Raw genomic sequence first — 144179 nt, 5'->3', positions numbered from 1 at the left:
GAGAAGAAAGAGTAATACCAGCTTTTGTTAAATAAAAACAGTAATAATGAAAGTGGGCCACTTTACTGTACTTGCAGTTTCGGGGGCTTATCAGCTTGTGGGAAGGTCATGGAAAGATCATGGTCCATGGTGATTTATGTCTTTAACATACCGGTAATACAGTTAGGTAAAAAGCACATTTTATATGATATCTCTCCTGATTTAGTTATGGTAGAATTAAGGCATTTTCAATTGGGAGTAACTTTGAATTTTGCATTTCATTTTGCATAAAAGACATATATTTTTAAACATTTATCTTTTCTAATGGAACCGTAGGGATGATAAAAATAACATGCAATAAGGAATGGATATTTTAGGAAATAAGTGAGAGGGCCTGCTCTCTACTCTTTTTTTATAGTCAAAAATGCATTTATGAAAAGGTCAAATGACATAAAGTAACGTATATAGTAGAGCTGCTTTAAATAGTGCAGTCGTGTTAAGCCCTCTTAACGTCCAGTTTATGATTATTTTTTTATGATGTTGAGGAACTTTAAAGGGAACAAGATTTGGACATTTCTTGCAGAGCATTTATGATTCAGAGCTTTGCAGATACAAGGCAGTTGTGTTTTACAAGCTCAGCAGCTGAAAATAATATAATCTGGTAGTGAATCTGTTTCCTTACTGCGTTTTCTCCTAATTCCTAAACTGAAGAAACCCAATGTAAGTGTTTTGACTGACTGTGTTTTACATTCCCTGTTAACTGTCTCAGACATTCAGCTCTTCCTATTCAGGAGGGCTTGTGTGGGCACATGTGGTCTAAATTATAATGTTACATGATGCAAAAACACTGTGGCACACAGAATCAATGATGTATGAAACTTTGCCATGTCTACTTTGCGATCCCATCATTCACTCCAGGAAACTGGGCAGAATGCAACTTTTTCGTGCCTTTCTCAGCACACACCACTTCCTGTGTTTGACTGTAAATGCTTAATGAGTTGTTAGATGCATAGAATAACTGCAAATGATTATCAAGGGTGACTGCTGTCCTTTAAAGAGGTTACATCAGTGTCTGGCAAACAGATTACACATTTGCATTAGTCGCAAAGGCACTTAAAGAGTATTTTTACCTCATCATATCCAAATGTCATGCAAAAGTATTTACTAACTGATCCTACCACACAGCAGAGGCAATGAACTTGCAATGCCATGCCTCACCTTTGTCTATGAGCTTTGGTAAATGACGCCCAGCATGATAGTGGTGCTCCATGCAGACCTGCCACCCTCAGCCTGCCTTTCAGCACCTTCTGGCCCACAGAAAGGGCCTCTTTGTTCAGCCTTGTGCTTGTGACGTTCACTCAAGACCATGCTTCCATTAGCAACAGCCTGCCAAATAACCAGGGATTGTGATGGAGCCTAATACCCACTGCATATGTAGTATTTACTTAAGGAGGAATAGAAAATTGTGCCTCCCATAGCGTCCAGACAGAAGACCACTATTTTAACCAACCCTGGTCACACTTGCTGGCTTGCTAGATGACTTGCTGGCTACGTGGATGACTGACTGATTGATTGTACTGCCCTTTTTACAGCAAAGTTGAGTACGTTTAGTTAATCATCATCATCCTCACTGGGATATTAATTGTTCCAATGTGAGAGTGTTCGAAAACAAAGTAGTTGCCGTTGTCTTTTTTAATTGAATGAAGCTAGAGATCAATATCCCATGGATGAACAGCAGTAGCTATTTCATTTATAATTTGTAAAATCTCCAATGTAGGCAGAATTTTACAGAAGTTGTGTCAGCAGACTTTGCAATGCACATTCAAGAATTTCATATTTTATTGGAGTAACCTGAAAGGTGTTTTATTGCACATGAAACACAATCCTGTACAAACATAATGAAAAGTCAACTTAAAGTTTCCCAAAACGTCTTGGAAGACTTCAGAAGTGACAACCTGGATTTGATTTGACCTGCGGTGTTTTTCCAGTGGGGCAGGCCTGATATTCGATGATCAGGTTTAAAAATAAAGTATGCCAGTCTTTTGCTTATTTTACTTGGATACAGTGACACAGATTCTCTTATCACTGCTTTCCTTTTACTCACATTGTCCTGGTATAGACTCCTACAGTACGTGAATTGAATCCAGGCTCTCAATTCAAACATGTCTCCGAGACAGACTCACCTGCTGAGCCAAGTCTACAAGTATATGGAAATAAAACAATATTCAAACATCTCTTTTAAAATAAACATTTGCACTTGGTCGACATAGCTGGCAAATGCTGTCTCTATTTAAAGAAATCTAATACATATGTCCTTTCATATTTTCATATATTATAATGATGGCCATGCAACATCAAGTCATCTTATCATAAGAGCGATGAACTCACTGGTTTCTATTTAGAATAAAAAACTATATTTTTTCAACCATATTCTTTCTGCCTCACTAAATATGTAAGTGCGCAGCTCTGCAAGGGCTAAACACATGAAGACAACAGTTGGGTGTTTTTTCTTATGTTTTAGAAGATATTGACACAGTATTGAACAAACAAATTACATTGATTAGCAGTTTGAGTAAGCATTTTATTAATTAACTGAATTCACAATACAAAAGATTAAATGGGGCGAAGCCTGCGAGCTAGTTCAGGCAGTCAACTCGAGCACTTATGCTGCATTCATACATAACGCCCCTTGCCACTCTACAACCAACCAAACAGAGTCTCCTTAATATGCCGCTCTAACCTGCCAGATCTCTCTCCATGCATTGCTTGCTGCTGCTATTGCTGCAGCTACCTCTACGTCGCTGCTGCTTGTACCACCCCACCACCACCCCAGCTTCCACCTGTAGGCTCGGGGGGTTAGTTATTTAATCATCACTCATCGTGCTATGTATATCTATGGAGTGATAATGCCCGAGCCTAGTCGCCAAACTCAACTATATGCTGCTTCTAATAAACATGTTAAAGAAACACGTGAGTTGTCTGACTGAACTAGATTTTTATGAAATTGGTGTAAATATCCCTAATCGCAGAAATAAAAAAAAGATCAAAGATCAACATAAAGTCCCCAAAGGAAGAACAACACAAGCAAAATGTATTAAGCACAACAATTGGCTAAAAAAGCTAACATAATGAGCATAGCAATGCTGTATTAGCAACACATTAGCTTCATACAGCTAGTCAACTATGACGAGCTTGGTTAGTAGCAAACTGATCAAAACAAAGAACTTCCTGTACATTACACATCCATAATCCCAAAACAGATATCCTTTAAAAAATACCTACAGCTTATGGTCAAGCAATATTTATCTCAGTGACAAATTGTGACAAAATGGCTGAAATGTAAACATTGTACGATCACTTCCTTGTTGCCGAATTAATAATAGAGTTAAAAATCTGTTCTGATTTATTTTTACACTGAATACTGTTTTGTTGTCTCACATATAGGAAAGGTTGACTGGATGAGCAGCGACTAAACATAAACTCCACCAAAATAAGTAAGAACAGTGAGGCCTTTACACAAGGCTTTGCTTATGAGTTTCCATTAGAAGATGACTCCTAACAACCTGGCAAAAATGAGACAAACAGGGATCCTAGCTGTATAGACATAATGACTCAGGGTGGCATCTTCGTTGCACTTAAGCCTGATTTTTTATAGTTCTACAGTTTTTGTTTGTTTGCCAAACGTGAACTTTATTGAATTTAGAGGGAAAGCAAACAGGCTGAAAGAGCCTCATAAAGGGGCGTTTCTTAACATTTCTTTCAATAGAAAAATCAAGGGTCATTTTATAGTTTTTTCTGTTTGAGACGGGGAAACCCTGCCCATCTCTGTTTTTACTGGAACTTTTTCCAAGTTTTTTGTTTTGTTTTGATGATGCCAACTCTTGAAGGGTTTCTGACACTTGTGCTGGTCATGTAATATATACCTACAAAGAGTTATCTTTTGATCATGTACATCTTAATGTGACGAAGATAAGAATGTACGGCCTTTTCCTGATTTACGTAAGCTGCCCTGGCAAACATACAAAAAAAAAAAGAGTGTACATATTGAGAACTACTAAATTGTATCGGCTTTATCTAAACCCATAACAACCAGTGTAATAAAGCACTCACTCTTTTAGACTTACTATTTTCTGTTCAAAAGTGCAGTACAAATATTGTGGTCAACAGTTTATGGTGGTTGAACAATAACTGCCTTATTTAAACTTAGACAGGCCAGTTACCACAGAGAATATATATATATATTTATTTTCAAGACCGTTCAAAAAGTTAAAAAAAGGTAGTATGTGTCTGTATATTAGTGGTAAATGCTTGGTAACAAACTGTAAGATGCTGAAATTAAGACTTGTTTTACATGTTTCTTTTAAGTTTGAATCCAAAAAACTGGGTTATAAATCTCGCAGGTACAAGAGGGAGATGCCATGCATGCATTTCTTCTGGCCCACCACACACACCATTCCACAGGCCTAAGTGTAATGTGTGGTCAGTTTTTCCAGTCCGGCCTAATTAAAGGGGAGGAATATGTGTCCTGTGCTCACAAAAGGCTGTGGCAACCAAATGCATCAGCAAGATCAACACTTATTTCAACAACCAACAGCCATGTCATTATTTACAGAGAACGATATATTACAATGAAGAAACGCTATACTATCAAAACAAAATAGAAATTCAGGATGGATTAAACAAGAGGCATACAAATTGATGATCTTCTTTTAATTGTGTATAATACTATTGATACTGTTGTATTTTTCAATAATCCTTCATGGGTGAGTTAAAGATCTTGAATCATTGCATTAAAAACACTCACATGATATGTCATTTTATGTGAATATAACAAATGTCTGAACCAACACTTAAACATATCCCTACACACAGCTACAACATCTAAATGTTAACCAGGGGTAAAAATGTGCAAAAAGCATCCTGTATGTGTATACACGGTATACACCCAGCAGTATAATATGTTTTATTGCAGTCAAGAGGTCCATTTCTGAGGCAACAGGGGATGCTGTATGTGGTGTCACTTGTGGTAATTATTTGATGTGCTCTTCTGGAGCAGTGGTCGAGCTACTTGTATAATAAGTCTATTCACACAATAATTGCTGCATGCACCTTAGGTAAACTAGTCAAGAAGTATCAAAAACAATCGGGTGGTCGCAGTTAATCCCTGCCTCACCATGAGCAATTTGGAACAAAGGTGCTCAGTGAGAGTTTCAGTCCTATCTGCCAGAGAGCCCATCAGACCTGGAAACCGCACTGCTTTCTCTAGCCGAAAGAGCAATGAAAAGTGTGATGGCGCCTGGGAGGTTGTGGCCTGACCCGGTTTACCTATGCTTATCTCAGGTTACCCTTTCAACAAGTTTCATAAAAAGAGTTTTTTTGTAATCCAGCTGACCGACAAACAGACAAAACAAGCTGACAAATTCCTTGGTGAGGTAAATAGGGTTTTGGAGAAAAATGTGTGTTTCGGGATTATTGTTTTAGAATAATAATTATGACTATGACACCTGAGGAGAATAGGAAGCCTAAGTCTGTCTTTTTTTAAAAGACTAAAAGACACTGAATATGGATTATGTGAAAAACATGAATGCTCTTTTGAAAGCCGAGTCATATTGGGAGTGCCATTCCTGTGTTTCCCCGTAACACTCTTGGAAAGAGTGGTCAAATCATATCTGAGCCCCGCTGTGAAGTGAGCAGTATCCCATACTCATGATGAATGAGGCTCCTAGCAGGACGGTGGCAAGGAGGACAGCTCCAATGTTATCGCACAGCGCCTTGAAGCACTACTCTTTTGAGGGCCCGCTCACCTTGGAGGGCCCAACACATTAAGGCCTTCATCAATCACACCAGGCCAGTTTCCACAGGCACTACCATGGACAGCTTGACACAGCATTAGATAAGTGGTCCCAAAATATAAATGGCAACTTTATCTTCTGACCAGGATCCTCTTGAAACTTGGAAAACATATTTAAAGGCATAATTGCTGCAAGGGAACATTTACCATTATTTGTATTATCTAGAAAAGTTGGTGTTAATTCAAAATAAACACCTTTTTGTTATGATAATATGGAGGTTAATAGGAATCGTTACTCAAACAAGAATTCTCATAATTTCTCAAATTGGAGAAATTTGGATTTTATACAAGAAACACCTTTAAACCTTTACAAACCTACTTGTCTGTGCCATAATTAGTCCTTGGGGACTCCCTATGCCATTTCATAGAGTCATATTATCCCTGCCATTGCCGGACGTTTTCAAAGCATGAGCAATCAATGCAGAGTTAATGAACCCAGTCCTGGGGCTCCTGTAGCCCACTCGAGGCACACGTTGAGAGGCCCCTATACCTGAGAGATCTATTTAAGGGTGAGATATGCCCAGCGGAAAAGCCTATTGGTAGCCAGGCCACAGTTTATAGGGGTCAGAACAATTGGGAGAAAAGCACACCCAATCTTTCAGGGGTCCACATGCGCAGTAACACTGTCAACACACAAGGGAGAGCAGGACCCCTGAGGGCCGGTCATGGGGTAGAGCCCATGCCAGAACCTCTCACCTTCTCTCATAAATCCTTACAATCTGAACTCCTGCTGAATGTTGTGGGAAGGTCAGGTGTTTGGTGCTCTCTCTGGAGAGGCCAGAGTTGTCCTGTGCAAGCCTATTACTGCAGCAAGACTCTTCAAACTATTGACCTTTTCAACTGCATGCTACTGGTTTCATTTGATACTTTAAACAATAAAGATTGCTCCTAAAGGGCAGTTTCAGTATATGCTTAAGTTGAAAACTGAACCTGACTGCAAATAGGCCCATTTAAGAAAAGAAACACTGATAGAAGCTGCTGACAAACTTTGTTAAAAAATGTTTTACGGTTACCATGGGTTAAATTCTTATGTGGACTGCCCATGTGTGCAACCATCCACCAAATGGCCAACGTTGTCCAATGAGGCTTCCAGCACAGTGTGGTTGATTGTGGTAGACTGTTATGTACTGTGAGCAAGGTGTGCTGTGGTATCTGGCCTCTGTTTTGTCTAAGAGGTGGAGCGTGCCTGTCTGCTGGTCCGGCTCTCAGGCTGTGGGAGAAAAGGAGGGTAAGCAGCTATTTGGATTGGCATAGACGGGACATGTGTACTGCACTACAGTTTGCTGGATAGGTGGATGTGGGCTCTGGAAGTTGGCATTGTGCATACATGCTCATTACACACACAGGCTACACCACACACAGACAGACACACACTCACACACTCAACGCCTCTGGTGGATCCATTCCCAGAATATTTTGGAACTAAACCAGCTGCATGTACTGTATAGTGTGCATGCAGGCTGGTCGTTTGGTTTGGCATTGCCAATTGACTGGAAACATGTCATGTGACTTCTGGAAAAAGTGGTTCCCACCAGACTTATGTCTACATGCCAAACTGAGGCATGGGCGATAGAATGTAACACAGTCTGAGACTATTACAAGTTCCCAAACAAGGTAAGTAATTTAAGAAACCTGACACAAGGTGGGTATTTTAATCTGTACTTTTAGCAGAACTATCAGAGTATTCATCTCTTTGCTCATTAGATTTATAGTTGCCCTTTTATTCGAGTTTTACCTTTAGACAAAATATTTACAATATTCATATTGTACACGCTTTTAGACTTGCAGCTTGCGTGAGTTACAATAGAGAATGCTTTCTGAGAAACATGGTGCAGCAGGCCAATAGCTCTTAGGTGACCCTGCAAGGTGGCAGTTCACCTGAGCTGATAAACAGGTCCACAGGAACACAAGTATATTGCCTTTAGAGGGATTTTAACCAGCAGACATGCAGGGGCCTACACTGACACTGACAGCTTTATAGAAGCATGACACTGGCAGGACTGAAGCAGTAAAAACACTAAGACAACATACACCTTAGGAAATAATGATTCCACCAGCAAGTACGGTAAGTTTGCTTGTGTGTGTCAGTGTATGCACAGTGCAGTGTGTGAGAGACACAATTTGGCATACAAATACACAAATGTCCATGTCTACATGCTTGTGTTAATGCAAATTTCCAACCACCTGGCGTCGAGAAAGCAACTTCTCTGTTCACCCAGGGTCAAGTGAGCGAATAATTATAGGAGGTGGCCTTCTCCGGGCTCTGTTTATAGCTCTAGTAAGGTAGAGTGTCAGTGGCAAAAAAATGTCATGCTAACTTCATAAATACAATACCACTTTGCTGTTCTGAAGTGAGCTAAGAGCAGGGCAAACCTATAAGTGACTCCCATGCTTCCACAGAAGCACACACACTTATAAAGCCAAAGCCCTACCATCGACATCTAAACTAATGATCATAAACAGAGGGAGGCAAGTACATGCAAGCACACATAAAAATACAAACAAGGTGATGAAAAAAGAGGCTGATGTCAGAGTCACCGGCACGTTTGCACTGACACCTCCTGGGTGACACACTGTTCGGTAGCCAGCGCTGCACTGTTAGCAAGCTACGGTACTGAGGACAAAGACAGCCTTCATGTGGTGTTCACTCAGCCCTGGAGACTACTTCTGGTTGTGTGTGTCTGGAAATGAGAATGTGAGGTGGCAGTAAGACCACATCGACCCAAAATCAGGCACAGGAGTTATTTACACACTTGACATTTACTGGAGTTACGCTGTCTTTCTTTCCCACTGCTGCTCCAGTATAGGCATACTTTACATTTCTATCATTTCAATTTAGGATAGGATAATTGGAAAGGAGCAAAGGTACATTGTGATTTCTCCAACAAGCAAACACTGATTTCCCTCAGTGGGACATGGTTTTAGTTTTCAATAATTTCTATAATGACAAAGACAAGGCCATCACCGAGGTAACTCCCAATTTCAACAAGTAACAGGGTTCAATTTCTGATACACAAGACCGCTTTCCATCTTCAACACCACTGAGGAGGAAATATTAGTTCCTTAATAAAACATAATTTTGTCTGGAGGCTGAGCCTTGAGGCCCTACGAAAACAGATGTTGTCTTGTCATGTTAGCAATACCATGCGTGAGGACAGGATCTATTTCTCTCTCTCCGTCCGCCGTCTCTCCCTTCAGTTTGTCTTGAAAATGGAGCCGCATTCCACACACACTGTCACCTAAATTTGCCAGCCTGATTTGAGGCCTGCTCTTGAGATGACAATATTAATTAAGGGCTAATTAAAGTTATGCAAACAAAAGCTCATATTCATATTTTCTCTACAAAGGTAACCATATTAAATCAGATGAAGGGAAGGGCTGGCCTCATGGGCAGACAGGAGTTGTAAGCTGTGCGTAATTAAATAACGTGACACCTCTTGGCCTGCTAGCTCACCGTAGGAAACCCTCCACAACATGAGACGCATTCCACCACATACGTTTGTGTGTCTTGGAGTCAGCCCTCATTGTTAAAGCGTGACCAGGCCACCAGAGTAGGGGAGGAATAATACAAACGTCTAAACATATGACGTGACTGACAAGAGATATTCTCCTGCTCAGGGTGTTTGGCTCATATGGGCAAACATGTCATTTTCAATTGAATGGGATCGTCTGTGTATTGTATTGACAGATACTGGCTTTAAACTTCCACATGAATTTATCGTAAAGAAAAAATGTTCGACTCATTGTCTGACTGAGTATTTTCTGGACCTGTCTGACAACAGAGCACCAATGAGAAGACTGCTATTGATGTAATGCTGTTTTTCATTGCTCGACTGCATTTAGTAATGCAAGATCCCAGGGCTGGGCACCTCAGACTAAACAGACAGTCATCTTTTGTTTCTACAGTGGGCAATGACTCAATACCAAAGGCTAAAACCAAATCTAATAAAGTCTGTTCATGTTTGTGAAGAAAGACAATGCAATGCGTTGGTCTAAAACAAGAAATGTAAAATAGCTTAAGATGCTTTGACAGATCTTTTTGTCTTTGAGACACTGAGAGGTACATAAATACATTGACTTGACCAAAGGGGTTTCCTTTTGCAGCTATCTTTGCAGGTCTCTCTTTGAAGTGATTCCCCACGAGTAGGTTGAGACCCGTCAAAGCTCTTCCTCTTCTCTTTTCCTATTTCTTTGATGTGAGTCCAGCTGAGACATCTCTCTTTCTTCCTCCGGAAGTGATAGGGGAGGGAGGGGGTGGAAGCTGCTCTCCTGACTGCAGCAGAGACAGGCTCCATGGTGTTGAAATGCTGTCTGAGCTAGTGCAGGGTTCAACTCTGGAAACACAAAATGTACTAAATAAAGAGAAGTTGCAGGCTCTGCTGTCCACCCACACACATCAGTACAGGCTGCACCAATGACAGGCATAGGAACAATTTAGAGTGATAAGGCACCCAATGTCCCCACTGGCTTCCTGAAGAAGGCATGTATCGTGTCAGTATTAACAACCCCAGAGTACTGTTCAGCTTGCTTATACATTTCATTAAAATCAAGGTGTTCAGATGTTCTTTGTAAAAAGGTCCCTGTCCAAAGTCAAAACATGGATTTTATAAGTAAATACAGTGTTTATGCACTCTCTAGTGCCCATTGGCAGGATATTGCAGGGTGTAGAAGTTTAACCCAAGTCTGTTGCTGCCAGGTAAGGCATAACTGAACACACTAAATAAATGGACCTTTTTCTGTCCATCGTCCTCAGTGTTTCATCAGGTCCACAGTTCATGTTATGCTTAATTAGTATATGACAACAAAATCACAACATAAGCAGTGTCAGGTTCCTGCTGCCCAAAATGTTTGTTTCTAAAACAAACTGCTGCTGGGAAAGTAAGGTTTTTGAAACGGTGGTGAATGTAACGGGTGTGACGGTGGCAGTATTATGGTGGGCGGTGTTTGGCAGTCATGCAGCCCTGTGGGTTCTGAGGTCCCTTATGTTTATGCTTTTTGTCAGACACTGTGTTGGCCCCTGGGCCAGGCCCCTTGGGGACCCCTCCTGCTCTCGCTCCTGTCTGCTTGCCGTGACTGCTCCATAATAAATAAGCAGCTGTAGGCCTAGACCTGTGCTCTGCATATTCTCACACAACCTACTGTAAATGAGAGGGGAAGTTGCTCCAGCCCGGCACTTCACACACTCGCAGCCTGCCACACTCACTGTGTTACACAATGTTGCATTAAGCCAGCATTAGTGAATATGTGAATCATATACTGGACATACAGTAGGGCCCCCTCCTCAAATGGATTGCAATTCCATGTTGCCTATCGTCATCTTCGTGTTTTCACTCATTTTAATAGATGGCAAGACCAATTTAAAATTCTAATTAACATCCGTGTCATGATTTCTGCCTGTACATTGATATTACCAATGGAGACCTGCAAACAAATAAGCTCTAATGGAATATGTTGGGTAGGATTACATAAATGTTGACTTTAACAGACAGCAAATGTGGGGTCAGAAACCAGGAACCAAAAGTATCTGCAGTGGAATTTCATTTAGAAGCTTCTAAAATAGTTATTACTTATAACGGAAATACATTATATTTTATTCAGGGAATGTTCCTGTGAATGTGAAGAGCACTGAATAAAGCAAAATATAGACGGACATAAAACCTCTAACCGAGGAATAACAGCATGAAAGAGTACTGCCTTCTGGACCCATTCACACATCACTGCAACATATATTGTGGTTTCAACACTTTTCTCAAGATCATTAAGCTGCAGAAATCTCCATAGTCGAAAAGCTTATTTTGGATGCCATGGGTATACTTGCACAATCTTCAGAGGGAGGCTCCCCTGGACCCTATCAGAGCAAGCTAGCCGTAGGGTACTTCCATGCTCCAGAGGAGTATCCAAACCTTTACATCAGCATAGGAGCCTCAATCACAGCACTGAGTCTGGCCTTTTCTGACAGATATAAACACAGATATAAGTCGGCTCCTCACAGTCAGGGGTTCATTTTCAGGGAAGGCCCACAGTTAGCTGAAACCACAAAGCGGTCATATAATGCATATAGAGCGTAAAAGCCAGTCAAATGGGCCCTGCAAGCACCTTGGGTACGATTCCCTTTCAGCTGAAGCCTAGATAACTCTGGAAATTAGGATAGCTGTGGGGCTAACCTGGGCTTATAAGAGGCCCTGACGACAGACCTTACATTTTTCTCTGATATATTACATATATCAAAGCTATGCAATTATCACTATATTCTAATTTATTTAATCACGGTCAAGGTTGATTTTAATACTGAGTTTAAGTTGCCTGATAAATGAAAGGAACAATTGTGAAATCTTCCAAGAATATTTCCGTCCCTGTGTGAACTGGAATAAACATCATTCTTGCATTCCAACTCTTCACAGAACACCCCCCTAAGAGGAAGTTGGCAGAAATGTTTTTCTAGTACGGAGGTAAAAATGGCTCAAGTCCTTAGTCTCAAGAAAGACAGATTTAAAAGACCTTCCAAAATGTGCCCACTCACAGCCACATACGCACTTTCTCTGGCATGCAGTGTGAATTTGAAATGCAAAGCAAACTTTGGACTTGTTGAGCATCATTAAAACTTTGCCACTTGTTATTGCACGAACCAAATGCCTCCAGCTGCCTCGGTTATTATTACATAACTTCTGATTCTCTCTGCTCCTCCATGGGACCCTGGTATTTTAGATGTTTTCATGGTAAATGAGAACAGAATTTCACTGCAAACATTCATTCTGACAATAAGCCTGTATCTACAAGTGTTTGTGTCTGCAAACCTGACCTGACAGTGCAGACATATTATCATGCCAGATGTCTTAGAGTTAGCCCACGCAGCCTGCACTGGGGCTCAGGGGACAGACCAGACATGGCTGTGTGATGATGGCCAGGAGGAAGAACCCTATGGGGCTCTGAATCCCTTCTTCCTTCCAAGAACATCTTTAAAGATAGCTTTTTAAAGACAGCTAAGGAGTGGTGCTTTTTCAGGAAAATATTAAATCAAAATTTAAAAAACATCCTCCTGACAAGCTGATATCTGTCAGAATAGCTGGTTGGCTTGCAATAGGAAATAACTTCAAAGTGTTCATCATATCCTGCATTAATCCTTTGTGAATCCCAAATGATGATTCTTTCCACTTAAACTCAGTATGTGGACTTTGCAACTCAACATCTGGTGCTTAATCAGCTGGGAGATGCATGCTTGCATATGGTGTATGTGTGTTTCCATGCGTGTGTGTGTGTGTGTGTGTGTGTGTGTGTGTGTGTGTGTGTGTGTGTGTGTGTGTGTGTGTGTGTGTGTGTGTGTGTTCTTGTGTGCATATTCTTGCAGCCTGTGAGTATTTACATGTGTACACTGGAGGAAGCAGGGCCTCCAGGAATTTGATACACCATCCCTCTCAGGAAGAGAGTCCAGGTCGCACAGCAGATAACACTTCACTGGATGTTTGGTTAAAGCCACATGCATTATGCATGCCCTCTCACTGTAAAAGTACACATGTGTCAAAAGGCTCCCATCATCATCACTTCACTCGACAGATCCGCTTCCATGGTAAAGGAGTCCCTCAAGGAGACCCGGGCTCAATATTGGAGGGGAAATCAGTCATGACACTAATGAGGCCCAAAAAGAGTGCTCTGAGATCCAGTCAAATTCTCCTTATCCCTAATATTCTGCTGGGAGGTTATTTCAGATTGATTCAATCTGTCAAACAAACTAGTCAGGTTTTTTCAGAGACTGTGTTGTACTGGAAACACACAGTATATTGTCAAGACAACAATCATGTGCTGAATCGCTTCTATTGCATGCTGTAACTTCTTATAAGGCCAATGACAGAGACAGAGCTTGGTATCTTCTCTTCCATCTGCTCAGTTCCTCCTGGGGTCAGCGGATGGTTATACATTCCCTGCTTATGTCTTATCTTGTTTTTAGTAAACACAAGCTCCTTCGCATCAACTCAACTCAATTTACAAGATTGTATCTGATGCACAATCCTTGCCACTGCACTTCCTTCATGTAGCTTTCCAGAGTGAATCCAGCAGTCGAGCTGGGAATCACCTCGCCATGCAGGCCGTCGCCTTTGACCTGTAAATAGCAGGAAGACGAGGAAGAAGCCGATGTTTGACCCTCAGGGGGCCATTCCCAGACACAGAATCTAGAGCACTGAAGGAACATGTGTGGTTTTGATATCCGCTCTGCTGCAGAACAGGAAACAGAGGTGAATGGCATGGGAAATCATCTGTTGATCATCTGGGATATTAGGCCAGAAATGACTCCACCTGTACCCTATAGAAAACCGTCCCATAACAGTTTTACAAAATCAAAAAATATATTAAAAAAGCTTGTTGAAATATGTTTTTTTGCAACAGAAGACTTCAACAAAGAGTTACAACAACCTTAACCTACCGTGACTTTGTGACTGTGGCATGTGTATGATCTCTCACCATCAGAATTAAACCATTAAAAAGGATGAAGAAAGAGGCTATTAACATTTGGGAACATTAAAACATGTTTAATTAAATTTGCCCGACATTCTGTATTTGTGCTACTGGAAAAAAATCAGGTTTGTTGCAGTATGAAAAAATGATGGATGTACTGCAAATCCTTTGAATATTCAGATTGTTATATGCTAGCTGTGAAGCCATGCCTTGGTGTGAGGTTGCTTCTATTTTAGTTGCAGGCGGGAAAGCTGGTGGGCTGCAGCAGACACTGTGGCGCTGCAAGTCCCAAGCAATGTTAGCCTGGCTGTGCTGCTCCAGGGGTTTTACACCTGAATGTGAGAGGGCCTGAGGATGTCAGAACCTTGTAAGCCAGAAGACCCCCTACAGCGCCTGTCCCAGCTTCAACTGTGTCTGCCTGCAGAACGCCTGTCAAAACAAGGATTTCTTTAGGTGAAGGGGCTTTAAGCGAGTCATGGCTCTGACAGTGATAAATGGCCTTGTACATCGAATACGAATTTGTGGCCACAAAAATTACAAACCAAGATAACTTTATTTGTACAACGACTAAGGGTCGAGCTGACGAAAAATTCAAATTCAGCACCTGAATTGACACATAAATGTTCTGTATGAAAAATCTCCTGTGGGGAATGAAACAGTAACAGTGTGGCTTTCTGGTATAGAATAACCTGTTTCAGTTTCTTCAAGAGTGATTCTCTATCATAACATAAGCTTATCTGTCGCTCGCAAAACAATGTAACACAATCTGTTGGCCCTATGGGTTGCAAACAGCAGCTTTATTGATTTTTTGGGGGGTGGTTAATATTGTCACATTAAAGCAGCACGTTGTATCTGCTTCCAACGAGTCCAGTCATGTGCGCTAAAGTAAACAGATTGAATGAGGGGGGTATGGTATGGTTTGCAGGGGGTGGGGTCATGTTGTAGGTTGTGACACATGCAGATCTTGTCAGCATCAGGAGAAGCATGTTGGGTTGATGACAAGGCAGAGGTGGTCAGGAAAATCTGATCTCTTTCCTCAGGGAGGGCCGGTGTACTGTAGCTTCCTGTTTAGGGGGACAAAGCCACGGTGTACCTCTAGACGCTGTATCACCTCTACCATCCCACGTCAAGCCACATCACCTCCCACTCTACCCCATCCATCCCCACCTCCACGCAAGCTTTGATTTCCAGCCAAAGCAAACAGCAAACTGCTGGCAGCCGCAGTCCCCGTTCCCATGGCGACAGCGCACAAGGGCACAGCGTTGGCCTTGATGATTTGGATCTGTAGGGATGGACAAAGAGGCCAATTCAGAGCCAGCCGAGAGATTTGGATGCAGGCAGAGCGTTCTGGTGGACACTTGGCCTGAATACACAAGAAAAAAAACTCGGCAGCGTGCAAGACTTATCGCATCCAATCAACCAAGTGATATTAACACATCCTGTCACCTGAAGACCTGCTGAACAAAGATGGTGCTTGTCAGGGTTGGATGGGACCAGTAATAAGGGTGTAATGGGGAAGGATATAACTTCAGCAAGTGTAATTAACTCTGTGTACTGTTGCAAGAGTCATGCTGTGTCCCAATATTTAAAAAATAGAGAGGGGCTGACATAGTAAAGGGGGTCAGGAATCGTACAAACTTTTATTGACTTTCAATTTATAGAGATCTGTACGATAAAACAAATATATTATGAAGTTGCACATTCTAGCATTTTTGGAAGGTTATGTATTGATTGACATTGACATAAATGTGCACATAAGAGGTCTCTAAAATCTACAATTTCTTCAGGTTGATACAAGATTTGAGAAGAAATATTAGTTTACAGATTTGGACGAAATGATTTACCTGTAAGAATTACTGGCATGAAGGTGCTTCTGACATGACTATACATCCTATTTGCTTGGTCTAATCTGACATGATCAACACACCAGCAATTACAGAAGGACTGATATAATGATTATTTGAGTTATATTTAATGGTGATCAGGAAAATGATAATAGCTGAAATATAATATAAATCTTCCTGAGACAACTCAAGTTTCCATGAAACATCACTCAGATCTTATTCAAATTCCTTAATACCTGTTAGTTTAAGTCTGAAGTTAGTCTGTGGAAAATAATGTATTACTTGAATGTCAGTTTTAGAATCCAAGCTGCCACTTTAGAAACTAGCATACTGCATGGGTGAAATTCTTTTTTTGCAATTAAGCACAACTCAGAGCTCTTTCTATTAATGCCTGGGGGAAAGGGGCTGAGATATGTGATCTGTACCTTAGACAATTTGTGCCAAATAAAACCTGAATAAATCAAAGCCATATTTCAGCGTTGCCTCATTTACAGATGTAAATCTGGGGCTCAGAAAGGCTCTGTGGCCTCGCCCTGGGACTGAAGGTAGAGTGTTATTGTTGATTAAAATGGATTATGGGTGAGATTACAGTCTGTCTCCTCCCAAAGTCCGCTCTAAACTAGCCCAGCGCCAGAAGGCCAGGTCACTCTGAAGAAATAGACTTGGTGAGAGAGGTTCTTTCAAAGAGACCCTACAGTGTGTCTGACTGAGTGTGGTTTCAGTGTCACAGTGGCTTTCTCTTTTTTATTTAACCACTGAGGGAGAGGGGTTGATTGAGAGAGAAGGAGAGAAGAGAGAGGGTGTGTGTGAGGATGAAAGGTGGAGTGATATATGACACCCAGACAGAGGGAGTGACCATCATCAACATGTGCCTGTGACCTCTACAGAGCGACTAGTCCTGTCTGCTGGTGGGCAGCCAGTTTGTGGACTGAGGCTGTGGTGACAAGACAGCTTTGACACTGATGGAGGCGCTCGATCAGTGTATACAAATGCTTAAAAACTCCCATGATATTCATTTATGAATGAAATATACGTGTTACAAGAGTGGTACTTTCGGCATATTGGTTTAGTGAGTTGCAAGCTAATATTAGCTAATTAGCAATAAACACAAAGTAGGCCTGCAGCTGTGGCTAATGGGAATGTCATTAGCTTTAGCTCAGGTAAAAACAAGCAACAAAGTTACTACAGTTCATTCTGTTGGCCCAGAATCTTTTATCACAAAGCATCTTTATTCAACGCTGCACACTGAAAATACAGTTTTTGCGATGGGTAAATGTAAAGTTGCAAGTATTAATTCCAATCCTAAACTTATTTACAGCTTTTAGTATTCAGATACTGTCCTGACAGTCTAACAGTAGCCTTTGGTTCACTGCTAACAGCTCCACCCTGAGAGGGAGATTAAAGGTTTTGTAGTACAAACAAACTGAACTGAATAGTTGAGTAAACAGGACTGTTTTTAACACACAACTTTCTCTTAGTGTTAAGATAATTCTCCGTAATGGTGCAACTCTGACTTCAACAAAATTTAAGATTACATACCCCCTTTCTTTTATTCATTATCAAAGCTAAAACCTTCTTACCTAAACTACATGAAGGATTTAATGTTCATTTTGTACACTCTGTTACATTTATGTATGTACTTACAATTTTCATACTGTTTATAATGCCTGGTTATATATTTAACACTATTTCACCGTATCTTACTGTATGTAATGACAATAAAGTTTAGTCTAATATTTCGCACAGTTCACACAGATGAGACTTAATAAAAATGCTGCTAGATGTTACAGTTAAGATAAATATTCAACTAAATGATAATACCTGCGGGTATCACACACACTAACAACGTTTGCACTGATTCTTTATTGCTTGACTGTAAAAGCTATAGTAATATTGCAGTGTTTAGTTCTAATGTCACACTTATTCAAATGTGTTTCCCCCTCCCAACTTTCTGAGTCTTCTGTGACTGTTGCATATCTCTGTATATTTTAAAAGGTAGCGACATTTATGCTCCAATCAAGATAACAAGCAAGTTCATAAAAAGACACACTGTGCAATTGCCATGATTACTCTGGTTTAGCTAGAACAATCTTGAGGAGAAGGCTTAAGTGTGTGTAACAACCAGGGTGGATTTGTTGTCATAGGGCAATATTTATTTCTACATTTAATTAAGGAAAATGATTCCCATCTGTTAAAAGGTTATTGTTGTGCCCGTTATAAACGGTTTCAGCAGAACAGTTGATTAATTGAGCATGTCTCCAGTGCTGCACTCGAGCTGTAGCTGACCCACCAATTATCATAATCTAGGCTGTTTATTTTTTCTCCGCTGCCAGTCATGACGCGCCGACTCAGACGGTGGTTTTACTCTGCGAGGCCTGGTGACAGGAGATGCTCAGAGGCCAGTGAGACAGAGGGAGAGGCAGGACAGCGTCTGTTCAGTCTGTCAGTCATTTAAAATGTGTACCGACTGAAAGTTGATCTGTCTAGGTTGGCTGAGAAAGCTATAGACTACTGACAGAGATGAAGAAAACACTGCCACATTCAGATCACATTGAATCAACTTTATGTTTCTTATTTTTAGGTTAATTTTGTGGCATTTAAAATCCAGAGGCCACACAGTGAGTGCCACAGATTAGTACTGTAGTAGTAGTATTCATATTTAAGCACAAAGTATTAATTAATTAGCGATAGAGAGGAAAATCTGAGCATTTGCATTTGTTGGAAAATTGTTGTAATTGTTCAATTGGCTAAAAGAGTAATATATTCACTTTTATTGCCCAGGAATCAAAGAGTAAGGCTTTGACAAGGCTTTTATGTCATTTTGAAACCACTATGTATAGATGACACATTTTCTGTGTCCTCGTCCAACTAAGTGAGCTTAGTCACATTTGGTGACCAACGTTGATGCGGCGTGTCAACAAATGTCTAGTGCATTAATCAAGCTTTGCACCGAATTGTTATGTTTTCCAACAAAATGAAGTATTAACTATGTCTATTTTAGTTTTTGGCAAGAGAGAATAAATGTCAGAGTTAATAAGAGGTTATCGGGAAGGAAAAAGTAATTAAACTCCCTCCCCTCAGAATGAGTCCTTTTACAGTACATGCTGGCAGATAATTCTGCCTTTTCCTCTGTCTAGACATGCAGGGCAGGACGGCAGCATACTGCACAAAAGAGCCATACAGGTCCCTAGAGAACTGTGAAGGCCAATTCAACATTTTAGACTATTCTGACCTGGGTTATAAACGTGAAAGAAACTGGGGAAACTACCTTGTTTACTACTTGCTTGTAAGTATAGGGGACAGAGTGGTAACAAATGCCATAACTTCATTGTAACGGGGTAACAGAAGCCACAAGTTACTGACTTCAAGAGTGATATTACAGTGGTGGAGCTCCATCAACACAAATTTGACCTGGTAGTCAGGTAAATGTAGGCTACTGTGAAGGTAGCCAACAGTAGTTTAACAGTGGCCAGTAAGGAAATTCAATTTCCTTTCCCACTCTACATGTTGATAACGGCCTCTTCCAGAAACCTGCTGCCTCCTGACCTTTGCTTCCACCTGTTATAGTCATGGTCTGCCTCATGTCACTCACCTCATAACGTTGACAACACCACTGCGCCGGGCGTTAATTGCTACATTCACTACTTCTGGATAGTAATCCTTGACGCATGGCAGCATGCATGCCCTCACATTCAACCAGTGGCACAACTAGTATCTCTGTGTTGAAGTTAACGACAGCAGATGTGATCATTTTACCAGCACCTATTTTTTATTGAAAAAAAAAACAGATTTCCAGGTCAACAGAATCAGTAACGGACGCTAGTAAAGTTTTTCTCATGAGGAAACACAATATATTGTTTGTTTCCTTTTAGCTTGGAACGAAGTTGTGGGAACTTAGTGCATTCAAGTGTGAATGCAACCATTGTACCAAATTATTAGAAGGGCCTGTTTAGCTTGCAAATACAAAATAAATGATATCAAATGAGGGATGACATTTTGAAATCGTCAACCCGTTTTTATAAAAAAGGGAAACTTTGCAAACCTGAAATTGCTTGTCTGATATAAAATGGAAACAAAATCATATTGTATTAGTTCAAGGCAAATACATATCCGACTTGTCTTTCTGTAGTCTGAAAGGTTGGCCTGTTGTGTAAATCGAAGGTTCAGTCATCCGAGGCTGTGACCCCTCATTTTCTCCTTTCACAGAGGAATGTAGGCTCCTGAAAGCATCATTAATTGTCAAGTCACCCAGAGACCCTAAACATAAGCGACCTTAAAGAGTTCCCATGAAATTCCCATAAGCAATGATGAAAAATGTAGTGCATGTTTAAGTCAAACATTTTATATTTCAAACATTATAACTTTTCCTAGCGTTTTCCTAGTAAAATAATATCTGTAAAGTTGTTTTAGGCATATCAGCAGTTTGGTTTTTACAGTATAAGATAAACACAAGCACTTTTCTAAGATATAATGTTACGATTTAAAATATCTGTTGAAGTGCCACATTCAGCAGCTCGTTAAATAACTACACTGTACCCTCTCGGCCAAGAGACTCTATTTTCTTATCATGTACAGTATCAGACTGTGAAAGTGGAGCAATAACATCCTTGAGTTTGCCTCGCCAGGGCAGCAGCAGCCGTCTGCGGAGGAAATTAAAGTGAAATACATCTCCCTGCCTGGCTCTGGCACTTCACACACCTATAAAGCACTCCTCGGCGATTGTCATCTTTACAGCCTACACATCATTTAAGGAGATTTTCCAAGTGGCCGAATAAATCAATGTTTAAGTATTTGAGATCTGCCTAGCAACAACAATCAAACAGAGAAAGCATTGCTGGCAGTAAACATGGCATGGTGTGTGTTCTTCAATCAGCAAGTCACATTAATGCCAGAAAAAGTGAGGACAATAAGTTTACTATTTAAAACATGGTTAAAATAAAGTGTCATACGCTTCTTAAAGTATCGGATAAGATTAAGTAATGTTTTAAAAGTAAAACGTTTTCAGTGTTTCTGTCTGAAGCTCAGGTTGGTCATGACTCGCATGCACTCACACTGAAAGGACCTTTTCATCCATGACGGAATGAATCAGATGCATAATTTGAAGAAAGCTGCTGACAGAAAATCAGTTAGGAAAATATTTGGACGTTCATGCGCTCCCCCAAACACATCATATGTTAAAAATACAGAAGTTCTTGCACATGCGTGCGAGATGCAGGAGCCGGGGCGCCTCGCCGCCCTCTGGTCTCACTCCATCCGCCCCACACGCTCTGTAAATATCCCATCATCCCCAGGTGGTGGAGACACTAGTCAAGGCCAGGAAACTGCCAGCATGACAGACACATGTCTTACACTGCTACCCCAAATTACACCCCCCCCCCTTAACCTTCATCTCCCCTCCCATAAGCAAACTGCGGACCTCATCTTTAGTCATCACACCCCTAAGATGAAATAGACGCATAGGAGGAAATCCTGGTTCATTTCACCCTCACGTATTTTGTATGAAAGAGGGCGATTGTGGGTCATGCTAACACTGAACAACATTTATCTCTGAGTCAGGTCTAAAGTAAAAACCGAAAACAGCCCTTTGAATATCTAGTCCGACATTAAGTTGGGTTGCATCATTTGCTATCTTATATCTTAATAATTTTATCTGGGTTATTATCAAAAGGTCTCAACTAAATGCCTCCAACACACGGTTGCCATGCAAACAAAATGAAATCAAAATTCCTGAAAGTTGTTTAAAGCTTAAATGGGTAATTTCCTGGCAGACAGATTAAAGTAACTCAAAGCATTCATTTCACCGGCCCTGTGTGATAAATAATAGAAATCACTATTCTTTCAACCATAACCACAAGGAAAACATCTACAATGTACTAAACAAAACTAAAACACTCTGTCCGCGCAGCTATTTTCAATATATCTGACATCTTTGAAAGTATTTAATCTAAAAACAAATGAAAACTAAACTAAAATTATTTTTGAAACATTTAAAATAACATTTAACCTGGAAAGTTATAAAGAGGACATAACATAACATTTTAATTATATGAAATGAATCAACGATTAATAACAAATTAAGGAAATTACTCAAGTTTAACAAACAATAACTATGCTTGGGCGTTTTTCTGTTTACTGCAAGTTATTACTAATACAAAAAAACATTTTCAGAGTGTATAGCTATTTCTGTAAAAACAAGGAAAACATATTGTAATTTTATAATCTTGAGTTTTAAAAAGGATATCTTTGTTTTTTACAATAAGATCCTCTGTTTCATTTGTGCTGACAGGGATACAATACAAGGATTGAAGCTGGAGATAAAAACATTTGCACATTCAGAGGAGAAGTCTGTTTTTTTACTGATGCAGTGGGACTGTAAATAAATGTAAATCAGCATGGCTTTTCTGAGAGAGAAATATATGGTCTGGTTTCAGCAGAGGCCTCTGAGGATTGGCTTCACTCTAGAAGCATCTCTCAAGATGATGCAACAGGTCGGCAGTCAGGCACTGTTGGCGGTCTGAGCTCCGCTAAGAAATACAATTATGAAAGAAATATGATTTTAAATCATTGGAAGTGGATCTTTTCTGCTGTTTGCTACTGACTGCAAAGAGCATTTGCAGTAAAGAGCTTTCCTACAGAAGCTTATTGGCTCTCATGAGAAAACCCTGAAGCAATGCATCTCACTCATTTTAACGCTTAAAAGACTCAGAGGAAAATAAGTGTTCACTGTGGACCTGGGACTGAAAGCAATGACCCAGAAACCTGTGTGTGTGTGTGTGTGTGTGTGTGTGTGTGTGTGTGTGTGTGTGTGTGTGTGTGTGTGTGTGGGTGTGTGTGTGTGTGTGTGTGTGTGTGTGTGTGTGTGTGTGTGCGTGTGTGTGTGTGTGTGTGTGTGGGCCCTTGTCCTCTTCTTATGCAAGCTATATATAATGTATGCTACTGTTTATACAAACCACAAAACAATACATTACAAATCCTGAGATAATTCCATAGGTCATTTAAAGAGCTAGTGGCCTGAGTTGAAATCACTGAAGTATTTGGAATCCAAGATCAGATAGTTATAGTTTGTGACATGGTTGCTAGCAAGGTTTTTAGCTCATGAATGACAGAAAACAGTGTTTAAACACACACATCTGAATCTCTAACCACCTTGTGCAAATGGACTGCAAACATGCAAGATAAACATCACGGAGATACTGAACAAATTCTTTGAACTGTGGATGAAATAACCAGTCCAGCTATTAACAAAACAGGCTACATTTATGTGCTATTAGGACCATTTATTTTCAAAGAGATGGAAACAACAAGCTGATTAGTTTGACATTGCACCACCCTCATTTCAATCTACAGTGGAGGGCCTGTGTGTGTGAGGCCAAACTGAGAGAAAAATATTCTTGTTTTAGATTGGATAATAACATTGCACATCTGATAAATTCAATCTAACTCATAGCCTATTGGATCCGGTCAATTTAACACTGAAAAATGGTCATTTAGTTTCGACCAACTGGGGGCACTGAAAGGTTTTTCAAAGTAATTTACAGGATGAGTCCAAACATGTTTTCCTTTACGCAGACTATTTTTTGTAGACCTGTTGCTTTATTAAATAAGAAATTACAAGAACGTAATTAAAGTCACTTAAATTACACTTTCATTGCACTTGAATTTAATTGTAAAAGTTATTTATAATATTTTATATTATACTTCCTGTTACATGTTACACAATTTGTACAATATGACCAAAACTGTGTGTGCGTCTGTTTCCTTGTGCATATGTGTGTATCTCTGTGTGTTGCTGTACTCATAGGAATTCCTGAAGGATAATCCCATAATTGGAGCAGATAGCACAGGAAGTTTATTCAGGTGGGCTTTTTAACCAGGCCTGTCTACCTTCTCTACTGTATGAGAGACAGCCAAGCACAAAAGCCTCGAAATGAGAGATGTTTAGGTGCTTTCCACTGCTACACAACCATCAAATCTGTGGCTCCACACACATTAAGATTCAGGTTTTATCTCCGCTTTCTAAATATATAGATTAATCACGGTATGTCCTTTTCTTTGAACTAACTATTGCTGTCATCAGTTATATTTTTGAATACACAAAAATGACTCTTCAAAGAAATCAAAATCAACATTTGGCTTGTGCTAAATATACAACAAACTCAGGGAAGCACTTTTGGACACTCAAATCCAACTCTCTCTGAGTCAGGGCCAGGAAGCAGATGGCCTTTCTTCACTCTCCATGTGGGATCATATACCCTCCATAAGCCCATTAACACCTACCATACAGTAGCAGTACTGCTGTACTGTGCATTAAACCGTGGTTGCACATATTTCATTCGGTGGTCACTGTTGTCTTTCTTGTCAAACACAAACAAAGTTACATCGAGGCTGCGTAGAAGCGTTTGTTGTAAATTGCCAAGAACAGTGTGAAAACCCAGTTGAAACCATGTGGTTTTAAACTGCCTCCTCCTCGCCATGTTTCTGGAATCACTTCCAGCTGCTTCACAGCCACTAATGGCACCTTGGGCCCACATTGACGTTTTAACGCTGGCCAAGTCCAGCCCCCTCCTGCCCGCTACAATCCAAGGAGGTTTTCAACTACTGTTGAACAAATAATTTTTAACCATATTACGAGCAATAAAATGACGTCCTGCTGAGTGTCCTGAACATTGCGTTAATGCACATTAGCAGATCCTAGTATTTAACAGTAGTTTAAATAGTTTCTTTTCAAATTATCACTTCAATGAGGTTAAGGAAATACTTATAATCATATAAAAGCCTTTGGTAATGCTGTACTTTTAGTTTAAATGTGCATGCTTTGTTTAAAACGTAACTACCGACAGCTATAGAAGCTGGTTTGTGTAAAAGCAGTAAAAGCATGTTCAGCTCTGTTTACCAAATGCATTGTCAGTTTAAAATGTTACAGCAAAACACAGTCGAACAAACCAGGGTGTTGTGTGGACAGAGAGGGCAGTTTCTCTGTGACAGTTTGGAGAAGGAATAGCAGTTCAAGGATACTTTGAGAGATATCATCTTGTTTGAGGGGTGGTCTCTTTAAACAATATGTAAATGAACACATCCCAAACACAGCTCTACTGTACATAAACTGAATGGGGAAATGTATAAATGTGTGTCAGGGCTGGGATATTTGTTTTCAGCTTGTGTTTATGTTAAAACTCATCATCTCAGAGGGGAGGCTATCGCTGATAACCTTTGACCCCAAATGCTGCCATCCGTTATAGTAACAGCCAAGGTTTACAACTGAGTGTCTGTAGGTGTGTGTGTGTGTGTGTGTAAACTAAAGAGACTGTAATCCAATTTTAATTAATTTGTAGTATTGCTGTGTTCAATTATATTCTTTTGAAAGAGGTTTCTCTTAGTTTCTGTGTGTATCTAAATAGGAGTACATCTCATTTATGATCTTAAATCATAAAAGGAAACAATATAATGTAATGTTTTATTTATTAATGGACCCAGGACTCATTAGTTTTTCAAAGGTCATTTCTAACAATTGTATAATGTTGCTTCTCTTCACATAAGTCAAATGTATAAATGCATTATATTCACATTACATAAATCATTTAGTAGATCTTTTCTGTATTGTTCCTGTTTTTTTGTTGGCTACTTTTTGATATCAGTGTGTCTTATTAAAAAATGCAAGCACAACGCTACAGAAACACATGTGTGTTAACATACAGGTAAGTATTCATATGTGCCTGTGTCAATGACTGCTTATGAACCATGTTGGCTGGTCGGATGGCCAATTAGAGCTTGAACCTTTTTGCTCCAGCTCGAGAACAGGTCCAGGGCACATCTGGTGTCAATACATCTTAATAACTTATTGTAATTCTACTTTTGCTTGACTGAACATGCTGGGACAGAGGCCCATTTAAAAAGTGTCAAGCCGTGTAAGTGTACCTGTTTGAATGGAGCCAGATTGCCATCACTAGATCAGCAAGGGTACTGCAGGAGAGACACAACCTATTTCATTTTACAACAAGGCAGTAAAGCTGAGACTCAACTTTTTATCGTAGTTTAAATCACACCTTTTGTGAATGGAAAGAAAGACATTAAGGGTTTTGTGCATATACATTGGCAAACAGATTTATGGCAAATGTATTTATTTAATGTGGCTACTAATCTGAAGTCCAAAAGGTACGAGCCCAAAACGAGCACATTAATCATACTGCGTGTAATTAGATGTTTTCACCCCTTTATTCACCCCTAAAGAACATGTGCACTATTGCTGGAAAAGGCAATGCATATATTCAGTCATAATCATTTTCAATTTATAGTTACATTTCATAGGCAGGATAAAGTTGAGTGTTGTGCTTCTTCAGCTTGTAGACACAAGTGAAATGGTTGTGGTGTTACAGTTTTGCCTCAAGGCCCAATTTCCTACATTCTTTCTGCCACTCTCACACATTCCTGTAACAAGAACAATACCATTGAGATGAATTAATGTTCCCTGCCTTTGTTTTGTTTCTGGGAGGTGTCTAATCGATGTTTTAACAGTGCCATTCGTTTTTCTTGGTGGGCCCACAGCCTTTGCTTTGCACAGATCATTATTTCCTCAAAGAAAATTAACTGCAGCCAATACTCTCATCAAGGTCAGTTTAAAATACTTTTTTTTAAGGGTGGGGTGGGGGGGGGATACTTTCTGTTAGTGAAAGCCTTTAAATGGAAAATTAGGAGATGCAAATGTGTTTGTACCTGTGTCTTATTCAATAGTTAGAAAACAACAGTTAATGCTGTAGATAAGGGATTGGAGAATAAAGTCTCCAGCTTTTAGAATCCACCATGCAATGTACTAATAATGTAGAAATGTTAAGAGTCTTAGCTAAATCCAAATGAGCCTTTCATTATAATAAAAATAAAACCAAATATTGACGTCAAGGATACCAACAGTCATGGAGAAAGAAGAAAGTCATACTTCGTATAACTGGCTCCTGCTGAGTCAAAGAGTTCCCTAGATGACAGATGACTTCATGCTGTCCCATGCTGTGACAGCAGGCATGCCATCATTCCCTGGCGCCTTCAAGCTTCCTCAGGATGATGTGAGGATTAGCAAGGCTGACGTACCAATATACCACCGGCAGTTTTCATGGCAAAAAAACTGCAAATGATATTCAATAAATGTCTCTTGTCAGACCCAGTTGCCAGAAATCACTCTGACTGCAGCGTGTTATGCAAGAGGGTACTTTTAAAAAACCTTTCTAATCATATTCCAAAATGTGCTGTGTCAAAGGTTATTCATAATTCATACAGCATGCATTGGAGATTAATCTTACATGTATCCAACCTTCTCAAATATTGCTTTATTATAATTTTTGTTCAGACCACTAGCCTTTACAGTATAAGGCCTAAGTGTTATTTATAGTTATAAATAGCAGTGTATTCCTTAAGACTTAAGGAGCTAAGGGCCGTGGACCACAATCTGTGCAGTATAAAGCTCAAGTTGCTGCTTCTGTGAGGTCAGCCAGTGCAGTAGATAATATGGCTGGCCAATCCAAAACCGCAAGTTATTTTAGTCATATTACAAAAATCTGCTGAAAACCCAGAGCTTCTCGTGGCTGACACGGGGGAAGTCAAGTTGGCTTTTCCAATAGCCTGCAACACAACCGCCGTCACAGTTAACTGACTCGTATTATTTATAGGGGACATACAGGGTGACACTGTAGCGAGGTTGCACACACTCGCATTTAGGAGCAGAATTTAGCTGACATATTGCTTCCCTATATGGAGACCCTGAGGAGCTGCTGCGCTGACAGAAAATAGAGGGAGGGATACAGGGCTTCCTCACCTCCACGTATAATCCAACCATCCTACCATTAGGATACATACGTATATACACACCGTCTCCCTGCAGCTGTTCAACATGTGCATTTTCATGCAGCTCAGCTAAATGCATGAAAATGGTGACACATTCACACCTGTTAGCACCGGCAGCACCGGCCAACTCTGACTGACAACTTCCCTCTGGCCATCATCACCTCTCAATCGCAGGAGAACTGTCCAAGCAAACAGTCCATCAGCAGCGCGTCGGAAGGCTCTGCCGTACAGCATTAGTATCAACAACCTTTCCACATCTCTGCTGATTACTGGACAAAGGGTCTGAAAAAACAAGACAAAATGTCATTTCTGTTTGTTAATAGAAGCTCGCTTACTGGAATCTGAGCCACCGTTTGGGAATAACTAGTGTGTGTGCGCAACAGGACACAAATTACTGCTGTTTGGTGTTTGTGTGTGTGCTGCCTGTGTGGAAATCAAATCAAATCAAATCAGGTTTTATTTATATAGCACATTTAAAAGCGATTTTTGGTCGAGCCAAAGTGCTGTACATGTAATAAAAACACATTACTACAAATCACAATAAACGACAATAAATTACAACAGATATATCTTAAAAACAAAATAAAAATAAAACACACGGGACAGGAGTCGTGCTCCGCTCTAACTAGAAAGCCAGAGAGAAGAAGTGTGTTTTTAGTTGTGATTTAAAAACCCCTGGAAGGTAATGTATTAACTGCTATACTGTTGGTATCCGGGGTCGAACCAGTGAGTTATTATTATTATTATGGGTGTAGAGGAGGCAGGAAGTTGGCTTTATTTCATCAACTCTACGATTACGTTTTATTTGATAAATTCTGCAGAAAAAGAAAATATATAAAATCACTTAAATCATCAAATTCAAAAGATTACTTAAAGTTTGAGATGGCTCAATACATTACATTTACAAGAAAGGTTTATTCACAAAATAAAACAAACAGAGATATTTTTTGGTTCCACAGATTTAAGGCTAAAACGTGTAAAGTTTACAGAATAACAATTGAAAGGATCTCTAATCATTATCAAAAAGGAACATCTTTCATGTTGACTCCTTTCTTTGCTGCTCATAACAGAGTCATACATTTACCCCGTGTTTGTTTTGATATGTACTGCAGAAACTTAACAGAGCTGTGAGGTTTATTTAATGTGCTGGGAGGAATGGGTCCTGTCAGTAAAGAAATGGGGAGATGAATTGTCTGTTATCATAGATAAAGATCATAAGGAGGTCAGGGAGAAGATGTATGGATAGGTATAAATCTCCTCTGAACTCAGAGAAGCATCCCTAATGGGAACACGTTGCTGAATTATTAGTTATTTTTTCGAAAGGTTTGCAACCTAGGAACAGATCAACAGAATATACTTTTCAGCACGAGGGCCATGGTGAGTATAAATCTTATAAGCATGACAAATGAAATAGCCCTTATCTCTATGTGTCTCTCCTTACGACTTAATAGCAGCTCTTGGTCTGCAGTGAGGAAGGCGGTATGTTAAACACTTCTCTGGCATGAACTCTGATCCCTCATTGTCTGCCTATCTGCACTAAAGACCTACAGATGGATGAGTGCAAAAGGAGGATGAAGGCTGTGTGGTAAAGTCATCACATGGTGATGTAAAGCAGCCGCACGCCGGGGCTTCTCCACTTCAAGTTCAAAAGGAAAGGAAATTCTTATATGATTTCTGTTTCACTTTTTGCCCCAAGCCCCCCCCCATCCTGACCATTACCAGATTTATTGATGTTATTCTTGAGATTGTCTGCATAACTTATGTAAGAGATTTAAATGGCTGATCATATTTTGGTCCAGTGTCAAAGTCTGACATAGTAAGTCTGACTCAGAGAGCTGCTGAGTCCTTAGTTTGACCCAGAGGATTGAAAAGGATCTACCGATGTGTCTACATGTCCACATAATGACAAACTGCTGGTCTCCTCCCTGTGGAATCTTAAAGTTGTTTTCACTATCATGCACAAAGCAGCGATTATATTTTACAACGATATACTGAAAATTCACCTGATATTTGGAAAGATGGAATATTATTGGTGATATAGGTACAGCATCTGTTATAGAAAATGTCCTTTTTACCTGCAAATCTAGGATTATGAAAATATATACAGTATTTTGAGGACCATCAACCATTGACAAACAGATCTGATGGCTGTAAGGTAATGTGTTAGGAATTGTGAGTGTAAACAAATATAAATAATATTAAGAGAGGTCTGTTTGTGAGAAAGACATACCCTAAATCAGAAGCATGCACTTTGATGTAAAAGTATGCGTTTCGTCAAAGTACATGGCCTTGAATGACTCACAACCAATACCAAATTAATACTTATTCAACGTGGCTCATATAGCTTGAAGAACAACATTTTCTTCCACATAAGCTGACCTTGGTTATCGCTGAGTTAGGAGCAAGCTGTGCGATATCTGCGTGGGCGAGAGGCCTTCCTAGTTTATCACCTGTGCCTCCTCCACCGCTGCTTATCCTCTCCGCCTTGAGGAGTCTAACAGTTTGCAGAAAGCCCCGGGCCGACTGATAAAGCCTATTCAATTAGTCAAGGGGGGTAAGTCACAAACTACAATATGACCTTCATTTCCGTCTGCTCAGAGATACGACAAACAGTCATGATGTGTGTCCAACTTGTTATTCAGTACAGTGGTTCAACTCAGAGCTTGTTGCTGCCCTTTGGCAATTACAGAACCCTCAGTTGCTGTAGAAATGTTTAAAACTAACAAAACAATATGGGTGTAACCTGCAGAAGTTTCAGAATGCATCTGTTTTTGTTTCATTTGAAAAACTCTTGTTGTAAAGGCTTTATAATGTGCTCAAACTTCATGTATGGTATCTTGTTTTTTTCGTGAGCTCATGGCTGTTATCCTGCAGAACCTCTCAGCTGAGCCTCAGACCCTGAGGTCAAGAGGCTACCATGATCTTTCCTCCCATGTTTTAACAGTTTGAGTGTATTCTGACATCTCCGGGCTGTTTCCCTGCTGTATCACATCGTGTCCCCTCATCTCACACCACGTAATGTTACAGCACACAGAGTGGCTCCACTACTTTCAGCAGCTCACTTTCTTCCATGATCATGATTTTAAAAGTGCATAGAGTGCAAACACATATACCCTCATTGTGTCTATTAGTTGATGGGCCGAGCTGCTTGTGGCCGGTAATTCAGCCATTTGTCCTTTGTTGGCTAACAGCCCACCCGGCTGTGCTTTGGACCAAGCCAACTATCTGATGACTGTGGAATACTGATGCTCAGCTGTGGGGCTCTGTGAGGGTGAAGCTTCTGCCTCTTCAAGGCAAAACATTCAAGGCCCAGTTTTTGTGTCAGTCACCTTTGTTTTTTGTTTTGTTTTGTTAATACTGAGTGACCAAAATTAAATAAACTGCCATTGAACTCGGAGGAACAAGTCGACGCTTACACATTATTGAGTGGATTTTACACTCTGCGTTTGATCCATTCAAACTTGTTTTGTTGTGCCATGTCCGGTTGAAAGAATATTACTGAATTGAAGTATTGGGAATGTGGAAGTCATAACCACCAAAACAATTTAAATTGTCATTTTTGCTTTGCACAAATGCATAGCGCTCTTAAAATGTAAATCCACAACTGAACATCAGACTGTTAATAGCTACATTTACAGTTAATCGTTTTGTCAGACACTAGGAATTGATCTCACTGAGAATTAAATTAAATGGAAAAATGTATTAAAAATAAAACGAATAGAATAGAATAAACAATCTGGCAGATGCAGACAAATTGTCTTATGTCTCACCCGAAATAATATAAACACAAAAACAAGATAATAATTGTACACTAACAGAACAGTGATCTCTCAATGTGGTTAAAAAATGTATCCAAATATTATTTCTGCTTCTATAATGGTTTGATGTAATGTAAGCGGACACTGGCCCCATCAGGCTGATGAATTTTACAAAATACATTTGTTAAAAAAAAAGAAGGTGGAGCTGATTTACTTTAGATACCAAAGGTTCAAACAACATTCATTTTAGTCAGTATGCTCATTAATAACATTTAAGTACATGCAACCTTCCTGTTATCACCAGCTAAACATCATGTAACTCAAGATACATTGTAATTAGTCTGTATTGTTTGTGTAAGTTTAATGTTTACAGTTTGGAAATTCAACCTAAGGGGCACTACAGGGTAGAGTAAACATGCTATTTCTCAAAGCCATGAGCACTTCAGGAGAATATTTATAAATGGTCCGCTTCTGACATTTCATATGTTTCATTATAGCTGAAGTTTTTCTAAAACCCCAAACCTCGATCTTGATTTGCTTGGAAATATTGCTGCTGTCGACAAAAGAAAAATATACATGTTTCATTTTGGAAATCAAAGACAGAACATGAGCGGGCTGCCGGTGAGCAGCAGTAATAACCAAATGACTGATCCTGGCAGGAAATGACATGCATGTCGTTCCTGGGCATCACTGTGTAGTGCTGACTTACCCCCCAAATAGGCCCTGCCAGTAACAACAATATTACACACAGATCTCTCTATGTATGCGCAGGTTAAAAAAGCCGGAGCTGGCAGCCATTCCTTCCCCTCATTATTTCCATCTACTTCCCCTGCTAGAAAATCCTCGATGCTCTGATGCCATCTCTAATAGCCAAGACAAGCAACAAATCACAGGCTGATCCTCAATAAGAGCTCCAGCTTACACTGAATGCTCGAGGACCAGAAATGAGTTGATCTCAAGACATATGGAGTGCCACAGTTTGAGGCAATAAGGCCCATAATAACATGTATTTACTTTCTGATTTGTTAAATGTTACTCTCTATGTACAACAGCGATTGGAGTCTTATCCAAAATACATGTTTTGGTCTCGTTCACAGTCATAGGTAAGTCTTACTTCATGTAGTAAAGAGCTATATCTAACATGATATTTGGTTCTATGAGTTCAATGCAGCACTTTAGGTACACCTGACAATGTAAACACTGCTCAAACATATACTGCCATAATAACTAGTTTCATAACAGTTATTTTGCATTACTAATTGTTGATGAAAGGGGTCACTCGTATCAACAATCACGCAACTCTAGTTTCCTTTTTGTACCCAGCATTGTAGCGTTTATCAGCTCAATGTTTTGGTTTACTGCTCTGATTTTTAGCAGCTATATTGCCCAATATTTCTCTGAGGCAAGAACAACTGCTAAAAGAGAGATAATCTTGAGAAACCGGTGAGTGATGCCCTTTAGATTTCACACAAATTTAAATGTTGAGATTCCTTTTGCCCTAAAACGTATTTAAACATTCATCTGCATGCAAAATCAACAGTCTGACAGTGTTGTTTCTACTCTGAAAATTATGTATCATCTAGTTTGTGTTACTTATATCATTATGGCTAAGACTGAGGTTAGTCTCTCCGTTTACACCTGATTGTTATGCCTTTGTTTGTTTTACCGATTGAGTACTTCATGGTTTATTCGTTCTGTTCAACTAAAGTCATTAATACACTTATCTTTGACATTGCCTAGTTTGCAGATTGAGCTTTAGCTCACAAGAGGCTTATATAAACTGTGACCACCCCTAACGTGTGACACTTAGAGTGTATTCTAGCTGGTTTCCTATTTCACTATAGCAATGCATGCACTCAACACATGACCAAATATACAACCAAGTGCTTCTCCATTGCATTGGAGCTCTTAATGGCTACATTGCTTATTTTGCCCCACTGCTAAAGAGAACATGAATTGTCTGGAGTTCACGCAGGAAACCACCTTAGCACGGCGTAGTTGGAGGCTCAAGGCCGCTCTGCTTTGTCTGCTGCCACTGTACTCCACTCAAGAATCCATATCTTTGGAATTATAATTGAGGATAAATATTATCAAGTGCAATCCGAGAGGGTGTTGTGTATTTGTGCTGGGGCCAAGCGGAGAGCCCCTGGGAAACTGAACACCGGTTTGGGCCCTTACCACAGGAGAGCTTAGTTGGAGGCATCTTCCTCAGTGGACCACCGCAAGCATCAGGGAATATCAAGGTGGAAGGTCAAGGTAAAAAGTGACGTCATTTCCACGACTAAGACTGCGTATCGTTGGCTAGAGCTAACACAACTCTAAAGAATGAACAACCCAATGTAGAATACAAACATGGAGGCTGGTGGTATACTTTCACCCAGGCTAGCGCTGCTCCCGGAGAATTGGCATTGTAATGTTCAGCCTTTTGTTCTAGTCTCTCATCACCAGGTGAAGAATAACAACCCATAATCCTAGTTCTCTAATCTTGTACAGGATCACTGTCAGCACCTCCATAGAAAGTGGAAGGCTTCCTCAGCTTGTTACAACACTGGCACCAGTAGTAATCACTCTAATCCTTTGGTATCCATGGTAAACAAAACCTCTTGCACAGTCATTATCTATTCACAGCCAAAAGCCGTCAGATAACAAAGCAGATCATGGAGAAGAGAAAGAATGAAGGGAGATGCAAGAAAGTTCGGGAGAAGTAGGAGAGAAGAGTGTGAGAGAAAGCAAACTGGAAAAAGGACAAAGAAGAGAAAGAGAGAACAGTATTTAATTGTATTATATAACACTCATTGCTGTGTGCCAGACAGCAACTTCTTTCTCTCTTTCAAAGGAGAGTTTCGTGTTGTAAAAGCTCCAGGCATTTCTCAGCCTTGATGTAGGATGATACTCTGTCGCTGATTTGTATTACAAAATACTTACCCCTCCAAGATTGAAAACTCTACACTGTCTATTTTCTGGAAATCTTACATACAAAAGTTTAGTGAAATAAAACCGTAAAACTATAAAGATGGCAAGCCCTTGAGTATTTAAAAAAACAAACAGCAATGCATCCCTTGGCAGAAAAGAGAAATAGAGTCAGGGCTTTCAGGGACAAACGCACACAGTGAGGCAGGAACTGGGTGGAGAACCTGACAGCTAAGTCCTCCTCAGTCAAATGTAGACATGCTTGTCATAGGCCCAAAAAGGTAGGTGGCTCTAGGCAGCATCTATAATAATTTTTTCTGTGTGGTGTCCAGCCCAGGCAGATGAGGTAAAGTGTACATTTTGGGAACCTATGAGGATCTGCTGAAGAGTAACAGAATGATTAACATCTGCAGAGTGCTAGCCTAGACTGTGTTGCAGGTCAGTGGGTTCAAATGTATTTGTACTCAACACCATAAAAAAGGAAGTGTAGGCAACTACTCCTTAATTCAATAGTCTTAAATTATGGAGATTTATAATCTAACATCTTCAATAGCTGCCATATATCGTCATGTTGATCAGTAATAGTCCTTACAAATAAATATTTGATGGACAATGCCAGAACTTGAACCACATAGGTCAGCAAAAACAGGACTTTTAGCTTGTTGCTGTTAATACAAGCGTAGAAGATATGGTTATATACGAGTAAAAACAAGTCAAAGAAATGTATCTTTTTACATGGGCCCTATCCCTTGTAGAACTTCTTGCAAAGAAAAATGCAGACATTGTGTCAATGACGGTAGGAACATTAGCCAGCAGCGTGATTCTGCTAAAACTCACTGGGACCTGATATCAAATATGAATATCAAATATGAATACCTAAAAGGAACAAGACACTGGTATTAGAGCACAGCAGAAACCCATTCTGTAACATAAGAGAGTTTGTCTCCAAGCCTTGTGACACCGCCCCAAATTGTTTTCCAAACACAATGCACGGATTATAAAATCCCTTTCCCTTTTTTCACAGCGCCTTTTCCAAAAACAAAAGTCAGTAGAAGCAGCAGGAGCTTCTTACAATGTGCATGTAACCCAGTACCCCATAACCCTGTCTTGCCTTTGCTTCTTCTCATTATTGAAATGCTTGACATATATCTGAGCTGCTCAAAATGTGATCTCATTTTACCATAACAATCTGATACAATATGTGGTTTTATTGTTATGGAAAAGGCTGAGCTGCCTGCCTGTAGAAAGTTAGGTATTGAAATTCAAGCTGTAGTTATGCATCGGATGGATTTAGGATTTTCTTCCCAAACTGAGTTTTGTAGCAGGCTCCACTTGGACTAGAGCCTCAGTATTTTTCAAAAACAACTATTTTCCATTGAGGAATGCCCATCATTTTGTAGGTAATATTTTTTTTGAAATACTTTTACCGGTAATTGTTTTATCTGTTTTATCTTTAAGTTCACAGTGACCAACCAAACATGCTTCAAATCAGAATTGGTAATTTTCTTGACTGGACAAACATTTGAAATGCAATGATATTTTTAATGAATGTTCTGTACATGATGCATGTAGATCTTTCAATGGTGTAGCTTGGAAACCTGATTATGTGCATGGCAAAACATGAACTCCCTCTGCAATCGTGAAATGCTGTGCCTCTCATAATCCCATGTGGTATGTTCCCACTTAACTAGTAATTGTATTTTTTCTTCACATATTTAATAGAACAACATGGCAGCAGGGCTCTTAATGTCTTCCTTGTGCTTGGAGCACAACCCTAGTGTTGAGTGCAAGGAGAAGTGCACACAATTAACTAATATAATTCACAGATGTGTTCACTGAGGCTTTCTTTTCTTTCTCTCAGTCATTTCAGCATTGCACAGCAAGCTGAGCCACCTGAGAGTCTGGACACGCTCTCACCCCGCTGTGACCTACTGGCACATACATTTCAGATGACGTAGTAATTAAAATACACTAATTTGATAATAATACAATAACAGCAGCACCCTAGGGCTAATTTAAAAAAAACATTTTCCCAGACCGGCAGTAAAGCATATGTAATGCCCCATTGAAAATACAGTAGCCTGTTAGGTTTCTTTGTGAGGTCTCAGGGGTATTTCAGGGTGCTGATTTCATACCACAATCATTAAAATCTTAGCTCCTTTTTGGCTGAGAGCGCCTGACTGGCGACGGCGCCTGCAAATTATATTGGATCTCCAAGGTGTAAACATGATGAATATCTGAGGCTGTTTTACAAAGGGTTAAGGTTGAAGCTCCTCCACAGATCAAGGCACATTGACGATTCAAGAATGAACTTTCTATTATTTTAACTGGACTGTAAAGTTCATAGGGCATGTATAAAAGGGGAGAAATGATTAAGTCTGCTGACCTAGATTTAAGTCATATTTTGTGACATTAACCTTTCCTTAAGGCTTCACAAAGAGAGCAACAGGGACCAATTGGAGAAAAAATGAATGACTAGATTCAAAAAGTTTGCTGGATACATTTAAACCAAGCATGTCTCCAACAAACTAGAAAATAGATTTGTTTTTAAGTGTTCAGTTCAGTTCATGGTATTTAATACTGGTTTGAAGTATGGATAAAACTGCTAAAGTGAGTAATGGCATATTAATGACCCAGCAGAGTTAGTTGAAGACTTGTAATGCCCGTAATACAGTCACAGCAGTCAAATGCTCCAACATGCAAACCAAAAGGGGACGTTTTTGCACATTATTATCCAGCTATGTTAATCAGAAAAACCCTCATGCTTGTGACCTGATCCCAACTGTCCATCAACGATGAATATCATTAAATGTGAGCCACCACAGTAATTTTGCCCCTAATTCTTCCTCATCAAGAGACAAAAACAAAAACAATTGGCCCCTTTGTATCCTTCCTTTTGTACCCTTGGCATGGTGGCTTTGAAGCCGGAGTGGAAGTGAAAGTGATTGAACTTGCTCAGTGAAGCTTGTTCTACAGTACAAGTTGCGCAAATCATGCATCATGACCCATTTGTGGGTGTTTATTAACCCCATGTACAGTATTTCCACATTTTGGGTTTGCTAATGAGCAGCACACATGTCTAGATTTGCATGTAAGCATCACCTTAGGGCTGGTTTTCAGTCTGTCAACATGACAATTATTTGATGATAGATTAATCATTATGCCACTGAGATAAAGTAAACACATAGGGGGCTTTCTAGGGTAATATCCGGGAACCTGGCAGTCTATAGGCCCTGACACACCAAACCAACATCACAAACAAGCCTAATTGTGCATGCAGCTAGGCCAACAAGACGCATTTGAACCAAACACACAGCAAAAACAAGAACATTATGGCCAACAATCACGTTGCCTTCTCTCTGCAGCATGAGAGGAAATGCGGCATGGGCAGGGAAAAATGTAAACCAGAAAACAGATACACACAAGCCATTGTTACAGACATTTAAAAAAAGTGACATTTAACCATGTTCACACCACTTAACTTGAATCAAGACAGCCATGAAGACGTGCACCTTTTCGATTATTAAAATTATCATGAGATGAATATTTTAAAACAGGAAAAGCCTCCGTGGGCCTTTCTCATTTCACAAATTTCCCCTCCTCGACTCCTATCCTCGTGTCTTAGTCCCGCCCACAGGAGATGCGAGCGGAGGAGCCGAGGAGTCGAGGAAGGGAAATTAGAGAAATAAGAAAGGCCCCGTGCCTCATGACTTGAGTTGTTTGTTTTCCTCTCGTCCATTTCCCTTCCCCTTCGCTGATTGGCTTAAGGTGAGCAGCCAATCATTGATTTATTTTGCCGTGGAAGGTCCCGACTCACGCTCATCGACGCATCCAACTCGACCACGTCGGTTAATCGACTTCAGGGCCTTAGCGAATATCGTATTTACTGACTGCAGACTACTAGAGGGTGGTCGCTGGCATGGTTTACTTTCGCAGGCGCATGCTTCCATTTGTCATTGTTATGCTAAACACTGCTTTGGTATAGAGGAAATTGAATTAAGAAGCCATCCAGCAGCAGGCTTGCCCTTATCACTTCCATCAGCCTGATCAGAAACACATTGAGCTGCCACCAACAGAGGGTCAGAAAGTCACGTAACCTTGGGCATGCAGCCATTTCCTGAGCACTCCATCATGAAAAGACTCTGTTGGCTTTTGGTAGTGATGTAACATGTAAATAAAGAGTCATTTACTTGTGAGCTACAGTAGGCTAGTAATGCTGTTGAGAATGTTCTGTAAAACATTCTCTGTACAACTGTAGACATACACATGGAATTATATAGGGGCCAGCAACAGAACAGCAGATCATGGATATCTCAAAACCATGTAAAGTAAAACAGAAAAGTTCTCTATGGGCAGATACTGAGATAACTGAGAAAATATGTTACGTTTTTTTTGTTATTTGTTGTGCCCTTTAAGCTGATGGCAACATGACACACACAAAAACAATTGAATCTGCTTATTCCCATAAATGATGTTAGTCTCACAGGAGGTAAATCTAAGCACGATATCCACATTTCATCAGTGTTCTTGTTGCTAAACCCCTGCTGAGCAAAGTATTCTACTTTCAAACTCCACCATGACTACAGGATGTAAGACCAATTTATAGTCGAGTCAGGAAATAATTCTGTCTACAATGGCAGATGGAAACATTTACAACCCACCAAAATGCTGCCGTAACGTATTGGCAAAGTAATACTGTACTAGTAGGCAACCAGCATAATGCGAGTAAAATGCCATATTTAAAACATGTATATCATGTGATTGTATCATCTCATAACACACAACTAAAGCATGCAGAAGGTGGAATCATTTATTATAAGCAGTATCTTTTACCATGCACACATATCAGGAATAACAAAATAGGAATGTAAGACAGTAAGAGTATATTGTATTCTGTAAATATGCTGAACATAACATAAAAACAGTTATGTGAAGAAAAGGTCATTAACCTTAAGGAAACTTTTGCTATAAATGAATTAAAAAAAGTGGAAGAAAGGCAAAATACAACTTCTAGGAACATCAAAATAACATGAATGAAGAGTGATAAAAAAGGATGGAAATTACAATACAATTGGTTTAAGCAAAGTGAAAATATATATTATACTGAACTTCCAGTACAGTTACTCAAGTCAAAGTGATTTTCAGAACCCAGAGGTATTCCACATGTTGTTCCTGAGAAGAATTTAGATTGTTCTCTGCCTCTTAGGGACAGACATGTTCACAACTAAAGTGCAAGAAAGAAGACTTTAAACTGTATGGAAACTGTCAACATGTTGGCGGTTAGAAAAATAGAAGACAATAAATACATCTTCAAGGATCACATCTTCATACAGCTGAGCTGTAAATGTGAACTGCACACTTTTTAATCTTTATGATATTTATATTTTGAGTCATTATGAATCTTAACAGCAGTGCTCTAAAAAAGGCACATCAGCTCTGCATATATTTGTGTAAAATAAAACACTGACTTCAATTCTGTGGAATCATCATGATTGTAAACTTCAAGTTTAGGGATTTGATAGTATCACACAATGAAGGCATACAAAAAATCATCCCTTTCATCACATTCTCATTGTCGCTGGCCGCGCTCCTGCTTGAAGGCCACGATGAACTTCCAGGCTTCAACATACTGGGACAGACAGATCTCCCCCGGGAATAGCTCCTCCACATCAGGGGGGGTGTCCAGGTCTTTGCGCTCCATGTAAGACACCAGTGTGTCTTTCAGGCTTTTAAAAGACAAACATATCATTTATACATGTGAACTGACGTCACACTAACGTACACACACCTAAATATAAATTCTCCAGTCTATATAATTTGTTTTCATTCATTTTTTCCCCTAAATTAAATAAATAATATGTTTTTTTCACACTTGATTTAAGACTTAAGGTACATTTTGAAAGTTTGTGATCCATATAACATTAAGTGAATAGCTATGTTACACAATTGTGCAGTTTATACTTAGTCATAGTATATCAACTTTACAGTATGGTTCCATTGGACAATATTGCAATACTAAAATGTAAAAAGTTGTAATATATAGAACCAAGTCTAACCAAAGTGAACTTCATGTTTGTTAGTGTGTGCAACATGTTCAATTCAGTCAAGGCGTCTCAAAGTGGGAGTATGAAACCATCCACTTTGTTTTAGCTGATGGGTTTCCCCTCTTATCTCTATCTTTCATCCTGAATGAACCAGCCTCTATTTAAGACATACTTTTAAGAAAAGATAGACATGTGCAAATCATACGTCATTTCACAAAAACCTTTAGTTTTTACCTCCAGTCAGGCCTGTAGGTTTCAGGTGCATTGGACTTTTTAAGAACAAGCACCAGGAACTCGTGCATCTCCAGCAGGAAACTGTCAGCGCTGCTCTTAGAGAAGAAGCCGATGAGCAGCCTGTGCTCCTCCTCGCTCAGGGCCTGTTTGTACTTCACTGAGACTTCCACAAATGGATCCTGAAGAAGACAGAGAAAGCATTTATGATTTTAATTTTTTTTAATGAATAATTAAACCATTTCCACCTGTGTGTTTGTATACTGATGTCTTACCCTCTTGAGCCGTAGCATATTTTCTGATTTGAGTGAGGCCAGCAGCTGCCACAGAGCCACACAATGCTTAAGACAGCACATGCTCAGGGCCTGTAAGCAAAACAGGGAGACCATTAAGTAAGATCTCATAAATCAGTTCATTTTCATCCAACAAAAAAAACAAGAAAAGTAGCTCTTTGGGGCAGATTTGGCAAATTCTAAGGGTTATGTACATCGTTAAAGAAATATCTGTTGTAGCGGGAGAACATGCAACAGGATAAAATGATCAGTGTCCCAGATAGGCTGACCTTGAAGATATGTGGAGCCATCTGGTTCCCCATCTGCAGCACCTCCTCCAGGTAGCAGGACAGCTGCATGAGAGGCTCTCCCCCAGTCGTGGCGAGGAAACCGAGGGCCACTTCCAGTGTGGACAAGGCCTCACACACTTCACTGTAGGAGTGCAGCTCCCCAGCCATGGCAGACAGGGTGAGAGTCTGAAGAGGCTCCTGTTGGCACACAGTTACAGGTCGTATCAACTCATGAGGACATTATTTACAACAGTAGTGCTTAAGTGTGGGCTTTAATGTGTACTGTAAGATGCAAGCATTTTTATTCTAAATATTGTGTGCATGACTTTTATATTATAGTGTTCTGTTTTGTTTTGTCTATTTGCTGTATCATTGTAAATGTCCCCTCTGTGGGATGATAAAGGAATTCTGATTCTAATTCTGATGACAAGTAGGGTGCAGGTAACCGAGGGGAAAATTGGATGCAGAAATAATGTATGGACCCTGGAATCTTTTTCAAAACAGAAACATGTTTTTTTTTTGTTCAGAAAGTCTGGTTTACAGAGTGATCAGATGACAGTAATCAGAAAATATGATGAAGCATATCCTGAGCCAACAGGTTTTATATACCATATGTGGAAAATGAATGATAGTTGTAGTACTTACTTGCTGGACTTTTGCTTTTACATCCTTCAGGATGACCTCGTAGTTGCGGTCATGTCTGGTCACCAGTGTTGGAATGCCCTGTGGGAAAAGGGCACAAGGATTGTTGTATATTAACACATTTCCCAACAAAATTATGTGACTTTCTAGTGCTTTCCTTTACTACTCACATTGAGAGTGATTAGAGGTTTGCCCAACAGGTAGCGGGAGATTATCTGTTGCTGGATCTTGGGCAAGTCGTACTCATGAAGAGTCTCCTGGCCTTTCTCTATGCTGTACTGGGTGTTGGACAGAACCAGGGGCATCAGGTCTCTGTCCAGCTCGTACCGAATTACGTGCAGTTCAGTCAAATCGGCAGGACTCACTTTGTAGCTGGGTAGAGGGAGAAAAAAGGCCAGTCAGACAGTACCTGTGCAGCTTGTGCTTAAAGTATTATGTGACTATATCTGCAAACATGTTTTGTTTTGTAGTTATGTTTCAATCCTTGTATTGGTCTCTCAGTGAAGCCAACACTTTAATGTAGTGTATATGTTTGAGGCAGAAGTTAAACCGAAAAATGTGGCATGAGCGCCCCCACCTGGTCTCCTCTCCAGTGTGCTTATCCACACAGTATACCAGGTCATTATGCAGGGCGATGAGGTAGCTGACAAGAGCTGTGGAGCACAGGCCTGGGCCTTGTCGTCGTGGTAACAGCACCTTTAAGTCACTGTTGTGGTCCAGGTCATTCTGGCAGAACTCTGCTGGGATCTTGATTTCACCTGAACGACAACATTTCAATTTAGGTAGGATCATCATGTTGGACGGACCAGTGTCAGTGTATCAAACTGTTTGTATTTACCATTAGTGGCCAAAGACACTCTGAGCTGATTCCAGGTTGTTAGGAAGATTTTGATGTATTTATCATACCAGGTTTTCAGCGAAACTGCACACATGAAAAAAAAAAGACATAATTGTAATCCCAAGTGTAAACATATCTTTGTGTCCTCTGAATATTTTGCATGTTCTCCACAATGCTACTCTGCTAACTGCACAGCTCTTCCATTTCCATCAGAAATCTGATATACTGCTTGTATCTTTTCACAGAACAGATGTTCTTGTTAATTTATAATATTTTTTGTAAGTTTTTACTATAATTGCTTTTATTTTACAACTTTATTTCTGTGTTTATTAGAAACCAAAGCAAATGTCTCTTATGTGTGAACCTACTTGGCATGAAACGTGTTTCTGATTAAGTCGAGACATGACCCGCAGTACAGAGGATTGACTATAGCATATTAAAACCTCTCATGCGTCTAACAGCTCTTTGTCTCCTTCCTGGTTAAAACAACTCATTCCTTGACAGGCAGGTTTTTGAACTGTACACCGCCAGCTCCTTTGCTATGCCATTTCCGAGAAAGAAGTAAGTAGGAACTATGTGTAACTCTTAGCAAGTGAGTCATACTTGACAAAGTTGAGAATCACTGGCATAGGCAGCTAGTTTCAGTACCTGCTTTCTGACTGTGGAGGAACTCCGTAATGGTGCCACAAGTCAGCTCAGTGATGTTTTGAAACTTCTTGACCAGATCTCTCTGGAGTGTGAGGATATCAGGAAGGTGCTTCACTAGTCTGAGCTCTGCTTCCTAAACAAAAAAAAGAATGGATGTGTTCAGATAATCGCTTGTAAAATTATGTTTAAGATCTGGTTAAGTATGTGAATATTAAAGAAGCCACAAATTAGGAAAATGTGTTGTGTGTAAGCCGGTCTTGCCCCATCAGTATCCTTACATTAATATTTGTATTTATCAGCACAGATATTGTGGCATACAAAATGATGTTCCATTTCTGGCCATTAACAATGAAGTCAGAGGTCTTTCAACAAAAATACAATTATATAGATATATAATGGTAAAACATTATTTGTAATTCTGCACATTGTGTCTTTTAGTGTGGGTACTGCACAAATAGGGGCAAACGTTTGCTCTTTAATGTAATGCAAGCAGTATTTAATTATTGTGGTTGCCATAACACCCAGTCTCTTACTGTAGATACATTGCATACATTTCTTTTGTACAGTTCCTGACAAAGCTTTTTGAAATCTAGTCATTGTTTCCTTACCCTATGCAGAAATCTCCAGAGCACCGGCAGCATGTCTTTGCCATCATTCTGCTCCACAATGTGAGTGAGGCTCAGCAGAGACACTTTCTCCCGGCAGCTCCACACCGCAGAGCTGTGGATCAGAGAGTTCTGGGGAAGTGAGGTCAAGAAGAGGCTGGGATTTCCAAACATTAGTTTCATGATTGGATTGGCCGAGACGCGAGAATCAGCCTGGAGGAATTTGTTCACTTCCTTAAGCCGTCTATCCAAGTTCTGTGGAGAAGAGAATGACATGGAATTTAAAAAAAATCCTGGAATGTAATAATGCGTATTATTTGTTCAAATGTAGAAGAAATACATTATTTCTACCTTCAGCTGAGGTGTGATGATGGTGTTGCTCACTTCCATCTCCCATCCATTTCTAGCGTCTTTGGTGGAGAACAGATTGTCAAAAGGAGCAGGCCCTGAAAGGAAAGACCTGCTGTGTTAAATAGTAGAAGGTAATCCAGTAAATTGATTGTGTCATTTTTTTTTAAAAGGGCCAAAATGTAACTTAGTAGGACAGGTAAAAAAAATGTGCCCATCATTTAAAGCTGTCTTAAGTTTCTATACTAAGATACACTGACATCGCATCAACAAGCTAGAATTAGCACTGCAAATACCAATCTGGATTTACACGTCATATTTTTTTGGAGTGATTTAAAAGTACTTGATTTTAATGTGACACCTTCACAATATCCCTTAAGTTGCAAAATGTACAAAAAACTTCTGACCACTAGAGGGCACCCCTCTTTTTCCTATTTTCTGTCACTGTCCTGCAGCTTGCAAATGAACAATATAACAAGATAAGAGTAAGGCTTAAGAGCAATAAACTAACTACCGTTAGAATAGAAATGAAAACAGTGAGAAAGCTGCTCTAAAGTGGCAGACTGATATTCGGATATTGATAGATGTTGGTATCATTATGTATCTCAAAACATTCTCAAAGCGTGTGACTTGTTTTACAGGTTTGTTGTTCCTTACATGTTTGTTGTTGTTGTGGTTCCATGAGGCTGCTGATGAGCAGGTGAACAGTGCTGACTGTGTCATCCGTCCCTTTACCCAGAGATCTGATGAGATGTGTCAAGTCCTTTTGCAGGTGAGCAAGTATAAATGCAGCTGGGTCATGGACTGGTGGCTTGATGATGGCCGAGATAGACTAGAAACACAAATACAGTGGATGACTGACCAGACTCCATTCCCTTAAATGCTAACAGCGCAGTTCTATAACACATACATGATGGGGTTTGTATGGTTTGTGAGCATTTTTCCTGGAGATTCTCCAAACAATCAAGAATAATTTGCAGGAAGAGAGGGTGTCCATGATAACTTTCCAGTACCTGTGGGCAGCTGTGGGCACCCAGTAGCATGGCCATGTGATTGAGCATGCGGGCCATGGTGAAGGGAACCGGGGACATGCTCTTTGTGTCCAACATGTCTGGATTGTCCCTGCGTCTGTGGTCACCGAGGATGTGACCTGTCTGAGTGCGGTCACCTCTGTGAGAGGAAGATAAATAGAAATTAAAACAAAACATACACCAAGTGACTGTTTATATTAGATTTGTGGCTCGAATTATATCACAGAACACTCACTGCAACTGAACAACTCTAAATCCCGTCACAGGAATGTGGTTGTCTCCTCCTATTTTAACACCACAGTCCGGACAAAAACTTGTTTGCATGGGCTGGCCGCACTGGAGAAAAAAAAAGACGCAAGAACGTATTTTTCAACGTATGAAAAGCATACTCCAAAAAAGAGACTCAACTAGATTGCAAAGTTTTTATGATTCAGACAGAACATAACATACCTCTCCAATGGTGCATGGGTGACCATTTGGACAATCTATGGTAAGAGTAAATACAAAATTACTTTTCAATGATATTTCAAATGTGAGTGTCATTTTGTCTGTGACTTACGGTACCACTGCACCGGCCCCATAGCTTGTTGAGCCACTGCTAACATGTCCTCAGGCATAGTTGGCAAGAAGGCTGCCTGTAACAAAACATACAAATATGAGATGGGCTTCAAAGAAGACAAAGCCAATACTGGAAGCTGTTGACAATATTCATACCTGCATGTTGGCAGGCGTCATGGCCAGCTGCTGCAGGGGGGCCAAGATCCCCTGGTTACTGATGAGCAAGACAGCTGCCAGGTGAATGGTTAAGTCCGTCAGAACACACTTTGCACCAGAAGCCCCGGGACAAACAACCAATGGCCCCACCTGGTTGGTCACCAGAGCTTTGGCAAAGGCCTTTACCTGTGGGCTGGCAAGGACTTTGGAGTCCTGGATGTAGGCCATTAGGGCTTCCAATTGCTGCAGGTAAAATAGATTCATTAATATATATATAGATGTGTAGTTTACTGACAAAGACAGGAAATAGTCCAGTTAAGAAAAGCGTGGGTAACCGTTCCCAAATTACATAAACAAATAGTTATATCAGAGGGTGTGAAGATCTACCTTGGGCTTGGGGTGGAAGCTAGCATTGGCTTCTCTGTAGAGAGTGGTGACTTCCCTGTACAACGCCAACAGAAGATTAACTGTTTTACCCTGTGGTGAGCATCTGCACCCCTATAAAGAAAAAGAGCAACAAGATATCCATGTAAACTCACAATCAAAAGCAGAGTCCTAACCAAATGCTCAGTTACCAACAAGTAAGTGATGTAACGTTACCTCACAAATCTTGTCCAGTCCGTCCACTTTGCAGTCCATTATTCCATTTGCAACAGCATCCCTGATGATCTTGTAGTCGTCGCCACACACAAGAAACTGGTCTATTGGGGTGGCTTCTTCACTCTGGGTGTAACGTAAATGAATCCACACTATTTAGTTTCAGCTTTGCAATACAACATTGCTTTTATCTGGGTACTAACACTTAAAAATCACAATGTTGAACCTTTTGCAGCACTTCCACGGGGAAGAGCCAGCGCATGTCGTCCACTTTGAGTTGTTTCAGGACAAACTCCACTCCATGTTGGCTGCAGATCTTACGGATCAAGTAGACTCGATACCAGTCGTTTCCACTGCGCCTACACAAGGTCACCACACTGGCCAGGAAGGCTGCGGTTCCACTTTGACCATTATCCTTAGCCTCTGCTTTGACAAAAACAAGAATGACATTTTGTTAAACTGCACGCATTCTAAAACACACACAAATCACAAATTGTGCAGTATGTGTCTAACTAATACAATATGTCATTTAAATTACGCACCAGGGTTTCTGAGTTTTTCCATAATGAGGGTTGCAGCCATATCCAGGTCCATACGCACTCTGGCCATTTGCTGCAGATACTCCACAGTGGCTTTTTCAGCAGACTGGTCATGTGATTGCAGGTAGTCAGTCAGGAAGGCACTTTCATCCTTCAGACACCGCTGTTGGTCTGCAATGGACCTGAACTGCAACCTTTCAAACATGGAATCCTAAAGAAATGAAAAGAGACACTACTATTCACATGTGTGATAAGCACATTTGCATTTAATTTACTGATGCGGACAGGCTTTATTTGAAATATACAGCAGACCAAGAATTCTTGAGTACCTCCAGGCAGTTCAAGTACAACGAGTAGAGTTCAGTTTTGTCCGACTCCTCCAAGATGTTGCTCTGCTCAACTGCCACCAGATGCTGCTGCAGGTAACCTTTAACTTCATCGAAGCTTCAGAAAAAGGACAATTCAGACAAAGATTATAAACAACGCAAACAATCTTAGAATTGTACATACATTAAGTAGGCTTTATGCAATGTGCCACAACATCACCTCACCTGTACTTCATCAGAAGTTTGAGCACCACTGACCGAACCACTGGATTCTTATCCACAGAGTCATCAAACGGAGAGAGCACCTTTGTCAGAATTTGCCGATTGACTGGAGAGAAAACAGTATAGTCAGAGCTGATGAAGCATGTATAGGCAAAGACATGGTTGTGGACACGAGGGTCCTGCCTGGGCCGCCTGATAGCTTAGTGGTTAGAGCTGGCGGCCCATATTAGGAGACCGCTGCCAATCAAGACGGTTCGAGTCCCGAGCTATTTCCCCCTTACACTCTATACAGTATCTCAAATAAAGGCACTCTCTGGCCCAAAAAATATCTTTAAAATAAATAAAAACAACAAGTGTCTTACCTCCGAGAATTGTAACATGGTTGGCCTCCACCATGAGAAAGGACAGCAAATGACGAATGACAGCTGAACAGGGGGGAGAGTTGTCTTTGAAGCACACGGTGGACACCAGGTCAATGAAGAAAGCATTGCACTGCTTCCTGAACTGAGCATGTTGTTTGATAAGAATCCTGCAGAAAATAAGAGACGCAATAGTTTAACAGTTTTGAGATCAAATTCACTACATGCCAGATTCACAAAGCATGAAGCTTCTAATAACAGTACAGTTCATCAAAGGAGTAACCAACCTTATGGCATCTGAAGGAACCATGAGGAAGTCGTCGTTAACTGCCTGCATGCAGAGGGGACAGTACATCTGACCGGGAACCAACCACTGTCTGATACAGGCTAAACAGTAGATGTGTTCACATGGCAGGCAGACCGGATCTTGGGCGTCTCCCATACACACTGGGCACAGCGTAAGACCAAACCTGAAACAAAAAAAAATTAGGTGAAGACATCAGGTGGAGGCGAAGAACAGTAGGGGTGATTCCGATGAAATGCAGACAGTGAAATCTGAGTTTTTACCTGAAGATGCATTCAATGGCTCCATCTTTGCAGTTCTTGAGCAAACTGATTACTGCCTCAAAGGACTCCTGAGTTTTGAGGTCTGCATTCTTTTCCAGAATCTATGAGAAAGGAAACATAATACTTTGTCTATAAACAGAGGAATGACTGTGGTTTATGGCAATTCAATTAATTGGTGTTATTAAAATTCTTAAAAATATAAAAGAACAGGTATCAACCTGGCAAAGCCCTTTTGTATGCTTCAAAAGCAGAGGTGTCAGCTTCTGCTCTACCAGCTCAATGCCCAACAACATATGTTCCACAAACAGAGAGAGAGAGAATATCCGATTCCATCCAGCTCTAAGAATAAAGAAAAAGAAACGAGCAATCTTAATGTAGCTGAAGCACTTTCTACTGGTAAATGTTGGATATAAAATTGTATTAAGCTTGACTTACTGTACTCTGTGGACAATAGCCTTGCACCTGTCTCCATAGCTTCTCACACTGTCCTCAGAGCAGATCAACTCAATGGGAACATGGAGTTTTTTGACCTGTCTGAGCCAGTCTTGTCTTTGGGCATCTGTGTCCAGGGATCCAGGCTCCAGGTACTCCACACATGCGAAAGCAGCATACACATCAAGAACCTTGAAGACAGAGGGAAATGAATTGCTACACATCACAGGTCACTAAACAGACAACGTTAATAACACTAAAATACCAAACATTCATAAGTCATATGCTTGGTCATTTCAAAAACCTTAAAGAAAACGGTCTTTTGAGACTCACCAGTTCAACCCCGTCTCTGGTATGATGATTCTTCAACAGATGCTGGGTCACCTGGGGCTCAATGCAAATCATTCTGGAGAAGTTCTGAAGTCGGTTCTTGAACTTATGATAAGCAGCATGGACCCATGGAAGAGATGTCACTGTATCCGTATTATTGAGCTGCAAACGCAGCTCATTGACGCAACAGTTCAGGGCACCACACAGGAGCTGGAAAAGAGCATGACGTGCATGAGTGTTAACATGCACCAACACCACACGGATCTAGATTAACAATAGCTGCAAGTCAAAACAACCTCCAAATCTTCCTGACATGTCACGTTCATTGTCATGGAGATGAAATCCTGAAGGTAGCGTTGGAAAAACTCTGTCTGCATCTCTCGGTCTGCTTTCTCAATGTATCGCCCCAGTGGTGTCTTCCAAAAGAACTCATCGAAATCTTGTTGGGTTTGGCCTAACAGACATACACATTTGTTTACACAACATCAACATCATTACATTACATTACATTACATGTCATTTGTTAGACGCTTTTATCCAAAGCGACTAATATTCAGTACTGTGGACAATCCCCACAGGAGCAATTTGGGGTGAAGTGTCTTACCCAGGGACACAACGACATGCTGACTGCAGTGGGACCCGAACTTGCTATCTCCTGATTCGAAGTCCAGCACACTACCCACTGAGCCACAGCCTCCCACATCATGGTGGTAACATAGCACAAATGTAGAGTACCTGATAACAGGCCATTACCTTCACGTTGAAGGGCATGAACCCAGAGTTCCTCCAGGTAGTCCTTGATCCTCCAGCTGAAGGGCATGCTGCAGCTCATGTTCCTGTCTTGGGCAATGTAGTTCTGCACCAGGATTGTTTTTGTCTCAGAGCTGTCAAAAGAGAAAAACAACAAAAAGTTGAAATATGTTAACAGTTTGTTAAATCTTATGACCTTTATTCATCATAACCATAACTCACTTGGGGTCCAGTGTTAGGTGTGGGATTTCCAGCAGCTTATCATTGCCAAAGATATCTAACCAAAGCCTCTTGACAAATCCACCACACTTTTCATCGAGTAGGATGTTCATGTTTTGATCACGGTCAATGACTGAAACCAGTTGAGCCAAGAGGGGAATGACCACAGCCTGAACGCGCTTCCATAAGGTGTGCCTGTCACAACAGACAAAATGTTAACAGTGCAGTTCATAAAAAAAATATGATTGTTTAGGCAAAAAGAGCATGTGTATTCTGTGGCACTAACCTGAAAGTGCCTCCCTCTTGCAATGCGTCAATGTTTGAGGCCTCCTTAATAACCCAGTTGCTTTTGATGGATAAACCATCATGAGTCGCCAGCAATGAGTGAAGATGCTTCTTTACAGTTTGCAGAAATTCCCCTGAGAATAGAAAGATAAGATCATGAACACTGCAACTGCTGTAAAATAACAACACCACTGAAAGAAACGTGTTGTTAGTACCTTTTACTTCGTCGTTGTCACTGAGGAGTGTCAGCAGGATCTCAACTCTTCGAGTACTGCGGCCACCTTCCACCTGGTCCCTGAGCATGCCGACTGCACTCTGCACACAGCTCCGCACCAGCGCTGTCGTGTCCACAGCGTTTTTCCAGCCCTGCAGCAGGAAACACAGTGGTCAGAAGCTGGTAGCACAAGCAACCCAAAATAACATGACATATCATTTTTGTCAGACAACTGACTGAAAGCACATCTGTCCAACATTAGAGTCAGAATTAAGAGTCGGTTTTATTACCAAGTAGGTTTACACATACGGGGAATTTGCTTTCGTATTATGTAAACCTAGATGGTAATAAAACTGATTTGGATTAAAATGTAAGTGTGGATTTTCTTTTATTAAATGGCAAATTAAAAAAACATATTTTAAATGTGTGGTTTTCCCACAGCAACAAATGTATGTTGTATCCGTCTGTACTCACATTTTCCTCTGCATTTTCCTCTGCTTCCTCATGCTCATTCTCAGTATACATGTCATCCACCTCCATGGCTATAGAAAAAAGAGCTTGTAACTTAATGCCACAAAGATTATACGTAGAGGAAATGATTATTTGCAATCGATTAATTATGAATCGTTACCTTCAGGCTGGCTCATCTTTGTTTCAAACATTTGACTGATTGTCATGTTTTGCAAGGTTTTGATGTCTGAAACAATGTCCTTTGACCGTCTGAGGTCATCAATGTGAACTGATCTCCAGGGGCCTGTAAATATTAACATGCGTCGGATTATTCTTCAAACCATTCGATAAAATTTAAAAAAATCACAACTCTTCTTAACTTTACCTCCATGAAAGCCGATGTAGGAAGTCCCTCCTTCCATTCTTGGCAGTCTGGTGATAAAGTAGACAAACACCCTGCTTCCGTTGCTCTCGTGAGTTATCTTGTTGATTTCATTCATGGATGAATATCTAAAAAGAAACAGCAAAACTAAATATGGTGAATCCCAAGATGGACATATAACCAACAAAGAGGAAATGTTTGACCTACTTTGCAGATGCAATGAGATTGGCACTGTGAGAGGCTTCGTCGAAATCACTCTGAATGAGGAGGATCTTGTTGGGGGGTCCAGTGTTACTGCTGCCATTATCAGCTGTGAGGAAGTTCCTACAAGAAAGAGGGGAATTGAAGTTGACTGATAACATACTGAAAGATCAGAAGTGTATGTTCTTGGTAATAATAATTCACTGCTTTTCAGAACATACATTATACCCCTTAAAAATACTGTAACAAAGGATATATTTAATGTACATTAAAAAAAGACAGTTCACCCCAAGAACAAAATTAATTTGCCTATAGTGTTTTTATCAATATAGATTGTTTTGTTGCACGTTGCTGAAGCTTGGATAAAATGGCCACAGCCATATGTCCAGATATTATGAACCTGTTAGTCAAGATATTGATTAACAGTCATGTTGGAGCAGTTTCATTTCGAAAAGAAAAATGTTTCTCCTTTGTATTGTTTTTTTACAACTTACCGTACCATTATTAAGAAGAACATTTACTTTCTGCATAATTGTGTTTACTCGATGAGAATACCAACACGTTTCAGGTTATTTCAGTTTAACAGAGCCACATCTTTTAGAAAATCTAAACTAATACATTTCTCAAAATATCAACAAACCTAATTTTCTTCAGGAACGAGTACTCCGTGTCAAACTGCTGGAGTGACAGAAGCTCAACACTATTCAACACTTGTTCTAGTGTATCAAGGTCAGAAGCTGTCAGAAGTCTGGAGAATGTCGTCACCTGTGGTTTGAAATGAGAAGTATTAAGGCCTTATAAATGCTTGCGAGCATGTATTTGAAACCACTATAACAACATAACAATTTTAGGTTACCTCTGTGAAGAAGGAGTGGCAATGGACTTCCTGCATTGTGTGTGCAAGAATGAAGTCGGCTAAGCAGCTGTTATTCTGCTCTTCGAAGTAAACTCTGGCCAGATTTTCACTCTCCACTTTGGGAAGGCCTGTGCAGTCCAACCGCACAACTGAGTCTGGTGTGGCACATCTGAGCAGTATGAGTTTTGCCTCGTCCAGTACTCTCCTCTCAGGATCTGAAATGTCCAAACTGCCCTTCTGCGTTTCCACAACTTGTAGTACCACTGAAGCACATGTGTCTGAGTGGTAGCCGATAAAGACGTCTGGCGGTTGGTACTTGTAAGCCTGAGCTGCTGTTGCGTGTTGATTGCTGAGAGAGACAAAGAGTCTCAACCATCCCTCCAGTTCTTTCGCAATCTTCGTCTGCTCGGTTTTAAGGACAGTGTGGATGTCCATGTAATGTTTCTCCAGCCTGTTGATGAGAGGTATTGGAAACTGTTTGTAGACAACCTCTCTTTCCTCAATGACAATCAGCCGGAAGTCCCTGTGCACCCGACATTTCACACGGTGGGTTCCCAGTCCAAGATCCACATATTTCTGTCCTCCCAACCAAACATAGTATTGGTTGAGGGCATCGTACAGGCTTTCATAGAGGTTTTGCAAGTTTAGGAGAACAACCGTTTGACCTGTCTCCATGCAGACCTTTACTCTGTTGATGTTGCGGCAGATTTGGGTGTACTCTTGGTCTTTTGGGAAACTGGATCCAAAGATTATTTCTGGCTGACCATTTTCTGAAAAGAAGGATTGCTGCAAGATTTGTAGCGCTGCATAGTTTTTTGTCAGTACCAGCAGGTAACGACATTCTTCTTGTCCAACCGACTGAATGTTTTCTTTGACAAACTCAATGGCACTGATGTTATCCAGGTCCTGTGGAAAATTCAGTCTTTTGGTAAAGACGGAAACTGCGTCAACATCATCCTTTCCACTGAAATTTCTCAACACTGCCTTTATGGTTTCTTCTGGAGTGGGCTTCCTTTGAGAAGCCTTGGCCACTGCAAAAATCATCTTAATCAAGCTGTAATAGTCACGTAGGCCAAAAAAGCCTTTGCCTTTTTTGTGGCAGATGTTCAAGTAGGCTCTTGCAAAGGGCTGGAATAAATCCCTGACTTTCTCCAAAACCATTGCATCGGATTTGCATATGCCTTTAGCACTCTCAATGAGTTCCCTCTCATCAGGGTCACCACGGGAGACAAAAATGCCTCTGTTCATCTTTGCAGGGTCCAAAGCCCAGTTTGAGATGCCAATGAATCCAACCTTTTTGTGTGGTAGTGGCTCATCATCAATGCATCCCTCTTCTAGCAGTGGATGGAGGGTTTTCAGTGGCATTTTTGGAGAGTCCTCAGCCAGCCCAATCTCATCAAGAACCACAACTGAAATGTACTCCGCCAGGTTCTTCCCTTCCTGGAAGCGTCCGCATTGTTTGAATGTATTAATGATGCCTTCTGGTGTTGAATGAGGGCTACACTGGAAGGAGACCAAATGGATTTGTTTAAACCCTTTGTAGAGATCTGAATGAGCAGCTTGGCCCTGCATTGCATCAGCCACAAGAGTTTTAGACAGAGATTTTGAACTGCCAGGTTTCCCAACTAGGAAGAGAGGGATTTTGAGCTCAATGCAGATGACCATCATGAAGACATTCTCTTTCAGTGCACTGTTTCTCGCAATGGTATCCCCCATTGGAACACCGCTCAAAAGCAAATCCTGCATTAGTGTGATTTCCTGCATGACTTTTTCTGGGCTGTATTGTGTTGGTAGGCTTTTGCTGATTTTCTGTCTGTATTTGTCCTTTTTCTCTAAGCAGGCATGGTAGCACACTCCAATGGCCATGACTAGAGACCAGAGAACAGGGTCTCTGACCTCCTGCTGTCTGTGATGCCTTTCATTCTTCTCAGCTTTCTGTTTACTCTCAAAATCTTTAAGCTCTGCAAACAACTTGATGTGGTTGTCGTAGAACCAAACAAAAGACTGCATGCAGCGTTCGACATCTCTCAGGCTGACAAAGCTGCATTCATCCTTTTTTGTCCGCATGTACTTCTGTGAAGCTGAGAGGACATCAGTGATGCACTTGATGCAAGTTTGAGGAATGGCCTTTTTTTCAACCACTCTTTGCACAATCTGCTGGATGTATATTCTCTCTGTTTGATCGTTTAACTGTCCAAAGTCCCACACCAGAGGAATCATGCTTGGTGGTAATGCTTGAACTCTGTAGACTAACTGGCGGAGGGGAATGGACCCAAGCTTTTCATCTGACTCTTCAGCCCGAACTCTGTACCCAAGGCCGGCAGATTCTAACCTCTGAATCATCTCATCCGTGTGCTTTCGGTAAGGGTTGCATGCTGCAATGATCTGCAATCCACAGTCGGATGTCAAACTTTCCCCCTTGACCGTCTTGTCACAGAGGACCTCCTTAATACTGCTAATGGCATCGGTTGTGTTGGCTTCATCAAAAAAGAGAACAGATTCAAATCCATAGTCTCCCTTGTTGATAGAAGCAAGGTCTTGAGCTTCTCTGATCTTGGTGTAAATCATCTCAGAAGTTGTGCCCCCATGCACCTTGACCAGTTTCATGTTCTCAGTGGCCACTCCACTCCTTCGCAACTCACAAAGGAATTTAATGAGCCTCGTCTTACCACAACCCGTCTCTCCCATGATAATGACAGGGATGCCACACCTGAAGCGCATATGGATTGCTAACATCTTCAGTATGTTATCAGTGGTAAGCTCATAGGTTTCATCAGGGTCAAGGGGCCACTGGATACCAAGAACATTGCAGAGTCGCTCTATTTTCTCTCCTCTTGGAAGGAGATCAAAGTCCATGTTGAACGGGACTCTCTGTAGTTTGAGGCCTTCATACAATGTATTTGTCATGACATTCTTTTTTATCACCCTTCCAGAAGTGGGATCGATGGCATCAACAGAGTTCGGGCCATTGGGCACAAGATGGAAGCCAATAAAGGTCATGGACACATGGTCATCATTAAAGAAGATGTATGGATGTGGTTCGGTTTCCCATCTCTTTCTGATCAGAAAAGGAGCCAAGTCTTCGTCTTTGACACCAGTCATGTCCATCTGCAGCCTGCCAGGACTCTGGTCAGAGATGCTTAGTGATGGAGTGGCAAAGTCTTTTGCCATCAGAATCATGAAGTCCACCACAAAGGTTTTGAAACCAGTCAATCCAGTGTCTCCTGTTAACTCAGGGTCACAAAAGACGGATGACTCGCAGTCTTTCAGCTGAAGATTGAGGAACCATGCGAAATTTCTCAGCTCTGCCCAGGATGGATCCATCATTCCACAGAACATGAGAAGCATCTGAAGGCATTCAACCTGTGACCCTTCAACATCCTGGTATTTGAACAAATCAAGATCATTGTGGTTATGAAACCGTGTGAGATACTGGTATGGCCGCTGAAAGGCTGCACTCCTGTATTCTTCTTCATCCATTAGTGGTTCTTCATTGGTCTCAAAAGAAGGATCACCTTGCTTCTTGATCTCCAACATTAGCACTTCTTTGGGTGGTCGGCAGAAAATATTTGGAAACACACCTGTGAATGTGCTTTTCAAAGTTTCGGCCTATGCAGAAAAAGAGAAAATAGAACACATAAAGCATCGGCAACGGTTTAAGAATCAGATGATGAATTATTAGCATAATTCCCAAAAAGTGAAAAGTCTTACCTGCCGTGAAACATTTCTAGTTGACATGACAGTCGGCTCTAACATCTCAATGAGATACAGCTGCTTGTCACTGCACTTCCACGTCTTTCCCTCAGAGTCCATCAAATAGCGCAGGATCAACAATTTGAAAAGAAACTCATGGAGACCTTTCTGCACCTTTTGAATCACATAAAACATAGCCCAATTAACCTTATATGTAAGCTTTCGAGTTACTAAATATTTATTAGGCAATATTAAACCAAGATAAGCATTAAGATTAAGATTCATATTTACCGATGATGTGACGTCAAAATGGAACATCGTGAGTTCTTCACCTTTGGGGGTGTTCAACAAAGATTGAAGGATGACATTCTCGTCAACATTTGGTTCGATCAGGCGAATGCATTTCATCATTGATGGCTTTTTGGTGGAGTGTTTCAGTTTTTCATACAGCCTCTTGATGTAGAGAGATTTGCCTGCATTTAAAAAGAAAGTTTTTATTATGGGTATTAATACTCTTAAGAGTTTCCTTAAGTTCACCATCATCATTTTGAAACAGCTGAGTACTGTACACATGTACTAACCAACACCAGCCCTTTTGGATGACACAACACCGACGCGCAGGCGGTCTTTGAACACAGCTGCAGCGCTGCACTGATCTGCTGGAACAACGTAGTGTTTGTGGAGGTATCTCTCGATCCCGTCCAATGGCTCCTGGGGAACCATGTGCAATCTGTACTGGCTGAAGGCTGAAGGAAGATAGGCATGTTCTCTTTCAGAGCTGCAGATGAGGACAAGTCTATAGTCTTTTCGGCTCTGCATTTTCCTTCTCTGAAAAAAGTTCTCAACTTTAGAGCTCACATCATAAGTGAGCAGATCTCCGTACAGCAGAGTGTATATCTTCTGTCCCCTGTACCCTTGGCTGAGACAGCGTCTGAGGAATAGCTCCACCTGTTCGTACGATGTTGAGGAGTTGCACAGAAGGACTTCATCATAGGTGGGAAGTGACTCTGCTTCACTACTCATGTAAATGGAGATGCAAGATGTCAACACCTCATCGTGCGGGCAAACAATGAGGTTTGGATTTCCGGCGGCCATGCCTTTGGGTAGCTGCCTCAGTATAAGATGTCTGGTGTCATCATCAGAAATGTCTTCATCACTCTCATCTTCTTCACTATCTTCTTCTTTGTTGGCTAGTAATTCCAACAGTCTTCCAAGACTATGTATATCAAGAATGTGTGGAAGATACGTTGTCATGTCTTTCATATAAGCATTCCATATCTGATAGAATATTTGCACACCATTTGCTCGGACCACAAGACTGAGAGAATCCATCTCATTGGCAACGTCTGTGTCTCCCAGCTCACTTGTTGGCACGATAACAAAAGTCTGAAACTCAATTTCTTCATTTTGCTCTGGTGGTTTGGTGAGGATCTCATACTGGAGTGTATGCCAGACCTGCCTCAAGTCTGAAGCTGTGCAATTTGGCTTGACAAATGAGAGCATCATGAGAACTTGGTCCTCAATTTGGGCCACATTTTGCTGAGTCAACTGGCTGCAGAGGTAGACAATCTGTTCGGCTGTGTAGTAGTTCAGGTAGTAATGCTCGGACCTCTGTTTGTCCACAAAGTTCATCCAATAATCTAGGCATTTCTCAATTTTCTTGCAAAATTTAGGAAGCTGCTCTACTATGCTGCCCTCCACAATGACAACACTGAGAACACTGCCCAGGTTGAAGTCCATCATAATGCTGGGTTCCTTACTGCTCAAACTGCAGTTGATCTGTGCTTCCCAGTGCCTGAAAAGAGGATTCCCAGCAGTGTAGAGGGCAATGAATGCCTCAGCTAGTCTTTGAACACTAGCAAAAACCTGAAAAATAAATACAAACCTATCGTCAGATTATACATTGCATCATCTTTTGTATGTACTTGGTAATCAGGAGACATACTGTATATGGTATATTCAATATTTTTAAGAAATGTGTTAAACTTTGAAAGATAGGAAAAACTGAATAAAAAAATATTATAGGATTGTTATTATTATTATTATTATTATTATTATTATACCTCTGCAAAATGATCAACTTCATTCTGCCCTTGATCCCCTTTGCCAGACATGAGCATAAGTTTGTTCTGCAGCTCTCGAAGGTCCTCAAGAGAATAGCAGCGCATCCTCTGACCCTCATCATTCTCCTCTGGAATATGCAGCTTCAAGGCGGAGTCAAGACTCAACTGGAACGAAAAACAGAAATATAATCTCATACATAATTCTGTAGGAACTTTCTCAGAGACAACCTCTGTACTTCATGCATGTAAGGTTGCTATCATCTTGGATTTTGTTATTTACCTTTTTTACATTTTGTGCACTGATGAGGTAGATACCCTTGCTGTTGATGGCTGATGCTAAGGAAAGAGATGACAGCTCCACCGATCCATGACTGTCCTTCACAGTCTTCAGCCATTCCAAATGCCGTGCACTGTCCCGCTAAAAAATAAGATAAGATTGGCAATGTGCTGATTAATATTCCGTTTCTATAACAAATACTTGGGGTTAACCCAATTAGCCTAACCGTATGATAAAAACTTTCACACGAGTGTTTGTAGTTACTGTTTGCAATCGCTATTATTATTTTATGTCAGAGGATTGTCTAATTCAAAAAATTTGAAACTAAGTAAATTGTACAATAACAACAGAGAAACAATGTCAACACGGGTTATTTTTAACACAAGTAAGTTTTAAGCTTTAATATTTCAGAAGAAGTATTGGCTTTCTCACCAGTTTATCTGGTAGTTTGCTGTCATTCTTCAAAGCTTTCCAGAGCTTCTCGAGCACGTCTTTGAAGATGTTGAAACCAGCATCTTGTTTGAGCTCATAAAGCATTGAAGAATATCCTTGGACAGCATCATGGAAGCAGGCGACACGATCCACATCCATGTCATTCTCTCCCGCAGAGATAGAAGCCAGGTCAACGAACACCTTCAACTCATTGATATCTGAAAGCAAATAATAATTGTTTTAGCTAATTTGCCTGAATCAGCAATAAAAGCCTTGTTAATACAGCATATTGTAACTGTTCTTACTGTACCTTCAAGTGAATCTTTAACCCAGTTTACAAAGTGTCCTCGGAGTCCCAGCTCCTGCAGGCACAGTCTGCGAGCCTCAGTGATGTCCACCAGCACTTTCTTTGCCTGGATCAAGTGATTGTCAATCCGATTGAGCGGCTCGTTCTGGAAGTCTGCATGGCTCTGAAGGGAGAAGAATGTGAAAAGACAATATTAAAAAAATACATATACCCGTATTGATTTTCACATACATGTAATGTGGAATCTTTGTTGGGTGCAATATACTTAGTTCATAGCCACTTACAACTTCAGTGAGTGTCTCCAGAACCCTGAAGTCCCCCTGGAGACAAAGCGCCTCTTTGACCTTCATGATAATTTGAGCCGAGGCCACAGCTAGATGAAGTTCGTGATACTGCTCGATCTGTTGAACCCTGCTGTGGATCCACTGTTTGTCAGTGGATTTATCAATTCTGCACATGATGTCCAGGTCCTTTGCAAGCTCTTCGTACCTGCCCTTGTAATCATGGAAAAGCTGGTTTACCTCCTCGAGCCTTATACTGCTATTCTTCAGACGAGTGTAGATGCCTTTGTATTCATCATAGCAAGGCTCGAAAATGTCATTGTGTATCATTTCTGGTGTTGCATTAATGTCCGCTATTTGAAGTGCACCAGGGTCGGCGTCTGCCATTTCTTCTGCAACCATGAGTTTGGCTTGATTCTCCCAACACACTTTGAATATATGACTGTCTCTGAAGGTGAACAGGATCTCGCCCATGTTTTTGATTTCTTCACCCAGATTAAAGTAGGTGACAACACCCGCTTTAGGTGTGGCCAGCTGTTCAAATGGATGAACCTCCATAAAATCGTTCAGCGGCATCGATTCCACGTTCACCTGGTTTCTCTTTTCCATGTCCTCAAGATCAACTGTCATGGAAATTAAATAAGCATACGTTAACTCTGCTGCAACTATGATAAGGAAACCAAACAGAAGGATTTTCCACCATACCTGTCATATGTTCCCCAAGTTTGTGGCTCATTGTTAAGACAATGTCCACAAGCTCCTTCTCATGGTACACATCGTTCAATTCAGCCTCTCTGCATTGTAACAGTCTCCTCATTTTGTCATTATCCCTGTATTGTTCATTCTCAGAGAGGCATTCTGTATAAATATCAATTCAAACACACACATCTCAAGGTTACTATTATGCTTGCACAATGAAATGAAATAGCATTTTTGAGGGGTTATTTTTTTTTTTAATAAATGTGATGTGAAGCAGACTGTTTTACCAATCTTCAGCAGATCTAAGAAGGCGGTTTTCCTGTCCAAAATGATTTTCAGCAGGCTGGTCTTTATGGTTCCATGGACCAGTTGATTGTTGATGGCTGTGAATGATGATATTGCAATGGCGATTTGGTCCCTGGCATCTTGAGAGAGTTCATTGATCAGCTTTTCATCTGCGCCTGCAATTAGAGAAATGATATGGCAATTTTTTGTCTAAAACCACATAAATATTCTAATGCTTGTCTTTTGCCATGAGGTCATTAAGTGAGTCTATTTCTGTTAGCTGGCTTTTTTTACAAGTATATTAAACCTCATAACTCTACAGATTTCTATTTGGTGTGTGCATGTTTAAATTGGTTTATATATTCAAGAGGAGATACCATGTAGTTTGAAATAGTCTTTGGCGGCAGTCCAGGAGAGTAGGTGCTGAAGGACCAATTGTTCATCTTCCTGATATTTTCCATGACGGTCCTTTGGCCAGGATTTCTCGATAATGGCTGATATGAGTTTCCCGAACTTCCAGTTTACCTTGAACTTCTCCAACAGCTTCCCCTCAGACTTAGTCTACAATATGAGGAAAAACATTACTGTGAATCTTTTATATCCGGCCAGGACTGTAATAAAACAGGGAACCAATATAATAGGTTATAGATTTTAAGAAGTTGTCAAACCTGGCATAAAGATGTAACAGCCTCAAGAGCACACCTCTCGACACTAGCAGCAACGAGTGGATAGGATTTACTGAGTTCCTCTATCTTTGTGCAGTAAAACTCAGTTTGATCCACAGCAGATTCCTAAAAGCAAATGCATGGAGAATATAGTAAATATGTGTTGTTTACCGAAAATGAACAGTGATGTGTAAAATAAGTATCACTTACCAGTTTGTATTTGCCCTCAAAATCCATTGTGAATGTCTCTCTCCATACTTGTGTGCAATCTTTATCCTTGAATTGGATGGACATGATGTTGTTCCACATCTGTTAAACACAATCACACAGAAGAAAACATGTCAAACTTTCTCTACTGATGATTGGTTGTGAGCATCCATCTGTACATTTTGTGTTTCATTAAAAAAAATTTAAAAAACTGCTCACTTCTGTTTCTGCTGTGGCTTCAACTCTGGTGTACATGGAGAACATTGCCCTGTTGAGCAGACGCTGTCTGTAGTATCGACTGATCCAGCCTCTCATAATGTCCTTCGCCTGAGAGATCCAGTCTTTTACATATTGCTGCTCTTTTTCTCCTTCTCCTTGCTACATGAGAAATAATAGTACAGTATTTGATATAACCAAGATTCAATCATGTATAAAATGTTATTTGCCCAAACAATTCACTTCACATACCTGTGGATTGTTACAATGAACAAAGTCTGACACTGATGCAACCAGATTCATGCAAATGACAGGAATATCCGGGTAGCTCTGGGTATATGCCGGTTTGACTCCTTTGCAGAGCTTGTCTAACAGTTTCACTGCTGTTTCAAGGCACTCTTTCCTATACGCCTCGGTGAACAAACTATAATAAAGCAAAATAAAGAAAACAAGGTTAAAGCACCAGAATTAATAAAGATAACCTGTCATATACTCATTTGATTCAAATGTTATGCACAGCAAAATAGTTATTCAAAAATATGGAAAGAACAAAGCACAAGTCTTAAAATATGAACTATCAATTTCAAACGCACTGAATTCAGAAAGGAAAATTACCTGTATTTTTCTTCGACAAGATTTCCTTGGATATGTGAGAGAATGTGAGATACTTCCTGAAAAGCAGAAATCCAAAAACACTAATTAATTTTGTGAAACTTGCTAAAACCCTGAAATTAATTATTTTGATTAGTTTACCACTTCACCTGGTAGTTACTGCTCGTAATATCCAGAGGAGCCTTGTTAGTGAAAACATGAAGCATGTCCAAAAGCTCAATGTCAATGAGGTTACACTCCATCAGATCATCCAATGGGATCAGGAACATGCAGGATCGCACAAAAAGTGCATCCACTTCCATCAAGTGACTGTGGCTTTTCATCAGATTCACTAGAGACCTAAAAAAAAGACGATTAAATAAAATGCATGTACAGCAATATCTATTCTGAGTAAAAGCACTGGAAGATCGGACTCTTACTTCCTGTCTTGACTGCCCATGTATGATAATGAGGTGCCAATGTCAAGGCCTTCCAAACCTGCCCAGGCTGAACCATACTTTGAGTTTCCAGAAGTTGGTACTTCAAAGGGCTTCGTGTTGCCTTTGAGAAGGTGGAGGAGCGGCAGGACCAGAATCCATCGAGGCATTCCTGCTGTTTTCACAGCTTTTATCAGATACACCAACATATCTGTCAGACTACAACAAAGAAAATAGTATGAGCATCTGAATAGAAAAGCGTATTTGGCTGCTCTTAAATTTGTAGATCGCTACCTACTTTTTGTTGAGAATAGCGACATCCTGAGAAAACTCTGCCCAGTAACCGAGAAACTCTTCTTTGTTCCGTTTGGGTAAACAGAGCATATTGCAGAGCTGATTGAGTTCACCATGTTCCAGTCTGAGTTTATGCTGTCTCCATACATATAGCATGATCACAGCTGCTCTCATGCGATCCTGAGTGTAGAGCATCTCCCCACCTCCATCCTTCCTCAGAGGAATAACCTTTGTCAGCATGAATTCTTTCAGCATCCTTCTCACCTTGGAAATTATACCAGAGAAGCAGAGGTAAGGAGTAAGATGGTCTAGCCATAACTGGGGGCATGCAGTATCTTTACACAATGATTATGAACTTACATCCTCTTCCCCATATTCTAAGGAGAGCCACTTCTTTTGTTTTTCTTCATACACAAAAGGATCTCCATAAACTTGACAGAACTGATTCAGCTGGATCAAAAAACTTCTCAAATTTATATCAGTCCAGCTCCTGAGAAGATCAAATATGGACTCCAGCATGATGTTCCCTGCGATCTCTCTGCCTTCAATCAGATTCTTCCTTTGGTCAGGCCAGAAAGTTTCTTTAATGCGCTTCAGCACGTTCTTCGATGGCTCGGCACAAATGATGTCATCATATTGATGCCAGTCCCCTTTACAAAACGAGAAACAACAGAAATGTTATGCGTGTAAAGTAAATACATCATAATATGATAATCAAATACCATTTGCATGCAGCAACTATGATTACAAATAGACCAAGTGAAGGTTACATTTACCGTCGTCAGTGACAAGGCCGGGTTTCACAAACAAACACCTGTTGGTAATCTGGTGAGTAGAATCCAGTTTGTATATGTACTCATGCTCGTATTTGTCCTTTTTTTTGTTATAGACAACATATTTGTACGGTATTGACACAGATACAGCTTCCGTTTTCTTTGTAGGCAGCCTGCCCTCAACCAGAAAACCATGTTCTCCAAGATCCCTGTGAAAGAAGACAAGAAAGTGAAATGTATGGGGCGTTAAGTCAGTGAGATATGACAATAAGAGCAGGCAAGTCTCTCAATTAACATATCAAATTCACATCCATATTTCCCTCTGCCTCTGAGTGGGGCAGTTTAATTCTAGATACAGCTAGTTTGTATACAACATATACAAACCACGCTGCATAATTATGTGTAGTATGTATGCTTGCAATGATTGGGTGGGGAACATGTATTTTTTCAAATTAGCAAATAAATTCTAAAGAAACTCAAGATTAGATATCTAAGTGATTTTTTGGATTAATTCATGTTTAATAAGCCCATATATTAGGCCACCATCTGATCTTAATTGACGATGCACCCAAGAATAAGCGTAAGCATAATACCTGGCCACAGACAGCTCAACTGCATTTTCGTTCCATGTTCCAATGGAGCGCCCAGCCCTGATGAAGATAAGATCTTCTGCAGGATCAAATTTGAAATCCTTTGAGAGAACTGCATGAAAGTAAATTGTGAGTCTGTCCCGTGCAGCAATGTTCTTGTTCCTGGTCAGCCTGAAAAGCAAAAACAAATAAAAAGAGATTATATAACACACATAAAACTGATCCAAAGCAAATGTGTGCCATTGTGTGAGAGAGCTTCTTCACCTTTCGGGGGGCGGCTCATCATGGGTGCTGGGCTCCTTGCTGTCCTGTTTACTTCCCTTGTCGGGGGTCTGTTTTGCCGTCGAGTCGCTGCCAGACTGCTGAACCCCCAGGGTCTGCTCCGCGTCGACGCTGGAGCCTGTGGGGTCAGCCTGGAAAAAGTAGCATTAAACACGCAAGTTAAATATACAACTTGAACCAAATTTAAAAAATGAATAAACATTCTGCACCAAAAAACATATTTTATTCAATAACAATTCCTTTTCATACATTTTAGTCTGCATTACCTTTGAAAGTGTTTGAGGCCCAAACACCATCGGATTCTGTTTCTGCTCCTGCTGACTCTTTCCCTTCTGTTTGCTTTGTCCTGTCTGCTTCTCATTTTTCTCTACGTTGGCATTCTGGTCCATTGCAGGTGGTTTATTGGTGTCAAAGTCTTTCTTTTTCTTTGAGCCTTTCTTTTCAGTATTTTCATTTTGTAGGTTTGTTGCCTTGTTCCCTTTGCCTGAACCTGCCTGAGAAGCTACTGTCTTGCTCTCACTCTTGCTGTCTTCTGAGATGGGAGTCTGAGTGTCAGCTGGTGCTGTGTTGAGAGTCTGATCCTGAGCTGATTTCAGTGCATTGCTCTCTCCCTCAACAGTGATACCTGGAGCGTCCCCAGAATGAATCGGAGTTCTTGCCTCTAATGCTAAAGCCTCCTTTTCACTCTGAACCTCTTGTTTGTCTTCAGAAGGGCCCGCAGGAATGTTCTTGTTCACCCTGAAAAGCAGAAACAAATAATAAGATATTATATAACACACATAAAACTGATCCAAAGCAAATGTGTGCCATTGTGTGAGAGGGCTTCTTCACCTTTTGGGGGGCGGTTCATCATGGGTGCTGGGCTCCTTGCTGTCCTGTTTACTTCCCTTGTCGGGGGTTTGTTCTGCCGTCGAGTCCTTCTCGCTGCCAGACTGCTGAGCCCCCAGGGTCTGCTCCGCGTCGACGCTAGAGCCTCCGGGGTCAGCCTGGAAAAAGTAGCATTAAACACGCATGTTAAATATACAACTTGAACCAAATAAAAAAAACGAATAAACATTCTGCACCAAAAAACGTATTTTATTCAATAACATTTCCTTTTCATACATTTTAGTCTGCATTACCTTTGAAAGTGTTTGAGGCCCAAACACCATCGGATTCTGTTTCTGCTCCTGCTGACTCTTTCCCTTCTGTTTGCTTTGTCCTGTCTGCTTCTCATTTTTCTCTACGTTGGCATTCTGGTCCATTGCAGGTGGTTTATTGGTGTCCAAGTCTTTCCTTTTCTTTGAGCCTTTCTTTTCAGTATTTTCATCTTGTAGGTTTGTTGCCTTGTTCCCTTTGCCTGAACCTGCCTGAGAAGCTACTGTCTTGCTCTCACTCTTGCTGTCTTCTTGGATGGGAGTCTGAGTGTCAGCTGGTGCTGTGTTGAGAGCCTGATCCTGAGCTGATTTCAGTGCATTGCTCTCTCCCTCAACAGTGATACCTGGAGCGTCCCCAGAATGAATCGGAGTTCTTGCCTCTAATGCTAAAGCCTCCATTTCACTCTGAACCTCTTGTTTGTCTTCAGAAGGGCCCGCAGGAATGTCAGCTGCTACTGAACTAGGCTGGCTCTCTAGTGAGGAGGGCCCATCTTGGAGGGACTCTGGTGTGTCATCCATTGCATTTTCTGAGCTTTCACTCTCAGAAGAGTCTGGCCCGCCCTGAGTCTTCTTTCCTTGGCTGTCTCCCAGTGAGACATGAGACATGTCTTGGTCTGATGACAAGGGGCCTTCTTTCTTCTTTTTGTTCCTCTTCTTCTTCTTTTTCTATGAAGACCGGACAGTGGAAAATCAGTTTTACAAAACCATCCTTTACTGCTAATGTAAAACTATGCCACAATCAAGTTGAGTCAAACACTTTTTTGTTTTAATGGCAGACATTTCAGATTTCTTAAGATCTAAACTACTTCTGATCGCTCTTCTAAATGACGGACAACATAATCACACGCAATAACATCACAATTAGCACAATGGTGAAACAGACCTTGATATAACTCCATTTATAACAAATAAAAAACAGGAAGGTGTCATTCTGACTAAACTCTAGCACAAAGACTTGTAGATAACCATTTGCAGACTTCAATTGCAAAAGGGTAGGTTACACATTACATTAACATTTGATTGTGACTCATAAAGTCACTGTAGACCAACAAAAAAGACAGTTACACGCACCTTTTTCTTTGGGTTGCTGATGGTCTCATCATTTGGTCGTTTGGGGGATCTATTGGACTCATTTTTTGAAACTGATTTCTCTGATGTACCTTCTGAGTCTGCTACCAAGGGTTTGGGCTCATCTCCTGTATCTGGAATAAAGATATGGGGTGACAAATCAGACTAGATCCAAACGTGTATAAACCAGTGTGACAATTAGAAGGAATTATAACTACAAAGTGCAGTCTGCTTAGAGGGTTATCAATGGCAGTGCATTGCCTAAGTCTTATTTGCATTCCAGCCAAATTACATTAATTGTTTTACTTCTGTTTTCATTCAAAGTTACAAAAAAAAACACAAAAGCCTGATCATTATGTCACATGCTGTTGGTTTAATCTCAATTTGTCCAGCTGTCTGAAAATGTGTGAACAGATAATGAAGAGACGCTGCCATCTTGAGGTAAGAGAATAACACTAACACTTGACAAACATATGTTATGAATTTAATATCCAGCACTAACTGTTTGACATTCAAAAGGGCCATACAAATGATGTCAAATGGGTTCATGAAAACATTTTGGTTTTGAAAAGTTGAGCCCACTTCTGAATCAGCTTTCATCCTTCTTAATTTCTTTACAAACAACTTGTTTTATTTATCATTTAGGGATAGAGTGACATTTATTTATGTTCAAAACAAAGATTGTGGTAATATTATGCCATTTAGACTACCAGCTTAAATAAAAAAAGCTCTATGGCACACTGTTAAACAATATTAATGTACAAAACATGATTGGTTCTTAAATCATATTATGGATGTTTTATAAACAAAAAAAACATTATAACCACGTAACTTTATATTGTGTGGACCTCATCATTCAATTTCTCTATGTAAATAACTCATGTTAAACCACATGTCTTACTTACCCTGAGTGTTTGCAGGTTGAACAGATAGCTTATGGCCACACTCACTGCAAAACTTGGCGTTCTTCTCCGAAATAGTATGGCGACAACCTGGGCACTTCATCTTGAGAAGTCAGTGTTCACTGCAAAAGAAAGTAACAGGTTTAACTGCTTTAATTGTACATGCAGGTCCCACCCTGTTGCAGAATCCTTTCACTTTCATTTCTGACACTCGAGGCCTCATGAAACAGCACTCAGTTGGCAAAACAACCGCCAACAGCAGAGCTGTTCCATTCACGGGCACGGACTTTGAGCAGACTTGCCCCACATACTCACCGATAAGCGTTTCGTTTAAGGCTGAAAGGTAAATAACCTCTATGCAGCAGAGTGGCAGTGAACCATTGCATGCCACCTATGGGCACGCCCACCTTTAGTCCCGCTAACTAACAGCGAATAATAAACTCACGCGGACAAAGAGAAGGAAACAGCGAGGTCTTACTGCGCTCTAAAATATACGCCGATGCTTTAGAAGAATAACACATATCAAAACAAGTGGAAAATACTCTAAAGTAGACAAATAAATAAACGTTCCTTTTCATGAAATACTTATCACATGCTGCTGCACCAAATAATTTTTTCTGAGGGTGCAAAGGCCAGTACAGTAGACAAGGTCGACAGTGCATTTAATAAGGCATGATGCTGTCTTATCTTTGCTACCTGTCTGTTAGATAGTAGACACACCTAAGTTATCAGCTACTGTTGAAAAAACGAAACACTTATAAAACAATGCTGTAAAAAAAAAAAAAAAACGACGTTATCATCGGCCTTGCTCATACCAACCCAATTTTGCACTTTGCTCCTGTTGTTATACATATTTTGTCTGTTCAGGTCAGGATTTAGCACATGTTCCTAAGATTTAGTGGCATGCTAGGAAATCAACATCAGGGCCTTTGAAATAAGGGGCAGACTCACTTTCCATATTTGAATATATTTAAATCTTGTGACTCTCAACTTTCTCTTTCACTGTGAAAATATGGGATGATTTATCTAATGAAAATGCTTGAAATAATCACTTCAACAAATACTTAATGTTGCAATATAGATATGCATGAACTAGAGGTCCAATGCGAAGAAAATCATATGGAGATAGGGTTGACAGTGTGAGTGTACACTAGGTAATTGTGTTTTTATTTGTACTCCAAACTACATCATTATTAAAGACAAATATTGTACTATCTGGATGGGGTGAGAGAGTAGTCATATTTCAATATATATACTCTATACTATAGATATATATCCTTCATTGTTGATTGATATATATATTCACTGTTTTGCATATTTAGTTTATCTTCTACTGCTGATATGTATAAAGTAAAGGTTTTTTATTTGTATTGTGTTTTATTAACCTCTAATTCATGTGCTATGTCTTAAAAAAATTCCATAATTGGGATCAATAAAGTATATAATTATCTCATCTTATCTTTACAATCTAAAATGTGGAACAATGTTCTTCAAACTTCACTTGAGTGATGCCTCCTGTTCACGAAAAGATCTTTGGCTCCAAAGTTCCGCCAATCACATGTTTGCTTCGTAAAGATCCTGCGTTGCGTCACTTCCTGTTTCGAAGCCAGCGTCAAAACGGATAATGCTAACTATATAAACACACAGCAGCACATCTTCTACCATTATCATTGTTTAATCACGACACGTGTATCAACTGCAGCAACAGTTATGTGTCACAATAAAGAAGTGTCCTTACTACATTTAACTTAGCTTACCCACTTGTTATTTAACAGCCTGTCTAATTAGCTGCGTGACAGTTTCGTTAGCCAACACTAGCCGGGTCTGTTTGTTTATCTGACTTAAATAACAGAAAAGCAATAGCATTTGCAGGTGAAAGGACAGTGTAATCTGAAATGACACCACATTTGATCACATCCTTAGTTAGAAATGTCCAGTGACAGCGAGGTCTGATAGCTACTTTAGCTAATAGGACATTACGTTTATTTCTTGTTTGTCATCAAATGAAATATGACGTCTTGACATGTAGTTTTCTATAAAGCAGTAAGAACGTTGTTAGCAGTCCTACCTGAGCTGGATGCGTCGCGAGCTTTCTTCTGTTTTTTAAAGGAAACCCTCAGGAGTCATATCTGCTGTAGATGCACCGACAGAGTCCCAAGTCTACTGTCGTTTCATTTCCGCATGTGCTATAAAGTTTCGTTTTCTTGGAAATGGGCGTCAGCTAATAATGTTTCTGAATTACTCATATCAGTATTTTTAATTATGGGAAGGAGGCCAGAGCAAATGTGCATGCACATGTGTGCAAGGTTACTTATAAGGACTCTGACCCAATTCAATAATTCTAATGTTGATACATAAACAAGTACGCCTTTGCTACTTTTTGCTCCTTTTTAACAAAGGAACAGACTAAATATCTGATTATTGCACAATCAAAGAGGTAATTATGCGATCCTATTATGAATGGACAATGGAAAGCATGGTTGGCTGATATGGAGTCATGAGCCATCAAGTGATTAAGTTACATATTTGTTTGGGAGATTGTGTGATTTCTTTAAGAAGATAAAAAGGTTTCTTAAGACACTATGGTTCATATATTGTCAAGTCTGTAGTGCTCTCATTAGAAAACCTTTGGTGACATGTTTTTGACGTCCAGTCATGTATACTTTTTGATGCATTTAAAATGATACATTTTGAGTTTTGCCTACCTTTCTCCTAAACTAGGATTGTTCCAAGGATATTGTTACCCAACCATGCATGCATTTTTGTCTTAAACTCTGTTCAGTGCATTCACTATATGGTCACAAAGCATTAAGGCTCATATAGAAAGGCTGTATGTGGCTGTGTGTGTGTGTGTGTGGAGATGTTTTCCATCTGCAGGATGAACATAATACACTCATACCCATTCATTTCCTATGGCGGTCAATTCTGACCGAAAACATCATGGGTGTTTCACTGTTGAATAAATCACTCAAAATTCAATGCAAGTGGTGATCATCAAGTTTATATGTTCAGAGGCCTAGTGTGGAGGATAACATAAGGTATTGAGGCAATTGGATGAAAAACACAATATGTATGATTAAAACAAAAGTAATTCGGTCACTTTTGACCCGAAACGCAAGAGAAGGGTTAAGAGCATCTGTGTGTCAAGCACAATGTCTTGAACAAGTTCCTGTGTTTGTTCCCTGTTCCACAATGAGTTCCTGATTTCCTCAGTTATATCTGTCCTTGACCCACAATGAGTTCCTGCTTTCCTCACTTCTAACTGTCTTTGACCCACAATGAGTTCCTGCTTTCCTCACTTCCATCTGTCTTTAACAAGTTCCTGTCTTTAACCAGTTCCTGATTTACTATATTAGCAATGTACAGTTTCTGTTCCTCTGGAAAGCAGGTGTAGCTTATCTCTCCATCCAGCCCTGCCACAGTGACAGGTGACGAAGTGTTGTTGAACTGTCAAGATCCTATAAAACCTACACACACACTTGCCTCTGTGTGCACTCTTCCAGAATACTCTGTACTCTGTGAGACCTGTACCTTCGAAGCTTCGAATAAAGAACCAGAAAGACAACTCTGTTTGTTTCACCAGTTTATTGATTGATCATTCTAATTGTATATCTCCACAGTATTGACTAGGTCTAAGATTTCCGTAACAGTAGCAGCACATGGACCTGGTGAGATACTACTTTATAATGACAGTATATGCACTCGGCATAGCAAGGTCAGTTTTGTTACATTGTCAATTTAAAACTTGATTTAGGCTGAAAGCACTTAACCAAGACAAAAAACTGGTCTTTAACTGCGTTTGTAGCTCTTGCATTATGCTCTTGCTGTGAGTAGGCTAATAAGAAACAAATATATACAAAGAAAATAATCTATTGTGGGCAGTGTTGTTTTACATTAAAAATCCATACTGGCATGTCCCAGTAAATTCTCATAAATGGACTCATGTATAACCTGCAGCTGTGCTGTGTTACATTAAGTCTTAAGACCATGTGATGCATCTGATATGACCTTTAATCCAGTTACAGTATGTGCTTTGCTTCTCTTCAGCTCTCACATGACACCCACTTTTCCACTGAGGGAGGTTGTGTGTTGCATGCTTTAGACGGCTCGCGGGATGACATTGCAAAGTGTAAAAATGACAGATTACATTGTGTATGTATTCATTTTTCTACACTAACTTAACCTTTTTCCTTAATAGTACCCACTTTAGTTTGTATGGTGGTGTCAGTTAAGGTGGTCAGGATTACTACACAAATGGGACAATGAATGTAAAATAATTCAATTTGTAAAAGACAGTTCATTAAATGTGAACATTTTCTGAATGTAGGCTACTTGTACTTTTTCTGCACCAAAACAAAGGGAACAATTTGAAGTTGTCGTTATTTATAGGTTATTATGCTATGGTTTTACTGGTACGACCCACTTGAGATACAATTTGGCTGTATGTGGCCCCTGAACTAAAATGAGTTTGACACCCCTGGTTTAGAAACTTTGAAGGCTCAACTTTTACCATTTAGGATGCTATACTCTTAAACTGTCAGCAGAGGGCAGACTAATCTGAAAGTCTGGGTGAGATGCAAAAGTGCAGATATATGAAAGTTTTAGTTTTTTCGGAAACTAGACCTCTCCTCTTCACCAAAGGGTTTAATACGTGGACGATCAAATCAAATCAAATCAGGTTTTATTTATAAAGCACATTTAAAAGCGATTTTTGGTCGAGCCAAAGTGCTGTACATGTAATAAAAACACAAACGACAATAAATTACAACAGATATATCTTAAAAAAAACAAAATAAGAATAAAACACACGGAAAAGTCAGGAGTCATGCTCCGCTCTAACTAGAAAGCCAGAGAGAAGAAGTGTGTTTTTAGTTTTGATTTAAAAACCCCTAGGGTCTGGGCCGACCTCACATGGAGGGGCAGAGTGTTCCAGAGCCTAGGGCCAGCTGCTGCGAAGGCTCGGTGCCCTCGGGTTTTTAGCCTGGTCTTGGGCACTACCAGCAGCAGCTGGTCAGCAGACCTTAAAGCTCTGGCTGGGGTGTAGCGCTGGAGCAGTTCAGTTATATAGGCCGGAGCCAGCCCATTTAGGGCTTTAAAAACAAATAAAAGGATTTTAAAATCAATTCTAAACCGAACTGGAAGCCAGTGTAGTGAGGCCAGAATAGGGGTGATGTGGTCGCGCTTTTTGTGACCAGTCAGCAAACGTGCAGCAGCGTTTTGGACTAGCTGTAAGCGTTTGATTGAGGCCTGGTCCATACCCACATACAGAGCGTTACAATAGTCCAGTCTCGAGGTTACAAAGGCGTTAATAACCCTTTCTAAGTCTTTAAAAGATAAATACGACTTGGTTTTGGCCAATAGTCTTATTTTAAAAAAGCAGGATTTTACTACGGTGCTGACCTGCTTGTCGAATTTAAAAGTGCTGGTGAAGGTCACTCCAAGGTTCATGACCGAGGGGAGGATGTTTTTTTTGATAGAGCCCAGAATATCAACCGGAGAGGCTGGAGGTTGTGGTCCAAAAAAGATGACCTCGGTCTTGCTCTCGTTGAGGTTGAGGAAGTTTTTGCTCAGCCAGGATTTTATCTCTGCTAAGCAGTCCATCAGCTGCTGTAGTGAGTGTGTGACATTTGCTTTGAGAGGCAGATAGATCTGTACATCGTCGGCGTAGCAGTGGAAGGGAATGTTATGTTTTGTGAGTATTGAACCTAGGGGCAATATGTACAGTAGAAAAAGGATGGGGCCCAGAATCGAGCCTTGGGGAACCCCACAGGTAAGAGGAGCTTTGGCAGAGGAGAAGGCACCTAGCTGTATCGAGAAGCTACGGTCTGTCAGGTAGGACCTGAACCATGCAAGGGCAGAGCCTGTGATGCCAGCGGACTGTTCAAGCCATGACAGCAGGATGCTATGGTCCACAGTGTCAAAGGCAGCTGTCAGGTCTAACAGCACCAAGACAGCTGGGCTACCTGAGTCGGCGGCTAGGAGCAGATCATTAAAAACTCTTAAAAGGGCTGTTTCAGTGCTGTGCATGGGTTTGAAGCCAGACTGGAACTTTTCATGGATTCCATGCGTGGTTAAAAAAGACTGCAGCTGGGCGTAGACTACTCGCTCCAGGGCTTTTGATAAAAAAGGTAGCTGGGAGATGGGCCTAAAATTTGCGAGAATGGAGGGGTCGAGATTTTTCTTTTTAAGGAGTGGCTTAACCACGGCATGTTTGAAGGCAGCTGGGACACATCCTGAGGTAAGAGAGGTGTTTAAAAGTAATAAAATACTTGCTCCAACTGAATCAAAAACATCCCTGAGAAGGCGAGAGGGAATGCTGTCTGAGGTGCAGTTTGTCGGCCGCAGGTGCTTGACTACATCCGAGAGAGAAGAGAGGGATACAGGCTCAAAGTGGTCGAGGACAGCAGGGCACAGAAAAGGAGCAGGATCTGGGATAGCACTAGTGTGGGCTAGCCTAAGAGCAGATACCTTTTCAATAAAAAATGTAAGAAACTTATCACAGAGAGTAGTCGATGGGACAATACAGTAGAAGAAACATCACAGGGATTAATGATAGAGTTGAGGACATTAAAAAGAACCTGAGGTTTATGGCTGTTTTTGGAGATTAACAGAGAAATGTGCTCTGTTTTGGCTGCTTTGACTGCCGTCTGGTAGTCAGAAAGGCAAGCACGAAGGATTTCTAGGGAGACATGGAGTTTATCCTTTTTCCATTTTCTCTCTGCACGCCTGCAAGCGCGTCTGAGATCACGAGTACAGTCATTGAGCCACGGCTCTGATAGAACTTTGGTGCGTCTAAGCGTAAAAGGAGCAACAGAATCCAGTATTAGTGTACATGTCGAATCAAACATGGAGATAAGCTCATCAGCATTAAAAGCACAGTTCACATCTAATTTACAGATCGGAGAAGCATTAAAAGCATCAGAGAACTGTGAGGCAGTCAAGGGGTTAATCGAACGCAGACGACGCGCAGGGGCACGTGATTCGACTCCTGCGGAAGGGATGGAGGTTGTAAACAGAACCGGTAAATGGTCTGAGATACGCGTTGCTGCACATATTTCATCCACAGATACAGACAGTCCAAACGATAATACTAAGTCCAAAGTGTGTCCTTTTTCGTGTGTTGGGCCAGCCACGGACTGAACGAGACCAAAGGAATCAAGGAGATTTAAAAAGTCCCTAACCAGAGGTTTGGACTCGCAACACACATGGACATTGAAGTCTCCGGAGATCAAAACACGATCATATTTCACCATGATCCCGGACAGAAAGTCAGAAAAGTCATTTATGAAATCCTTATTACACTTTGGCGGACGATACACGACTGCGCAGAGTATAGGCGAGGCCGGGTTCTGTGTCGACAAGATACTTCAGCCACGATGATGGCTGAAAAAATGAGTCACCTAACTCATCTTGCTGAAACACCTATCTTGAATGTTCCAGGTTCCTTTTGTGCGGGCGTGTTACCATGGTTACTTAGACTGCACTCCCAGGTCAGGAGATTGTGACATCAGGCTGTCAGATCCAAAGGTGTTGAAACCTGTCTTCACTTTGCAACTTGTTCAAAAAAGTGTCCCTATACACAAAAAAAAAAAAAAAATGTACTGAAATAAATGCTCGCACAAGTCAAGTTAAAATAAAATCAACCCAGTGGACACTCTTGAAAAGCTGTAAGGATTGTGTCCGATGGAGATTACAATAATCATGTCTATTGGCCACTCAGCTGAATCAAGATAAAACATTGAATGCCATGTAGCTGAACTTTGTTGTCTCTTTGAAACCTTGAGATATGTTTGCTTATTTGACAATCATTTTGGGTGCCATCAGAAAACTATTTTCAAGGTGTGAGGTTGGTGCACATTTGTTAACGCTAACATTAATCTTAAAGTTGCTTTTGTTGCCCTTGTCTTCTGTTTAATCAACAGTAATTAGTCTGGATAGAAAAACTAAAAGACAAACTAAATATTGTTGATGTAAAACTTTGTGATACTTTGGCACATTTTGTATCCAGTTAGTGTGAAAGAAGTATGCGTGTTGTCTAATTAGAGAGTTTTTTTTAATATATGGAGGTTCAAAGAGTTGGTCCCTGAGAAATAAATAAGAACATTGTATCTGCACTGTCTTTTATTGTTGAAACGTGTAAGTGCTCGCTGAGCTTTACCTGCACACTGTGCAGTAAATCACACCATCATCATGAGAATCCATCTGCTCCCCCCTGCAGCATATACAGTCAATGAAAACATATGCCTCCATTGCAACATATATTATTTGAAAAATCGTTAACAGTTAACATAGTTATCTCTCAATAGTTATCTTTGACCATTTCCTTCCCTTGGTTAGTCGATTTATTGAACATGTTAATAAACTAAACAAAACGAACAAAAGAAAAAATGACTTAGTTCAAGTTCACATTGGTTTAACTTGCTTCTAATAACTTTAACATGTTTGCAGACAACCTCAGTGCAGCAGTAGTATAATGAATTACAAACAGTATACATATGCTGTATAGATAATAGTAAACAATGACAGTGCTACCTGTATGCCATATACTCAAGTTTAATCAAGTAATCCTTAAGATGCTTTTTGATCTTCAAGTTTCTGCAGGCTACATTAACTGTTTCCAGAGTTAGCGTGTCTTTTCTCCTATTCTTCTTCTTCTGTTAAGCAAAGCTTCCTTTATTGTAATGTAAAGTTTTGTATCGGCTTGTAAAAGCCCCTCACCACAGACGGGCTTGGCTTCAATCGTAACCCGAGTGCCGGTACACATGAAACCAGGCCTTGCTTAGAGGAAATGTCACACACTTATGTTGCTACAGTATCTTGTCGACACAGCACAGAACTGTGGTATTGTGATTTTTTTTAAACACAAAGTACTTATCAAGCAAGTACTCAATTATTTAAGCATTTCAATTGTATTCACTATCTTTGTTTACTTTTGGTAATTTAGTGTTCAAATGCAAAATTGTCATGCAATATGTGATCTGTAGTTGAACCTGTACATTGTATATACTGTACTAATACAGAACACGAGCTGTTAAATATCATACATTTAACACATCAAAGTATTTTTGAAGAACAACTGCATTTGAAAAAAATTAGGAAGCCTTTATTGCGGCAAATACATATTTATTTCACATACTTCCAAACAAACTCATAAACCAATTGCCCTCAAAATACAATTTCTTCACATATCGTAGTGAGGGAGGCTTGATATCTGAAGGGTTGGTTGGACGGTTGGTTCCTTAAAAAGAGAACAAACATTTGTATAATGTGTTTTATGTAAAACAAAATACATAATAATGAGTCAATCTTTCAAAAGCTTTACCTGTACACAGTGATGCTAATACATCTTACTCAGTTTGGAAGTCCATCTGCTGCTCCCTGTAGATGATATGATCAATCAACACATGTAGCTCCGATGCAACAATATTGAAAACATTGATAAGATGTATTTTAAAATACAAACGTGTTTCTGTGACTGAAGTATACAGTCGTATAGATGACTTCTGCTCCCCCCTCACTCGGATGTCCCTCTTGTGATTGGTTAGTGTCACAGCTGAGCCAGTTGTATTCTGCTGTACTCTCCATACAATCCTAAAATAGAATATGTTGAACAATGTAGTCAAATGTTGCCTTTATGGTTTTATCATGAGCTTCAGTGTTACCCATACAACATACAGCAGAGACTTAAGATAGGGATTGAAGTGCCTTTCTTTTGCTGAACTCTGTTGCAAACTGAACTGCAACAGATTTCCATAATTGTAATATAATATAGACTAGAATGCAGTCTTGAATAAACAAAAACAATGACCTGTATTTCCTCTTCACAGCCTGTCTCTGTTGTCCAGGTACTTGCTTTGTGGAATCTGTAACAGATCAATAGAATCATGACAATGCTAGAAGGGATAACCAAAGCTGTGATATACATCAGCAGACCCCTGAGCAATGAATAACTCATTCCAAGGACCTCATTTGTGGTCTGTCGTAGTTTTTGCCGCATCAGGCCATGTTTATCGAAAGCCAGGAGATACTTTCAATCAGCAATGGCACTTGCTTATGGGACTTGAGTTTATCTGAGGCCAATGGATGAGACTCATTACTTTCCTCATTAAGTATGAATGTCTGTACTTGCATGTTTCTACACATGTACTTCCCCGCTGCTCAGTGACACAAAATAAAGATCTAGTACTTCATACAGGCCTCACCCTCTTAGTGAGTGTGCTCCTTTCCTTATCTACGTTTCAGAAATGGAAATTGTGACATCAAAAATCAATAAAAGCTTACCTTCTGATGGCGATAAGAGCAATCACAAGGAGAAGCACAGCGATAGCAGTAATGATAAGTACATCTCTGGGGAGAGTTGTCCAATATGCTGTGAAACAAAGCAGAGGGCTAAGTATTTTAACACATCATACTGTATTTAATAAATAATAATACACAAATGTTTCATTTGAGGTTTTCTTGGGTCTTATTCATCCCCAACATAAGTAACATACCTATAACAGTACATTTCTTTGTGTTTTGACTACTTTTAGATTTCTTTTAAACTTTGAATTATTTTACAACATGTCTAATATTGCAATTGCTGGTAATATTAATAATGTTAAACTACTCACCTTTTATCTTTAAAACCACAACAGAGGAGTTTTGGCTTCCGTGTTTGTTGGTGGCACAGCATAAATACTTGCCACCATCATCAGGAAAAAACACAGGCTGGTGTCCGACATCCTTACTAAAGTTAGCATCTACTCTAAACCAAGTATAATTCTCCACTGGGGGGTTTGCATGGCTGCTGCAGATCAAGCTGACGTTTGTCCCGGCGTCTACCTCCATCGACGGACTGACAGACACTGATGTGTTCTTAGGGCCATCTGGAAAAAAATATTTACTGTCAGAGAAATCATGTCTGAAATTAGTAAACTCAAATTATGTAAAAGTGTTGAACTTGTGTCCACTTACATTCAACATCAATATATATGGCTCCTGAAGTGGCTCCTGTGTGTGTTTTTAGAGAACAAATGTAGTTTCCAGAGTTTTCGGAAGACATGTTGCTTAGATAAAGAATAGATCCTTCATTGATGTGTTCTCCATTTTTAAACCAGGTGAAGGCCGATGAAAGGTTACCGCCATCACAGCTGTTTGTGCAGGTGAGGTTCAAAGAGTCGCCTTCCTGCGTTGCTCTGTGCCCATCAGGATTTGTCACAGAGACTTTCAAATCTAGAAGAGTTAAGTATGGCTTCAGTTTCAAACCCGACAGATTGAAAAGAGTATTCATCAGTTATTTTACGGAAAAGCAACTTACCAACAACTTGTAATGTTGAGCCAACCTGACGAGTCCATTTGGAGTTAGTTGTAAACATGAAGGTATAGTTTCCTGCATCATTTCGCTCCACTGGGTGTATTTTCAAAGAACAATTTTGTCGATTGTCCCCAATACAATGGAACCTTTTGGGGGCTGTTCTAAATTTACTGCCACATATGAAAGTTCCCTTTAAATGATTAGACTTGACATGAGCCCACCTGAATCCTTTCAATCTCAGGAGTTCAGGACAGTAAAAGGAGCAAGGGATGATAACGGACGAGCCTTTCACTGCACAGATACGCTGCTGCTGATACATCACCTTGCATGTATTGCAGAAAACACCTGAAAGAGATTGATTCATTCATATCCTGTAAGATTCTTATCATTTTAATAAAACATTAAATGATATGTAAATGTTGTACCTACCTGCCAGAAAAAGTGGAATCAGAGTCCATGTCAAGTTTCTTTTTTCAATGCGCATGTTTTCAGTTACAGCTTGAGTGAAATCATTAAGTAAAGAAATAAATTATTTGTTTGTGAGAGCTATGCATGGATTGTTAATGGCCTAAAGATGCGCAATCTCTGTCTCCAGTTGCTTCTCATGGGGTGTAGTTTCCTGTAATGGAACAAAACAAATCGAGATAGGGTGACATGCACTTAAGCTTTTTCTGTTTCCGTGTGAGAAACAAGCACTGAATGGAGAAAACACATCCTGTGTATAACTGGAAATCTTTTGTTTCTTTGATGTGGTCTGAGCACAGTCATGAACAGTTTCAAATATATACTGTATTGTTGGCATTACTTGTAATAGTTGGTGGTGAAAAATGATAATAGTAGGCTACATCAGACTTATAGAGCTTATAATAAAACATCTGAAATAGTCTTTCATAATGTGCACTTTTACGTTTGAGTAATTGGAAGGCAAAAATGTGTATTCTATACATCTCTAATTATAACAAAAATTTTATTTTAAAAAAATAGTTATTTTATACCAGTTCCCAATTGCTTTTCTGAAAAATAATACACGGCTTAAAGTTAGCCAGGAGTAGTGGGTGTATCTGAGGTGCGTGTGTAAATCACCCACCCCCCATCCCTCCTGAGCCGTTTGCGTTGACGAAAGTGTGTGAGGATGATCACGGGGTCCCTATAAAGAGTGAAGCGGTGACAGCAAGGACCACCAGAGAGTTGGAGGAGCGTAGGAGCAAGCCTCAGTTCTCGACATGGAAATGCACGCTAAACTCGTGCTGCCCATCGTGATCATCTCCGCGCTGGTGGCTTGCAGTCCGACGCAGGCATGGTACAAGCAGGTGGCCGGCCCGAGCTACTACTCGGTGGGCAGGGCGTCCGGGTTGCTGTCCGGTATCCGCAGATCCCCGTACACCCGGAGAGCCGAGCCGGACTCGTCAGACAGCGACGAGCTGGCGACCAACAGCATGTTCCCTGAACTCACTCAGAACAATTTCATCCTGAAGACGATGGTGAGTGGGGTTGGATGGGATGGCTTGCAGTTTTACGCATTACGCATGGCGACTGGTAACTTGGCGAAGAGTGCAAAAGTGTAGGCTTTAATACTATACATATTTAAAATCGCATATGCTTTAACCTAAATAATTCAATTTCCATTCAAATTACAAATGCTACAGAATCAGATAAAAAAAGAGAAATTACTTAACATTGCACTCAATAGTGAGGCTAGCATGTAGAATAATATTAGGATCAAACTATACATTATTTGTATCAATGTATATATCTTTATAAAACCAAAGATCCTCTACATCTGCATTAATTCAGGCAGGACTCTGCACCATTGAAACTATTCACTATTAGCAAATGTAAAGAAAGCTGGATGGATAAGATGGTAGAAGTTGATTCAGATTCACAACAACTTAATTATAATTTAAAGTCTTGTATATAAAATGAACAGCATAAAGGGCTCATTATTTAGTACAATGGCACTTTCAGGTGTTATATTTATTACGCATTTCATCTTGCTGGTAGAGGTTGAGATCATTTTGACTATTTTATACCATCCTTTAAAGAATAATAAATTACATTTAATAAGTTGAACTAATGTTTTTTAAATGTTAAATCAGTCTGCAAAGTTAGTATTAAATGCAACTGTCAAATCTAGTATAGAACAAAGGTCAGTGAAGTTCCATGTCAAATGAGAATTAGAATAAAGTAAAAAAGAAATGGAAACATTGAGGTAGTAAATACCAAGTAATTGTGCTGCAGTGAGAGGAAGAGGAGAAAAATAAGTATTGTGATGTTGTCGATATCAATTCCGTACTGGTATAATTCTCTTCAGGAATATACAGTATGTTAGGGAATCAAAATTACACTATTTGACTGATTTAAGTGTACTTTACTTAAAAGGTAACATTTGTTTAAAGATAAGAGAATAATTTCTATTTGTCTCCCCTAACAGCCTGTTTGCATCAAAGACATCACACCTGACCTGCAGAGCTGTGAACTCTTCCAGGAGAGCAAGGGATCCTTTAAGTGCAAAGCGGACGTCCTCCTCACTCTGGACACCGCAGACTGTGCAGGAGACTGAGGCCGACATCTGGGCCGTAGGATGAAGACTACTTCTTTATAAAACTGTACATCTCTCACTTTTAGAGTTAGCTTAGTTTGACGCCTTTTTGCATTAGATTGAAGACATGCTAATTTCCATGTACCATTTCACTTATTTATTATACAAGTCTTTAAAACATTAAGCTGTAAAAGTTATGTATTAATGTACATTTTTGATCTGAGATTTCATTAATAAATGAATCATACTGCAGCCATGTGTTGAAATTACTGAATGCAAAACAAATCAGAACGTAATGATCTTTTTCCTTCTCATCTACAAGAAATGTTGCAAACATGAATATGTCTTACATTCTGTATAATCAGCACAATAATTGTAGTCATGAATTCAATGTAGGGGGATTAAAAAAGCACTATAAGTGTAAGATTTAAACCAGGAAAACTCTGATTAAAGTTATAGTTTACATTCAAGTCAGTGAATAAATGTATGTGTTAAATATGGTGATGTTTTATTCGAACTGGAGAAGTAAAGCTGAATGGAGAAGAGATATTGTAAATAAATGGCTTTAAAAAATAAAAAATAGACCATGCGTATCAATACATATTTTTATTTAAAATGTCTTAAAATGAACTAGGGAAAGTTCAGCCTCATAATATTAAACATATTAGCTTCTTAAATAAATTATTTAAAATTTTGAAGAAAAAAAAAAAAAAGTAAAAACATTTTTCCACAGGAAAACTAAATAAAATTCACTTTAAAATGATTCGCATCTCAGCAGCCTTCAGGAAACTTATAGCATCTGGACATCAGCTAGATTGGCCTTCATGACCTGATCTATGACCATGTGGAAGACCACCTGCACGTTGGAGGTGTCTGTGGCAGTGGTGTAGTGGTGGTACACGGGTTTGTCAGTACTGCTGTTACACGAGGAGAACATGGCGGGTGATGTGGTGGGCTGCAGCATCCACGTCACCATCTGCTCCTGGAGGAGGATCAAGGAAAACAAATGACAGATCTTGAGACCAACACGTGTTCGGTAAAGTGAAGAGTGTCAAACTCCACCGAGGCAGGAAGAGAGAGAAAAAAGGAGAGAGAGAGAGAGGGGTTGAAAGAGGAGAGAGAGAGAGAGAGGGGGGGAAAGGAGAGAGAGGATAGAGAGAGTGTGGTAAAGAGAGAGAGAGAGAGAGAGAGAGAGTGGGGTAGAGAGATAGAGATGAGAGAGAGAGAGATAGAGGAGAGAGAGTAGATATAGAGAGAGAGATAGAGATAGAGATAGATATAGTTTTTTGTTTTAAATATATATATATATATATATTTAAAAAAAAAATATATATATATATATATATATATATATATATATATATATATATATATATATATATATATATATTTTTTTTTTTCTTTTTTTTTTTTAATATATTTTTATTGAAGACACATATAAAAGACATTTGGTACATTGACAAAGACCACAGTTCAAAGTTACTAGTAACCATTTAGTCTCTACTATTGTGCATCAATTGACAAGCCATACATGGTTAATTTTCACTTGAAGGCATACAGTATTTAAGCCACCTTTATAACTCAAACAGACCAGATAGCCAAAATATAAGGGAGTAGTGTACCGACTAAGATAAAAATAATAATACAAAAACAATAGAAAGACAAAAAAATATAAATACATAATAAAGAGGAAGGGGGGGGGGGGGGGGTGTCCATCAATCAGTAGCCAAAAATACGAGAGATTGGAAGAAGCGATTCATTAATATTGATAAAACAACATGGCTAACAGTGATATTCTGTACAAAAGTGTTCCTCAATTCCCAAATTCCCAAGTAAAACATGATGCAAAGTTCACCTGTGAGTTGCTGCGACTGAGTCGAAAATATGTATGACCATGATAGGGAAGAATAAATTATATACAAACAAAAAGAGGACTGTGTGAAGCCTCTGGCCAGGAGGAATTCTGATTACCCCACGGACAGAGGGGATGCTTCGACACATCCAGCAAAAAAAATTAAAGAGACACACACAACTAATTCCTAGAGGAATATAAGCCTAGAAAATATGTCCAATGTGCCCACCAGAGTAGTAAGAGTTGAGCTCACACGTCATTCAAACTTGAAAAAGCCATCCTCTCCAACATACCTTTGTAACTAGAAAGGTAACATCTCAAGTGTCTTCCGGAGCGTAGGATCTTGTCCCGGAAAAGGTCAGTTTTGTTCATGAACAGAATCTGTAGGAAAGAGAGGAGAGAGATATACACCAAAAGTGTAAAGTTTAAATTAACAGCGTACACAAACTCTGTAAAGGGCCTAGTACTGTCAGGAGGATTGTTTTCCATCATTCAACAGTATAACATTGGTACAATTCTGAAAAGCTGTTTCACAAGCATAACATTAGTTTGAAAATAAGAAATGAAAGCATCACCCTCATAAATAAAATATAATTCCCGTAGTGCTGTACACAAACAGAAATGTCAGGATACATCCTGTGTAATGAGGACATTGTGAATCTCTCCACTCACAAGGGACACGGTACATACAGTACATGCGTCCATAACATACATAGAAAGTACCCTGCGAGGCGTCAGCTAAAACCACACACACTCTGAGGCAAATAACACTAATACACTGCAGGTGAACAGACTAGTCCATGGAGCAGTCCACGAAAACACAAGACTGTCACTAAAAACTGGATTCTGCGTTACTGTAGTGTATGAAAACACAACTTTGAAGTCCTAAACAGGGCTGTACGATAACCCTCCCCCCTAAATGCCTCGAGTCAATCAAGTGCATATATAAATGCTGCTGAGCAACAAGTCATTCATGCTAAATAGCCCCAAAAACTCATTAACAGGTAAACAAACTACATGACAGTGTTAAACAGTGCTCACAGCCAACTCACTAAACAGAAACCACATGCCCTACATCCCAATTAAATGTTTGCCAATTATGCATGTCAATCCTAGCCAGTTTGTGTCCAGTCTGTTTGGCATGAAGGATTACTCAAAACTCCACTCAGTGCTTCAGTCACCTCCAGAGATTTAGATGAGCTTTAAAAAACAGACATGGTAGACTGTAAGAGCATAACACACAGGCAGAGGCAATACACATAAAGCTCTTAAGTGAGGCCTTATTTTATTTTTAGCATACTGCCCTTTCAGAAAGCCATCGGAAATATGTGCAAATAAACTTACCAGTGAGGTGCTGCCAAAGACGATGTTGGTGCAGATGGATGTAAAAAGTTCAAGACTCTCCTGCAGTCGATTCTAATAAAATAAAAAATATGGAAGGGAGAGACAGATACAATTGATGTAGTTTGCACCCAATTCGATTTGTATTCAGTGAAGAAAAGAAAAAAACATTTGTTTTATGAGATTAGTGTTTTTCCTAACATACCTCTGAAGGGTCCTCTGTCTGCGTCATATCATAGCTGCTGAGGGCCACGACAAACAGCACAACCTGAATACAGTCAAAGCAGCTGAGCCACTTCCTCCTCTCACTGCGCTGACCCCCGACGTCATACAACCTGCAATAAGCAAACACAATCCATCCGTGCTTTATCATACAATGAGTTCCTTATGGTCACATAGACAACATGTGCAAGAACATAGAAAAAGTTTGATTCTTTGTGCATGACCATTTCCATGAGACTGGTCAAATGAGCACATTATAATTAATAACAATATATAACAATAATAAATAAACTAAATAATAAAAACTTGATTTATACAGCACTTCAACAAAAAAAAGTTACCACATGATTTTTGTTCATAGTTTAAAAAGAAACCAAACATTTCAGGCCTACAATAACTTAAAATCATACAATTAACAAAACACCACAAGTTCATATGTAAATAAAATCCCTAAAAAGCAATATAAAAATGTAGCAAGTAAGTAATAACAAGACATGTTGGAAATAAAGCACATTGGTAAGAAACTTTTTTTAAAGAGAAGTTTTGAGAAGAGATTTAAAAGATGTTTCCGATTTTGCAAGATCTTAGATAAGAGTTAATGGAAAAATAAAACGTTTAATCATAGGCAACATGACAAATGTTGAACAAATGACTCGATACAAGATTATAATGATAATCCAAACCCATTTCAAATATTGGGGCAATCCATTTCAAAAAGTGATCTTGCACAAAGTGAAGTGGAGGGTCTCGCTGACACAGGTAATGAGTTCCCATTTGGGCCAGACAGTCTCCAGGTGCATGATTGCAGTACTCATGTCAGAGGCAATGAAGCGTTTACTCCGGGGCGAGAGTCAGGGTTAAAAAGCTGGGGGACAAAAAGCCTCAACTACGGCGTTTGACGGCAGTAGTTTCTGCGTTAAAAAATAAGAAAAGAGGTCCATGCTGTACAAAATAAGGCTTTTAAAGTTTTTTCTATGAAAGCAAAACAGTCTTTGAAACGTATACAGGAATACGTGGGAAAATATCACTAATGAATTTAGCCATAAAGTGGAAACCACCTAAGGCATCCAGTAAGACGTGTCCTTATTATTGTGCTATGCTCGTTTTCAAGAACACAATATCTTCACTCTTCATCACTCAAGCACACAGTGGCTAACCCTTTATTTCAAAAATATTTCTTGATGACACATGATCTAAAAAGAAAGCGTTATAAAATTGTCCAATTATTTTTATTTTTTTATTTAATCGTTTATTTGGCAGGGACAATGCACAGTAATAACACTTAAAACATTAAAATGTGTCAAACGTAACAGTGCCAGATTTAGCTTTGAGCTAGTTTCCATCCGCAGTCCCTCAATTCTTTAACATCTCTTAAGTGAAGCATTGTGATTCAGTTCTAACCACGAAAAAGTGCAATATATATCAAGTCATTGACTGTATGGATTAGATTTATTATAACAAGCACACTGAATGCCTTCACAGCACACGGTGCAGGGAGAATCCTGATTGGTTGCTTACTCTGAAAACAAAAAGGTCCAAGGGGAAAGGAGGGTGACTTTTGTTGTATGCTTTATGTCTACACTTCCTTTACATGTGTGTTATTATTCCTGGAATAACCAGGCACAGTGAAGACATTAATATTTCATGTCTGAGTCTCAGGCAGCTGCCTCCCTCAGCTCAGGAGAGTTCATCTTTATCAGCGACCCTTCAAGAGTTGGTGCCGAGGCTGAAGCTCCAGAGGCTCAACAAGCAGCTAGCTTTGACAGCAGAAATGGTAAAGAGCGTACACCAACTCCATGAACAGTGAAGGAACTCTGATGGAAAAGAACACTAAAGTCCTCAATAAACCAGAGTTTGGGTTTTCTTTGTTAAACCGTTGGTTGGAAAACCAATGTGTCACTGACTTCCGAAAAGTTATTTATTGGTGGATATTTCCATATCGAATCGTCACCAGTTTCAGTTCAAATTCCATTAAAGAGGTGTGAAATGTGCTTGTAGGAAAACCAACACTGCCAACATTTAGTCAAATGTACTTTTTTTGTTCAGTTACAATATTGTGAGATACAGGCGTATAAGTTCTGGTTTGGGTTTTTACTTTCCAAAAACATAACCCTCTCATAAAGCTAAGAAGCTGCAACCGCTGCTGACTTTGCCTGCCAGTGTAGAAAGCCTTACCGGAAGATCACGTCATGAAGCTGAAACTGCGTCTCAATGATTCCAGAGGTCCTCACTCTCACTCTCAGAACATCCGTCTCCATAGGAACATATTTGGGAGAAATTATTCGACTCAGGTTCTCGAAGAAACTGGGGATGGAAGAAAACGAAAGAAACTGCATCAACTAGTGAAGATCAAAAGTCAATTGTTAGGAGATACACATCCAGTTTTTGCTTTTGTCAGATAAATGTACATAGTAAGGAAGTTAAAGCGAAGTGCACTCATTTTACACAAAGTCTGCTTAAAGGTGTTAATGGGGAAAAAGTATTGTGTGATTCCAGAGGGAGCGGCTTGAAATCTGATTTATTCCCTCAAGTGATGTACTTAAATGAAACCGACATGCATTGTGTTTTTGAAAGGCAAACAATATGTGGATGAAAATAAAAAAGGTATAATATGTGTATCCTTATTTTTTGTTTTCCAGCTGTGCATCATGGGTTTGACAATGCTATGAGAGTGAAATGCTAGTTATGGAGCACAAATATGATCTATAAAAACTCTTTAGTCAGAGCACTAATATGTGCTGTAACCTGACCTTCTGTCCACGAGATGTGAAGATCGAGCAGCAGGAAGGTTTTTTATGCTAGACCCTTGTTGTATAGATAAACCTTTTAACATTGATTTAATACTACAGACAAGTAAGAATGTCAGGTATTACAAAGTGAGACGTGTGCAGTAGGGTCATTTGTTGAATGAACCCTTCACATTCATGAAACCTTATAAATTAAAAGGTTTAAAACACAGATTATATCTATCGTTAATTCCCTGTAACTTCAAATTTCCTTCCAGCAACATTGAGAGTTCGGTTCATGCCAAAGCTAATGTCCAAGAAGTATTTTTACACGTTGACGTGTATATTAAGTGTGTCACGATACGTATAATCCAATATTTCTGGAGGGGGAAATCAGTGTGGGGTCCAGCAGAGTGAGAACACCGCAAGACAGCCAGCGGAGATTCATATCATCCTCCAGCAGCAAAACTAATCGAGTTCCGGTTATGTATCCGTCACATCATTTCTGTCAGTCTGGTTAGCTGGAGTATCTTTTAATAAATAATTTAAAATGCCATTTAGCTAAATGTGTCCACACTTCAGTTAATGATCCACACTTCAGCTGATGACACAACACACACTCAACAGAAGGATCTATACAGAGTGGGAAGGTTTGGATTTCATGACACTCGCCGGCCGTTTCTTTTTTGATAAACAAATTGTAGGGCACAACTACTGAAGGACACAGGTTATAAATAAAAAAAGTTCTGCTAGGATGTGTATTGGTGAGAATCTGGCAATTCGTATAATGATACTATTCAATTATATTGCAAGCAAGGTTGATATATCGCCGTTTTCTAAAATCTAATTTTAGGAAAACTTTCTTAGTAAATACCTTGTTAACTACACTGATTTTCTAGAAACAGCTTTGGTCCATGTATACTTCCTGTCAGCTGATGTTACTCACTTACACTGCAACAGCAAAACTGAAAAATATATAAATGTAGTTTATGGATTTATTGCTCTGCAACAGGACATTAATATTTTGATTGTTTATTATTGTTAAATGGTGTATAAAGAACACACAGCGAGATGTAATGTTGTAAAATACAGTTATATCAAAAGATTTGAATTAGAAGCTAATGCTACTTCAACAAAACCTCTCCCATTTCCCCCTTACCCAACAGCTTCACACCTATGATGCCGTTTGTCTCCTTTTCTCATTAAACAAGACTCCTTAATGAAGTCTGTTTCATCTTCTCCACCCTAATTCCCTATCTATCTGGATATCTGCAAACATTGCTTTTTAATTTGCTCCCAATTAGGCATCCCGATCCACAAATGTCACATGAATCATTTCCTGAAGACAAGGTTTTTTCAGCACCTGCTTTACTGTTGCTCTGTATTGATCAGGGGTGACGAGACACTTCTTACTGTGCAATTTTCCTTGACATTTCCCCTATCTGTCATAATTGGTCACTTACAGTAAGGTCATTCTACTCACTACAGTGCAGAGTCATTCAGCTCAAACTCGTAACCTCTGGCTGCAGCTGCCCGCACCCCTTGATCGGCCCAAAGTGCACATATGGCATGAGCCACGAAAGGAAGCAGCTCGTCGTCGTCTCCCAAACACTGACTGCAGGACAAGATGGAGCGAGCATGCATCTGTAGTAAATGGGACAAAAGGTAATTAGATGATGACCTGATATACATTTACATTTGAAGTCAATGTCATTTTTTCTCCCCCAAATGTAAAAGTAATGTAATGCCTGAAGGTAAAACTGGACCAATATGTTGTGCCTTTCAAATCAACATTTATTATAGCCCCAAATCTCAAGAAATGCCTCAAAGGGATGTACAAAGCAAACAAAATACAAAAGTCATAGCATAAAAATTATATAAACATTATACATCAACATAAGTATTACCATGTGATAAAAGCATGCGACTGAAGTGATGGTAATGATGAGCCGAAACTAGGTGATGGAAATTTGTTTAAAAGGAAGACAGATGCGAAGAGATGGGTTTTGAGTTTGCTTTTAAAGGAGTCAACGGAAATAGCTTTGCAGATCTGAAATGGAAGACCATTCCAAAGGAGAGGTGTTCAATGTTCAATATCAGAAGTTATAATGACTAGTACAATCTCTATCAATCATCTCTACTGACAAGTGTAGTAGCCTATACAGATGAAGACTGACATCTAGTGTGACAAAGAGGCACTGCAAACAGACTTTGCAGAACTTTAATCTAAAACGGTGTCTTTATTCCTTACCTTGTTTTTCTTGTTAGCAAGGTTAATCCTCAGCATCCCCATTCCTCGAAGAACAAACTGCATAGAGGTCAGCAAATTGTCTAGTACCGCGGCCTGTGAAGGGAATGACAATCAAACTTTTTCCACATAATTCATGCGCTTCAAGTTGTTTGAGATTCAGATGATACTATTTCAGGGTGTTAAAATTAATGCTAATTTTATTTTGATTTACAGCTCTCCAGTACCTTGAAACTCATGAGCTCCTGTTTGGAGAAGCCATGACTGTGGATAATCTTAATCTGTTTGATGAGGGTGCTTTTTCCGCTCTCTGCAGCTCCTAACACACAAACCAGATAAAGGATTTGATTTAAAAAGGCCAATAGGCCTACTTGAGGGAAACCTGATGCATTGCAGTAGTGTTTAAATGCTTTTAACTTACCAAGCATGAGGATTTTCACCACATTCATCTCAGTCCTTGCATGCTCAAAAATGTCTTGCTCTATTTTAGAGCTCCGGAGTTTAGCCTTTTTGCCCTCTTCTGTGATATCCGGGCACAATCCCATGCAGACCTGAGGAAGATTTTAATTTGGACATGTATGCCTTGGGAATACTTTTAAATAAAATACGAAACTAACTTAACACATTTGTAAATGACATTCCTCAAAAAAGAAGCATCAAGAAAATATTTTCTGGCACTCATATACATCATAAATGTAATCTATAAACTAGTTGGACTACAGCAAGCAAGTTTGACTAGCTCAAAAGAAGCTAACTAGCCTCCTTTAAATGGTAGGCTAGTTCGTTTATTTCTACTACATTTTGTGATGTAAAATGACATGTAAAAGACTTACAAACTTTACCAAACTTACATTTGAGAAAAAGTTATACTTTAACTGCTACCTGAAGTTTTATTCCATAGGTCAATTTAGATTGGAAGACAATCTACATAATACATAATTTACACTGTTAGGAAACCAAAACGTTTAAAGAGGATTACTTATGACCATGAACCTCTCATGGCTAGTTGTATCGGAAAGCATTCCATTTATAAATTAGTTGTACAATTTGATTAAATTCTCTACCTGCAGTGGGACTGGCAGTATATTTAGACAACAAAACATGACGGTGTCGTTTGAGTCACAGCCTGAACTGCCAACAGAGCTAGCAAGACACGGAAGGGCTAATTAGCTTAATTAGAGGCAAGTGTGCACAGCCTGTCTTTTAAAATCAGAGCTACTCTTAAGAGGAAGAACACCTGTCCTTCAAAATAAGAGCATCATTTCACGTTAGTGCGCAGACGTCTAAATATACTAGAAAACTTACTGGGCACATGCATGGATGCCTTGTACTTTTGATAGAGTATTATTTCTTTGCCGTTGCCTCTTTTACTTGAGTTAAACAAAAAAACAATACTAGCCTACTTCCACCACTGCCTAAACGATTTTAGCAAGCAATGTATTTCTATTGCCAATAGAAATACATTGCTTTTCGTTCTGTGTGACATGAACAAAATGGGGAAATCGTGTCGGTGAACAGGAATCAATAGATTACATTTATTTCGTGACTATAACACGAAATGCCAGACTGGGTTGGCCTCATACAGTACATTGCTTGCGGTAATATCTCTCTAAATGTCACTAAAAGCATTGCAGCATGCTTGTTATATAAACAGCAGAGGCCAGCAAGAGATATGGTTCTGATTAAACAGACATTCACATTGATCATAATGCAGAGGCACTTTTATATTCTTGGAAAAAGCTGTCAGATCTTTTCGGTGTACCAAGCTGCTACTGAAGAAAACTCCTCTTAATGGCCTGACATTTACCAACCTGTGTGACTCATATGATGCAAAACGCAGAAAAAAACGTCCTGATCAAATGTCCTTTTTGTGTCCAAAGATCCATGCATTTTAACGTAGGCCTACTAAATTAAAACAAATTTAAAACATTGAAGTGTTCCTATAGCAAGACATTTTCTGTTTCAGGGAAAAAGGGATGACACATAGCCTTTCAGATTAAAGTGTTGTTATTACCAGCAGTAGTATACTGTAGTCCAATCAGTTCCTAATCAACTGGGAGATCTCAATAGCACAATACATTATACTCTACACTGAATACATTCCAACTTGACATACATACATATTATTTTTTAACAATATGAAACCATCTATACAGTAGTTAATGGAGAGGGTGTGAGTAAAATATACATTTACAAAAAATATAGTATTTAATCCCATTTGATATAGAGACAGATGTTTGTTCAGGGCTCAATGACAGTAATATGTCTATTTTATGATAAAGTTAACATCACTGAGCATCTGTCATTGTTCTCTAGTTATACTAAGAAAACAAATTAATGATTAAAAGCAGTCTTTTAAAACTCTGTGGTGTTCTATATATTAGGATAAGGAGTGTTTAAAGAAAACATTACAATTCCACTCAAAAGGCCAGGCGTGCAAGTCTGGACAATGTGCTTTTTGAGTTAAACTTTTCTGATGTAAAACAGTTCTGATGACTTTCTGAGCATTCAGTGCAGTCTGGAGAAAGGTCTGATATGTACATGAGGTCCCGGAAGAGTTTCAACAGCTTCTCACAGTCAAACAACCCAAGTTAGATTCAGTGAAGCAATTCTCTAGTGTTTTTAGCATCATCCAGAGAGCCAGTAATCACTCTATAATATACAGTACATACAATTTATAAGTAAATAGATCAGATGTGGGTCTACACCCATTGCTGGGTAGAAAGCAGCAACTGGTATTGATTAATCAAATCACTTCCTTGTTACAGTTTAATGCCTGCCCACATCTCAAGTCCACACACTTGCCCTTCATATGTCCAAATCCCCTCGTATTTCTGAAGGCAAAAAAAGGACATTTAGAGACACCGTTTTGTCTTTCTTGCTCCAACCTTTACAGTCCATAACCTCATAGTTTGTATATGTGACTGACATGAACATGTATTTGCATATGCCGAATATAACACACACACACACACACACACACACACACACACACACACACACACACACACACACACACACACACACACACACACACACACACACACAGTGTATACCTGATGATCACACAGCAGACTATATCCTCCTGGCTATAAACAGGCTGCCCTAAGGACTGCTGTTATCAGCCAGGATTGTTGTGCTGACGGTGTCATAACACATATAAGAGCTGATTTCATTGTACATGAGTTTAGATTAATTGTCAGTGTTATGTTGAGTTTAGATTAATTGTCAGTGTTATGATGACACTTAGTCGATGGTGCTTGTGTAGAGCCTTCCTACATGACAGCCTGGGGTCTTTCTTTAGTTTTCTCCTCTTCTTGTCGCTTCATGGCCTGGATCACAGCAATCTCTTTGGCCTCTTTCTTCTGATTCCTTGCTTCAAATAGCAACCTGGATCCAAACAAATGAAATAGTTTATGCCGATTTAATAAGTGCCGATTTATTTAAACTAAGAACAATATGTTTTGACCTGTGTTTATAACATAAAATGGTCTATTTCTACCGAGAAGTTCACCTGTTTTTAATTATTCTTTGCACAATGGCATCTGTAGTCAGGCTGTTCTCACTGTCAACAGTCCGCAGGATTTCTTTTCTCCTCGGCTCCTGGAAATGAATGAAAAAAATGCCATATGAATGTGATTCATCATCTCTGCAGATCATAGTATTTCATAAAGATGTTTTAAAAAAAGCTATATGTGACTGTGATTGGACTCTTACAGCATAAGGGTCGGATCCATCCTTGTCAGGATATATTACTGTCTTCCCATGGCATACAAGATCCACCTGCATGGGGACAAATATGTTGCTGTTTTATTTATCCTTAATTGAAGAGAATATAGTGATGAGGATACTGTAATTGCTTGTATTCACCTTGAAATGGTCCAGTAAATCTTTTGTGACTGCAAAGGGCGCACCAATCACCACTTCTGACACATACTGTAAAGACACAAAAAGAAATTGCACCGATTGCACACAAATTGTTTGCAGATCAATAATAATTCTGCATTGCACTGTTTTGATGGTGGAAGAAGAACCTACTCGACAGGCCAGCACGCTGAGCGTTCTCTCATGGACATTCATAATGGGGTAGTTTTTCCCTTTGTAGCGGTTCACCTCCTGAAAAATATGATCAAAGAGAAAATGCAAAAGTGAAATGTCAACACTAGACTCAGGCAGGAAGTAAATGCATCATAAAGGTGAAAAGAAATACGAGGTGACTCACTTGATCAAAGTGCAACCCAACTATAATGTATGGCTTTTCTGCGAGCTTATGCACTGCTTCTAGGAAGTCCACATGGCCAATGTCTTAATGGGCACAAGTCAAGGACTAGGCATTTTTTTAAAAGCTAATGATTTTTCTAGCAACAAATCATATAATTATGAATATTTTACACAATTTGTGCATGATACCACTAGTTCAGAAATGGCGGTGAGTTAAGTTTAATCAAAAAGTTCAGAAATCCAACAATATTTAGAGTGAGGTTCTTAAAAGATACGGAAGAGGTCAAAGGCTCCTGCCACGTAGATAATTGTGTCTCCAGGTTGGGGCTCTTGTCCTGAAGCAAACTGGATGATCTTCTGTGAAGTCTGCAGGAACTGAGACACCCCTGTCCAGGGACTGTGGCCCTTCTGACCATGTAATCCAGAAACAGGCACAATGAGTACAAGCAGTGTGCCAAAAATAATCACAACGCTACATTATCGCCACCTAGTGGTGCAAGTAGCAATGTCACCTTTGCTTTATAGCTAACACAAATCCCCAGCACATTTATTCAACCATCGCCAAATTCTTAAATGTTCAAATGCAAAGTGACCCTCTACTGCCATCACACTATTTAAATCCCCAGCATGTTGACTCTAAGCTACTTGAACCATCCAGGAACAGAAGTGGCATTGACTGTTTTATTGGCAAGGCCTATAACTTGATTATAAAGTGGGCCCCCAGTAGAGGCCTTTGTGCAAGAATGGTTGACATCTGGACACATAGCCACTACTTGAATGACCAAACTGTTAAGTAAGAGGAAGATCAAGCAAATAATTTAAAATATATTATTATTGAACGTTTGGTAGTAAGCTGAGGGTTTGATAATAACTAGTTGATGGCCTAAAACAAGCTGTGAATATGTTTGGTACCTACCTTTCCAAAGTTGTCTGTGTGCTGCTGATAGTCTGAACTATCCTAAAGAAAGAAAGAGAGGTTGTATTAGACGTGTGCTGTTTAATAGGCGCATACAGAGAGAACAAGGTTGTACTCACAATGTTGCTGTGGTGTGCTTTGGTCATCAGTAGCATCCTGCCGACCAGATCTGTAGTTGAAACTCCCTGGGTTCTCTTACACTCCCTGGAACAACATAACACACAATGAAACACTTTCAGAGACACAGAGAGAGCATCTCATCCTGTCTTATTGAATCTCCTGCTAGGGGAACTCACCTGTACCGCCCTGACTTCTTCACCTCTTCGTATGTGTCTTTTCCATCAACTGTTAGTGTTATATCATCTGAAATAACAGCATTAATGACATATGCGTGTAGAAATGAATCAAGGACTGTTATATCAACTAATTACTTGGAAGTGTTTATGACTTTATTTGTTTTTATGTCTGAATGAAGACATGAGATAGTGATATCCTGTACCTCCGTGCACACAGAAGTCACAGTTGTACTTGTCGAGGGTCTGGAGGGTGGTGACGTAAGGCGCTCCTTCCACAACCTCATCCACCCATTTTATGGCCCGCACCATCTTGTATCTTTCTGCCTGAGTGAAGACGGGAGGACCCTTGTGCTTCGCAATCTCACCTTGAAAACAAAACATGTACACGTTAAGGATACTGTTGGAAAAGAGAGACATAATGCCATAATGTATTATCACTTATGTAGAGGGATAGATTACTGATATTTGCTTGCACTGACTATGAAATCATTCGGGTGTCTCATAGTTTCAGAAAAGTGTTCCATAGGAGGGTGAGGCAAAATCACTGAGTCGTTGAACTACTGTCAAAACTAGGTCAACTAACTTAATAATAATAATAATAACTTGGATTTATATAGCGCCTTTCATAACCTCAAGGTCGCTTTACAGAGAAACGTGAGGAACATAAGCAGAGGCTACAGGTAGCATGGATCTCCAGACTCAGCAGATACAGGCTGAATCGTGCAAGAGAAGGGAGGGAGCTTCAGAGTTATTAAAACAGCATGTACAGATGAGCTAGACCTCAAAGGAATACTCCACCCTCAAAATGTTCATTTGTCAATCAGTGACTTATCATGTGTCCTTGCATTCTTGGAGAAAACGTTGTATCTTTCTGTCTAGCCTCCATGGTGAACAGAGAAGATTAGGTTCAACACATTTGTTCAGAACCTTTCACTCGACATGTGCACTGTAACCCAACTGTTATTTATCCATTTAAATGAACAGTAGTTTTCAAACACACACTTTTTTCAACCTAAGTATTTTCCCTTGGATGGAATTAAACATTTACTCCAATTGATAAAGACTGTATTTTTTTATTTTTTTTATTCAACATGTAGAATGCAGAGGTTTTCTTTACAGATTCAAGGTAACACACGGTGAGCAATTGAGATTCAAATGATCCGTTTTGGTGTATTCCTTTAAAGAGAAGGCTTTAATTCAACAACTTAAGTCCATAGTTCTGAGTCTTACTATCTGTGTGTACTCCAACGATGAGGTAATCTCCCATGGCCTTGGCCTGTCGCAGCTGGTTGGAGTGGCCATAATGAACCATGTCATAGCTAGGAGAATAAGAAGATAAGATGTCACATTAAAGTTACAGCAAGGTAGCGAGTTACAGGAGCTGTAAGACAAAGCATGTCTTGAAATACAGTAATAAGGTAAGGTAGTTGCTATTTGTATAAAAATGAAAACACATTGCACAACTCTTTTTCAGTACACCATGCTTGATTCCAGTCAAACACATATGGAGAATGAAGCATTGTGGTGAGTTTAACACTGGTCTCAAAGTTAAAATCAGCAGCTTCTCTTCAACACTCAGATGAGTGTATGTAAGTACACCAACAAGGTGTTCTGACAACTTGCAGTAAATTTGACCAAAAAAAGAATCAAAACACTGCATAAATCAATAAAAAGCAATCACCAACTGATTATGTATGCAACAGATCATGCTAAAACGCTGATATTCCTGATATTATCGACCCACCAATGTAATCATGTGGTCTGATAAAAGTCTAAACATATAAAAGGCAAAAGCACAGTGTGTTTTTCCTCCCATCTCACTCCACCCAGGCTATGGTACCATCTGTAGATAATTAGATTAGCACAGATTGGAGACGGAGATTGTAACATGGTAATCTAGCATAGTAATAGAAAACAGATGGGCACTAGCCTTCCATCACTAGTACTACTGCCAACAGCTGACATCAGTCATTTTTCTTTCTGCTCTAATTAAACATGAACAAAAAAAGAGAGGAAAGTTCAATGACTGATGAAAGTGTCTCCAGGTGCCACTGAAGATGCATTGACTTTATTAAGATCTGACCACAGAGTCATTAAGTTACTGTAGCAACTATAACCATTAGCAAATGTGAGAGCAATTAACTTGAAGAATAATTAATTAAAAAAAAGTTTTAGATGACTGAAGTAAAAAACAATTGGCATCTGTGTCCTCTCTAGTACATTAAATTACACGTGAGCTCTCCCAGGAGTCAAGTGCAAAACACCACTATAAATAGCATTTTGAAGAATCAATAAGAAAACAGATGAGCACTGCCAGAGCTGCAGTATGTACACAGCCACAACAGTAACAGAAGCTCATGTTGTTTTCAGCCCCAGGCTATGCTAATGAAAGACAGCATCTGCGGTGTCACTATACACAGCCTGACTGAAAACAGCCTGGACTGCACTTGAGTGTATTGTAACACAAAAACAACCATTACTATGCTGCAGGGCTTGTCTATGTGATTCGGTATCGATCGACTACTTGAAAAATACAAGAAGAGGCTTGTTTAGGAGGAAGCAAGATTTTCTGTGTGTACTGTCAATGTGTGAAAATGGGATCCACGTGTTCAGGTCTGAGGGGATAGTGCAGGGTCGGCAGAATGTCAGGGGGAGCATTTGGAGGTGGATGAATAAGGAAACTTGGAGACCCAGACGGAGTTATATAAGACCAGGAGGCTGTTTCTGTGAGTGTTACACTAGCTGGATGCCCAATGTGTGTTACCGTATTCCTGTTGTATTTTTTAGCAGGGTTGGATCATGACTGTGGGATGATGAAATATTAATTAGCTTAGCCTGTTAACGGACACCTAAACAGCACCTCTCAAGAACAACACCAGACAGACAAAATACCTTAAAATACCTGAAGAAAAACTAAAAGTAGGGTGTATTGTTTTTGTTTCTTTATTGAATCATTTAATAATAATAATAATAATAACTTGGATTTCTATAGCGCCTTTCATGATACCCAAGGTCGCTTAATTTGACCTTCACTGACGCTTTAAATAGCTCTTTTATAGTCATGTTTGGATACACTCCCTCAGCTGAAACACAGTGGAAGTGGATCTTACACTCTAGTGATGATGCTTCTCTGAGAACTGATCTTTAGCCCCCATCACCTCTTTTCATTGTGACAAATCGTTGCTTTGTGCAGAGGAGAAGGGGCAGAGTCAAAGATGTCTCAACAGATGAAGTGACTATGCTCTTTTCTTGGGATTTTCCTAACATACTGCTGACAATGCTGGATGTCAGTAAGAGAGTGGTGGTGTCCAGCAGAGCTTTGGGAAACAATGTGCTCAGTGACGAGATATAATGGCCCTAGCAGGTGTGGGCCGGAGGGGTTGGAGTGGGTTAATGACATGGGCTCTGTTGACATTGGCTCTCTTTGCATGCTCATCCTACCGGTTAATATTCTGGCATCCCAATTATTCTGCAACATTCCATCAAAGCAAGGACAGGCAGCCCCACCTAAATAGCGGGAATTCTACTAGAGAAAGACACCATAATCCTGGCCTTCATGCACAGAAATTCAAAACATTTATTTTTCCACTGCACCATGGAGCCAGACTGTCCACCAGGGCTTGGTGTTTCTCACAGAGAAGGCAGTTCTAGAGCTGCAGCTAACAATTACTTTCACTATCCATGTATAGTTTTATGCATCGTAAAAATTGTGAACCATGCCATTTATAATTTCAAATGAAAGGCATTCAATCACCTTGATTTTGACAGGCTGGAAACAGTGTCTCAAATGAATAATCGGTTGTCAAAATAGTTGGCAATACATTTATAAAAAGTCTTTCAATATATCAGTTACTCTAAATTTGTGAGGTATATACAGCTGACACATCTGCTGTCCATCAAACCTGTTCAGTGTGTTCAGAATCATTAGGCATGTCCCTCACATGAAGAGTGGTCATCAATCAAGTTGGGCGATACACTGATGCTTAAATGTAAATACATTTAGTCTAAAAACTATAATATTAGACATTTAGCTGGAGGAGCACAATAGAAAAAAGCTGTCTTTGTTTTTGGCGTTTGATGTGATTGTTTTTCAACTGATGTGACCACAAGAGCAATTTCTGGTTAGCCTTGCCCTTCCCACAGCTGTGTTAACATTAATCACCTGTATTGCATTAAAGGCCGTGCCTGGTGCTCTGTGAGCGCCTTGCTCAACTCTATCATAATTGTTTTTATTCCATTACACTGCTGAAAGAAGACACCTTGTTTGTGGAGCTGTCATTATGTCTTCATGAAAGTAATACCTTGAATAGTCAAACTAAGTAGGTTCAGAGTGGAACTGGTAAACAAGTGATCTGAGGTGTATAGTGTGTTATTGTTCTGGGTTTGAACATCACAGTCTATCAATTGTAAATACATTTTCAAAGCAATTAAGTATTTATTTAAAAAATGTATGTGTACGTTATCATTCTGTGCGTGTAAGATACAAAGTTTGAGTATGAAGAACAGATGTTACTAACAATGTTAACAGTGACTCATTGTTATATTCAGTTATCACAGTGACAGTGAGGCAACACTGCAACAGCATGCAACATACCTGAACCCTGAAACTAAGAAATGGTGCATGTGCTGTAATTAATCTGGTTTTAAAATGTATAGAATTGATACGGTCAGCCATATTTAGCAGTGAATTAAACTAATTTTGCTTTACCTATACTTAAACTTCATTGTATCACCAGCTTAACATCTCTGTGGCAGTATGACCTTCTTGGTTTTGTCCCAAAGTTTAGATCTGGATAATTATACGTTGTGAAGCTATCCTTAAGCTAACCCTATTTCCTACCAGTATTAGTCAGTTATTATGAGTTAAATTCATTCAATGAGAACAGTTTAGAGGATGAAACAGTGAAACATTTTGTGGCCACAGCCATTGATTTTGAGTATAACATATGTACAACTTTAGACATTTCGCCACCTTACTGGCGAAATGTTAATTGTGTTTTAAAAAAATTTAAAAATGATTTGACAGACACTTGTATCTAAAGCACTTACTATACTATGTTATTTCCAGCATACACATGGAGTATTCACATCGCTGGTCATAGTAAGGCTCCATCTACATGACAGTGTGATAAAATGCAGCAGTAAAGATCAATGTAAATCTGTCCTGAGGAGAACAATTGAGACTATGATGCCCCAGTGGTAATTTAAAAAAAAAAGTAATGCAATATGATAATACATCGTGATCCACAGAGACTATATGTATGGTCATTGCAACTCTCATGATAGTATATATATAAAGGAAACTATTCAACTAAAAGTTGTGTGTACACGGATGTCTCTGAAGAATGGAGCAGCAGTCATGTGAGAGCTGTGCAGCAGGCCTGTCCCGGCGGTGGATGATAACACAGGCTGACACATTCATCCACACGGGCTCGATGCGTACGACCAACCAACGTTGTTACCATCTTCATCCCACCATCATTCATCCGGTAAATTACTCACCAGCCGTCACACCACAGCCGGATTCTTCTCCTCCTCTTCTCGGGACTGCAGGCTGCAGCTCCGGGGGTCGTCCCTGCGTCTTTCCCGGCTGCCGTGCTCACTTGGTGGTTGTGATGACCGTTTTGGATCATTGTGGTGAAGCTGGTGAGTGATAAATTAAAGTGCAACTGTATCCACAGAGCGAGCCCCTCCAGTTAAGATGGTGACAGTGTCAGTTGCGTCCCCAGTTTCAGTGCAGGACAGCCGGGTTGTGTGTCCGCAGCAGCAGCACCAGCGGCAGCAGTCGTGCGATGCGCCAACGCCTCCTCGACCCGCGACGCAACGACGCACGATGCACGACGCGCTACGTCAAGTCGGCCGAAGAAAGCAGATACATCCCAAAGAAAAGGAAGTCCTGTTAATAAAAGTCCTTCCAACACATATTGGTCGTCACTGGTTTTATTTTGAAAATACCGAACATGAAAATAATGACTTGATGGCAAGCTTGACGCAGGCTGAATCGTACGATGAGTGGCCGGTGCAAGCAGCCGACATGTTGTTACATAATAGCGGCGAATTTCCTCGGTCATGTGACAATATCTGGATTCCCACAGATATGGCAGGCTGTCTGCCAAAGCTGTCTTTGATGAGAGGCCAATGTTTGGTCTGTATGTTCACTTCAATTTTCAGCAAGTTACCCCTGTAAAATAACAACTATAACAAAGATAAAATGTGCTAATCTTTAATCTTTAAGGTATTTAAACATGCTTTGACAAAATAATTAGCCTAGTGTTGGAGATAATCTTTAGCTTCGTGGAAATGTATCAATAAGAATGATATAATAGCCTAATATAAAAGTACAATTATGATTAGAATATTTATTCATATAAATATACATGTACACTACAACATAGTTTGTTATGTGAATGTATTGAAACAGCATGCACTTTACTACTATTTCCACTTTCTGGTTGGATGCAAACACATTTCGTTGTGCAATGACAATAAAGGTGAATGTAATCTAGTCTAATCTAATAAATAAATGCATTTAAATGTATAAATTAAAATATAGGCCATACATAAACACTTGCCAAAGACATAATAGGCCATAATAGTGACGACATATATCTACACTTACATATTTTATGTGGAATCAATACAAATGAAATGATACAACCCATCAGACCTGCAGGCTGCAGTTCATCTTTATTTTAGTAAAGATTGCAGTGCTCACTATCCTCAGTCCGTGTAAAGATAATTTTGTGGTGTGTTTTATTTTAAGTGAAAGATGTGTGTTATAGTCCAGTACAACCATGCACTCAAAACGATGTTGAGCAATGTTTTAGTCAACCAAATCTGAACACATACCTTTACTGCATTGCTGTTATTAGTTTGTATAACATTGCACAGATATTCCTAATCCTAAAATCTCAATAAGGACCAGCCCTGGACTATAATAACAACATAATGTGTACATTTGGGTGATAGTCATAGTTTCAAAATGCAACAAGTTGGGTGATAAATGACTTACCTGTTTGATAAAGATGTGCATTGGAGGGGAAATCCTTCTGTTAGGAGTGTTTGGCGTCATCTTGTGGAAAAACCCTGTTAAATCTCACATAGTATTTACACAGAGGCACCAGCAGAGGGAAACCCAGACCCACGTATTGCATATAAACTGGGGCAAGGTTAACTCCACACAAGCAGTCATATTTAATATCCTGGTGTCTTCTGTCTTGTCTCTCCCGTGGTCAGGAGTTCTTTATCTGGCTTGTAGGCGATGATTCTGAATTTGTAAAAAAAAGTGTTAGGAGAATAAGAACCATTATGCTGATGTGATCAAGGAGAAATGCACTTCTCACCTAACACCTCTTATAAACAGACATGTCCTCTGCCATGCTGCCATTTGCAGAGCGGGGCCCCGTGCCAAGCTCTGGCAGGGTAGACATGCTAAATGAACGTCCTTGCTGATGGGGATGGCAACATTAATTGTACAGCGGAGCTGCGATCTGAGAAGTGGGGCAGGCACCTGCTGCAGAAGTGGGTGAAGATGAAGAATGCTGTCCTAGATTGCCCACTAGCTTACCTTAACCCAACCCACCAAATTAATCAACTCTTCAGAGGCCATCCGGTTGTCTGGGGCAGGCATCCAGAGGAGGAGAGGAGCCTGTTTTTAAGGCACAGGTCACACAAACTTGTAGGAGCCTCTTCAATTTAGGAGAAGGGGGGAACAATACCACGCTGCATTGGTGCGGGTACAGAGGCACTGGGGGTTAGACTTGCCCTGCAGGATGGAGGGGTAAGATTTAGCTCATCTTCAGCCATCTGTCTCTTTGTCTCCCCGTGTTCTCTCGAGATGTGTTTTGAATGTGCTGGGGTTGAAACGCTGCTGATGTTTGATGAGGTGCAAGGAGACAGAGGGGGTTTAGGAGGCCCACAGGGAGCACAGATGACTAACTCACTACTCCTCCTAATCTAGGACAAGCACACCTAGACATCCTTCATGACTCTAATGTTTTACTCGTGTCGGGCCAAAAATACGTCCACTGAGGTTAGCCAAAGTGGGTCGCCCAATGGCTTTTTTTGGATCACAGAAAAAGAAATCGTGCCATCTAAATGATCGCTGTCTTCTAAAACCCACCCTGGACGGCAGAGAGCCTTCCCCACTAGTTTATTTTTACTGGTTTCAAACTGGGTCAATGACGCCACAGAATATGATAAAACCCCATTTCAACAGTGTTTAAAAGCCTCAAAAGACAAAGTAGTAGGGCATACAATCATTTTCCAAAACATTTTATTGGTCTTATAGAAAATAAAGTAAGCTGTATCAACAAACATACAATATATACATCAATAACTTAGACACCTCAGAATCACGTTTAAATCCACAGTTGTTACTGTATATATGAATACTTATCTACAGATTGCAAAAAGTACAATAATTTAATTTATAAATAGTTACAATTAACTATTGTCTGTTTTCATACAAAGTACTGCAATATTTTATTACAACCCATACAGAAAAATAACAAAGACAGATAATTTACTTTGCATTACACGCTTTAGTCAGATCCTTATACCTTTGAAACACAGTCCTACTCCAGGGAGTAAGAGCAAGAAACCTGCACAGTCGGCTGTTTTCAAAGCATAATTTCATGAAAAAAGCCAATGTGGTAAGAGCTATTAAATTCATCTGCAACACAAGTGCTGTTATTTTTCCTCTCTACCTTGTTGCTTGTAAAAACAAAACAAAAAATAGAAGAAAAAAAGCCATAACCAATTAAAAATTAAATCTGCAGAACAAATTACAGTGTTAAGATCAATTAAAAAAACACACCCAACACATAATGAGAACAGAAATGCTGTGGATGATGCTACAGCAAACAACGAGCATTAATGACTGGTGTAGCAGCAGAGGAACCTCAAATGTACAAAACACACACGCACACACGCATACCAAAGAAAATACGATATTGCAAGAGGCCCTTGTGACAGAATCTATTGTAACAACCATTTCACTCAGTGTACAAACATTAATATATAATAGCTTTCAGTCAGATATTCAAGTCCAATTCATGGATCCTGTAAATCAGATACTTTTAGACCAGAGAAATGAGTGAGTAAGGTCCCACGATTCCTTTAAAACACTGTTTAATGTTAGCTACTATAAACAAGGGCCAATTGCTCTTCCATTTCAAAAGTCTGAGGGCGAAATAAAAAACACATTTTACAAAAAAAACTACAAAACAGCAAGAATTATTAAATAACAGACCATAGTCACTTTGACAATATTGATTATTCTTACATCTACTCTTTCACACCTTTCCACTGAGTTGCATATTAAGGGTCACTTTTTCACAATGGTCTTTATTACCTACTGTAGCTACATACTATACACCTGTATGTGTGAGAAAGAGAGTCGTCATCTCTAGCGGAGATTGAGATTGGTCGACGGCGTTGCTAGAACACCTTAAAAGACACTTGACACGAAAAAGATTCACTCCACAAGACTGCCACAGCAATAAGGACGCCAACATCGATACTGGGCTATGTCAAGAGTCAGATATATATTTTCCCACAGTTAACCAGTCAATGTAGAGAGCTAAGCGTTTTGAGGATAGGATACTTGCACACAGACAGTAGAACCAGCACCCAGGAGTTTTGCTGAGGCGTAGTTTTTGAGTGACTGCAGATTAACACCTCGCCGACACTGTAAGACATTCTGACCAGCGTGAGAGTGAGATCCCCATGAAGTGCATACTGTTCACGTTTCTACTACTTTCGTTTAACTCCACTGTTAAATTCCTTTTCAGAGGAGAGTGATGCGACACTTGGCACAATAGGAGCGCTGCTGGCAGCAGTTGATGATTGTAATTCTACGTGGTCTTGCTGTGTGTCTTTCTGAGTGTGGATTGAAGCCCTTTATGACATAAAAATAAGGGCGGGAAAAAATGAACAGAGCTGCCATCCCCTACATCTCTTCTAGAATAGTTTGTTCATTTTTTAGAGTGACCTGTTTTGTCCTGAGCAAAACAAGCAGGAGCTTAGTGCATACAAACCCTCAGTCAAACCCTAGCTAGCGCTTTTAATCGGAAAATCCGGTGGGTAAATTCACAAAAGTAATGCTGCACCATTTGGAGGTTTAAGTTCAATGATGCAACCTTATCAATATAGTCTAACAAGTGGAGGGGAACAACACTGTTGACTTCACATTTCATTTAGACTTTAAAAAGCTTCATTTAAAAGGGTTATTATTTATATCCCGACAATCTAATTCAAACCAATTTAGAATGGATACGATCATAAAATCTTCTCCACATGTTACAGAGGATGTTTTTAGAGGGCATCCATCACCAGGGGCGACCATAATTCAGATTCTGCAATGACAGTATCACGTTAAGCTTAAAGTAAAAAGTCAATAATGCCTTTTCACCCAATTCTGTCTTAAATGGCTCAATGTGGTAAACTTCTAATGACAATATGATTTGTAACTAACACCAAGGAAGCGGAGGATATCACAGATGCCAATACGCACAAAGACAATTGACCTTGTTTACACCACCTAGTTTAGCTCTACAGATTTGTTTTAAATAGCACAGCATTGACATCTATACAGTGAACGACACTGCCAACTTGTCACTTACACATCACATCACGCGCTACCCCACAGTACGCGCCTAGTCACTAGAAAAAAGCTATCAGACTTCAATAGTAAGCCACTTTCGGTACAATTGCAAAAAAGATGTCACAGGAATTTTTTTTTTTTAATGTTTTCTGTATCTGTATTTCTAGAAACGATGGAAGGTAATCTACCTAGTAATAAAAACCAAGAACTCAACATTAGACAAAGTTTTCTACACCTTAACAATTCAAACAGTAAAGCTTGTGTAAAGATTTTCTCTTGGAAAGATCTCACAGCCCTGTTAACAAGTAATTACAAAAGAAATGCAATATATATCTTTCAAAACAAAACAACTTGAACATATTCTCTCTATGAGCAAAAATGATGTTTCAAAATGTTCGTGGATTTCACTGTTTTCCACAAAACACGAGGATATTACTGTTATAACATTCATGTTTTCAGATATTGAAGAAGAATCTTGTCATATTGGAATGGCACTCGGCTCTGGAACAATAAGAACTGCTGATCATTTCTAAACGTTTCTCCTAAACCATAAATATGCAAGACCTCTTTGTATTTTCAGTGCATACATATATTATTGCATCTACCAGTCATACTGATAATGACAAGTTCATTAAAGCCCGTCACAGATAAACAGAAATGAATGCTAGATTTGGGAGCATTATTTCGTGCTTATATTGTTGACAGACGAGCGACAAAATCACAATTTTGACTTATTTACTAGTTTGGGTTAGTCAGGCTGTTATGTAGACACCTGTAGCATCCACACTAATAGTTTGTAACCGATTGTTTTTTTAACCAACTGTAAGTCAGTGCATAATAACAGGCAAGGGGTTAGTTAAACAATATATTTGTACTGGTTGTGAGACTCTAAAAAGGCCAATTCTTAGGACGGAAACATCTTTAGAGCTCAGCCTTAAATAAACTTGCAGTACCTTATAAATACAAAATGTAGTAACAGTCTAAATTTGATCAATCGACTTTGTACCTCTTCCAACCAATATTACTGAGTTTTTGTAACCACAATCTGCTTTTTGAATTAAATATCTCGTGTCTCCATTCTTCCTAAATCGTACAATTTGATTGTGTCACTCTGAAGCACAATATATCTGCTGACAGGAGCAGACTGCTGAGTCATACTTTCAGAGTGAATTTGGGAAGCATATTGTTAGTGTTAGTGCCAAGGGTTAAAACAGACAGGTAATCCTGCGGCATGTTACAATGCACTGACTAGTTTTAAAATCTTCCTCCCGCCCTTTCTGCTACTACGACCTAGCCTGTGTTTTGGATTTGATGATGGTGATGACGCTGGTGGCAGCTACTTTACCAGGGATGAGGGGCCCTATGACCGAGGCCATGGGCCCCCTGGCTGAGGTGACAGGGTTGCGGGTCACAGTCCTAGCAAAGCTCTGGAGGGCCTCATACTTTGAACGCAGAGCATCCAGCTCCACCTTCATGCTGGCGTTCTCTGAGGCAAGCTTGTCCACTTCCTGTTGCAGCAGACCCTTTTGCTTCTCCAGCTCCTCTTTCTGGGTGACCCTCTTCACCCTGCAGCTGGCAGCGTAGCCCCGGTTCTTCAGGGTGCGCCGCCGCTGCTTCAGCTGAAGGATTTCATCTTTCGTCAGGCCCCGTAGGTGCGCGTTAAGCTCCCGCACGGACATGGTCACCAGCTCGTCGTCTGTCAGGGTGGTGCCATTTTCCCCTGGCTCCCGCTTCACCTGCCGACGGGGATTAGTTAGCGTTAGTTTTAATATTTGCATTTCATTGTTTTAATTTGGTGTCAAGCGATTTTTACCTTCAAGGCCTTGTTTCCCTTATTTGTGGTAGTCATGCCCCGAGAGCCGCGTCCACCTGTACTGCTGGTTTGTCTGTAAGGAAGCAAAGTCAATATCAGCATATAGAAAACGATCACAAGAGAATGACCTCGAAGGGAGATTTCTGTGAAATGCACACAAATGTGTTTTCAGACAATGAGGCTACAGCATGACAAACTCCTTTGAAAACACAAAGCACAAAGTGGGTCAAGGACTTCCTTTCAAGTGATGCCAAGTCCGTTCAGTGAGTGGACCATTACTGCACCTGTCACTATGAACAAATACCTTGGTGGTATGCATTTCCCAATCCACCACAGGTCTCTCACTTCAGTACTGCGCTGCACTCAACCAGCAGCGTGGCGAGTCAGGAGGAGGATAACATTTAGTTGTCTGGCAGCAATTCACCTTTTCTGTTTTTCTTGAAAAAACAAAACTCAAGAGAAGTCACTTCTGTTAAGTGCAGCCTCTCAGAGCAGAAACAGCAGAGGATGTGGATGGATTAAAACAAAGCATTCAGCCTTTCTACTTTACCGTTTAGCTCAGCTAATATAAAGCACAGAGGGACACAAGGCAAGCTTTCATCTACTGTAGCAGCTATACACTCATACCTGTCTACATTTGGCTAGTGTGCGACAATAATCCCATAAATCAATGAAAAGGGAATATGCTGCTGAGCCTTGGTTACCATGCAGAACAACAGGGCTGCACTGCAGTGTATTGTGTCATGTCTGTACTGAGGGAACACCAAGAAAAGCTGCGCACACCAGAAATCTAACCTGCTGGTATTAAGACGGACAGAAGGCGGGGGGGCCTTCCACTGTGTGCGCTCTGCCACAGGATAAGTCTGCGCACACACACACAAACACACACAGTTATGGCCCAGGGTGCTTTACACTACACACATAAAATGCTGTGTCAGCGACACCGGCACCCACCACAGTCAGCCCAGGCAGCACATTGCCTCTGTAAGCTGATTTGCTCAGCCCAGCAGTGTGTGTTTGTACTAGGCACATAAACAAATGCATGTGGGCCTTTACAACCTTTTAGCATCGAAACAGAAAACAACGGAAAACATCTTGAAAAGAGTGTGTGCTTGTGTCACTAAGATAGTGTTCATGTGTATGCAGAGAAGAGAAGAAAGAGAAGAGTCGTAGCTCTAAAAGTGCACTAAGACGGCCAGGATATTTCCATGGCAACAAAAGGGTGCTACAGGTGGACCGGTCACCTGAGCCAAACAGGCAGAGACAGACGCTTGTTAAAAACGACCTGAATACGACACTATCACACAGGCTGGGGACATAACATGAGGTCAGATTGTGACTCGCATTCTTGATGCTTTCGCTTCAAAAAGTCCTCTGGCGCCTCATAAAACTGCAATGTTTGCTTGTGATGCAAATGCCCACAGGAAAAAAGCCTTTTGCGTTCTGCGGAGGACTTTTTAAATGGGATACTTTCATCCATGTGGGGCTGGCTATGAATAGCTGACTGATAGTAACACCTACCTTTCACCGGCCTTTGTGGTGACTCATTTCCAGTAAGCATTTGGACCACAGATGCAAAACATAATGGGATAATGGTCTGCCTGATGATGCACAGATAATGGACAAATAGACAGGAAAGTACTCCACTAATAGCTACCGGGATGAGAGTAGAAAAAAAAAGGCTGCTTCTTCCAAATTTCATATAAGCCTATCATTTTCCCCTCAGCTGCCAAGATGCTACATTGTTCAAAAAACACTTGCAATCTTGAAATTGCAGAGAGATGGCACATTGTCCAGGTTGAAGAGGCTATTCTGTCCCACAGCTGTGTAGGGTAACGTAGTAGGCATGGCTTGGCATGGCTTGGCATGGCTGAAAGCTCGCCATATGACACTGTGGAATGATTGAGCCCGGCTGCAACCCTCCAGCTCAGGCTGCCGCCGACAGACGGCTACCAATGACAGGGCATGGCAGCACAACACAGACAAGGTCCAACGCACAGCTGCTCCCTTCCACTATCGGGCATGTCATACCTCACTGAGACAAAGAGGCAGACTCACACAAACACATTGGGATGAGAAAAAAACACCAAAAAAAAGAAAACCGCAAGAGAGGAATTTCACAATGAGCACTTGTCTGATTTAGGGCTGGGTGATATATCAATTAAAAAATGATACAGTGATTTCAGACTAGATGTTGCGTTTGGTTATCGTCATTTTCTTATATGGCATATGTGTTGTCTTTTCCTCGTAAAGGCAGCGTCATTTTACAGTAAAGTACATTTTCTAATTTCTATTATTGATGTATTATATCTATACCTTAGTATTGAAAGCTCTTGTGTGTAAATATTTTATTAAAGCACCAGAAAAAGGTCAACCCTACAATATCGTAGCAATATTGATATTGAGGTCTTTGGTCAAATATATTGTGATAGTAGTTATAATCCATATTTCCCAGCCTTAAATTTGATTGCACAGAATGCCCTTCATTTGACAAGTTCACTCTCTTAATTGTGGCAATTAAAGGACACACTCTACTTCCTTCCACACATGTTTCCTTTTATAAATGATTTCAGGTCTTTTGTGACTGTGTGTCTGGCAAAGGGTGCGTGAGGCAGGAGCTGCAGCTTGGAGCACAGGGGCAGTAGAGGTAGGGAGCGGGGACACAGACGTCTTTTGTAGGTGCTTGCTGAATTTCTATGAATCGCCTGGAAGAACGCTGACAAATCAGAGCTGATTGCTTGTGGAGGAGAGACATCACACCCACAGGAAATAGAAATCGCTGAGTGTGGTCACCCAGAGAAAGAGAAGGAGGGGATGTGAGAGAGAGAGAGAGAGAGAGAGAAGGACAGAGAAAGAGTGAGACTGAAAGAGAGGGTGAGAAGAAAGAAAGAGAGAGCAAACAGCCTTGTGAAAAAAAATGCACGCTCGACATATTTGGAGGAGCTTGAGAAGAACAAGTTGAGGTAAAAAAAAAAAAAAACACTGATCTCAGCAAGGACCAAAACCAAGGTGCCAATTAGGAAGTTGTGAAGTTGAACTAACACGACGAGAGCAACCCGGCCAACCTTCAAAAGCTGTCTGTGTTCATCTAAATCTATAGAGGGCAGCGAGCGAAGGTGGGGTCGGCTTAGGTTGAGACTTAAGGGGGTGGGTGGGGGGTGGCTCTGGTTGGATAAATGCTGATGTGACATGATAGGTCCGGCCTTGAGCCCGTGTCATGCTTTAATGATCTCATCCCCTCCACAGGATCTCTCCAGGGGGGCTGCCAAGGATGGACACCATTAGCTAGGGGACCCTTTGTTGAGGGGGAACCGAGGCTACAGCATGAGTCCCCTGATGAATATTTATCACTGTCGTTCCGCCGCCTAAGGTGGGGGTGGGAGACGGGGGCGGGGGCGGGAGGCTGAATAAAGATGCTCAGGAGGTGATTCTTCAAGGATACATCCAAGGCTCTTCCATCAACGGCTGTCTCAAAATGGCGGTAGGCTGGTTGGGGGGTGATGAGGGGGGGAGGGGGTTTGATTTCTGGTACTGGAGGTGGCACTGATGGTGGTTCAGGGCTGCCGGGAGAGCCTGCTCCACTTGACAGCGGTGTAACAAGATTATCAGGGCCATAAGAGCAAACAAAAAACCCCCAGCAACCTGCCTCAGAATCCAGATTACGACAGCGCCTGCACTGTGAATACTAAACACAGCTGGGGAGGACTAACGGGGGGCGCAGGCTTCACTGAGACATGACAGTGGATTGCATATCACGTAACTAATCACATGCACATGTATCCACACACCCACGAACAGATTACCAAAGACACACAAGCACATATACATTTAAGTTGTCATGATTGATTCTTGAAAAGAAGCGTCTGAGGACTTGGCACTGGCAGCTTGCTAATGAAGTGAATAAAACTCGCCAGTGGAGGTGCATGCTGATGAAAGCTTGTTTTCAGGACAACAGAGGCGCTATCCGACAATGGAAACTCAGTTCTGTGGATATCATCGCACCAGATAATGCATTTCACTCCCAAAGTATCTCCTCTGACATGACCGGTCCAGACTTGTAAAGATCTGTACAGTCACACGCTTCGGCCCAGATGTAAATTAGGCCTTAGATGATGTTTATAATGATGTGTCTTTGCTAACATCTAAGAGGATTAACAAAACACACACGAAGAGAGCTGGATGTGGAATCAGAATGATCACCTATTCAGTTTCTCTGATCAATAATGGATGTAGCCTTCCCGCTCCATTATCATGGACTTTCCACAGGAATGATGATAACCACGCAAATACTGACAAGCACATGAGGGGGTAAGTGCATGAAAAATAAAAGAAATGTTCCCAAGGACGTTCCCATCATGCTTTGGCTAATTTATTTAGACTTTTAGATTATTTGTTCACTTGTTCTTTCAGGATATATCTGTTTAATGCATTTTCACACTTCATGCCTGATCGGAGCCTCTCCTTTTACTCCTTCCTTTGTAATTCAGAGTGGAGAAGATGGTCTAGATATTCAGATCTAATCATTCCTCCCTTCAGCTGAGTGAAGTCAATTATCAAGCAAGCTGCATGTGTTGGGCGCCATTTAACCGCAAATTAAAACTCAGACTCCTCTGATAGCTCTGGAAGAGTTACGGGAAGACTGGTGTAAAGTTGTGTGTGGGGAAAAACACAGTGTGTGAGGGTGTCTGTGTGAGAGAAAGGTACGATGGGAAGAGGGGAGGGAAGCTATTAACTGCTAAGTATTCAGAGCGTGAAATAAGAGTGACAAAAAGAGGGAGAGGGGAAATCATTCAGCAGCTTTCAGAGGGAAATGTGATACGCTTGTAGTAGAGAGGAAATACTAAGCCAATCGTTTTGACCAGTGGAGGATCGGCGCATCACTAAAATAGCAGTTAGCTCAAATCTTATGCTCCTTTTTGAAGGACTGGTCCTTTAGAACAAATACAGTGTGGCTATAATTGGAAGGGTAAAGTGGTTGGTAGCAACAGTCTGAATATTTTCCGGATATTGTTCTCACCTGCAAAAGTAACGTCATGCTAGGTGCCAAGAGAGATGCTGAATGTTATATTTTTATCAAAACACACTAAAATTGCAAGAGAAAAGTGTGTTCTGAAACAAAGGGATTAATAACCCCATAAATGAAGATTTGAAAAATGCAGACTGTACCTGCTGAATAATACAACGAGAGACAAATGAAATGGCTGCTTATGATTGAACGTATTATTAGCCCATTAACCTAGACCTGTTTCTAATTGTAACGAAGATCAGGGTAAAGGTTTTGTTAACGTTTTAAATATTTGTTTTGTGATCAGTCAATGTAAAGAAGTAAACAACCCTACTGTAATAGCTTTCTTACAACAAAAACGCCAACATGCTAAATTGTTCAACCATCCAAAAATGTTTCCTTTTTTTGTGCAAATAGTTTTAGGCTGATAATTATCTTGTCAAACATGTTCCAAATCTGATGTCAGGTGTCCGCTTAACTTCAAAGATATTTGTCATTATTGCTCTCTTTGATATTAACCACAAAGTATAAAGTATCTGTAGTTGTCCGATGGAGACAAACATCAGACGAGGAAAGCCGAGAAAGTGAGATATCTGTAAATATGTGCACCATATTCCACATTCATACACCATAACATGATGTCCTATGATAAACGCTGGCTCTGAAAAACTCCCATATGGAGGCTAGTATGTTCTACCGTGCACAAGAGCAGTTGGTGCATGCATGTCTGGAATTTGCATGCAGTTCATGTGGTTTAAAGTGAAAAGATGAATCACAGCACCTCAAGGGATTTTGTATGTTCTGAAGTCACCGATAATGTGAAGCTTATTTAAAATGACTCGGGTTAGACTGGTCTGCATTAACCAATGTTTTCGATACATGCATAATCTATTTCCAAGCCCACTAGTTGCTGTTTACTCTCCGAGCCGCTCTGTTAGTACAAGCTGTATGACAGGAGAAGAGACTTCATTGGCCTCCCACTATCTGCCTGGAGGACTTGATTAAACAGGAAGAGAATAGCTCTTGATACTTCGGCCTTGCACTGGCAGAGGAAGTAAGGGTTGCAGGCAGCCCACACATTGGCAAAATATCCAGGAGCTTTACTACACTAGCTGCATACATATTAAATGCATTTTGCAATGAGCTAACAGCAAACAGGCAGTCTTTGCAGCACTCAGAGACTACACTAGAGCAGTTCAACATTTTAATGCTACTTAAAGTCAAATCTAAATGATTCCCGCTGATGACTGGTACCACTGAACAGCTAGGATTTTAGCTGGATTCTCTTAAATTCAAAACAATTCTGTGATAAGGCCATCAAGCCAACAGAGCTTAGCGGCATCACAGTGTAAAAGACAAACAAAAAGAATAACAAATAAATCATCTTTCATTCCTGTGGAGTGCTTGGATTCAAATGCAGTCACTTAGCTAAAGTTATTACCTGGAAATACCAAAGATGCTAATTTCTATTAATAACATCCTCACCGCTCAGTTCAAATTACGGCTTGTGATGGATGAGGTCTGACGACAGGATATTTGATGAAGCCACACACTCCAAAAAATAAAATGTAATCATTTACAATGACATCGCTCTAGAATGCAATCTGACTTACTAATCATGCATCAGTACTAATAATTATAACTATAAAAGATTGTCGATGTAATGCTACTGTTAGCTCCTCACATATTTTAGCTTGAACTCAAACTAAGAGTACTGGAACAAATGACAAATATCAAGAGTTAGAAAGAGGAAGGTTTTTTTTGTTGTTTTGTTTTGAGTTATGTCAACAGTTTGATCCCCAAAGCACCCAGTTTGCTCGCAACAGATGATTCTGAAATATCTTTTCCTGAGCAAGAAACTGAACCCCAACCTGCTCCATCTGTGGAGCTTCAGACAAATCGTTAATAACTGAATAAATATGTAAATAACTGTATGTTGTATTCAGCGATAGACATTACACAGGGACATTCTTATTGACATCATTTGTGTCCCTTCCCTTTTGTATTTTTTTTAAAAATGTTGTTTAAATAAATACCTCATTTATAACATTTGAATGATGCCAATGTGTCTGTGTCCTTTTGCAAGTATAGCATTTTTTAATCAAATGATCTGTTACATTTTTACCAAAACAGACAGTACTGATGTTAGTCTAATGATCTGCGTGAGCTCCTTTCCAATGTGGGTTATACACTGCTTATCTTAGAACAAGGTCTTGCTATCTTTAACCTCCTTAGAAAATCGTATACATATCCAGCCGAGAACATATCAGAACATTCTCCCAAAAGTCTCAGAAAGGCATGAAACCTGACAACTTCTTCCCTGGCTCGTTTTCTTTTTGACATAGCCCCTTACACAAATATATGTATAGTTAAATCACTTGTTTTTAATGTCAGTTCACCACTGATATGCCTCAAACATTAATCAGCCGAGATAAAAGTAGGTTACATGAGAAACAGCAGCCAGTTCCACGCTTATGCTTTTCTGTCCAATATTGGCTAATCTAAATAATGAACACACAGAGAGCAGTAATGAACATGCCAAGTCTAACTCAAGTTCCAAACAGAAAATCATCAAACACACTTGCTACTCTGTCTGGATGAAAGTATTACTTTGAGAAGTGGAGCGGGCATATCGCAATGCTAAGCAATCATAATCCGCACTACACTTGCAAGAGGTTTCATCACCAACACTCCCTCCCTATTGCAAAAAAGGGGGGAAAGAAAAACTATATTGATCTTTTTCTCCCTTGCTTCCAGGCATTCCCATTTCCCCGTGCAGCTTAAGCAGTGCTTTTGTGGACAAATCCCACATTTGTGTTTCTTTCTGGAGGCTATTAATTGTCCTGGATAGGCGTAACTGCTCCCAAGGCACAGCTGTGTTGGCCATACAGAGATGCTGGTGGCCAGTGTTCTGTGCAAAGTCTTGCCTTGTGTTTCATCAACCTCAAATATCCCCTTCCACCCTCCACCGCCTGCCCAGTCTGAGCAACGCCACTGGATATGAGTTGTGCACTCGGTTCACCTCTGTGGTACCCAGCCTTATTTTATCATGGCTACCTCAATGCAAGTGGCGATAAATCTCAGAGCTGATCTCCACCACTCCCTGCCTCCATCCTCACAGCATTGTCAGCCCCATCGGGCTCTTATATGGGCCCTCATCTGTTCCTGTTACCTGTAGAGAGAGGCAGAGGCAGGCATTACGCTTTATTGCAAAGCCAAGCTTCCGATGTTGGACTGGCCTGTCTGCTAAGCACACTTCAATGCCCTGCTCGCATGAACAGAGATGATGAAACAAGTTGGATATCTGAGCAAGAATGGGCAACTTCTATCTGTTTAGCCCTGCCTATATATGCTCAACAGTTTCCAAGGTGACTTTTCCAATTGCACAGAGATTCGCCATGGATAATTCATCACCTGCCCTCCATAAGCGTGCACTCTAATAGGCAGCACATTTCATCATGTCACACACAGGGAAACAAGAGCATCTGCCAACCAAAAATAAAAGGAATTAAGTGTTATATTGCGTTGAATAATATCACAAGCAAGCTGGCACCCGGTAATTCAACTATTCAATAACAAAAATAAAAAAGCACACGACCCACACAATGATTTCTACCAGCATTTTATTTTTAATACTGCCTACATTAGGTGTTCTTTTATAAACTTCCCATACATCCCATTATTACACGACCCAAATTAAACAGTCACTTATTGCGGGACTCCATTATAACAACACAGGCATAATATATTGCTTATCATGCATTTTTTAGATGGATTTGACATCGCAGTTGACATCTAAGCACTTAATATAAATGTACTCGCACCCTGGCTTGTTGAAGTACATCATGACAGCACTGCAATAAAATGCACATTCTGAACTGAATGTAGATGAGGCTATTGATAAATGCATGATGGTCATCACTTGATGCTCATGGCTTGATGACTGACTTGCACGACAGATCAGCACCCTTTCGATCCATCTCTTTAATAACGGCGGCTTGGTGATAAACATCGACCCTTATCCACCGAGCAGACCTTTGTCCGGTGGTGCCATATTTCGGGGTGGATTCTGAGAACGTCTAAATACATCAATATGATGATTCAGCACGATAAAAGAATACCGCTGCTTGTTTGTTGCCTTAGACATTAAAGCATTAATGTGGTTAACTGCCTGGCTGTGGTAATAAAGCCAAGGACGGCGGGTTTGCCACTGCCATTGTTACAATTTAACCAGTGGTTTAATGAATTGTCACTTCAGGTGAACCAATTCAATCGGAAACGATGGTTTGGAAGCATTTCCTAGAATATTTAAACATGCAAGCATTTCAAAAGCTGCACAAAAGCACACCACAATGCACATATTTGTCAATTACATTCACGTTTGACAGGAATAACATGAGGAGAAATATTGAACACCAACCTGATCCGGCTAACCCGCTGCCTCGGCTGGCTCTCGCTCCTCTTCACAACGAGGTGATGAAGCAGCAGGTTTGAACAGCGAGAAGCGCATGAGTTGACAAACCAGCAAGAAGCGCTGTGATACAGTGGACACCAAACTGTTTATCACAAAGGAAACCTAGTTGCACAGTTTTTGACATTCCACGACTGTCTGCAACCTCTCTACGCCTGCTTGTGAAAGTGGCAACAACTCCCCGCCTACAAAACAAGCAGGCGAGGAAATCCCCGTGCTCAGCCTTCCTACTATAACAGTAGCAACACAGCACCACGAGCCATTCAACAACCGGCAAAATCACCGTTTTACCTCCAAACAGCCGGCCGTAACTCTATATAAAAAAGAAAATATTTTTGACATGTTTTATTCGCTGCTCATGTGTGTAAAACAGATTACGAGCTGCCATCTCAGCATAGTAGGAGCCCGAACCGTTCAGTTCCCATCAGCTACACACACGCTTCCGGTTGTAGCTTTCAAAATAAAGCCAACAATTGTGAGAACACGTGTGTTAAACCTCTTGAATAGTACGGGCGCTCGTATTTTGAAAAACCAAGGCTGGAATGAATCGGGCAAACTTGACCAGGAGAGATAGAAGAAGCTAGGTATGCTAACCCTACAGCTAGCCGCGGCCAGCTTGTCAGCGGCAAGGCGAAGGCATGCACACTCAGCATAACAACACCGACTCTGTTTGGTTTACAGACCCACCTGACTTAAAAATGACGCTTTCTTAAGTTGTTTCCGTCAGGGTCCTCTTCTTACACCGTCACGGCGGTGAGCAAACATTAGAGACAGTTAAATCAATGTCGGGTTCACTGACAGAAGCGGCAGCGCTTCCAAATGCCAGCTCGTGCTCTCCTTGTTGATTCCTTTCTCTTGTATTGAAGCCAGACGTCATCGTGTTTGGTCACGTGCCTTCATTCATGAAGGATCTTCTTTCCGCACAAGAAGAACACATTTTAACCAAAAATATACCACCTTTTGGTACATAGGAGCTTCTAATGACTGTATGTTGACTGGTAAAAACTATTGGCATTCACTGTATCTAACACTAGCCAATGTCACTCAAATAACCACACAATTACTATTTGTTTTTGTTTTTTATTAATAAAACCATACAACCTCACAGTTTCATTTCATCATAATATATGCAATTTACATTTTTTAAGTAACAAGTAATTGTGAGATTGCATAAATACACGTGTATTTGTAATTGCACTTTCAGGGAATAAGGGCTCACTGATTTACTGCATACCACTGAAAGACAGTTATTTAGTCAAACTAACTTGGCCAACTAACACCAGCAACGCCTGACTGAATTTGTTCAAGCCATAGTAACAACAGATATTGCAACCGTTATTATAGGCTAGTCTCCACGCCTGACAAAGGAACATTATTTAATTAGAGAAAGAAATATAGCTTACACAGTTTTTACAGCATCATCCCAAATATTGATGTTTTATTATAAAAACATAACCCAAAGGTTATCTTTTGTTCCCACAACATCTGCCAGTAGTGGTTAATTCACAGCATAAAATGCAGAGCATATCAAATGTACTGTTTCAAAACTTGACAATAAATCACTTCTTTCTGGTCCTGGGCTTACTGCTGTGGAACATACTGATCCCATGAGATTTTACTCCGACACCCTCTGGAATCAATCCTGGCTGCTGCAACACTTGGTCCAGAGTTGTCTTCTTAATGGCAGCTGAGGAGATTTTCTCTTGGTCGGCCAAAAACTGAAGTTCCCTTTTAGAGAAGGGCAGGAAAAGACAATATATTTAAAACATTGTAAGAAACATACATATTTAGCAAATCATAGTATAGTAGCCTAATAATAATCTCATCACTAGGTAACTATGAAAAGGACAAACTCTCGCCATAACATTATTTAATGCTTAATATAGCTCCATCTACTGTCTAAGTTATAAACTTCAAAATGAATATATCACCCTTTGGTCATTTGAATATGACAATTAACTTAAAAGCATTTGTTCTGTATCCCTGTGACAGGAAATATGATTTGTTATTTTGTTTGTCTCCCTCTTTCCTTATCAACTTACCTAGTCCTAACACAGGAAGCCTCTACAGCGTTGATGAGGAGGCTGCGGAAGCCACCACTCTCCATGACGTGCAGGGCGTGGATGGTGGCGCCCCCTGGTGAACACACATTGTCCTTGAGCTGGCCAGGGTGTTGATCTGAGTCTAACAGCATTTTAGCAGCCCCCTTGAAAGAAACACAACAAGATGCACATTAGACTAACACACCATTGATGTCATATCCAACTTATATATTCATACTGTGTCCATAGCCAACCGAGACAGACTGAGGTCGACACCTGTCAAAGCTGAATCTTGATTTATAGATTGTACCAATACAATTAAACTGAAAATGTACCAGAGTGAATTAAGACGGAGACATTTTTATATGAATACATCACAGCAAAGCTTGGAAAACATAATTTAAACCACCCCAATAGTAACATTCTAAAAGGAACCAAATACCATACAAGAAAGCGTACATGTAACACATACATTTGTTAAAAGATAAATAAAAGTAATACCAGCAAGGCTTGGGCTCCGAGGCGTATAGCCAGTCTCCTGGGAAGGCCCATTTTCACTCCACCATCAGCAAGAGCATCTACAGCCGTAAATGCCTGCAAGTTGCATAGTTGTTAAACTTCTCATAATTACAAATGATCAAGCAACATTGAAAAACACGCTGAACATTATATAAATGACTCACGTAAGCAGGACCACTGCCGCTGAGACCGGTGACGGCATCGATCAGGTCCTCCTCTACCTCAGTGCAGTATCCTACACTGGCCATCAACAGCTCCAGAAGCTGTCCATCCTCTACTTTTGCATGGGTGCCTGTGGCGTACACGGTGGCCCCCTCACGCACCACCACCGGAGTGTTTGTCATGCACCGCATTACCTTGGGAAAAGCACGATACAGCTGCAGCTTCTGTAGGGGAAAACAATGTACTGAATAAATTGTCCTGAAAATATAGGGAAAATGGGGCTGATAGGATCATTTGCACTCCTCTTAGTAAAAGTAACTAAATGTTAATAGTCAATCAAAGTAGTTGACATTTCATTTGCTTTGTTCTGCCATGTAATATCATTTTAAAGACAACATATCTTTGGCTATGCACAATGCAGATGATTATATGTGGTCCTAAATTAGATACAGGTCTGATATTTTGCAAAGCAACCTCAGTCTGACAATCTATGTGGGAACTCATGAGACTTTTATTTTACTTTAGATCAACTTTTGTCACCATTCTTTTGTTGGCAAGTCTTTTGCAGAGGTAGTGGTAATGACAGATCTGTCAATCGGTTTCAATTAAACTGATTACGTCACAATTCCACCAGCCTCTGCTCTGACTCTAATTGGTTATGTTTACAAAAAACCAATGTGAACAGCCTTTCAACAAAATCAGATCAGAGCAATAATTCAGAATTCAGCACACAAAGGCTTGCAGGCATGGGTGTTTAGGGTTCAAGCAGATAACTACTGTCATGTTACAGCATGTGATTGTGTTGCCTGAGGGTCTGCAGCGTATGAGAGCAGAAATACAGGGAGAGCCTTGTGGTAAAAAAAACGAAATAACCAACATTTTACAAGCTTTAGCCATCATCTATAGTATACTATAGCTGTAAAGTACATAGTTATTTGACTTTTTCAGGTGCATGCTGTATACAAACCACATCACCTTTATCTTCATATAAGTAATATTTTTACATGCAATAATGGTCATTATCCAAGATATGTTTTATATGTATAATGACTAAATATTGAGTGAATATACATAATATATATTTTGTAAATTATGTCAAGTTTGACTATTTACAGTTTGTACCACGTGGATGCAGATGGCTTTGACTTGCCTTCTCTATAGAGCTGATGGTGACACCTGCCGCACAGGACACAATAAGATGACGATCTTCAATGTCTGGTCCTATCTCATCCAGTACAAAAGGGATGATGTGGGGCTTCACGGCCAGGAAGAGAACATCGCTCTTGCTCACTGTCTCTTTGTTGCTTGTTGTGAAATTGACACCCAATTTCTGTAAAAGAAAATACACGTTTCTACTTTGTTGGACAGTATAAAATACAAGTAAAGGAATGTTTTCTATCTCAAAAACACACAATTATATGCATAAATGAACAGAATTGTTGATTTACCAAAGTATTGATTCCTAATTGTCTACCTACCCTTAGTCCCTGTACTGTGGGGAGATCTGTGTCTGGGGAACTGGCTGTGATTCTGTGGGTGGCAATCACGCCTTAAAGTGGACAAAATGTCCAAAAATCATTTCAGTGTCTGATTGCAATCAACATACACTAACAACACAAGTGCAATCTTTAAAATACAAACATGGTAAAGTATATTTAAAACTCACCTGCAGCTGAGAAGCCTCTGACCAGAGCGTGGGTCAGCTGGCCTGCTCCAATGAAACCCACACTCATTATACCTGTGTGTGTTCAGAGCAAAACTTTATCAAGGATGAATTCATTATCTCTCAACATAGACAGGTGATAACGACAAGGTCTAACAAATGGTGTGCAGCTTATATCCTTCTGGCAGCCACGTACGTTGTGCTGTAGTAGTAAACAAACCCCTACTTCCGTATTAAGCGAAGCGAACGACATGTATGAATACACGTGGGCAGCAGCCATATTGTTATACAGTAGGTACACTTACAAATATATCCTGAAGTCGCCGCGAAGTTGACCGACAGACCGACAAATAAAGCAACCTTTTAACAGAAACACCTGAAATCTGTACTCTGTCAACGTGGCTCATTTGTGTCGCGCTCTACTGTACCTGTTGTGGTATATTTGACTGACAAGTGAATGAGCCAATGAGCATGCACGTTTAGGCAAGACGTAGCGCGTCTGACCAATCACAGAGTTGTTGGTAGTCACTTTGAGGCGGGTTCTTAAAAACCCGAAAGCCTACCAGCTGTGTCAGGTTTCGCCAAGGGGGAGATATGTTGAGTATGCCGGTAGGTAATAAACTATCATCTACTGTGGGAAATGTTGAAAGGCATGTCACGGTAAAGAACTAACACTTTCAAGGAGACAGACAAGTAGTCTGACCGAAGTCGCCTAGTTAACACCCCGGAGTAAATAACATTTTGCGTTAATCTTCAGTGCCTGAACATTTTACATGTTGTCTTGTCCACAGAGAACGGAATTCCTTCCAATGTGAATGGACAAGGGAAAAAATGTCTGAGAAGCATGTTTTCTAACACTGTAATCTACAGACACCATGCAGTTTAACATATTTATAAATTACTCTGGTGTGCTATTTAATATTGAAATATGTTAATTTCATTTAGCCTACTCAGGCTATGAATCATTACTGCTTTAACAATCAACATAACTACCAATTTCAATTTTGATTTGAACCCTTGCCAATAATGATGTCACTGTTTAGGAAGAGTTGTTGAAAGTGAAAGTGAAGGTTCACATATCAAAACATAACCTTACTCATACAGCAAAGGGCAAATAAATAAAATGACCAACAAAACATACTTTTAGATATTTTATTAAATATGAAACATTATCTATCAGAAATATAGCAAAATAAGAAATATCGAACCGTTGGTTGTGCTTTCTCAATTAAAATAAAATGTAATACTGCTGTCAAAGTCTTGTTTAAAAAAAATCATGTATCAGATACATTTAACATTCAGCCGAAGACAGGAAAGCCTGATGAACTTCAACTTTTGCATTTCATGCAGTGTATGATGACAAACTGTGGGACGAGATACAACAAAATGGTCAAAAAGCTGAACCAAAAGCTATGTTCAGTGCATACTGTAAACTTAGCCTATGCTATTTGTAAGATATATCTTCCTTCATTTGAGTCATACAGACATTTATGGTTCAGCCTCTGTACTCTGAGGCTGATTTAACATTAATATTCTAAACATTATCCCACACACCCGTAGGTCCTTCCTGTTTGCAACCAGCAAAGGAATCTGGAGCAGAGGGATGTATTTGGTGCTAAACTGGACAAACTTCCCAGAATCCTCTTTGAACAAAGTTACTACGATTAGATCGTCGGTGCACCTGGTCTTCCTGGTAAGTCACTGCTGAACCTTGGGAAAAGCCTTTATTTGTTGTTAGAATAGGATAATACTGTTAATTTTGCTGCCTACAGGCAGTTGAATTAATACTGATAAAAAAAGTCCACATAGATACGGTAGTAGATCTATGGATCCAAGGGATTGAGTCCTTCACAGAGACTTGAATGAGGAGAGCAAGGTGGATGTGGTCTCGAAATGTCTTTATTTGTCTTTGAGTCTATAGTCTTTAGGAGAGGGGGGGGTTCAGACAGCAGAGCTGGAGACGAAGCGAATCCTCTGGGAGTAAACAAGGTCAACAAAATAAAGGATCATGTTTACGTTGGTGAACACAGCCACAACGAGTTTACTGTCCCAGGGACATTCTCCACGTGGGCAATCCTCAGGACGAGTAGAGGTGCCATACTTCCTGTCAAAGCTGAAGATGGGCCAGATGAGGGCAGTGCTGAGGTAAAGCATCACAGCGAAGAAGGTGTAGACGATCACAAACCGGTCAAAGGGGAACCGCAGGGCTGAGGTCTTACCGGAAACTGTCACTCCCACTACTATGACAGTAATAGTGAAGCACAGGCTGTACACCACCACACAGTACTGAGTGGCAATGTGGAGGGTGTACTCACTGTCATTGGCTAGGGCCCCGAAAATGATACAGGCCACAAAACCCTGGACCACCTTGAGTAGACCGGAAACAGTAGCCATGTAACCCACCACGGCTCCCGTCTTTGCTCGAGTTAGGAAAACCTCAGCACCGTAGGGGAAGCAGCAGACACTGGAGCAGACAGTGACAGCAATGCGGTAGAATTGAACCTCACAGCTTTCATCAGGGCACTCTGTTTGGAGGAAGTAAACAGGGTAGACCACGGAGGCAGTGATATACATGAGTGTTGCCAGCATGGCAAAGGCCACGGTGAAGTTATCCCAGGAAATAGGCATGCATGCGTGGAGCCGTGTGATATCCAGGGTGAACACAACCAGTGTGACAGCAAAGCAGAAGCACCACACAAACATGCAAAATTGTCCATAGCTGGCGCTGTAGCCTGCGCTGTGGGAGACAAGGGCCATTATGGTGCAACCGAGGAGCAGCTGGCACATTCGGGATATACCTAAAGGTGACAGCACAGCTTCTTTGTTGAGGTAGTGTCCTCCATTAGAATCCATCTTGTGTGTCGAGGCTCCCAGAAGCAGCTGTTTTTCTTGGTGAGATTCTTGACGTGCTGTCCTTGTGGCCCACTCTTTTTTTGTTGGGCACAGACTTCACCCTTTCCTTGGTTGCCTTTTTATAGATGGTCCTTAATTATAAATGTCTGTAATGTTCGCCTAAGCTTGCTTTGTAATTACAGTAGTGTGCTTAACATCAAGACACATTTATACACTGTTATGTAGAAGTTTGCACAGTAAACGTAAAGGTTATTTATTGAGACCTTAACATAAGATTATCTAAGATCTGAATGTCTTTTCTTGGCTGCACAAGCCTATAAATTATGAATACAGAATATTATTTCTGTAAATCATATAACAATGGAATCAGTGCTTTTATACAGTTATGTTATAATGAAGAATGTGCTCCTGTTCTTACTCAAAGCTGTAGTGTTTGTCCTCAGAAATCGTGGTTTTTCCTTGCATGCTCTCTTCAATCCCCAAATTGTCCAGTGTATGAAAAGTTCAAAGTGTCGAAGGTCCTCTAAAAGTCGTATACAGTGATCAATCTTCCAACAATAGCCGGCAGTGCTGGACAGGTGGACTGGTTTGTTGTCCTGTCAGTCAAGTTCCATTACTCCGCAAATCAGTCCTTGTACATTGTTCACAGTAGGCCCCCAACTGCCCGTCCAAATAACTCAAACTGTTGGCTCTGTCTCTTGCTCTTTGTCTTGCTGTTTCTGTATCCTTTTCCCTCTTGGATTTAGTCTCCCACTCTTTCTTGCGCACACAAACACACACCCTCTTCCTGCTGTGTGTGTCAGTGCGCACTCAAGGGGTTGTTTAAATGAAAGTTTGTGCCGAGACCAGGGTTACAGGCCCCGCCAGCTCTATAAATAGGGGGTCTATATTCCACAGAAGGGTGGGAGGCTACTTGTGGCAGGCAGTATGGGAGTCGTATTTCTAGGGAGCACCCAGGGAGGCTGAGTCAGAGCACCCTCAGAAAGAAACTGGCATTTATGTGCAGTGTAATGACAGGGAGTGAGGCTAAGACTCCCATTAGAGGCAAAAATTACATACAGGGCCAGAAGGATGATTATGTACAAGTGATGGCAGATTTGAGCGATGCATGTGAGAGGGAAGTGGAAATAAATTAGTAGTTACTTAAAATACGCCAACCTGTGATATTAGTATGCTGGGATTTTTGAGTTACAGTGTGCAAGGTGAAAATATTCATTTTAACAGCATGTGAAGTCTAGTTTATTACAACTCAATCCTTTTTCCACTAATTTGCTATCAGTTGTGTGGTATTCAGATTTCTTGTTGGAGGATGACCATTTCAAATACAAAATAATACAAAAAGATGTTACCTTTCAAAGGTGCTAGAATATAAAAAAACAACTCTTCCTGTTAGTACAGTGACCTATATGTCATGTTTTGTTATGCCCAATTAGCCTGTCCAAACTACAAAATCCATCGATAAGACCCCAATGGCCAGTGTCCCATCTTGTGCTTGTCTTGATACAGGTCTACAGGAAGAGAAATTCATTTCTAATCCAACCTTAACACATTCTTATCCTCGATTTCTTTGTGAAAAGATACATTGATGATAGTCATGGAGAGACAGGAGAGATGACTGACTTTATATAAATTCTACTGCTTACTACAACAGCATGAAACTTGTATTTGCCTCCTATCCTCCTTACCCTAACCCTACAATTTATTACACTTGATTGAGGCAGTGCATGTTTCATTTTACGATTTTGCTATGTTGTTTTGTTTCTGAAGTGATTATATTGCAAAGGAAACCTAATGGATCCATTATCCATTACGTTTGAAATAGTCATTAAACAGATAATCCATTGATAACAGTACAGCTGTTGGCTTGATATCAACAGGTTTTCTATGTCTTTCCCCATTCTGACAGTCGTGTTGAAACGTCATCTCTCCCTTGGATCTTAATTATCTTTCAGTCATATGTTTGGCACATTAGAGGATTATGAGCCCAAATGACTTGTGATGGTTAGGGAAGTGCCTTTCATTGACATGTGAGCGTATGTGTGAATAGGTCATTAAAACCCACATTTTAATCAAAATAAATTCATCATAAAAATAGTGAGTGCGTTAAACAGAAGAAACAGCTATAGGGGTCACAAGATTGTTGTAACATATTAGTTGACATATAAAATTCACCTTATTAACAGTGCAGATTTTGTAACTGTTATGTAAAAGCAGCTGATGGGATATAGGTGTCAAAGCAGGGATTGCTTCAGCAAGTTATTATACAAGACATTTTAATGTATTGTAGAACAGTTCTTTGAAGTTTCATATGACCAATTCCTCAGGTATTTCCTGTTAGTTATGGGTAATTATTGTATCAAATAAAAGCCAATATTTCTCGTTTTCACCTCAACTACTTCTTGAAATGAGCCACATTTTTTTTTCCCGATCTTTTGCAAAGCTGCTAAAATAGAAATTGTTGAAAAACCTTTAGCTGACTTTGTATACACTAAGCCTTATATCTATTATCAGATGATGATAGTTATCAGTGGGGTAAAAAACTGTGTGGAGCCTGAGGTAGCGGCTGACCTTACCTCCTGCAAGTCATGGAAGAATGGAGAATGTGCAAATACTACTGATGCCTATTCTACTACAACTTCTGCTCTTACAAATACTTCTATCTATAATATAACAATAATAATAACAAGACTTCACAGCAATATTTAGCTTGTAGTATATGTAATGTGTCTTTTCTTTTAGGTCTGATACAAAGACATGCAATCAACACAAAGAGAAAAAACAGCAATGTATTTACAATTTACAAAGAATCACTTCTCTGTGTAAATAGCACTTATAAATATGATTTACATAACAAAATAAATATGTAAATTACCAATGTAGCTTGAGTTTTTTTCTGTGAAAAAATATGTTACAGAATAAAATTACTATTAGTAATACCTTTCCTTCTCTGGTGTGATGCAAAATAGAGGTCCTTTGAAAACATCATTTATAAGGACATCATTAGATACAACACTATCATTATATTAAAAAGTGATCTCTATTATGATATATAAGAAGGGACTTACAATAGTGAACACTTGAAAGAACCTATACAAATACTCAAAAAATATACAATACACAATATTTGTCTCCCTTTAAATGTTCATTCCATTGATTTGAGGATTGTTACTGACTACTACTGACCCAACGAGAATGAGTACTCAAAGTCTTCAACAGTCTTGTGATGATGTAGCATGTGAGAAATAGGTAAAGATGAGATGTAATGTGGTTTATGTATATCTAATGATAGACTGTTAGTGTTTCCAGGTTAGAACCACAATCAACTTCAAACCACCAAACCAGGCAGGCATTACAGCTGTAGAATATGCTAATTCGTACCGGAATATTTATTTTAATCCATGATAATATCAAAAAGCATATATAAAGTATATGGCATTGTCTGTATTTGGTTCTTGTTTGACTTATTATTCTGGGTACTTTCATTAACAAAGAATAAAATATGATATGTTTTCAGCTTTATTTCCAGCCTAACTTTGAGGGTATGTTAAGTTAACCTGGTCTTTTACCGCAGGCTGATTATAGGAATCTAGGTTTATTTCTATCCTTCTTGCCATTATTTTTTAGACAAATACAAAATGTTTTTTCCGATCCAGTGCCTTCCTCACCTTATCATATGCCCCTGCCCCTGCCTTGATGTAGTTTTTGTCTCATGAGAAACTATTAAACAGTAGTAAACAAAATAAAAACGTTATATACTCTATAGTGACTACTTAACAAAGACAGCATCCTTACGTCCTTATGGTGTTTCCTCTTTTCTCGTTAAACAATGACAAAATATAATCTATAAAGTAGAATGAATATAATATAAAAAAAAAAAAAAACATCAATGAGCATCCTTAAAACTGGATTACATTCGTGATATTTTTCTTTTTACAAAGCAAAAGATAATTTAAAAGGAGAGTAGCAGAGAGTTGTGCCTTTTCTTGGTGTTGTGTTGCCCCTTGTGAGGAAAGGGATTGTGGGACAAATCTAAGCCCCTGTGAGTAGACTACAGGTAGAATGGGTTGTGAAGGTGGAGTTGGAGGTATCAGACATGGGGGGCCGGCCTGAGAGACCAGCCAGCCGTGGTTGGGCTTAGCTTGGAGGTGTGTGTGTGTGTGTGTGTGTGTGTGTGTGTGTGTGTGTGTGTGTGTGTGTGTGTGTGTGTGTGTGTGTGTGTGTGTGTGTGTGTGTGTGTGTGTGTGTGTGTGTGTGTGTGTGTGTGGTGTGTGTGTGTGTGTGTGTGTGTGTGTGTGTGTGTGTGTGTGTGTGTGTGTGTGTGTGTGTGTGTGTGTGTGTGTGTGTGTGTGTGTGTGTGTGTGTGTGTGTGTGTGTGTGTGTGTGTGTGTGTCCGTTTAGCTGCCGCTGCTTAGCATGCCCAGTAGCTTGCTGGGGTCCATGCCCTGCTGCTGAGCCATCTTCTGCACATCGAAGCCCATGTGCATGAGGAACTGAATGACGTTCATCTCTTGTCCTGTGAACTGGTCTCGGATGGTGGGGCAGGTGGGGTTGCAGTGCGGCCACGGGCAGCTGTCGATCAGATGAACGGGGCAGCCCTTGGGTGGAGCTTTGTTGTTCCTGTTGTCATTCAGGCTGCGGTCCCAGCAGTGCAGAGCTCGTGGCAAAGAGGTGCCTTTAACCTGAATGTCAATCCAGTAACTAGAACACAACACAAGAGGGCGCTGTCAGCTCACAAGTAGAGGGTCTCAAACACAAAGCTTAGTGCTCCATGATATTGAAACACTGGAAACAGCAGGTTTGAATATGTATACTTACTTTCTGGTGATAACTTCATGTGAAAGGCAGGCTGGAGCAAACATAGCTCTGGAAAAAAGAATGAAGAAAACAAAACATTAACCAATTGAAACATTAACCAATACTTGAATGGTCTTCCTAAAAAGCAGAGAAATGTTCTTACGGGACATCTTTGAGTGTGTTCCTCAGCTCAATGCCCAGATTTTGAATGTAGCGCCACTGGCCCTCCTGCACAGGCTGGCCTGTTAGCTGGATGTTGTCTACTGCCAACTGGGCCTCGTCAAACAGCCACTGGACAACAAAAACTGGGCCTGCACAGGGAGAATGGAAGAAGACGATTCATATAGGTTCATAGTGTGCATTTACAGTGCGGCTGCATCCTATATCATTATTTGAATAGTTACTTCAATGTCAACTTGCACAATAAACACATCGAGAAAAGACTGCTAAATTCCTTTAAGGGATTTTTTGAGTTAGTTGAAGTAGAAGAAAACTTTTGATTGGTGCCTTTAGTGTTTAGTTCAGTGTATAATAAAAGAAAGTTAGAAACATTTATTTATTCAACAATACATTTGATGAACTTTAACAGTATAGGCAGAACTCTTATAATCCATTTTCGGTTTATTCAACACAAGTAATATTGTTATTGCATTTTTTTTTCTCCTATAATGCAGCCATAATAAGCAGTCTATATATGCTTATTATTATGCCACACAAGTGTGTTGGGCTTGCATGTACAGAAGGTACATTTTACATAATACAGAATGAGACCCCAAGCTTACTTTTTATCGATGGGAAGACTCTATATCCAAAGAAACAGTTCCACTCCTCTCCTTCATGGGTTTGCCTGCACCTCTCTGGAACCACTCCTCCCCAGTACCTGATGAGCAGGTGAGAAAAACAGATAGGACATGATGTCTATGTTAGCAACCTTACTGAAATAAGTCTATCTTACACATTCTTCAATGATAATATCACCGTCTCCCTTACTTGATGCCTCTCTTGATGGTCTCAGTGGGGGCGCAGGTGATGGCGTCCAAGCACTCCGTGCAGTCCGTGCAGCTGTACTGCTTGTTGTCCAGGAACCAGCCAGAATCAGACAGGCCTCGCACTTGTATCCCAGTATGCCCCAGTCCCTCCAGCAGCTCCGCCACATGGTCCACGTTCAGAAGGACCCCAGTACCACCAGCACTGCACTCATGAATACGACATATTGCTATAAATACCTATCAGTACATTTGAATCAAATGAATACAATTTTCTATTTGAAAATCACAATATTCACACACCTGCTTCCTGCTAATAGGAGAACTTTGGCGTTGTCCAGGCCTTTGTTCAGCAGGTCCTTCACAACCTCCTGTATGATCAGTGAGCCCATGAAGGCATAGCCACCTACACACAACACAAAGACATTAGAATGTCACTTTTCTCAAAGAGGGTTACATGTAACGTTTGTTTTGATGATTCACTCGTGTCTTACTCTGCTCTGTTTTGGCTGTAGCGCCGCTCCACACATCACTGGAGCAGTACGGGATGAACCTGCGCAACCAACACAAAGTTAAAAAGCTGCCGGGCCATAATTATAAATCAAGCTTTGATAAACACACAAACATGAATCAACTTACACCATGTTGGCGTTCCACCAGTGAGGGTTTTCCTCGGGCAGCGGAGACAGGATCCCTGTGCCTGCAGCAGAGACAGATCAACATGTATCATTAGCCATCCTGGCACTCCCAGACACATCTTCTTCCTCATCATCATTACCACATGGATTACAGTTATTACACTGAAATGAGAGAGGGTGAGGCGTCTCTGTTCCTACAGCAGCGGGCGCCAGGTAGCCCTACACCGCAACTACATTATGACGGGGTGACAGATACATCCGATCCTTTAAATTACTGGGACATTACAGTGGGATCTGGCTTCTTTTTCTACCATGTTGGGGGTCAGGACTTGCTATAGCCATTGGTAGAGTAACAGTGGTGCTTATAGCAGAGTAGTGGTTGGAATACAGAATAGCTGATGCTGACCTGTTTTAGTTTGGGGCCACGTGGATGAGCTCATCAATCTCCTCATGGTCTCGTATCGGCTGTCACAGTTCTCCTTGTTGAAGCAGTACCAGCCACCTGGATATAAACACACACCAAAAATATATGTGTCATTCGTAGTCTACAATTACTCATTATTCTAAATGTGGGCATGAAAGGAGAAACATAATGAAATTAGTTAAATGAATACTCACCCTCTAGGAATATCAACCACCGTCTGCTGCCTCGAGACTCTTTCAGGTAGTAACTATGAGAAAACAAAGAATAATAAATTATAGCCGACAAAAATATGATTCTATGTTCCTCAAGGTTTATTTACCGCCAACATAATAATCTATTTAAACAACAGAAAGATACAACCACATTCCACAGTTGTGTGCTTCAGAGAGATGAGGTAAACACTGAAAGTAATACCCACACTGTTTCTACCATCTGTGACAGTATCCAAGCATGAAATATAAACACATACCACATGATAATGTTAATCTTAGCAACGATGTCTTGTTGATTCCTATCTCTCAAAGGTGACAGACGGGAGCAAAAATGAAATTCTGCCCAGGGACAACAGAGAACAATGCGTTTTTGTGTGTTTATAGTTTATTCTCAGGAAACTGATATGGTGATCAGACGGGCGATACACGGTCCCCTATCCTTTGTTTGTGCTGTAGATGCCAGTAGATGATGTCCCTCATGTTTAATGCAACACTGGTAAGTAATCATAGTCTCATCACTCTGAGCTCATCCCATATCAACACATGACATTGATAAATCAAGGCTCCAGCCCATAGGAAGGATAAGAGATATGAGGACATTTTTGACGTATGTAGTTGTCAAAACCTTTATCCCAAAATGCCCTTCAGATCCAACCTGGGTAAGTGATATTATTTTTGCCAGGCTGTCTATACAAATAAGTTAATACATGTCACAATATAAGATGTGTGCTGTATGTTATCAGCCCAGGAGAGGGCAATGCTAACATGATTCTCCCATACTGATGGATGTTCTCAAGGCTGACACATCATCCTTTTTGCAACAGGATTTTGTTTCAAATAATAATACCAGATCACAGGACTTTCTAATGTGTAGAGTAGCTTTAGCCACATAATCCAGATGTTACAAATGTGCTTCTGTGATTCTAACGGATCAGTATTCACCGCACTTCACCAATGACTAAACTCCACGGATTGCCAAAAACATGTGAGTTACTTAAAAAAGAAAACAGCCTTGGCTGGAGTTCTGAGCTGTATGCCCAGACTCTGAATCACACTTTGGCTGCAATATCTTGTACAGTCATTAATGTAGGCTGAGGACGGTATACTCTACTCACTACTTCCAATAACAACGTGAAGGCATGCTAGATCAACCCACTCACGGTAACAAGTACAACTCCGGAACATCAGAGTCAAACAGTGAATTCTTTTCTCATTGCATTGTTGTTAATCTGTCATATGTGATCAAATACCTCTCACAAAATACTGTTAGCAGCTGATGGATAAGCATCTAAACTGACTGACAAGTGACTGAAACGCCATCTGCCAGTCACCATCCCTAGCTGCGTATCTAGAGAGTTAAGAGCTTTACCCCGCTAACAGACCTCTCTTTCCAGCAGGCACTTTGAGGTTTTACAGGAATTAGACAGGATAGTAAATCCATAAAGAGAAATGTATAGAGAAAACCCCTTTTAGTCAGGTCTGCCCATCACTGAACAGGTCCCAGATCATTTCTGATGCACAGACATCAAAGCCTCCGGATACAACATTAACAGTAAAGCTTTTATATAATACTTGCAAATAATAATGCCTATGATAACAATTCAGCAGTGCTTTATATTTTCCTATATCAATACTAAATTAGGGGCACATCACAGTTTTTATGAGGTTTTCAAACTCTTTTCTTGTGATGCAGAAGAATACATTGGCAGTTTGAGTCATTTAAGAAGTATAATAAGATTAATTATATCTTTTACACCTGCGTTTTATTTGATTCACCCCCTCCTTCCATGACTAAATGTGCCTATCAATATTACATTTATAAAAATATATTTTGGAATTTCAGCTCCTGATTTGACTTATTTCAAATTGAACATAAAAGAGAGTCTATTACTAAGCATTATGCTATGCAATATGAGAGGCAGTGCATCTGTTTGATATGCTTTTAGTGTCATCCTGCTTTCATATTGAGAAATTATGCAGGCTTTGTTGCCGGGAAATGGATTTCTGCTGAAAAATGATGGATATCATGGCAAACAATGTACTGATTACCCCATTAAATCAAAAACTACAAGGAGCCATTGACATCAAATTCTAAAGGAGCCAAGTAGACAAGACATACTGTCAAATGGCAAAAAAAAATAGATATGGGCAGGGGTCTTAAAGGTTGAATTTAAACTTTCTGCAGAGCAAATCCTGCATTCTAATTTGAAGCAAAGGAAATGAAGCATAGGCCATGTGGCTATCCGCAAATGTCACGCTTCACTGACACAAAGCAGCTGTTTATCTCATGCCGTTATTCTGTCCTAGGACATTGCTCTCTTTTTAAAACCCCCCCATTTATTTTGTTTATTTTTGTCATTGTACATATTTTCTATTTCTTTTTCAAGATGTAAATGTTTTATGAATGGTAAACCAGTTTTGAACATAAGCAATACACCAGGGTGGAAAAGGAGAGCTTCAGTGCGCACACTTGCCGCCTCAGGCCAGACTTCGAGTAGCAGGATGACCATCGAGACGCCCTGCTGAAGTAAATAACAATTCATTCTAGCCTCAGGGCGCACACCTGACCCTGCTCTGACCTGCCGGTGATCCAATCACATGGGAATCATGATCGATCACACTGTGTATTCTCAGTTGGTACATACCCCGCAGGACTCCCATCGTTGCAGGTGACTGATGTATTCTCCAAAAAGTTGAGCTTCATGTCGTAGTCGAGCTTCTGCGCCGAACACGGGTAGAGGGACTGCGCAAGGTTCTTCACCTGTGTCATGAAGTTATCCATGTTCTCCTCCACGGCGGTGAAATCCAGAGGGAAGCTCTCCGTGGTGTCCCCCCGGTCCGCCCGGTATGTGGGAGGAGGTGGCGAGCGGCGTGGTTGTGGGTTGCGGCCACCCCGGAACCTCCGTGCGCAAAGAACTCCGGACTGCATCAGCACCAGCAGCAGCATTGATGAAATCATTCTGATCGCTGTCATCTTATCCCGGTGTTAAATGTCCAAATGCAATGTCTCGTCAGGGAAACTCAAACTTTTACTGATGGAGCTGAGAAATAAATTACGCACGGTTTAAAATACGCCACAACTCTTGTCATCAACTCCAAGCAACGGTTAAATGTTAACTGAAGTCGTTTTAGAGCAATCACAGTCATCAACTGAATTATCTGGATATATTTCAAACTTTCAAAGAGCCTACAAATATGTGCCCATCTATCTAGTACAACTCAAGCGCTGCTGGACCAAGCGCACAAGCTTGAACGACAACACTCGTGCCATGCTCTTGTATTTTATTCAAACTTTCCCCCCTTGTGTGTCCGTCCAGCCAATCGCAGGCGCGGGGAAGGACTCAGGGCATGATCAAGCGTGGCAGACTACCCCCCTTTTTTAATTTATAGAGGGGAAAAAAATGTCCATGCGTTGGTTCTTTTGATCCGCGATGTTTTATTTGATGTGGTGGCTTTTATTGGCCTTGAAATGCCCATTTCCCATTCCACCACAAATTTATGAAGTGAGAATAGTCATCTTGTTACACACTTTCCTGAAAATCAAGTGGGGAAAAACAAGAGTCGTGCTGAGATCCAACAATATTTGACCGAGAAAATAAATAATAATCTCAACAGACTTTACATGTTTAAATAACGTAACATTATTATTGTATATTTCATTTATTTTATAAGGCATTTAAATCCATCAGAGATTCCTACACCTTACAAAAAACCCACAAACTCCTCCTTAAAAGGAGTTCTGACTAGTTGAGTTGCACATGTTTTCTTAAGGTTTAGAAAAAGGGACTTGGACACTTGTTTTTTCTTTTTTTTTATCCAGACGGGGCCTCCAGAGATCAAAGCAACCATCACTCTTTCTCCCCCCTCTCCTCGCCTCCTCCCTCCCACTTCAGTCTCTTCCAAACTTTCCTAGTCTACTGTATATTTTAAGTCGAGCAGAGCATCCTGATGGGGAGCCAACTTTTTAACACAGGAATGCCTTGTTACGGTTGAGGTAGGCTTCCCTTGAACAACCTCTCATTTTAAGGACACATTTAAGTTAAAAGAGTAGCCCGCAGTGATTGCATAAGAATAACAGTGATTACTCATCACTGTGACACTTTGTGGTGACTTTTGTCTTTGATTGAGCTCATTCTTCTCATGTGAGACGGACTGACTTTTTGAATTAGTGTAGTTGTAACAGACTGGGCATTACTGTCACTACCTGTACATGTATACAACCAACAATGTGCTAACTCTAGAGCAGTTTAAGAGGATAATACTTATCTTGTGTCATATGTATGTATCTCTGAGCCGTGGTAAAGTTGCTGTCATATACACAGACTCAAAGCTTATTGATAATATCTTATTGATGCAGTCTCTGTTTTGGCAGTGAGATTGGAAAGAGCCCTGGGGCCTGATATGGGGGTAGGACTGTTTATTCAGATATCTATTGTGAGCTGTCTGTCAAAAACATTGATCGTAAATCTACCAAAAAGAACATTTGGACATTTTTAAACATGCTCACATAGTTGTCAGCTCAACAACATAAAAACAGTTTCACAACTTCTTAGAAAAATATCCTTTTGGCCCGTGGTAAATCGATGGTCCTAAAGGGTGCAAACTGTTCTAAACCAGGTAAGATGGATATGAAGTCAGCAGCAGGACCGATGGTATTCATTGGGAACTTCAAACAGATGCTTGTATAGATTAAAACATGTGGTAGGGCCCAGGAGGAGAGGCTCTGTCACAGATTGAGTCTAGTCACTTTGACCCATACCTCCCTGTTTTATCACACGTCATCCCCAAAAATGTAACCCTTAAATCACTCGCAGATGGACGTTGGCCTCTGACACACACGCTACCATGAAGAGATGCCCCGGCGGTGTGTGGAAACGTCCACCAACCCAGTGAGTGAAAAGTGTGAGCGGCAGATGCCCGCGCTTCGACTGAACTAGACGTGTAGATTATGTGTTCCATTTCCATACAGTATGAGGCTGGAGGCAGAAACGCTGGTTTGCCTTGCTACTGTTGGTGCACTGTGGTTTGTTCTCTACTGTGCACCTTGTTTGAACTCCAAGTGCTAAGCCCTTCTGGCTTTCACTGGTAATTCTCTCTCTCTCCCTTTTTTCTTTGCCTCCCATCGTTTGTGTGTAGCGCAGACACAAATTTAACCATGCAAGTACGAACGGATTAATCCCAGAATTAGGTCATTTGAAAATGACCCAGCTGTTCTGATGGCAGTCCCTCAGAAGTGCCCCTGTAGCCCCCACCCTGACTCCAGGCCTCCTGTGAAAGTCAAAGCCTGTCTTTCATCTCCGATCAGTTTCATGTGCCCTCACAGATCCACAGGTTTTACTGCTTAAGTCTGGGCTGGCAGCATTGATCATGTGACCGTTGCTTGCCTAGCGTTTAGACACATCATAGCTCTGGGAGCGCTCTTTCTGTCTCCACAGCCTGCCAGTTCTGCTCACACATCCCCATCGTCCGTCTCCCAGTGCCTGTTAGTTTTGATTTGCACATGCTGTTGTCGAGGGTCCATCCGTGATCATCAAATCCCGCTAGTTGGAACTGTTAGGTCAGGTTACATCAAAGAGATCAGGAGGGATCAGCCTCTTGAAAGGGACAGGCTCTGGCTCATATCATCAGAAACAGGTGGAGGTCCTCATTGGAAGAACAAAGGAGAGATCACCATCTATAAAACTTTTATATTTCATAGAAGACTTTCTTTAAATTCCCTTACATTGCCACCCCTCTCCTACACAGAGCATTAGCACTAGTCAGCACCAGCATAAAACATAAGATATCAGGTTAGGGATTGTGGGACTCAACCGCAGTACTAAAGCCCATGAAGGTCACACAGCAAAGCCTGAGACTTAGTGGTATCATGCCACAAAGTGTTTAAGTGTGGAAATCTGCTAAAAGCCAGGACCAAAAAGGAACTGGAAATGCATGGGATACGACTCAGGTGTTCTGAGTTAGTTGAAAAGTTGTTGAAACCTTCAGAGGTTTTGAGTATATTGTAGTACTTTCTCCTGTGGCAAGTACCAGGTTTTGACATTTTTTTGATTGCCTGTCTCAGGATTAGATTCAATATTGTAGATCTTTTTCATGCAAAAACTATTTGTTTGCATTATTTGAAAGACAGCCTCATTAACAGGTTAATCTGACTTAAATGTTAGAGAGCTGTGACGTTTTGCGCTTTCCTCCCCTGTCAAAGCGTTTTAGCTTCTGTTCTCTGTCACTTTGAGGCAAACCTTCAGAAGCAGGTCCCCTTAATTTCATGTTGAAACTATTGTTTAAAATGCAAAATAAACATGGACAAAGGTTTTGGGTGTCAACACACTGTAGAGTTCCTTTCATGTGCCCCCACCACATGTTCCTGATATTACCCAGAGAATCTGTAAACAACCTTGATCCTGACTTAAGTCAAGAGGTGCCATCTAAGATGTGGATGTAAATGGGGAGTAAGAGAGAATAAGAGAGGCTGGAGACATCTGTCGAGCAGGCTCTCATTTCGTAAGAGGAGGCTGTGTATTGGTTACAGATGATGCCCTGTTTGATAAAAATGTACTCTTTCAAGATAGGACAACTGGCATTAGGGGTCTCTCTGGCACCAAGGGGTAATCAAATAGTTCAGCTGACAGGTCAGCTGTTTGTTGTTGATCTTTCACCTGAATGATGGTCACAAAATAGCTGTTGCCTGTAAACAGTTCTGTCATGTCATTCATACTAAGCGAGTTGGATGTTGTTGTGTGTGTCAAGGTGGGGGTGCATGCATGTTTTCCTGCATTTGTGTAGGAATGTGTTGTTGTACAGGAGATTTAGTGAAGTCAAACGAACCTCCTCAGAGGTAACGGTGCGCGAGTGTTCGGCCTTCCTCTGGAGGCGTTTTCCATCCATGCCTCGAGACTGAATCACCCTTTGCAATGCCCTCTGCCAGGTAGCGACAGAGCAGGGAGCAGAGACCAATTACCATTGGAAACCTGCTATTATTATCATCAGAGAGGCGGCAGCCCTCCTTCCCCTGCGCCTATTCTCATCTCCAGCGAGACAGGATGAGAATCAAGCCCTTTTGTCTCGGAAATGTTTATTTATGCCAGAGATTTGCCAAAGGACATGGAAAAGCCCTTATTACAGGTCATGACAGTAGAGCCACAACACATGATTCATTTTCTATCCTTTAACCTAGTTGTCTCTATGGGGAAATGCTTTTGAAGTCCACACCCTGCTGTAAAACATGGTCCTTATTCAATTATGTGAGAGCTGTATTTGAGGCTGTTTTCAGAATCTGTGTAAAAGCAATCGAGGATTTCCATTATGTTTTTGAACATTTCTGTTTTGTGGAAAATACAGATATAAAAAAGAAAAAGTTGTTGACATGAAATCTAAATTGATGTTCGGTCAAAACTCCTGGTGCCAGTTTTTCAAACAGGGAATAAGACCTGATCTACACTAAAGGCAACATTTGTTGGAATTATCAACTAAAAAGTGGCATAGTCTTAGTAATAATCCCTGTCTGGGAACTCTGCCCATAATGTTGTGAGTACACGGTATGTCTTCCCTCCACCGAGCCACTGGGACACTATTAGAACATGGCACAGGCCTTATTATTTTTGACACTCTCTTAACACCAAGCAGCCGCTTTCTTTTATCCTCTCAGCAAGAAGATGAGACTACTGTAATCGAAGAAGACAATGATCAGTGCCAGCCTCTTGGCCTGGCCTGGTACCTGCTTTGATGTCATATTTTGGTGTATAAGCGGGCTGTGGCCCATGCCAAAAAGCACCCATAGTCGCCAACTGTCTGACAGGCTGCCTTTCATCAGAATGACATCACTCTTCTACTTGATTTTTTCCAAAGGCTCTTCCAGGCATGGGAATTTTCTCCTAAGAATCTGAAATCATCATCCCACGCCTTTACACCCTTAGTCTCAAAATAAAAGAAACACACATCTGAGACATACATAAGCTTGTGTGGCATACATACAGAAAGTAATTGTACAGTTACTGTTAGCAGTGTGAGTTAGTTGCCCCAAGATTTTGCCAGGCATTTCTGAAGACTCTTTAATATAGAGATGCTATAGGGAAATACTCCCTGATTTTCTGTTCAAAGGGGAAGAGAGAGAAGTGATAGATTAAAAGGTTGAATCTGAAGTGTTTGCTTTCGGAAGAAATTGAGGAAACTGCTGTGTGGTGGATATTTATATCCAACTTCTCTGGCTGGCAGGATTACCACTCTGCCCAGCGTCGGCTTCACAGGAGCGCTTTCTGTTTTCACCTGTAGGTCACGAGCAGACGCCCTCCCCACATCACACACTCTCCTGTGGATTCCCCAAGCATGAAGAGGTGTGTGCAGCCCCTGACCGTCCTTTCTCCGACTGGAAACTAAGGATTTCCTAGAGACATTTCTGTTCAAAGGATTAGAGAGTGTGTTTGTTTGTAGAGAATGACGCTACATAACTCATGCTGCTGCACTGCTCTTTGATGTAGTCGGATGCATACAGCACATATCCTCTTACAAACAACATTTGGTATAATTATCACTGTGCGATGTAATTAGAAACATTGACTGAGATACATGAAAGTTGATTTAACCGAGGTAAAATAGAGACTTCTTAAGTACCACCTAAGCCATTGAAATCTGGGTGTCTTCCCGCAAAGATGTCCTCTTTGCTCATGAGGTCACATGTGGTCGGCCTTTTCAAAACAAGGTAACATATCTGTTTGGAAATATGCAACACCCACTTCCCTTTCTCTTGCGGCAGGAAGAAGGTGGTCATTTATGGAATGAAGAAAGTGTTACTCAGACTTTACTCACAAAGGGTTTATGAAGAGCTGTCACTGCGACACATCTTGTTTTTGTGATGAATAATGAGCAGATTACTACCAGCACCTTCGCTATGTCTATCTGGTTTTGATCTGTTAATAACTCCCATCACTGGAATCAGGGAAAGGGGGCTTGTTTTGGACATTCTTCTAAAAAGGGTAGAGAGGGCAATAAATGTGGACTTTATATAGGTTGTTAGTCATCTATGAGTAATTCCACATTTGTCTCTTCCCTGTAGGTCTGAAACTTAGAAAGTTACGAATGAAAATAAAGAAAAAGTAGAATGAAATACTTCTATCAAGTAATGTTCCTAAAGTAAGGTCTACGAAAACAATTAAGTAAAAAAATAAAAATAAAATTCCTTCAAAGCGAATGCTCTCACATCTGGAGGACAGGTGTCAGCCTAATTCACATGTGTCAGAACTTTCTCCTTAATTTACTTATTTAAGAGTCCACAAAAGCGAGAGGGAAGTGGTTTTTGTACCAATATTGTGGGACAATATTACATTTTTAGGAAACCTGAAATGCATGGTTATTGCTCTAAAATGAAAGCATGTTGGGCAGGTAGAGGAGAGGACAACTGTAACGTGTCTGAAGCGTAACCTGTTCTCCGGCCCTAGCTTTGAAACCAGATGAAGATCGGCTGCAGCCCTGAAGTCATTACACCTTCAAAGGTAATTAACACATGGCTTTTGTTTGGGCCCGATGAGCCCCAGATTATGTAGGTACAGATGGTCAGGGGGGGGGCGGACGACAGATACCTAGAGCAAGGTGTGCTTGGATGTGCTTTCATGTCAGCAGGAAGTGCTTGACCCCTGGCCCCCTCGTGACCTCAAATCTAGGCTGTCAACGCCACTTCCCTGAGTGCCCTGTAAAGATGAACATGTGGACAGAGACAGGGGGCCTGCGGACCCCTGCGCGATGAGCAAGAGAACCTAGCTGGCATCTCTGCCGGGATTCACCTTTTGCCCATTATGCTAATATAAGAGGTTATGTAAGATCAAAGGACTGTTTTATACATTTTTACTGAGGTTTTCTGACTAAAAGTGCAACAGCAGTGGGTGGAGTAAGAGCACAGGAGCTGGAGATCAGAAAGGTGTTTCTTAATATTCATCACAATGAGCAGTTTTTTGGGATATTCTGCTTTAATGTTTTGAAGCACACTTTTACTTTGTTCTAAAACCTACAACCTGGCATATTTTTCTCGAGGTAAATCGCAGCACTTTCTCCTTTTACCATCAAAAGAAAGACATTTGAGCCGCTTTTTCCCACCAAAACCCTCTGATTTCTCTCCCAGTACAGATACTACAGTGACCTGTGTAGCATCCTATACATCATGTAAGTGATTACTCTGATACCATCATTGTTTCATCGGTTATAAATTCTGTTTTATAAGCAAAACTTCTCTGATAGCAGATATTTGCATTTAAATTAATTATGTTCGAGTGGGCTAGGTTAACAATCCATGTGGAGAGCAAAACGGGCAAAACAAATGTAACCAAAAGCAATCTGTGAACCAATTGGGTGACGTCAAAACTCAATTGTACTTTATTAGCATGTAACCTGGGGACAGTTTGTTGGGAACTGGAGATCCACTGGTTCAAGTCCCTGCACGGATCAAGTACAGAGAGTGGACTGTTACCTGAAGAGGTGCCAGTTTGCTTCCTGGACACGGCCAAAGTATCCTTGAGTATCCGTGGTGGATAGTTTACAGGTGCTTGGTGGTAGAGACAGACTAGTTTTATCCTAGTTGGCAGTTTTTAGGCTAAGCAAAGTTTACTGTACAGTGAAGAGGTATGATTTCTAAGCTAGAAAAGAAATATGAATATTCCCCAAACTGTTCCTTTAATATCCTTTTCCAAAATCAAGGGATAATATATAATAAATACAACATAAAGTCCATGTTATAATTTAGGAGTAATGGGGGTATTTTCATTGTTGAAAAGTACCCTTATAACCCAGCCTCATGATTGCTGGTGCAATGATTCTTTGCTTGGACATTTTTGTTGGTTTGAGTCTTTGTGAACTCTGATTCTAGTAGGAAAATAATAAGAAAAATCTTATCTCAGGGAAGATACATTTCTTGGTAACAAATGATACTTTGATGCTGAATTCACAATGTATTAGATAATCATATAAAAGCACAAGAAGGTGGTTCAATTCAGATTCAGGTAGCAGTAGTAAACCATACTCAACATATTGTCGGTTGGACAGCTCCAGATCTCCATGATCGGTGCCCCTGCAGGCATCAAACACACATGCAGAGCCATATATACACAGGCACAGTGATCCCTACAGTTTTAATATGAATTATCTCAAGCAGACACTTGGATCCGTGGGTCAGCAGTCTGTCTCAGGAGAGTGTTTGATGATTGCGTTTTATTGTTCCAGAAGGTCAAGATCTTCAAAGCACTCCTTCTGTTCTCCACAGGGCACCCGGGCAGCAGCTGTCGGAATACACTCGGCTTTGTGTTTTTATATGAGAGAAGAGGTAGGTCAAGCCCACTCTCACAGAAATGTTTTTACTGGGGGGTAGGCACTCAGTGGACACCATAATATTGTTGTTCTGCCCTTTTGTGCTGGAGAGCCGGGAGCGTGTGAATCCTGTTGAATGGGACGTCACCTCTCCCGGGTCTGACGCTGATCAAATAGCCTTTTTGGAATGATTCAGCAGTATCCTTATGTTCGGGAATGAATGTGTATGTGTGTGAATTGTTACAGACAAAAGAGACCACCACTTGGGATTTAGATCAAATGTCTTCCCTCTTGTGCTCCTATAATGCACTGCATAAGAGCTTATGCACTAAAGCAACACCAACGTACAACCAATGTTATTTTGACAGGTTTACACAGCAGATAATCTGACCTGACTTGATGCTCTTGGTAAACCCACCAAAACACACAAGATTTGTTCCTTGTCATATCATCGGCTCCCATAAAAGGTTCCTGCTCGTTGCTGTATTAATTGACTTGGACGTTTACATCTGTAATTTGATATTTTCAATGCTACAAATAACTTTACACATTCATAATTGTGGATACATTAAGGATACACAAGCCTCTTGGAAAACTGAGCTTCACTTTTAAGGAACAATCTTATTGAACCTGACAAGAATAAAGGCACATCTGAAAATGAAGACAAAGCATGAGAGAAAGGCCCACATTGCATTGATCACTTATAGCCCTTTTTGCCACATATTGTCGTCTTGGCAGCCTGACACAGAATGCAGTCAATAAAAGGAGTGCGGAAGTTTAGGATAATTGTTAAATAACAAAATATGGGGTTCGAGCTTTCTTCAAGCTCCACCACTGTGACA

General features: G+C 40.3%; 9 protein-coding genes across 16 annotated transcripts; 1 reads left to right on the top strand and 8 right to left on the bottom strand.

Annotated features, from left to right (window-relative positions):
- Positions 1-39413: 39413 nt before the first annotated feature.
- rnf213a (ring finger protein 213a) lies at positions 39414-70383 on the bottom strand. 6 transcript variants are annotated; one of them, XM_034142893.1, is made up of 69 exons: positions 70278-70383; positions 68213-68331; positions 67311-67441; positions 66225-66905; positions 65935-66089; positions 65370-65841; positions 65086-65234; positions 64825-64992; positions 64235-64440; positions 63819-64108; positions 63463-63722; positions 63168-63383; positions 62898-63087; positions 62752-62807; positions 62389-62560; positions 62140-62298; positions 61924-62022; positions 61717-61839; positions 61426-61609; positions 61051-61224; positions 60770-60922; positions 60068-60687; positions 59787-59946; positions 59477-59694; positions 59048-59185; positions 58768-58932; positions 57286-58570; positions 56996-57177; positions 56723-56878; positions 53012-56620; positions 52796-52920; positions 52162-52278; positions 51958-52082; positions 51754-51876; positions 51597-51664; positions 51124-51274; positions 50910-51042; positions 50627-50818; positions 50408-50538; positions 49951-50108; positions 49658-49864; positions 49328-49515; positions 49111-49231; positions 48893-48993; positions 48613-48795; positions 48329-48495; positions 47970-48072; positions 47748-47862; positions 47422-47629; positions 47106-47305; positions 46883-47005; positions 46670-46780; positions 46283-46525; positions 46128-46203; positions 46019-46053; positions 45804-45904; positions 45551-45707; positions 45195-45369; positions 44541-44635; positions 44193-44444; positions 43585-43717; positions 42937-43020; positions 42676-42856; positions 42269-42470; positions 42102-42179; positions 41457-41654; positions 41170-41259; positions 40898-41076; positions 39414-40345 (listed from the first exon to the last, which is right to left on the bottom strand). In XM_034142893.1, the coding sequence occupies exons 2-69, from the start codon at positions 68310-68312 to the stop codon at positions 40189-40191; spliced, it is 16257 nt and encodes a 5418-aa protein (XP_033998784.1). In that variant the 5' UTR covers positions 68313-68331; positions 70278-70383; the 3' UTR covers positions 39414-40188. The 6 variants fall into 6 exon arrangements, with proteins under 6 accessions (XP_033998784.1, XP_033998786.1, XP_033998785.1 ...); XM_034142895.1 differs by having other exon boundaries at positions 47106-47302; XM_034142894.1 differs by lacking the exon at positions 70278-70383 and adding an exon at positions 68525-68928.
- A 6913-nt stretch (positions 70384-77296) lies between these two features.
- Positions 77297-80119, bottom strand: LOC117492843 (B-cell receptor CD22-like). The gene is made up of 9 exons (XM_034143244.1): positions 79935-80119; positions 79509-79850; positions 79166-79423; positions 78823-79077; positions 78491-78578; positions 78018-78072; positions 77673-77800; positions 77532-77587; positions 77297-77447 (listed from the first exon to the last, which is right to left on the bottom strand). Exons 1-8 carry the CDS (start codon positions 79987-79989, stop codon positions 77557-77559), a joined length of 1212 nt encoding a protein of 403 aa, XP_033999135.1. The 5' UTR covers positions 79990-80119; the 3' UTR covers positions 77297-77447; positions 77532-77556.
- Positions 80120-80614: 495 nt separating this feature from the next.
- On the top strand, positions 80615-82294 carry LOC117492300 (neuropeptide B-like). Its single transcript, XM_034142469.1, has 2 exons — positions 80615-80986; positions 81937-82294. Exons 1-2 carry the CDS (start codon positions 80729-80731, stop codon positions 82063-82065), a joined length of 387 nt encoding a protein of 128 aa, XP_033998360.1. The 5' UTR covers positions 80615-80728; the 3' UTR covers positions 82066-82294.
- Positions 82295-82631: 337 nt separating this feature from the next.
- On the bottom strand, positions 82632-91536 carry LOC117492299 (guanine nucleotide-binding protein G(o) subunit alpha-like). The gene is given in 11 exon segments (XM_034142468.1): positions 82632-82984; positions 82986-83026; positions 84190-84277; positions 85241-85312; positions 85443-85572; positions 87635-87763; positions 89669-89829; positions 90437-90529; positions 90661-90752; positions 90855-90984; positions 91498-91536. Coding segments are annotated over 11 exon segments (1125 nt in total). The 3' UTR covers positions 82632-82834.
- A 434-nt stretch (positions 91537-91970) lies between these two features.
- Positions 91971-101671, bottom strand: LOC117492243 (ethanolamine-phosphate cytidylyltransferase-like). 2 transcript variants are annotated; one of them, XM_034142387.1, is made up of 13 exons: positions 101369-101671; positions 97097-97185; positions 96070-96231; positions 95867-95933; positions 95690-95774; positions 95571-95612; positions 94930-95062; positions 94656-94738; positions 94472-94549; positions 94304-94369; positions 94151-94216; positions 93948-94036; positions 91971-93823 (listed from the first exon to the last, which is right to left on the bottom strand). In XM_034142387.1, the coding sequence occupies exons 1-13, from the start codon at positions 101497-101499 to the stop codon at positions 93709-93711; spliced, it is 1206 nt and encodes a 401-aa protein (XP_033998278.1). In that variant the 5' UTR covers positions 101500-101671; the 3' UTR covers positions 91971-93708. The 2 variants fall into 2 exon arrangements, with proteins under 2 accessions (XP_033998278.1, XP_033998279.1); XM_034142388.1 differs by lacking the exon at positions 97097-97185 and having other exon boundaries at positions 101369-101455.
- A 2453-nt stretch (positions 101672-104124) lies between these two features.
- Positions 104125-118601, bottom strand: LOC117492170 (transcription factor MafG). Of its 2 annotated transcripts, none has more exons than XM_034142287.1 (3): positions 118449-118601; positions 108286-108358; positions 104125-108208 (listed from the first exon to the last, which is right to left on the bottom strand). In XM_034142287.1, exons 2-3 carry the CDS (start codon positions 108319-108321, stop codon positions 107756-107758), a joined length of 489 nt encoding a protein of 162 aa, XP_033998178.1. In that variant the 5' UTR covers positions 108322-108358; positions 118449-118601; the 3' UTR covers positions 104125-107755. The 2 variants fall into 2 exon arrangements, with proteins under 2 accessions (XP_033998178.1, XP_033998179.1); XM_034142288.1 differs by lacking the exon at positions 118449-118601 and adding an exon at positions 117711-118276.
- Positions 118602-118825: 224 nt separating this feature from the next.
- On the bottom strand, positions 118826-122579 carry pycr1a (pyrroline-5-carboxylate reductase 1a). The gene is made up of 8 exons (XM_034144183.1): positions 122453-122579; positions 122151-122222; positions 121963-122033; positions 121635-121814; positions 120487-120708; positions 120305-120397; positions 119804-119967; positions 118826-119489 (listed from the first exon to the last, which is right to left on the bottom strand). The coding sequence occupies exons 2-8, from the start codon at positions 122215-122217 to the stop codon at positions 119321-119323; spliced, it is 966 nt and encodes a 321-aa protein (XP_034000074.1). The 5' UTR covers positions 122218-122222; positions 122453-122579; the 3' UTR covers positions 118826-119320.
- Positions 122580-123702: 1123 nt separating this feature from the next.
- On the bottom strand, positions 123703-125643 carry LOC117493228 (myeloid-associated differentiation marker-like protein 2). Its single transcript, XM_034143683.1, has one exon. The coding sequence runs from the start codon at positions 124998-125000 to the stop codon at positions 124089-124091; it is 912 nt and encodes a 303-aa protein (XP_033999574.1). The 5' UTR covers positions 125001-125643; the 3' UTR covers positions 123703-124088.
- Positions 125644-129355: 3712 nt separating this feature from the next.
- On the bottom strand, positions 129356-135288 carry notum1a (notum, palmitoleoyl-protein carboxylesterase a). The gene is made up of 11 exons (XM_034143535.1): positions 134700-135288; positions 132037-132089; positions 131825-131920; positions 131420-131480; positions 131275-131333; positions 131084-131186; positions 130785-130985; positions 130577-130674; positions 129958-130105; positions 129816-129863; positions 129356-129698 (listed from the first exon to the last, which is right to left on the bottom strand). Exons 1-11 carry the CDS (start codon positions 135026-135028, stop codon positions 129395-129397), a joined length of 1500 nt encoding a protein of 499 aa, XP_033999426.1. The 5' UTR covers positions 135029-135288; the 3' UTR covers positions 129356-129394.
- Positions 135289-144179: the final 8891 nt, after the last annotated feature.

Source organism: Trematomus bernacchii, unplaced genomic scaffold, assembly GCF_902827165.1.
Source record: "Trematomus bernacchii unplaced genomic scaffold, fTreBer1.1, whole genome shotgun sequence".
In the NCBI taxonomy this organism is placed as follows: Eukaryota; Metazoa; Chordata; class Actinopteri; order Perciformes; family Nototheniidae; genus Trematomus; species Trematomus bernacchii.
This window is presented reverse-complemented; position numbering and strand designations above follow the sequence as displayed.

Bases quoted from the DNA above. Each gene is read 5' to 3' on its own strand.
- rnf213a (XM_034142893.1), bottom strand. From the start codon at position 68,312: ATGAAGTGCCCAGGTTGTCGCCATACTATTTCGGAGAAGAACGCCAAG. The intron at 51,275-51,596 runs GTGAGTACAGAC...TTCCTGCTGCAG, and splicing joins AGGAAAATGCAGAGGAAAAT to GGCTGGAAAAACGCTGTGGA. The intron at 51,043-51,123 runs GTACTAACAACA...TTCTATTCTCAG, and splicing joins TGACAACGACGAAGTAAAAG to GGGAATTTCTGCAAACTGTA.
- LOC117492843 (XM_034143244.1), bottom strand. From the start codon at position 79,989: ATGCGCATTGAAAAAAGAAACTTGACATGGACTCTGATTCCACTTTTT. The intron at 79,078-79,165 runs GTAAGTGGACAC...ATTTTTTTCCAG, and splicing joins CATATATATTGATGTTGAAT to ATGGCCCTAAGAACACATCA. The intron at 77,588-77,672 runs GTTTGTATTTTA...TATCATCTACAG, and splicing joins TACTTCAGTCACAGAAACAC to GGAGCAGCAGATGGACTTCC.
- LOC117492300 (XM_034142469.1), top strand. From the start codon at position 80,729: ATGGAAATGCACGCTAAACTCGTGCTGCCCATCGTGATCATCTCCGCG. The intron at 80,987-81,936 runs GTGAGTGGGGTT...CTCCCCTAACAG, and splicing joins ATTTCATCCTGAAGACGATG to CCTGTTTGCATCAAAGACAT.
- LOC117492243 (XM_034142387.1), bottom strand. From the start codon at position 101,499: ATGATCCAAAACGGTCATCACAACCACCAAGTGAGCACGGCAGCCGGG. The intron at 95,775-95,866 runs GTGAGTTCCCCT...ATGTTGTTCCAG, and splicing joins AAGAAGTCAGGGCGGTACAG to GGAGTGTAAGAGAACCCAGG. The intron at 95,063-95,570 runs GTAGGTACCAAA...TTACATGGTCAG, and splicing joins ACACAGACAACTTTGGAAAG to AAGGGCCACAGTCCCTGGAC.
- LOC117492170 (XM_034142287.1), bottom strand. From the start codon at position 108,321: ATGACTACCACAAATAAGGGAAACAAGGCCTTGAAG. The intron at 108,209-108,285 runs GTAAAAATCGCT...CCCCGTCGGCAG, and splicing joins AGGGAAACAAGGCCTTGAAG to GTGAAGCGGGAGCCAGGGGA.
- pycr1a (XM_034144183.1), bottom strand. From the start codon at position 122,217: ATGAGTGTGGGTTTCATTGGAGCAGGCCAGCTGACCCACGCTCTGGTC. The intron at 119,968-120,304 runs GTATTACTTTTA...GTTTCTTTCAAG, and splicing joins TCGGAGCCCAAGCCTTGCTG to GGGGCTGCTAAAATGCTGTT. The intron at 119,490-119,803 runs GTAAGTTGATAA...CTTCTCTAAAAG, and splicing joins GCTTCCTGTGTTAGGACTAG to GGAACTTCAGTTTTTGGCCG.
- LOC117493228 (XM_034143683.1), bottom strand. From the start codon at position 125,000: ATGGATTCTAATGGAGGACACTACCTCAACAAAGAAGCTGTGCTGTCA.
- notum1a (XM_034143535.1), bottom strand. From the start codon at position 135,028: ATGACAGCGATCAGAATGATTTCATCAATGCTGCTGCTGGTGCTGATG. The intron at 130,986-131,083 runs GTGTGTGAATAT...TCATGAGTGCAG, and splicing joins CTCCTATTAGCAGGAAGCAG to TGCTGGTGGTACTGGGGTCC. The intron at 130,675-130,784 runs GTAAGGGAGACG...CCTGCTCATCAG, and splicing joins ACCATCAAGAGAGGCATCAA to GTACTGGGGAGGAGTGGTTC.